Here is a 142,336-nt window from a genome sequence, read left to right as displayed (position 1 = left end):
CACCATCCAGGCTCCACCTTTTATTGGTTACTGAACACAGGGATGTGCCTCAGGAAGCCAGGCAGCACTTACCTAGTAGAGTTTTAGGGTTGGTCAGCCCTAACTGTACCACTGGGTTTTCTAAGATGGCTTGGAAGAGAGGGCTGTTGGTGTCAATGCCCTTGTCTAAGTCCTCTGGAGAAGGTTTTCTGTCTCCCAGCAGCCACTCACACTGAAAGAAATCACCAGGCACATTTCAGGAGAATCAAAGTGTCTCAATGCAAAAGTTTGGAAAATGAGGCATTTTACAAATTCTTTTTCCTCTCACAGTGAAAGACTGAGCTGTACATTTCTTTTCACACCAGTTCACTATCCATCTGTACCATCCACCCCAACATCCTCTCTCCAACAGAAGCCAGCACTGGATACTTAGGAGGATATTCCTTGGCTGTCACTGTGTCCACATAATTTTCCTTAACATATCACCCAGCAGGGGACTAATCAGTCTTGGACAACCTTAATATTGTTTGATTCCAGAAACTATGGAAGCATTGCTGCCAAATGGCCTGAATCTCTGCTGGACCATTTATTCCTGTCCTTTAATTAGTCATTAATTAGTGGGAATACCTTTTCCTTTCTCCAGAAAGCACAGACTCTTTTGCAGACTGTGGTGAGGGAGTTTCTTAAAAGCTTTTTGAAAGTCCAGATGTGCTGTGCTGGCCAGATCAGCCTCAGCCCTGAGCAACTCTCAGAATTCCAAACCTTCTGTATTCCAGTTGTGTGTCCCATTTGAAAGAGGCACAGGACACACTGTGCTCATTGAATCTCCAGGAACAGTTGGCTTTATGATAGGGCAAAACATCACCCAATCCAGTGGGGAAAAGCAGCAGCTGAACAGACTTTTAGGGGAGCAGAGAATGGGAACATTTTACTCACAGCTGCGTTTTGCTGGTTGTTGTTTACTCTGAGTGCATCCACCACTTCCTTCTCATCAAATCCCATTTCCATCAGGGCAATGACAGCCTGGAATGACACAGTTTAATTAGTGTAACACTGACATCAGAAATGAGAGCAATCATAACCTTTCACCTTCTGTGCAGGAGGTTTTTTGGGGGCAAAAACTGCGGATTGTTTTCATTTGTAGACCAGTTAGTAATTTTATCAACAAACTTTTCAAATACCCTGTATCAAAAGTGTCTTTACTATGGAAGAAAACTGAATCTTAAGAGTGAAGGTAGTTCCTGTCCTCAACACTGACAGCTGAACACAAGGCAAGTGCACCTGAGGTAGAAGGAAGCACAGGAGAAGCACAAACACCTTATTTTGGAACTCTTCTCCTGTCACAAAGCTCTTGTTCACATTAGAGCAACCTCTGTGCACATTTGTGGTTCTATTCACCCCATTTCGTTTCACTTCTGGGTTTATTAAGCTGCTGGTGAGTGTGAAGCTTTTAGACAAGACTGTTTCATTGTTCAGAAATCATACCCAGGCCATCAAATGCACCTGAAGCTTTTAACCCAAATCTGAAGAACAGCCAGTGGTAAAACCCAAATGTCAGATGTCAAAGAGCCCCTCCTGGTGAGCTCCCAGTGTGACAACACCACATTGTCACTGCAGCCAGGCCTGTGTTCTGAAACAAGGGCAACTTCTGCCTTTGCTGCAAGACCTCATTCTGCTGTGGATACTTTTCCTTGCCCCCTAAATTCAGTCACACCTTTCTGACCTTTTCATAGAATCCCAGAATGGTTTGGGTTGGAAGAGATCTTCAAGACCACCCAGTTCCAACCCCACCAGGGGAAGGGAAGCCTCCACTAGTCCAGGTTACTCAGAGCCCCATCCAGCCTGGCCTGTTGCCAGCCAAAGGACCTACTCCTGTCCTGCCACCCTTCCCTCCCAGACAGCAGCCAAAAAGGCAGTGCCAGGAGTCTCACTTCAGTCCTCTCAGTGAGTTTTGAGGAGCAGAGTAACAGTGTCACTCCTCCAGATCCTGCTATCCCAGACAGCAATGCATCCCTGAGTAACATCCCTCCAGCTCTGAACACTCTGCACCTGCAGAATCCCTGAATTCAAACACTCCCTAAACACTTCCACTGAAACTCTGCCAAGCCAGCACAACCCCCACGCCCCCAGATGGCCCATTTCAGTCACCCACTGGCCATTTCTCTGCCCCTTTGGTGCCTGCAGCCCCCCAGCCCCGAGGGACACAGGGCACGTACCCGCGGGTCGGGTCGGAACTCTCTTTTCCTCCGGATCTTCTTGAATATCTCAGTCAGCTCATCCTTGGCCTCCTCCCCACCCTCTTCTGAACTGGGACCTGCAGCTGCCTCAGCAGAGGAGGCTCCAGCTTCAGCTGTGGCTTCTGCAGGAGTCTGACCTGGCAGGGGAGCATCCACTGAAGGGTCATCTGCGTGTTCTATCAACCACTCCATGGCCTGGGTCACGGACATGCTGGAGAACAAGCGGAACACCGGGATGAGGAACCCTGCAGAGCTACAGCACAGCTCCACATGCATTTATTCTCCTGGTATATTGACTTGCAGGTTAATTAGTACCTGAAAGGTCCTAAATAATGTTTTGGAGCATATGTTGGAGCACATTCATTCCCTGCACAGTCAGGGCACCACAATCTTCTCCAAGCCAAGAACACAGAGGAACCAAGTCCAGCTGGGACAGCTGCAACCCAGGGTTTAAAGAGGCATTTCTGAGGGAGTCACCCTGCTCTGCACATCATCTGCTGTGTGTCACAACAGACAAGCACTGACTCTTTGCAACTGTCAACAAAACTGCCAATAAAGCACATTCCAAATTTACATGGAAACATCTCAGATGGGAAGAGCTTTGGAGCTTAGAGATCTCTCTCTGACACCCACCCAGTGACCAAGGAGGGCCATTAACACAAGAAAAAAGATGAAAAACGTTATAAATGCACAGTATGACTTGAGCCAGAGCAAAATTCAACAGGGACAACTGCACTTGGAAATGTCCCACTGGGAAATCCCTCCACTGTGACTTCAGAAGAGACCTGTGATCCCTCAGTGACAGTCACTTGCTGTGCAGTGAACACGCACCAAGTGAAACGTAACTTCATGTGACACAGGGATTGTTACAAGTTCAGGAAGGGAAAACCTTTGCCTGTTTGCTTTTCAGTTACAACATGAAAGCTGGAGGACAGCAGGAGAGTCTTCCTGAGACACTGGAAAAGAGTGCCTGGAGTATGTTGTGGACTCTCTAGCATTAAATTTTCAAGAATGGCCTAACAAACCCCTCTCAGGAGTGAGGCAGCACAGCTTGACTGCTCTCAGGGCATGACAAGAACTATTTTCCTGTAGTTGCTATCAGGACTTCACAATATTCCCGGAATGTTTTTGAAGGCCAGCACAAGGCATGTTTCTACAGCTGAAAGCCCAAGGTGGATGGAAGTTTGCTTTTTCCTCTGTCAAATCTGACTTGTGAAGCAGAAGGAAATGTAAGAGTTGGAAATAGTGCCAGCCTGGCAGTCCTGTGACCCCCAGACCTCCCAGAGCATCCCAGCACTGCCTCCCCTCCCTGTGCCACCTGCACTCTGCCTGAGGCAGCACAGTTCTGAGTTCATGCTTTTCCCAGCCTAAATTGAGGTGACCCATATAAGGAAACTCCAGGAAAAATGCAGATTGTTTCCTCCACGCATCTGCAGTGATTTACTTACTGGTTGAGGCGGAGAGCTTTGACAGCTCTGCTCTCAGGGAAGCCCATCTCGGTGAGCTGCCGCAGAGCTACTTCATCCACTCTGTCCTCCTCATCCTCATCCAGCATGGCTGCACACACAGACACAACAATGTCAGCCTGACTGCCAGCTCAAACAAAGTCCAGTGTCAATGCAATGCCATGTGTTAAGGTCAAGCCCCATTCTCTCTTCCATCCCTTCTTTTGTTCCTGCCCCCAGTTTGCCACCTCATCGTTTAATTTGCTGCTCTCAGCTCGGGCTGGCTCAGAGAGATTCCAGGACAAAGACTTTGCCCAGATGTGTTCAAGATCTCAAACAAAAGGCAGTTACTCACATATGATCATGGGATTTCCACATAATTAAATAGATGAGGTTCACTAAAGACCTATTAATCTTTTATCTACAAATTAAGCTGGATCTGGTTGTACCAGGAGGAGCATTTCCCACCACCCGAATCAAGAGCCACAGTTTCTCTTCATTTTACTACCACCCTGTGCATTTTCAACTATTCTTTACCATCCCTACTAAGAATTTGAAAATGGAACTTCTCATCCTTCCCAAAGGGACCTTAAAAATCCACAAGTTTTGGACAATCTATACCCTCAAGGTGAAACTTTTGCCACAAAGTTTGCAGCAGCTTTGCTGCCACATCAACATCTGAACTTCCCTCTTGTGCTCTGGAAGCAAATTCCCAGGATTGAACCAGTAACTAGAAAGATATTTTCATACCATTTGCCTTCTTAAAGAGTTCAACTGCATCTGGGTTCAGTGCTAACAACTTCTGTGCAACTTCTATGAGGGACACCAAGATCTTCCGGAGCTCAGTCTGGAACTGCAAGAAAGGAAACTGTCAAACATTTAGACAGGGAGTTACCAAACATCCCAGAACTTAATGCACCTATTGTTGTATCACAGCAGCAGTCTGGCACAGAAAGTGGCTTTTTTAGGGGTTTATTGTCATTGTTTGGTCTCTCAAGAAGCCTGGGCCCTTCCTGTGAAGTGCTACATGGAGGTGAAACCTCCTGGGCAGAGTCCCTTTTATTTCCACCTCATGGGCAGTGGCCAAGGAAGAGAAAAAAGCCACTGCAAACACCTGACCTACTGAAACCTGAAGAAATAAACCCCCCAATTTCACATTGCCAGGTCTTGAACATGTTCTGAGGCTTCACCATAAGTAAAACACTTAAAATAATATAGAAATAATAAAATCCTAAAATGAAAATATAAAAATCATTCTATGATTCTGTATCATAATCTAGAACAGTGTTGTATTACATTAAATCATAGAATGGAATCACAGAACTGATTGGGTTGGAAAAGACCTCCGAGATCATCAAGTCCAACCCTTGATCCAACCCCACTGTGATCACCAGCCCAGGGCACAAAGTGCCCTGGGCTGGTGATCACAGTAGGGTTGGATCAAGACATGGTGGATTCTCACTCAGTGCCACATCCATAGAATCACAGAATGGATTGGGTTGGAAAAGACCTCTGAGATCATCAAGTCCAACTCTTGGTCCAACTCCAGTCCCTTTACCAGATCATGGCACTCAGTGCCACGGCCAAGCTCAGCTGAAAAACCTCCAGGGATGAGGAATCCACCCCCTCTCTGGGCAGCCCATTCCAATCCCTGAGCACTCTCTCTGCAAAGAATTTTTTTCTGCTCTCCAACTTCAATTTCCCCTGGCAGAGCTTGAGCCCATCGTGCCCCCTTGTCCTATTGCTGAGTGCCTGGGATATCACGGGTTGTGCCTAAATCTCAATTTAATAATTTTAATATATATTATAGATTTGAATTTTAATTACAGAGCAGGAGGAACTGCATTTATGAGTAGAAGGCAAGGCTGCACAGGGCAGGGGGCTGCCTGGGGGCCAGGGGGAGCCAGGGGGGCAGGACTTACATCCCTCATGCTGTGATGGGCCACGGATCGGTCGGCGCTGCGGGAGGGCAGGTTGGCAGTGGCTTTGAGAATGGCATCCTTGTCAGGGGCCTTCTGCTCCTGCTTCCTCTGCAGGGAGAAAAACAGGAGCAGGTTTCATAACCCATCAGCCACAGGACAGAAAACACAGCAGTTCCAGACTCTCCACCAGGGCATCAAGCAGAGCTGTGGGAACTTCAGTACCAGGGATTAATAGCCCCAGAGTCGTTCTGCAGCCACAGAGCTCAGCTGGGCCTCTTGGCTGCCCCACTTTCTGTCCTTACACCTATTTCTGTTCTCTGAACAGGCAGGGAAATGCCAGCACAAAGAGAGTGATGTATCACACAGGTCTCAGTGCCCAGGAACATGTTCTGCTCCCCAGGTCCTGTTCACAGACAGGAAACACTTCACTGCTTGTCCCTGGGAGAGCTGCTCTGCCTGCCAGGATCATGCAGGGAATTTACAGCACAAAACAAAGCAGGGTGCAACTATAAATATTCCCAAGTCCTGTAACTTGTGCTCCTACAGTGACACTCTGCACAGCAAGACCATACTGAGGAGAGAGATGTACACAATCCCTGCAGGAAGGGATGGACAGGCCCCAATCCCTGCAGGAAGGGATGCACAGGCACCAATCCCTGCAGGAAGGGATGCACAGACACACCAATCCCTGCAGGGAGGGATGCACAGACACACCAATCCCTGCAGGAAGGGATGCACAGACACACCAACTCCTGCAGGAAGGGATGCACAGACACACCAACTCCTGCAGGAAGGGATGGACAGGCACACCAATCCCTGCAGGAAGGGATGCACAGACACACCAACTCCTGCAGGAAGGGATGCACAGACACACCAACTCCTGCAGGAAGGGATGCACAGACACACCAACTCCTGCAGGAAGGGATGCACAGACACACCAATCCCTGCAGGAAGGGATGCACAGACACACCAATCCCTGTAGGAAGGGATGCACAGACACACCAATCCCTGCAGGAAGGGATGCACAGACACACCAATCCCTGCAGGAAGGGATGGACAGACACCAATCCCTGCAGGAAGGGATGGACAGGCACCAATCCCTGCAGGAAGGGATGGACAGACACCAATCCCTGCAGGAAGGGATGGACAGACACCAATCCCTGCAGGAAGGGATGGACAGGCACCAATCCCTGCAGGAAGGGATGCACAGACACACCAATCCCTGCAGGAAGGGATGGACAGACACCAATCCCTGCAGGAAGGGATGGACAGACACACCAATCCCTGCAGGAAGGGATGGACAGACACCAATCCCTGCAGGAAGGGATGGACAGGCACCAATCCCTCACCAATCCCTGCAGGAAGTGATGCACAGACACACCAATCCCTGCAGGAAGGGATGCACAGACACACCAATCCCTGCAGGAAGGGATGCACAGACACACCAACTCCTGCAGGAAGGGATGCACAGACACACCAATCCCTGCAGGAAGGGATGCACAGAGTGTAGCTGCATGTCTTATTTTAAGGCAAATGTTCTCAGAATGACAGTTAAAAATGTAGAATCAGCTTCCTCCAAGTTTGTAAGAAATATGAAGTACTTTCCCTAGAATGTAATGGCAGCATTTACCCCTATAAGCAAAAAGAGTACACCATAATAACCCTTCCACATATCATCAATAGGGCTTGATGAAAACTGCCAAGCTGAGAAGTGTTTCAAGCTCACCTTCTCCTCTGCAGACACATCTGCCATTTTGGGGAGTGGAGGTGGAGCACGTTTCTTGATCAAAAGCAACACATCTGCAAAGAGAATGACAATACATCAGAGAGGATGTGAGAACAGCTCCTCTAAGATATTTCACAAATTCAGCTGTTCCTGGAGGTGAATTTTGTATTAATCCCACTGTAGCATCAGGCCTTCTTCACACTAAAACCTGGGTGGCTTCACACAATTCCTTAGTGCAAAGAGAATTCAAAACTTGGTCCAGGATTAGTTACACTTTGGGGAAGTGGTTTCTTCTCCTCACACACCACCCTTAAAGGAAGGGTATTACAGGTTCCAGATGTCTTCTACATAATGGGCACACAATAATAAGAAAAAAATCCACACAGTCAGTGCCTGCACTGAGAAGGAAGCAGCAGAGACAGGCACAGATGGTTTTGGTCTAAGCTGGGGGATTCCAAGAGCAGCAGGGCAAGCTCCAAGCACTTCCAGGACCAGGCTGCAGCTCCCATTTGTGTGTGAAAGGCAGGAGTGATTCCATCCTACAGCAGGGAATGACTTGCCAACCAGGCAAGTCTCAGGGCAAGCGAGTCTTCAGTCTCACATCACCTGGCACAAGCTCTCTTTGGGCTTTTAAGACTCATATTCTCCCTTTGAAGGCAGCCTTTTTGTAGGGATCATGTGATGTTTTATGCATTTGCAGCACCTCATTATTACCACAGCCCTTCTGAGGGAGGAGATGCAGCCACTGGTGAGAGCCCAGGCCAGGCTGAGGCTCCGGCCAGGCCTGACTGACCTGCAGGTTTCAGCCCCACTGCACCAAGCAGGGACAAAGCAAACAAACCAGGCTTTGCACAACAAGTTTGCTGGTCTGGCTCAGCACAGAACAGGCAAGAGCAGCAGCTGGGAGGGCTGCTCACCCTCCTGGTGCAGCTGGTCAGACGTGAGAGGAGCGCCGTGCTGGCAGCCCGGGGCACTCAGCTGTCCCTGAGATCCCTGTCCCTGCCAGGCAGGACCAGGGAGGGCACAGCACACACTGAGGACCAGGGAGGGCACAGCACACACTGCAGAGGGAAAGGAGTGGAGGGGCAGTCACCTGACAGCTTGCTGAGACTGTACAGCTCGTGCTGCTTGGCTGTGCAAACTGCAATCCAACACTCTGCAGGAGCCTGGAAATAACATCCCCTCAGCAGGAACAGGCCCAGGATGGCACTTCCCAGCTCCTGTCAGTGACAGGTGACACTGCCAAGGAAGGCAAACCATGGCAGCAGTTCCCAGGAAAAGCAGGAACTCTGCTCCTGCAGAGCTTCTGGTTCAGACAGGGTTTCAGCCCTGCACTTTTCTGTGCCACAGCCCTGACCTCCAAACTGAGGGTTTGCCTCAAGCTGCCTGCTAAAAACTGACCCAGCTCTCACCTTCAGGTCTTTGGTTTCCCATTTCAAGGCCAGGAGCAAACACACACCCCACAAACTCCACTGCAGTCAGTGAGACCACAGTGCAATGGATTTTGACCTGTTTGCAGAGGACAATGAGACCTGAACTTCCCTCAGAATCCCCCTCCTGCTTCACCTGCACACCTCAAGACACCCCCAAAGTGGCTCCTGAAGGACCCAGCCATGGGAACTGTCCTTGAATAATTCTGAAGGATAAATGCTGGCCTGGAGGCTTAAAAAATTACTTTAAAAGAAGATAAAATAATACATTTAACTTACTGACTCAATGACCACTCTTAATTCCTTTTCAACTCTTACAGGGAAGAGAGAAGAAAAGGAAACTGCTCCAAGTGCTTTGTCTGGAGGGATAAAAAGGTCTTTTTTCTGTATTTTCTGCCACCTTATTTAGCTTCCTAGGTCAAAGCAGGGAGCAGATACTAAAAATGCTCCTGTTTGGAACATGCCAAATGAAACACAACCTCCTCCTTCCAGACTGACAGCATCAAACCCCAGACAGTCTTACCTCTGTCTTGGATATTTTCCTCCAACACTGTTTTTGTGTCTGTCAGCACCTTCTCAGAAGTAGCGTGGATCAGCTTGTGATGTGTCACAGTTTTGGGATCCTCCAGGCTCCCAGGTACACACTGCAGAGGACAACAAACACTGAAGATCAGAAGACAGAAATCAGGCTCCTGCATCAATCCCTTGGCACTCAAGATTCCCCACATACAAACTGGGCATCATTTCCTGGCTTCTTAACATCTAAAGCCAGAGGTCAGTGCACAGAATGTGTTTTATTCCAGAAACTGAGGTTTGATTTGTGCCTGTGTGGGTGGATTTAGACTTTATCACTACAGAACATCCCTGCCACACTGACCTCTAAGTCCTTGGGTCTTGGAGATTGGGAGCAAAGCAAGGATGCTCCAGGACCCACAGCTTAGTTAATTGTGAGCAGGTCACTGAGCCCCCTCAGTGCTGGTGAGCAGCAATCAGTGTCACACCCCCAGAGTGCAAACCCACACAGAGCAGCTGGTGTGTTACAGGAGGGAAGCTTGGAATGCTGCAGTGTGTTCTCTGTGGTGTCCCAACAGGAGGGACTCCCTGTTTTACCTGCCAATTGTTATTTACACACACTGTCAGTAAACAAGGCCCTGCCAGCCCTGATTGGGGTTCTCTGACCTTATCTGGGCAGTTTCTGCACCTTGTTTGGGGCTGAAAGCAGCAGATTTGGCTGCTGGAGCCCTGAGTTCCTCCTCAACACAAGTTACATTCACAGCTCTTCTTCCCAACCCCAAATAAACAACATAGAGTTGGTATTTCACACATGGATGTTGTCCCCAATTCCTTTTTGCAATTCCAAGTCTATGTCAATGACTCCCCAGGAAATCAGGTTCAAATCCTGAAAAAGGAGTGCACACACAGGCCCTGAGTTGCCTCCTCCTCACACCAGAGTGGCTCCAGATCCACACAGAGATTTCAGAACAATTATTACATCAGTGCATCTGGAGGCTTCTAATTTGTTGGAGTGGAAAAAGAAAGCAAAGTGGTTGCAATTCCAGAAAGGCAAAATTAAAACTACCAACCTACCAAGCCCATGAAATTACTGCTGCTGTTCTTACCACAAACCAGGACACTCAATCCTGACCTCACCTGCTCTGCTGACTGAAAACAGCTTTTAATGACACTTGTAAATGTTCCTGCCAAGCCCCTTTCCCCAGGTTTGCTGAAGAACATGCTCAGCCCTGGTGTAGCAGAGCCATTCCCAGAAATCCCACTGAAATCAGCCCTTATTTGATGGAGAATTTAGTCCTGCTCATCCCCAGCCTCCTTCAAAGGAATCATTTTAGCCCAACATCACCTTTTGTGCTGAGTGCAAGGCATGGAAAACTCTGCTCTTTTTCCAAACAAAACACACTTGTTTTCAGCAGGTTCCAGTTCCTCACCTGAACCTGAGCCCAGCTCTGATCCCTCACTCAGATTGAGGGGGAATGTCTGAGTCCTGCTTTGTCTAACAGGAGCTTCTTGGGAATTGAGTGCTGAACCAAGGCCAAGGAACACATTAACAAGTGGGAGAACTGAACTGGATCTGATAAGGGACCCAAAATGCCTCAGAATCCATCAGTGGAACATCCCTGCAAACAGCTCCTGCCCCAGAGCCTGAGAGGCAGAGCCCACAGGGCAGAACTCAGAAAGGGGAACTGGGAGGTGTGTTTGGGGTGGGACACACAGAACTATCACCCCTTGTGCCCAGCACATGTAAAGGAGCCAATCACAGCATTACACTGCCCACAGAACAAATGGGGGCAATAATAATCAGAAAATAAGGTAAAAGCTGAAGTTCTGTGGACAACAATTCCTATTTCCTGTTCCCCCAACCACTTTATTGATAATTGCAGAGAATAATAAGACATATTTGGGCACTGCACGGGCCACATTTGGGCACCCCCTGTGCCATATTTGGGCACTCCCTATGCCATATTTGGGCACTCCACGTGCCACATTTGGGCACTACATGTTTCACATTTGGGCACTCCCTGTGCCATATTTGGGCACTACTTTGCCACATTTAGGCACTCCCTATGCCACATTTGGGCACTCCCTTTGCCACATTTGGGCACTACTTTGCCATATTTGGGCACCACATTTGGGCACCCCATGTGCCATATTTGGGCACCACATGTGCCACATTTGGGCACCACATGTGCCACATTTGGGCACCCCCTGTGCCATATTTGGGCACTCCCTGTGCCATATTTGGGCACCACATTTGGGCACTCCACATGCCACATTTGGGCACTCCCTATGCCATATTTGGGCACTCCCTATGCCATATTTGGGCACCACATGTGCCACATTTGGGCACTCCCTGTGCCTTATTTGGGCACTCCCTGTGCCACATTTGGGCACTCCCTGTGCCACATTTGGGCACCACATTTGGGCACTCCCTGTGCCACATTTGGGCACTCCCTGTGTCCAAGAGGCTGCTGAGTGAAACACTTGGCTTATCTTCCCATTTCACATGCCCTGGAAACAGGAAAGGCAGAAGAGGCAGAGCTCTCCAAGCTCTCAGCAGCCCTTTTTAACCCTGGAACCACAGCAGGCTCTGCCAGGCAGGTGAGACACCTTTGCTACAGGTGCCTGAGCAACTGCTGAAATCCAAAGCCAAACACTGATTGCAAAGCTTGGAGTCCTGAGAAACCACAAGGCTTTGTTTGTTTTTAAATAAGAAAAAGCTTTTGTTTTAGTTTGTTTTGAATAACAGAAACATTTGAAAACAGCACTGACACTCCCTACTGCTAAACTTGGGTGGCCTGAACCATCTGTTTAACAAACACAATTACGGTGTTACAGGTGAGAGAGAAAAGTAGTGGGAGGGTTTTTTCCTTTAATAACAGGAACCCCCAAAACATCAAATTCAGGGGAAATAAAGACATCAAGAGTGGCACTCCAGAGGCCAGCAAGCATTGGAATGTTATGGAGGGAAAACTGACCCTTTCCTAGTTCAAACCTGTTACAAATATCTCCCTCTGCTTCCTCAAAGAACGAGGGCAAAGACTCCAGGGAACATCTTCAGCATCTCACAAGAAGTGGCTGCCCAAGTTCTCTCAAGGTGCTGTCAACATTCAGTGCAACAAACCCATCATCAGGAGTCGTGATTTTTTCATGGCTATTTTCTCCCTCCATAAAATTATCTGTTATCCATAATGGTTATGCAAAGGAGCACAAGGAGCACAAAGCAGGAGAGAGAATAAATCAAATATCACACCCAGTTATCAACTGTCTTCTGCCCCGACTCGCAGGGCAAGGCAAGCATCTCTTAATTAAAGTTCCTGATAATTAAAGGCCTTTCAGCCCTGCACATGTGAATGTCACCATCATCCCAGCCTGCTTTGGTGGGTTTTGCACCTTTCTGCTTAAGCCTCTCAGCTGGAGGGGGCCAGGAGGGGAGCAGGGGGCTCTGTGGGGCTCTGTGCCCACAGCAGGACAGCCCCATTTTCTCCCAGGATCAGGGAATCACACACAGGGTTGGCTTGGAAGGACCTTCAGGATCATCCAGTTCCACCTCCTGCCATGGGCAGGGACACCTTCCCCTATCCCAGGTTGCTCCAAGCCCTGTCCTGGCCTTGGACACTCCCAGGGCTGGGGCAGCCACAGCTGCTCTGCCCAGCCTGTGCCAGGGCCTGCCCACCCTCCCAGGGAACAATTCCATCCCAATATCCCATCTAACCCCACTCTCTGTCAGTTTGAAGCCCTTTCCCTTGTCCTGCCACTCCAGGCCCTTGTAAATTGTTTTTCTCCACCGTTTCTTGTAGTTCCTTCAGGTCCTGGAAGGCCACAATTGGGTCACCCCAAAGCTTCTCTTGTCCAGGTTGAACAATCCCAACTCTCCCAGCCTTTCCTTGCAGGAGAGTTTCTCCATCCCTCTGACCATCCTGGTGGCTCCTCTGTGTCCTCCTCATGCTGGGACCCCACAGGAGGCAGCACTGCAGGTGGGTCTCTGGGCAGAGCAGAGGGGCACAATCCCTGCTGACCCTTCTCATCCCTAAATCCCAAAGGATTCGGGTCCAAAACCCAAAAGGATTCGGGTCCAAAACCCAAAAGGATTCGGGTCCAAGATCCCAAAGGATTCGGGTCCAAGATCCCAAAGGATTCGGGTCCAAGATCCCAAAGGATTCGGGTCCAAAACCCAAAAGGATTCGGGTCCAAGATCCCAAAGGATTCGGGTCCAAAACCCAAAAGGATTCGGGTCCAAAACCCAAAAGGATTCGGGTCCAAGATCCCAAAGGATTCGGGTCCAAGATCCCAAAGGATTCGGGTCCAAAATCCCAAAGGATTCGGGGCCAAGATCCAAAAGGATTCGGGGCCAAGATCCAAAAGGATTCGGGGCCAAGATCCAAAAGGATTCGGGGCCAAGATCCAAAAGGATTCGGGGCCAAGATCCAAAAGGATTCGGGGCCAAGATCCAAAAGGATTCGGGGCCAAGATCCAAAAGGATTCGGGTCCAAAACCCAAAAGGATTCGGGTCCAAAACCCAAAAGGATTCTGGTCCAAAATCCAAAAGGATTCTGGTCCAAAATCCAAAAGGATTCTGGTCCAAAATCCAAAAGGATTCTGGTCCAAAATCCAAAAGGATTCTGGTCCAAAATCCAAAAGGATTCTGGTCCAAAATCCAAAAGGATTCTGGTCCAAAATCCAAAAGGATTCTGGTCCAAAATCCAAAAGGATTCTGGTCCAAAATCCAAAAGGATTTACATCCAAAATCCAAAAGGATTTACATCCAAAATCCAAAAGGATTTACATCCAAAATCCAAAAGGATTCTGGTCCCACAAGGACTGTGTGCCCAGAGAACCAGGGTGTGCTGTGCCCTGTGGTTTCCAGGGCTCTGAGCTGAAAGGAACCAAGCAGGGCCGAGGCCACCAGGGCTGCTGGGCACCCTTATCCATCCAGAAAACAAACCCATTAACCTTCCAAATGGGAGGGAAGGAATTATGTATTACAGGGAACTTCCATTGCACTTGTTTTATGTGGAAAAAAAAAGTCTTTGCAAGACTGTGAAGGTAAAAAAGCCAATTAGTAAATTGTGCTCTCAGAGGTGGGAGCTGAGGCCACTCCAAAGTTTCATGTCCCTCAGGAGGAATCCCAGCAGGATTCAGGATCCAGGGCTGCAGCTGCCAGGGCTGTGCTGGCTCCTGAGCCCAGGGCAGTCCTGGCCATGGGTGCCCAAACTCACCTGCTGCTCTTGTCAATCAGGGCAGGAAAAAACTCCTGGCAGAGCTTCCAAAGCCAGTCCAGGGGCTCTGGAACCCCCTGGGCACCACAAAGGGCAGTGCTGGGTGGGCAGGGGGGGCACAGAGAACACCACAAAGGGCAGTGCTGGGTGGGCAGGGGGGGCACAGAGAACACCACAAAGAGAATCATAGAATGGATTGGGTTGGAAAAGACCTCCGAGATCATCAAGTCCAACCCTTGATCCAACCCTACTGTGATCACCAGCCCAGGGCACTGAGTGCCCTGGGCTGGTGATCACAGTAGGGTTGGATCAAGATGTGGTGGATTCTCACTCAGTGCCACATCCACAGAATGGATTGGGTTGGAAAAGCCCTCTGAGATCATCAAGTCCAACCCTTGGTCCAACTCCAGTCCCTTTACCAGATCATGGCACTCAGTGCCACGGCCAAGCTCAGCTGAAAAACCTCCAGGGAAGGGGAATCCACCCCCTCTCTGGGCAGCCCATTCCAATCCCTGAGCACTCTCTCTGCAAAGAATTTCTTTCTGATCTCCAACTTCAATTTCCCCTGGCAGAGCTTGAGCCCATCGTGCCCCCTTGTCCTATTGCTGAGTGCCTGGGAGAAGAGACCAACCCCCACCTGGCCAGAACTTCCCTTCAGGCAGTTCCAGACAGTGCTGAGGTCACCTCTGAGCCTCCTCTTCTCCAGGCTGAACATCCCCAGCTCCCTCAGCCTCTCCCCACAGCACTTGTGCTCCAGTCCCTTCTCCAGCCTCGTTGCTCTTCTCAGTTGGGTTGGGAGAGACCTCTGAGATCATCAAGTCCAACCCTTGATCCAACCCCACTGTGATCACTCTGGCACTCTGTGCCCTGGGCTGGTGATCACAGTGGGGTTGGATCAAGACATGTTGGATTCTCTGTCCCTGGAGGTGTTTCAGAGGACACTCAGAGCCACCTCCAGTCCCTTCTCCAGCCTCGTTGCTCTTCTCAGTTGGGTTGGAAGAGACCTCTGAGATCATCAAGTCCATCCCTTGATCCAACCCCACTGTGATCCCAGAGTGCCCTGGGCTGGTGATCCCAGTGGGGTTGGATCAAGACCTGATGGATTCTCTGTCCCTGGAGGTGTTTCAGAGGACACTCAGAGCCACCTCCAGTCCCTTCTCCAGCCTCGTTGCTCTTCTCTGGCCTTGCTCCACCAGTGCTGGGTGGGCAGAGGGCACAGAGAGCCCCTGCCCTTCCACGGGCTCTGTCTCTGCCACGTTTCCTCTTCCAAGCAGTTCACCCTTGGGCCACTTCCATGAAGCCCTCAATGCTTGGAGCACAGAGAAAGAGCATTTTGATCTCCCCCAAACACACTCCAGTCCCTCCTGTGCCCACACAGGGTGAGGCTGCACCAGGATTTTCACAAACCAGGGAATTTCTCCCCCCCAGCCACCACTTTCCTTCTTTGTTCTTGCACAGACCCAGGTCAGGCTGTGACTCCAGAGGGGGAATCAGCAGGACCAGCTCACCCCACCAGCTCCCTGTGGGCTCTGACCCTGCTGCAAAACACCCCCCAGCTGCTGCAAAGGGGTTTCCACCCCAATCCTCCTTTTCCAACACACAGAACTCCCCAAATGGGTGTTTTCTTTCCATATGGAACAATCCCACACAGCTCCAGAGAGGGGGAACTGACACAGCAAACCAGGACAGGAAACCACCTGTTTGCTTAAACTTCTTTTTTCCCTTCCCTTTTAAAAGTCATTTACAGAGTGTTGGAAAAATCAGTTTTCTTTACATGGGACTTTCCCTGATTTCCAGCCTTTCCCTTGATCCCTGATTTCCAGCCTTTCCTTTCAATCCCTGATTTCCAGCCTTCCCCTCAATCCCTGATTTCCAGCCTTCCCCTCGATCCCTGATTTCCAGCCTTTCCCTCGATCCCTGATTTCCAGCCTTTCCCTCGATCCCTGATTTCCAGCCTTTCCCCTCGATCCCTGATTTCCAGCCTTTCCTTTCAATCCCTGATTTCCAGCCTTTCCCTCGATCCCTGATTTCCAGCCTTTCCTTCAATCCCTGATTTCCAGCCTTTCCCTCGATCCCTGATTTCCAGCCTTTCCTTCAATCCCTGATTTCCAGCCTTTCCTTTCAATCCCTGATTTCCAGCCTTTCCCTCAATCCCCGATTTCCAACCTTTTCCTTTATCCCTGATTTCTAACCTTTCTTTTGGTCTCTGATTTCCAGCCTTCCCCTCGATCCCTGACTTCCAGCCCTTCTCTCAATCCCTGATTTCCAGCCTTTCCCTCGATCCCTGATTTCCAGCCCTTCTCTCAATCTCCTGATTTCCAGCTTTCCCCTCGATCCCTGATTTCCAGCCTTCCCCTCAATCCCTGACTTCCAGCCCTCGATCCCCGAATTCCAGCCTTTCCCTCGGTTTCCAGCCCTTCTCCCAGTCCCTGATTTCCAGCCTTTCCCCCGACCCCCATTTCCAGCCGCAGCTCCCCGGGCGCTCTCCCCGCTCCCACCGCCCCCATTCCCGGTCCCTCCCCGGTCCTTACGTGCTTCAGGCACCGCTCCTTGAGCTTCTCCACGGTGGTGTCCTCGGGCACCTCCTCCAGCCACTCGGCGCCCTCCATGGTGCACACATGGACCCTCAGCACCTTCCCCGCGAAGATCTTCTCCTCCTGCACGAACATCTCCGCCGGTGCCGCCGCTCCGGGCCCCGCCGGCGCCTCACCAGGCCCGGGGCAGCTCCGCGCGGTGCCGCCCGCCCATGAAGGAGCCTCGGGGGCGGTGTCGGTGTCGGTGGCCGCGGCCGGGCTGTCCCCGCCGAGCGCGCTGTCCCCGCCGGTGTCACCGCCCGGGCCTCACCGCCCCTCCGGGGACACGGCGCCGGCCGGAAGCGGAAGTGCGACGCCGCGCGGGGCATGCCGGGAAGTGTAGTCTTACCCCCTTGGGCAACCGCGGGAGGGACGGGTGAGAACCCTCCAACACTGGGGCGGGCAGCTCAGTTTGCCGTATTTAACACACCGCTAATAAGCATTTAATAACGCCTGATAACATTCGGTGGCGTTTAAAGACGTTTAACGATGTGTAACACCGTTTACTGAGGGCGGCGGGTGAGGCGAGGCCGCCGCGGTGCATGGCGGGCCCCGGCGGCGCGGGGCATGCTGGGAAGTGTAGTCCGCGGCCATGATGGGGCCCGGGGGGCTCTGCGGCCGCACGGGCAGCGCTGGGAGGTCTCGGACACTCCGTGGGCACCGGGAGGGCCAGAAAGGACCGGGGGGACCGGGGAGGGGACCGAGGGGACCGGGAGAGGCTGCGGAGGGCCCGGCAGTTCCCCCCGCCGCCGTCAGGCGGGGCCCGCGAGCCGCCGCTCCCCGTGGGATGCCCTTCCCGCCGATCCCCTCTTATTTACCTTTATTATTACGATTTCTACCTGTCTTGTCATTTATTACAGTCGTTACCCCCGAGCTGCGCCGCCCTCGTTGCGTTCAGGGTTCGCAGGGGCCGCAGAGCGGAGTTTCCCCAGGTTTAAATTCCCTGTTTATTTAAATCCAAAGCAATAAAAGCGCCCGCGGGTTCGCTGTCCTGTTTCCCACTGTGGAATTCCCAGGGAGGCATTTGGAGGCTCCGAACGAGAAGAAATTGTGTAAATAAAACACTTGAGCTTAAATATGTTTTGGTTTTTTTTTTTTTGGTGTAACTTTAGGGATTTTAGTTGTAAGATTTAAGTTTTGGTTAAGGGGGAGGTGCATTCTGACTGTAAATACGAGAAAAGTTACAAGCTGTGGAATTCAGGAGCTGAAAAGGTGCCTTTTCCCAGGGGCTACAAGGCCTGGGAGAAGCTAAAATAGAATTTAATTCAAGGTTATCCAGTCGGGAATGCTGCGGGATTGGGATGCCATGGGAAGCACCAGGACCTGCCTGTGCCCAATAAAGTCAACCAGAAATCCAATCCCAGGATTGTCTCCAGCCTGACAACCTGCGGGTTTGGTGTTAAACACACCTTAAAGGAGCCTGGAAGGATAAAGAGAAAAGTTATTCCAGCTGGTGGGTTTTTCTGGGTGTGTTAAATGGGCTGTTCCTGCCCTGAACACACCAGGAATGTGTCACAGTGCCAGCCCTGGAGGTGCTGGAGGAGGAAACAAATCCATGGGGAATCTGCAGAGCCAGGGCCGATAAAGGCGTGGAGAGCTCTGGGAGAGGGAGCCGAGAGGCTGCAGAGCCCGAGCCCGTCACATCCAGCAGCACTTGGGGGCTCTCGGTGCTCTCCCATCCCCGCACTGCCTCTCTGGGGCTCTGCCTTTGGGCCAGCCCCTCCCAGGGGCCACAGGGCACCTTTTCCCTCCTGTTTTCCAAGGAATCCCGTGGCTTTCCGCCACCGGCTCCACGAGAGGGAGCAAATCCCCGCTCCGCAAACCCGCCGGCAGCTCCTCTGGGACAACCACGCGAGTTTCCCCTCCCCGGAGTGGCCACGGGGGTGACACGAGGGGACAGAGCAGGTCCCGGGGGCAGTGGGGTGACCCCAAATCCTTGTGGAGGGCCAAGCACCGACGAGTCCAAAATCCACCCCGGGAACTTCCCTTCGGATTCCCGACGGTTTCACTTTCCCTGCTCCATAGAGGGGGCTGGAAGTCTGGGCACCCCTCGGGAGGGCATCACTCAGAATCATGGAATGGATTGAGCTGGAAAAGACCTCTGAGATCATCAAGTCCAACCCTTGGTCCAACTCCAGTCCCTTTACCAGATCATGGCACTCAGTGCCACTTCCAATCTCAGTTTAAAAACCTCCAGGGATGGGGAATCCACCCCCTCTCTGGGCAGCCCATTCCAATCCCTGAGCACTCTCTCTGCAAAGAATTTCTTTCTGATCTCCAACTTCAATTTCCCCTGGCAGAGCTTGAGCCCATCGTGCCCCCTTGTCCTATTGCTGAGTGCCTGGGAGAAGAGACCAACCCCCACCTGGCCAGAACTTCCCTCAGGGAGTTCCAGACAGTGCTGAGGTCACCTCTGAGCCTCCTCTTCTCCAGGCTGAACACCCCCAGCTCCCTCAGCCTCTCCCCACAGCACTTGTGCTCCAGTCCCTTCTCCAGCCTCGTTGCTCTTCTCAGTTGGGTTGGGAGACACCTCTGAGATCATCAAGTCCAATCCTTGATCCAACCCCACTGTGATCACCAGCCCAGGGCACTCTGTGCCCTGGGCTGGTGATCACAGTGGGGTTGGATCAAGACATGGTGGATTCTCTGTCCCAGTCCCTTCTCCAGCCTCGTTGCTCTTCTCTGGCCCCACTCCAGCCCCTCAATCTCTTTCCTGACCTGAGGGGCCCAGAACTGAACACAACACTCAAGGTGTGGCCTCCCTTGGTGCCCTTCGCAGCCACTGTCACTGTGGGGGAGAACAAGGACACTTGAAAGCAGCCAAGGGACATGAGGAGCTTTCCCAGCAGCTGCAATTCCAGCCAGGAGCTCCTGGTGAGCAGAGGGTAACTCCCTGGAAGGAGGTTGTACCCAGGCAGGGATTGGTCTCTTCTCTCAGGCAACCAACAGTAGGACAAGAGGGCACAGCTTAAGCTCTGCCAGGGGAGGTTTAGGTTGGATATCAGGAAGAAATTCTTTACAGAGAGAGAGGTCAGGCATTGGAATGGCTGCCCAGGGAGGTGGTGGATTCTCCATCCCTGGAGGATTTTAAGAAGAGACTGGACGTGGCACTGAGTGCCATGATCTGGTAATCAAAGTGGGGTTGGACCAAGGGTTGGACTTGATGATCTCAGAGGTCTTTTCCAACCCAACTGATTCTATGGTTCTATGACTCTGTGATGCTCCACAGCCTCCCAGGGCTCTCAGCAGCCACTGCTGCAAGGAGGGGCAATATTTGGAGATGAATCTGGGGCTGAGGCTGAGGAAAAAAAGAGATTTCTGCTCCTTGGCCATGTCTTGAGCTGAAACAATGCTTGCCTAACCCAAGTGGAGTAGTTTATTTTCAGGCTCTGAATGCAGCTCGTGTGTGCTTGATAAAATGGAGCCATAAAATTGCAAATAGAAGGCAATTTGACTACTGATGGTTAATGCATCATAACGGCCCCGGGAATGGGAGCGTTTCAAAATGCCCCATTCAAACACGTGGCACTTCCCCTGCTCTACAGCAGAATAAATAAACAATATGTGTCTATTATGTTAATATTGTCCAGAGCCAAAGGAATGAGTGCTCAGTGTGTTACTTGCTGTTTATGGCTGATCCATTATGGCCAGAGACCAACGTGGGAAATGAGGAAGGGAATCAACAGCTCCTTTGCTTTGAGGAACTTTGTTTTACATCTCCAGGTGAATTATTTTCTGTGATTGCATCCAGCAGCAGGAACCTTCTCCATTTCCCAACCTCAGCCCCCCTGGAAGTGTTCAAGGCCAGGCTGGAGCAACCTGGGATAGTGGGAGATGTCCCTGGTCATGGCAGGGGGTGGAACAAGGTGAGTTTTAAGGTCCCTTCCAACCCAACCCATTCTGGGATTCAAAGAGGACAGTTCCTGGCCTCATTTCTTCTTTTGCAAGGACTCCCAGGAGGTTATTCCAGACCAACTAATGCTGGCAGAGTGGGAACACCCAGCTCAGGGAAGTCCACACCAACAAACTCACACTGTCTTTTAAATTGTGTGAGAGAGGGAGGAATAAAAGAGAGTGAAAATTACACAGACCACCCTCCCCCCCTCCAGCTTTTCCTGGGCAATCACAGAATTTATCAAGACAACTCCTGTGAGATGCTCCATCATGTCATCCCCCCCCCCGGGCATCGACTCCCTTTTCCTGCTGAAGAAATATGAGCTGGGGAGGGATAATGAAGCCGACATGTTTTCTCCAAATCAAAGCCATCCTCTCTTCAGCTGGGATAAAAGGGTAAAGAACTTCCCCCTCACGATATTTTTCTCAGTAATGTGTTTTGACAATTTAATTTAGAAGTCATAGAGCAGCGAAGACAAAGTCACCCGGTGGGTGGACACCGGCGAGTTCAGTTGCCTTTGTGATGAATTGGTGATAGTGCAGAGATGACAAAACAACACAGGGGGACAGGAGGGAGGCTGGCAGGGCTGTCTGCAGCGTGCCCAGGATAAATTGAATGCTACACTTCATCCAGAGCCCTCGGCGGTGCCAGGCAGGCCGAGGTAATTTATGAACTGCAATTAGCATTTTATTATGGCTCGTGCCCGAGTCGCACCAATCGCTTGGGCTCAGGTTTTGCAAGAGTTGCAGAGCAAAGTTTTTGTAAGTTTAAAGTACCTGTTTATTTAAATTAAAGCCATAAATATGCTCAAGAGGTGGCCTGTCTGTTTTCCAGCTGCAGAGATTGAGAGTGTGGGTTTCTTGCGGAGGGTTTTGGGGCTCTGATTGCAGACATGTGTCCTGCTTGTGTTGGACATCCTGTCCCAGGAATGTCATGGATTGGTGCAGGATCACCAGGAATGCTGTGGGATTGGTACAGGATAACCAGGAATGCCATGGATTGGTGCAGGATCACCAGGAATGCCGTGGGATTGGTGCAGGATCACCAGGAATGCCATGGGATTGGTGCAGGATCACCAGGAATGCTGTGGGATTGGTGCAGGATCACGAGGAATGCCGTGGGATTGGTGCAGGATCACCAGGCATCCTGTGGGATTGGTGCAGGATCACCAGGAATGCTGTGGGATTGGTGCAGGATCACCAGGAATGCCGTGGGATTGGTGCAGGATCACCAGGAATGCCATGGATTGGTGCAGGATCACCAAGAATGCTGTGGGATTGGTGCAGAATCACCAGGAATGCCATGGATTGGTGCAGGATCACCAGGAATGCTGTGGGATTGGTGCAGGATCACCAGGAATGCCATGGGATTGGTGCAGGATCACCGGCAAAGCAGCCATGGGGAGCACCGGGGTCTGGCTGTGCCCACCAGCCCCATCTGGGATCTGAGCTGTGTCCATCAGCCCAGCTGGTGCCTCACTGCACCAAGAGGAGCCCCCACTCTCACCTGCTCTCTGAGTCCTCCCTTTGTGGCTCCAAAGCCCCTCGGGAGTCCCATCCCATCCCAGCTTAGAGGCTGATGGCTCCCACATTTATTTCTCCCTTCCTGAGACATGGAAACTTCTGTGTTTGCCCCTTGGCAACTCCCCAGTGCACCAGCAGAGGAGCAGCTGCTCCTCCTGCTCCCTCTCCCCATCCCAGGTGGGAAGCAGCGCCCTCCTGCTTCCCCCGCCCTGCAAACATCTTAAAAACCTCTCTGAGAAGAGTGTCTGAAGTTGGAAACTGAGGAATTGGTGGCCAACAGCCACCAGGCTGTCACTGCCAGCCCTGGCTCAGGACCCACAGCTCCCCTTTGTCTCACCCAGCTTCTCCAGGAGTCGATACGATGCGGGGACAGGCAGATCTGTTGTACAATTTAACTCCAGAATCGCTCTGAAGGGCCCCTGACTGTGAACCAAACGACTCTGCAGTTTGTTATAAATATACAAAGCTTTTTGTGGGGATATTCATGAAATTCTATCACCGCTTCCCCTGGCTGGTAATGGCCTTGTTTATGTATGGGCTCCGTACCTGGCTTTGCAGCCTCTCCAAACACAATTCCATTACGGTGTTTAACGGCTCCATCAGTGCCGTGCTCGGCGCTCTCTGCTTCCCAGCACAGCTCCTTAATGGCCACCGAAGGTATCAGGCGCTGCACTTTGCGAGTATTCAAAAGAAAGTTCAAATCTCACGATGTCTTTATTTTAAAATTCATGGAATTTCTAAGTACCAACTTCTAAGCCATGACCAAATAGTCATTTCCTTCTCAAACAGCCTTTTATCCCCCCCCTCTTTCTCCTCCACCAGTGAACTGGCTCCCACCAGCTGGGCAGGACCCGCAGCTCTTGTGGTGCTGGTCCCTCCCTGTCCCTCTGCAGGGTCCTCACCAGCTCTTTTGTGCCCAAGAGCAGCCACAGCCCATGCCAAGCAGGGGGGCATCACTCTGGGGACACTGGGGGGACACTTGGGGGGTTTGAAGGCATTGTGGGGCAGAGAACCACTCGTGCCCTCCCTGGGGAGCACTGGATGGGCACCACCCAGGAGAGGGAAAAAAGAATGATAATTTTCAGATTTATTTAAAAAGTGTGCAGTCACTGTGTGAGGAGGGCAGCAGGATCAGGGCACTGAGGGAGGCAGGGCTGGGAGTCATCCCTCATGTCCTTCCTCATCGTCAGCTGTGGTGGGATGACCCCGGCTGGGCAGTGCCACCAAAGCTGCTCCAGCACTGCCACCCCTGCAGCCCAACCCCAACCAACCCCTTGCCACACAAACCCAGCCTTCCCTTCTGGGACACAGTTCCCACATTTTTTTCCTAAACTGAGAAGAAAACCCTTTCAACTTCGTGTTTAAAGTCTCCCTTCCCACACACGGGTGATGAATCCCCACACCCACCAGGTGCTGTCCCACCTGCCACTGTCCCCGTGGCATCTGGGAGGCAGCCAGGAGGATTTGCCTTCTTTTTCCAGCTGATCTGGAGTGTTTTCTCATTTCCTTGCACGTTTTGGCAGAATGTCACAATTTAATTGTTGGAAACAAGAGCAGGAAATATTAACAGCACTGGCACAATAGGATTTTAATTTAGCTTCAGGACAGAAATGGGGCTCTAGCAGAGTGCCAGGCTCCAGGATTGCCTGTGAGCACGAGGAGCCTGGAGCTTGGCTGATAGTTTGCACAACTGGGGTAATTCTGCAGGGATGTGAGGGACTTAATTGGGCTCATGCTTAAACATCCTCATAATGGGAGGCACACTGAGTGCTCTCAGCATCATTATTAAACAGCCCATTTCACTTTTTAATGATCATCTTGGATCACTGTAAGAGCGATCAGCAAATAATCCTGGACAAATAAACATCTGTCTCTGGTGTTCCCACAGCTGGGGCTGCCCCTGGGCTCCCAGTGAGGCTGGGGCAGGGGGATGCCATGCCCACAGCCCCAGGGGAGCCCCCAGTAACCCCCCTGTGCCCAGTGCCCTTCACCACAGCGGTGGGCTCAGAGCCTGGGGCTGCTCCTCAGCACCAGGTAGCCCTTGGGCCACCAGTGTGTGCCCTGAAGGTGCAGGAGGGTGTCACCACCCACCCCGACACTGAGGAAAAATATGGGGCATTGCTGAATTATTCAGTTGGTGAGAGGGGCTCTCAGGATGGTGCGTTGCTCTTCTGCAGTGTAATTAATAGTCTTTAGATTAAATATGAAATCATTGCTCGTCATTAATAATTCAGCCGCAGCGTGGCGATCGTTAGAGAGCAGCAGCACTTCATATTCCTCTCCAGTCAGTTGCCTGGAAGGCTTTGGGGGAAGCCTGTTGCCCTCCCATCCATCTCAATTACAGCTGCTGCTGCTCATTTCCTTCCCAAGCGCTGCTTGGCCAAGGTGGAAAACTCCTCCACTTCTGCCAGGCTGGTGCTGAACGGAGTCTGTGTGTCTGGAAGTGAAAAGGTGTTGGTGTGTCTGGAAGTGAAATGCTGTCTGTGTGTCTGGAAGTGAAATGCTGTCTGTGTGTCTGGAAGTGAAATGCTGTCTGTGTGTCTGGAAGTGAAATGCTGTCCATGTGTCCTGGAAGTGAAATGCTGTCTGTGTGTCCTGGAAGTGAAATGCTGTCTGTGTGTCCTGGAAGTGAAATGCTGTCTGTGTGTTTTGAAGTGAAATGCTGTCTGTGTGTCCTGGAAGTGAAATGCTGTCTGTGTGTTTGGAAGTGAAATGCTGTCTGTGTGTTTTGAAGTGAAATGCTGTCTGTGTGTCCTGGAAGTGAAATGCTGTCTGTGTGTTTGGAAGTGAAATGCTGTCTGTGTGTCCTGGAAGTGAAATGCTGTCTGTGTGTCCTGGAAGTGAAATGCTGTCTGTGTGTTTGGAAGTGAAATGCTGTCTGTGTGTTTTGAAGTGAAATGCTGTCTGTGTGTCCTGGGACTGAGGGGCGGGTGCTCCACATCCCCAAGAACCTGCTGTGGGATGGAGGTGCCAACTCTGGTGCTTCCCAAGGTGTCTGTGCTTGAGCCCTGGCAGTGCCATGAGAGTTTTTGGGTTGGATTGAGCTCAAACATCCCTTCCACCTTCCTCTCGGTGGGCCCTGAGAGGGCTCTGGGCATCCTTTCCACATTGCAGAGGGAGGTGGAGGGATGGAAAAGAGCTTCCTGTGGCTGAGGTGCCTGCACTGCCACCCTGCCCTGACTTTGGCCACCATACCAGTTACCTCACCATTAACCACCCACCAACACCAGTCCAGCAGCCTGGTCCCTGTAATTCCCAGGTCCAGGATCAGTCCCACCTCCCCTCCATCTCTTCCAGCCCCCAGGCCCCACTGCTGTGCTTTTGCAGGCAGGATGGGATGGTGGGTTTTGCCAGTGCTGACAACTCCCATAATTTAGCTTTACACCAGCACTAAAACCAGAGAACAAATTCATGTCCTGGGACATCTGTGACACGGTTGTGGCTGACAGAGGATTATGTGCAGCCCCAGAAGCTCCCAGCAAGGAAAACACACCAGCACGTATGGAAAGGGGTAACAGCCCCTGAATTGCCTCCAGCCATGGCATCAGCCAGCCCAGAGCTGCTCCCTGTGGGGACAAACTCCTCCTTCACATTATTCCAGCGTGAGCAGTGGGAAAAGCAGGAGGAACGTCCCATCCACAGCCTTCTGTGGTGCTGGTGGGCTGAGTGCTGCACGTTGGGTGTGAGAATGCCCTGGAGGGAGCAGGGATGCTCAAGGCCAGGGACAAGCGGCACTCTGGGCAGCTGGATGGCTAAATCCCCCCGGGGAGCGGCCCTGCAGCAGGAGGAACATTTTGGAGCCCCGGAGTGCCGTGGTGCCAGGCTGGGGCAGTGCCAGCAGCTGCTCCGGAGGGTCCTGCCTTCCGCCGTAATTCCTGTTCCCGAACAGCCACCAAATGTTCCACGTCTGCTGCAGCAAAACCTGAAATCAAAGCCAACCCCGCCGGGAGTGCCAGCAGGGAGGAGGGATGGAGGGGCAGGACAGGGAACTGCAGCCCCGGGCTCAGCAGGGCTCAGGCAGCGGCTCCGAGAGCCCGGGGAGCCCCGACAAACGCAGGTGCCAAATGTCGCATGTCCCGGGGAGCCCGAAATACCCACCCGGCTGCTGTAACCTTTACGGAGCCCTCCTGATTCACCGCGAGCTGTTACAAGAGGATAAACTTGTTTGCACACCTGGCTGGGTTTTAAATAGCTTTAATTCCTTTGTGCCTCTCCGCAGCTTCCCCCGATGAGTAAATGACTTGTCAGCTGTAAAAGGCTGAGCTCTGCTGCCTCCGAGCTGCCCCCGCCGCTGGCACCCCTGGCACAGCGGCCACGGAGCAGCTTGGCCAGGAGTGCCGGGCTGGACCTGAAGCGCTGCTTTCCGTGGGGTGGGAGGGTGTGGGGTGATGGGGGTGATGGGGGTGGAGGGGCAGCGAGAGGGCAGAGGCACCTTAGGGGGGCAAAAAGCCTCTGGGGGAGCCCCATCGTACTGGGCATCCTCCCAGGAGGGGCTGCTCCCCAAATCTCTCTCTGCTGGATAATGGGATCCCCACATCCTTCGGGGAGAGCAGCTGGGAAGGGGCTGATGTGGTGCTGGCAAGGAGGGGATGACACAGGGATGGATCCAACCCCAAATCACACCAAATGTGCCCAGCCAGGGTGCAAGGTGGGGCTGGGGGAGCCAGAGCTGAGAGACCCTGGGCATCCTCCCACTGGGACTGGGGGAGCCAGAGCTGGAGAGACCCTGGGCATCCTCTCACTGGGACTGGGGGAGCCAGAGCTGAGAGACCCTGGGCATCCTCCCACTGGGACTGGGGGAGCCAGAGCTGAGAGACCCTGGGCATCCTCCCACTGGGACTGAGGGAGCCAGAGCTGGAGAGACCCCGAGCATCCTCCCACTGGGACTGAGGGAGCCAGAGTTGGAGAGACCCTGGGCATCCTCCCACTGGGACTGAGGGAGCCAGAGTTGGAGAGACCCTGGGCATCCTCGCACCAGGATTAGTGGAGCCAGAGCTGGAGAGACCCCGGGCATCCTCCCACTGGAGCTGTGAGTGCTCCCAGAGCTGTGATTCCTCCTTAAACTGGACACACAACCAGGCAGGGATTACAGAGTGGATTTCTGATCCCTGTTTCCTTCTGGGGACCCCCCTGCATGGTACAGTGGGACAGGAAACCAGGCCCAGAAAGAGGCATATTAATGAATATGGAAAACTTCTTCTCGGGTACTGCGTGCTCATAAATGAATCCACTTTATAGAGCCATAGCAGAGAGGAAATGACTATTCGGAGCCTGATTTATCTTCTCAAATGCTTTGTAGTACTTCAGATTAATAAAAATATTTAATAAAGAATCAAGATGGTTTATCTGTAATGCAAAGAGAATCACATCCCCTGTATTTTTATTACTGAAAAATTGGAAGCGGGAAGGAATAATGATATGAGCTACTGTATAAATGACAAAAATACCCATTCTAGTTATATGCATTGCTGTACAATCTTTTTCTATCCTATAAACATAATATATTCTTATGCCTATTTCCACTGATTCAGTAGTCATATGCTGCATTGTGCAGTTTAATACCACCCCGTCCTCAACAGCTCTGGCAAGTGATTAAATAAGAAATAAATTTTGCTGTCATTGCATTTAAAATCAAATCAAGGATCATTTGTTACCCCAAACGAACCAGTTATCCTGCTCTGCTCATAAGGAGGCTGCTGTTTGCTGAGGCATTTAGAAATGTATATATAGTAAACTCTTTGCATAATGGCTTGTACTGTAATATGATCTTTATGAGCCTCCCGCTCCGCAGACACTCGGCAGCTCCCATAAACAGCACATTGCTTTTTTAATTTAAACTTAGAGGTATGAGACGTTTCTTATTCTCCTGGTGTTCATCTGAGCCTTGTTGGCTGTGCCACAAATCTGGGGGCACAGCTTTGCTTCCCACCAGTGTCCCCCCAGAGCCAGGGTGGGATCACAGCAATGACCCCCCCAGTGCTGGAGGGTCCTCCCCAGCCCATGGAATCGCTGCCCCTGCAGGGAAAAGCAGCAGCACCAACCCCAGCCAGGCAGGGAACACACCCAGGAGGGACAGGCAGAGTGTCCCATTCACCAAGTCCATTAAATTTAATGTCACCACCTCGTTAATGGCCCCTCGCGTTGTAATGTGTAATATAAACGTACAAATTAATTGCAGTACCTTCTTTAACTGCTGCTGGAGTCAAACCTTGCTAATAACCGTAATTTCTGACTCCATTCTTGTTAGAAGGTTGTGTCTGGCCAAACTCCTTTGGTTGGCTCATTATTTTAACTTCTCTTCTCCCCAGGAATTGCCATTTCTCGACCCCCTCCGTGTCATCCTTGGGATTTACCTGAGAGCAGCTGCTCTTTCCCATGGGATTCCTCATCCATGGGTGAGCCTGCCCTGAGGAACCATCTGCTTCATGCTCCAGGTATGAGAAAAAAAAACCCTGTTGGGAACACTTTTCCTTAGAAATAAAAAAATTGAAGAATTTTCATTGAAAAAAAAACATTGTAAGAAAAAGGAGGTTCCCTGGGGTGCTCTGAGTGGATTTGGGCACCTCTGTTGGCTCCCAACCCCTCACCATCAGCCACAGGCCCACCACGGGCCCTCCCAAACCCACTGGGTAAATTATTTGTTGCAAATTATTTGCTCAGCTTTAATTATCAAGTTTTGGCACCCATTAGTTAAACCGGTTAATTTTATTACAGAGAAAACAACAAATCACACGGCTGACAATAATGAGGATGAACAGGCATTTAATTATCCTTGTTCTAGACAGAACAATTATTAATTTTAAATTGCAAAAACTCATTTGAAAAGTTTGGAGTCTGGAGAATTCTGGTGGGGAGAGGAATTTTGCTGCGGGAGATCTGCGGTCAGAGGCTTCATTAATACCAGGAACTCCAGGAAATCAATTCCTGCCCCAGCCTCTTCCTCCCTGTTGGAAAGGGCAGGAATAAAACTCCTCAGCTGTGGTGAGAGGTTTGGTTAAGAGAGGTTTGGAGACTCCCTTGCACCCACTGCCCTCGTGGTGCTCCTGGAGGGGTTTGCTCCTTCTCTGCAAAGGGGATTTTATCCTAAATTAGGGAATGGGACCCTTTGGCCTCAACACATCCATGGGAATGCAGTCACAGTGTCCCCAGGGAGGAGCTGGAGGCACCATCTCCCCAGGAATGAGGAACACACGGTGTCCCCAGATGGCACAGGAGCAGAGGGGTGGCATTTACACCCACCAGGACCCAGCAAAGAGGATCCCACAACTTTGGGACAACACAGATCCCTCCCCTCAGTCCTTCCTCATCCTGAGGCTGAAGGAAAAGGAAAACCACCCAACGATAAAGAATTTGGGGGAAAGGATGTGAAGCCTGAAGAAACAACTGCAGTGCCATCACTCATCCCAGTGGTCAGTGGCACAGATAACATTTTTCAAAGTGTAATTGCAGTCAATTGTACTTTCCCCCCAGTGCCCGTCAGCTCATCTTCCCTGGCCTGATAAATGTTGGCTTTTAAGCAAGGATGGATTGATTATTAATAGCTTAGATACCAGTTACAGGAACTGCAATAAAACTAGATTTTAATTTCCCTCTCTATTAAGGAATCTCATGTTTCATTCAACGTAGAGAGAAAATAGGGGCTTTTGAAGAGATATTGGATTTACTGCCACTATAAAAGATCATTGATGGACCCAACTCTGGGTTATATTTGACTGATTCTTCAACAAAAGGCAGGTTGGTGGGTTGTTGAGACTCCCTGTGCCCAGCACCAGGGAGCAGAGGGTCTCATGGAATCCCAGAATCCCAGAATGGTTTTACTTGGAAGGACCTTAAAGATCATCCAGTTCCACCCTCCAATCCAACCTGGCCTTGGACTCTTCCAGGGCTGGGGCAGTCACAGCTCCTCTGGGCAGCATTTCCACATCTCCAGTGCCTTCAGCACTCCTGGCTCCTGATCTTCTCCTGCCTCTCTCCTGTGCACTCCTGCTCTCCATCAACCCCAAATCCCTGCAGAAACCCACCCAGTCAGGCTTTGGGTTGTGATTTGTGCCTAAATCAGGAGCAAAAGCATAAAAGCTGCCTTGACTGGGGAACAGAGTTGTGCATTTTAATCTCTTATAACTTACTTTTATGATGTAATTCTGAATTATGTTATTGCATTTGTATTTAGAGAGCACACCAGATGGTGCAGGCAGTAACACTTTAAATTAGGGTTTCCCAAATACACATTAAATTTAGATTTAATAAGACAGTTATCACATGGGAATTAAATACCAATTGATTATTTAGAAGATATCACAGCTCAGCAAAGTGTGCAGCTCTCACCCTGCAGCTGGAGCAGGGCAAGGGCACCTGGAAGGAGCACCCAGGGATCCTGCCTTGGCTCTTGGTGACCTCTCTGGCTCTTTGTCACCTTGTTGGTGGCACCTTTGGCAGTGGAGGGTGGCCCTGAAGGGAGGGACAGTCCCCTCCTCAGCCCAGGAGTTGGTCACCCCTGGGTGCAGAAAAACAAACTTCTGAAGCTGTGAGGGTGCCCTGGAGGCACCTCCAGCCACATAAACCCATTGACACCCCCTTTGACTGTGCCCAGCCATGCCCAGGACCTGCCCAGCCCTTTGGGCACAGGAATCTCATCCCCTCCCCTGCAGGGTGTCCTGGTGGCACAGGGGACCCTGGGGACATGGGGGTATCCAGGCACAAGGCCTGGGGATCCATCCCTGCCTCCCTGTGAGCAATCACAGCTCAGTCACTGCCCAGGCAGCTCCATTCCATGAGAACATTAAAGATGCTTTGCTGCTACTGATTTATATATTTTATTATTATTGTTATTATTATTATCATTATTCCGACCCACAATATGCTGCTCATGGACTGTGGGTAATTTACTTTTCTAATCAAATTGGTTTCCATCCAAATGAATTCTCTTGTCCATCTCCATTCCAGTAATGTTATTTTAAGCATGAGCTGTGCCTGGGTACAAATGTCTAATCAAACAAGGGGGTGCAGAGGGCACCGTGGTGGGTTCTGGTGAATCACACAGAGTGAAATTAGAGATGCTTTTAGATGCAATAATTTATGGATTGTAACTTCTGCTGAGGCCCAGGCAGTGAGATTACATTCCCCTCCTGGATTTATCTCTCCTCTTCGTTTGTGCCTCGGCATTTTTCCTTGTTTTTCTCACTTTTTGTCCTTTCATTGAATTAGACTCATCTAATTCCACTCCCAGAGTGAGCAGAGCCCCAGAGTTGGGTGAGGGTTGGGTGAGGGCTGCTGGTCCTGCTGGGCCAAACCCAGCAAGGACCGGAGTCACCACCAGGGATTGGGGTCCCACCCTACTGTCCCTGCCCCGTCCTGGACTGGGGTCAGCACCAGGGATTGGGGTCCCACCCTGCTGTCCCTGCCCCATCCTGGTCTGGAGTCACCACCAGAGATTGGGGTCCCACCCTGCTGTCCCTGCCCCATCCTGGACTGGGGTCGCCACCAGGGATTGGGGTCCCACCCTGCTGTCCCTGCCCCATCCTGGACTGGGGTCACCACCAGGGATTGGGGTCCCACCCTGCTGTCCCTGCCCCATCCTGGTCTGGAGTCACCACCAGAGATTGGGGTCCCACCCTGCTGTCCCTGCCCCATCCCATCTGCAAAGGGCAACACCTGCAATGTCCAACACCTGCAATGTCCAATATCTCCAATGTCCAACATCTCCAATGTCCAATCCCTGCAATGCCCAACCCCTGCAGTGGCCAACACTGGCAATGGCCAAGACCTTCTGCAATGTCCAACATCTCCAATGTCCAACATCTCCAATGTCCAACATCTCCAATGTCCAACATCTGCAATGTCCAACATCTCCAGTGTCCAACACCTGCAATGTCCAACATCTGCAATGGCCACCAGAGCCAAACTCAGAGAGTTTGAGCAGGTGCAATGCTGTGGATGGAGCAGATCCCAAGAAAATGAAGACAGGCCAAGTCTTAAAGCCCAGAGCTGCTCCCAGAAATCCAATACCTCAGATTAGCTCAGTTGGTTAAAACTTGGTTGTAATAACACCAAGGTCATGGGTTCAATCCCCTGTGTGGGTCACTGGCTGATGAGTTGGACTCGATGATCCTGGTGGGTCCCTCCCAACTCAGAATAGTTTGGGATTCTGTGATAAAACAGCCAATTTTCCATGCCCTGGGGCAGAGCTCACCCATGGGTGCCCCTCCCTTGGCTGTTTCCCTCCCACCTGGAGGGCACTGCCAAAATCCTGACCCCACACCAGGCTGGGGGAAACCTCCTGTTTGATGCCAACAGCAATGAAACCAATGCCACGAATGCCCAGCAGAGCCCCTGCCCAGCAGCCCAGTTGGCTCTCCCGGTGCCGCAGTCCCGGTGCCCTCCCGGCAGGAACCAACCCCCCCCCCACACACACACACATTTCCCTCAGCCCATTTCCACAGCAACGTCGTTTGCTTGGTTAAATAACTCATTTATCTTTTTATACTCTCTGCAGATCATAATACACCCACTCTGACAATGCTGCACACCAAAGCCCCAATTTCAGCGCTGGTGTTTAGGAGTAATCAGTTTGAAATATTGGATTGGGAGGACGATGGGTTGGGGTTTTTTATTTATTTATTTTTTTTCCCTTTCCCCCTGAAATCCTGACGTTTGCAAGAAAGCTGCTCATAAGGAAAATTCTGATTATAACAACTCATTTAGAATAAATCGGTTTGAAATGGTTTCTGGAACGCACAGGAGCATCCAAGTTTTCTGTGTTTTTCCTTGCAGTGAGATGAGATTAAATGAAACCCCAAATGCAAGTGGTTTTTTGGGCACTTCTATTGTGCTAAGCAGGGGAAATGCAGCTCCTCAGCAATTTTATGGCCAATTGGGTTGGGAAAATAATAATAATAAAAAAAAGGGCAAGAATTACAGAGAGCAGAATTGCACCCTCGGTCCTGGGCACTCCACCTCAGCCTCTTTGGCTGAAAATTCAGTTTTAAATAGTAATGATAATAATAAAAATAACAATAAATAGGTTTTTTCCCTAAGTATGAAGGAGGGAATGTGTGATGTGTTCAGGAAAAAAGCCAAAAGGTGCCCAAGCCACACCAGGAGAGTGGGGAGAGAGCCCAGAGCTGGGCAGGGAACTCCAAAACCCCCCAGGTTTGGACAAAACCTTTAACTGGTCAAGTCTGGGGTGTGTTTCATACCTGGAAGGGGAATCTGAACCCTCAGAGCCCCTTTAACCACCCCTCCTCTTTCCCACCCACCACCCAGACAGAAAACACAGCAAAGAAAACCTTTTAATTGTAATTTACTTTATTATTTTGTAAATGTGAATTTTACAAAGCGTTTTACAATTAATGATCACATTGGGTTGTTGTTGTTGTTGGGTGTTTTTTTTTTGTTTTTCTCTTTTTTTAAATGGATTTTTCATCATATGAAAACAGCTATATGAGCACAGTTCCAGCTCGGGGCGGTGGGGGGGAGAGTCTTCATCTTTTCTCTTTTTTTTTTTAGTTACTGATATATCGTGTCAGCCATGGCTACAAAATAACAGTCTGAACTACACAGAGTAAGAGCACATAAATACTAGTGAATAATGCACGATAAAAAACAACAGAAAATAATAAAAAAAAAAGAAGCTAGCAACGTTCGTGGCTGAGACAGTCGAGGAACATAATTCAGTGGTACTGTGAGATTTCCTTACAGCACAGAAAGTATTTTTAACAGTCATGAATTACAGTACTACTTAATACCCTATGAAGACGCTTTAAAAACAACCTTGTACTTTTAAGTCCTTTTTTTTTCCCCCAAACATTCTGTCCAAAGGATTAATGTTCTATTTGAATCAAGTGCCATCCAAATGTTCAAGTCAAAAATATTTATACATTTATACTCCGTTGTTTTTCATTTATTTATTAATTTTTTTTTACTATTATTCTTCTTCTTGTCTGCTAAAAATAGTATTGCAAGTTTTGGCTTTTTTTTTACCTTGACATAAAAATCACGATTTTTTTTTCTTTTTTTTTATTGTGTGTGTGTGTCTGTGCAAAACGCTTTAACAGTGGAAGAAACTCAAGGGAGGGTTGAGGATTCCCAGTGGGAATGAGCTCCGGGCTGGGGGTCCCGCCCTCCCTCCGGGGGTCCCTTCGCACAGCGCGACCGTTCGGAGCAGGAACACTTGGAACAGCAGTTGAATCCCGGGATGCTGCGGATGGCGATGGGATGGATGGCTGGGGGGCACAGCCAGGGGGATCCCGCGGCTCATCCCGGGTTTCCACGGGGGGCCTTTCCAGCAAAAAAGGGCGGTGGCCACGTTGGGGCAGGACCAGTGGTGGGTCCGCTCCCCCAAACCCCCAAAGGCGGCGGCAATTCCAGTTTGGGGGGATCGGACCCTGCGAGCCCCGAGCGCGCCACGCTCAGCCCCGACACCGGCTCATCCTCAAGGAATTCCCGCAGGGAAGCCACGACCCCAAGAACTGACCCCCGGAGGTGGCAAAAGGAGCCGCTCCATCCATCCATCCCTCCGGGAATTCCCGCAGGGAATCCACGACCCCAAGAACTGACCCACGGGGGTGGCAAAAGGAGCCGCTCCATCCATCCCGCCGGGAATTCCCGCAGGGAATCCACGACCCGCAGAACTGACTCCCGGGGGTGGCAAAAGGAGCCGCTCCATCCATCCCTCCGGGAATTCCCGCAGGGAATCCACGACCCCAAGAACTGACCCCCGGGGGTGGCAAAAGGAGCCGCTCCATCCATCCCTCCGGGAATTCCCGCAGGGAATCCACGACCCGCAGAACTGACCCACGGGGGTGGCAAAAGGAGCCGCTCCATCCATCCCTCCCCCCCGAGCGGCTCCTGCCCTCGATCCCGGGGGTAATGGGGATTAAAGCGGCGTGGGAATGGCTCCGGGACACCGCGGGGACACCGCGGGGACAACGAGGGACACCGCAGGGACACCGGGGGGACACCGGGGGGACACTGGAAGGACACCGGGGGGACACCGCGGGGACACCGGGGGGACACTGGAAGGGCACCGGGGGGGACACCGGGGGGACACCGGGGGGACACTGGAAGGACACCGGGGGGGGACACCGGGGGACACCGCAGGGACACGGCGAGCCCGGGAGAGGCAGCGCAGGGTCAGGTCATGCAGCCCCCGGCGAAGAGGCAGCTCGGGGGGGGGGGGCGCGTTAATTAGCGCTAATGAGGAGGAGAGGAGCTGGTCCTACACTATGGCAGCTGCAGTAACTGGGTGCTTTACACTCTGCGCTCTTTAAAGGTGCTTGGTATAACTTTAGATATATAATATACAGGTAATATTGCTAATAGTCAAGCATAAGAATAAAGGTGCAGACATACCATAAATACTGATGCTCTGATTTTACACTGTCAGACCTAGATGGATGCAGTTTCCTATTCACATTAGAAAGCAGCCCCAAATTCTAGAATTGAAAATAGTGTCGTAAACAAAGAGGAGGAAGGAGTTGGTTATGATCTGATCTTCTTAATCTGTTTTCCTTGGAAAAAAAAAGATCAAAAAATTCTAAGGCACTCAGGAAAGCCGCATACAATCGATGGACTGCTCTGTTCTCACCTTACATTCAGTGTTTTAAAGGGGTTATTTTTTTTGCCTTTTTTTTTCAGTTGTGTTTTTTTTTTTTCTCGGAAGAATACAATCATTACCATGTAACATTTTCAAACATATCATTAATCCTCCACACACAGGAAACATTAGTGCAAAATGCTTGCCCTCATCTACCAGATAAGGAAAAACCCAACGCCCTTCACATTTTAGAAGTTTGCCTTCCTAATAAAAATAATAATAATAATAATAATTAATAAAACAAACCCAAATCAAAAAAAAAAAAAAAGGAAAGAAAAAAAAAAGAAAGAAAAAACCCCCAAAATATACAGGAAGTTGTGCTAGGTATAAAAATATATATTTTCACTGTGCAACTTGACTCTCTCCAGACTCTCTGTCCTAAGCCATTCAAGTACTTTGCTGCTGCCCCCCCGGAGGCCCCGCTGGCTGTCTGGGAACAGGTTTGGTCCAGAATTAATCCCTACAGCCAAGTGCAGCCCCAGCTGGGGGGCTCAGCCTGCTCCCCATCCCAGCAAGTGCCAAAAAGGAGGAGGAATCCTCTGCAATACCTTTTCTCTATATATATTTATATATATATATGCACACAGACACACACAGAAGGGACGACTTTTGATCTCCCACTCCCCGATGCGCTCCCAGCTTGCCTCAAACTTTTGGCAAACCCAAACTTTTGGGGATCAGGAGGGTCCTCAGCCAAACCTGACCCCCTGAGCTCCCCCAAGCTGCCCTCCAGCAGCTGCTGCCAGGGGCACAGGGACACCCCCAGGGCCAAGGAGCCGGATGGCTCCGTCCCCCTGGGGATGGCTGGGGACAAACCCACCCCGAGCTCAGCCCTGTGGTCCCCAGTTTTGTTTAGTGACGTGGGTAAAGTGCAAATAGAGCCCCTGGCTGTGCTCATTCCCACTCTTCCAAAGCATCCCACACCTCTCCACCAGCATCAGCCCCCTGACACCTGGTCCAGGATGTCCCAGTCTCCCCACGAAGCTGTGCCAAAATCCCACGAGCTGTGCAAGACGTGGGGCAGGACCCCCCTCATCACTGATTTTTTGTGTCAGGAGCAGTGGCACAGGCTGGGCAGCCTCATTATTATGATGCAAAAAACTGCTTCAAGTATCAAAGAAAACAAAACAAATGGCCAAAAGTTGGGTTATCCTCTCCCCGCTCCCCCTTTCCCATCGGAAATACAAAGAAGGAAGAAAACCCTGAGCAAAGCACTGTCTGGATGCAGGGATGAAGCAGGGAGGAAAAGAGGAGCACAGCCACAGCAGCCAAAAAGTGACTCTGTGCACCTTGTTCTAGTCCCAAACGTGTTAAAGAACAAGCTGCAAACGTCATTAAAGCAGGTCGTTAAGTCACAGTAAAAATAATCATTGTTAAAAAAGGAAAGAAACAAGGAAAAAAGCCAAACTTGGCTTTCACGTCACTGCCCCCCATCCCTTGGGGGCACCCGGACCTTGGCATCCCTGTGGGTGCCCGGGGTGTGCCAGCCCAGCCCCAGCACTCCGGGGAAGCCGCAGTGTCCCAGTGGAGCCAGGGCTGGGAAAGCATTCCCGTCACTTTGGGGTTTGGGAGGGCGAGGGGCAGAGTTGGGACCTGCTGCCCTTCACCCTCCAGGGACACCCAGAGTTGCCATCCAGGGCCAGCTGGGGCCACCAAAGCCACCACAGCCTGGGGACATCAGCCTGCAACAAGGAAAACAAAGAAGTAACTCCACATTGGGTTTTCCCTGGAAGGGGCTGTGGGAGGGGGCGCAGGAGGCAAAGTGCTTCCCCCTCCCCAGAACCTCTTCACAGAAGGGCATAAATCTATGTAATTTTTTTTAAATTTTCATCCAATACACTCCAAATTATTAAAAATCAAGAGCCTGGTTGGCCTGGAGGGGAGGGAGGGGCAGAGGGTGAGCCCTGCACCATGTGCTGCCCTCGCTGCAGATGCTGCCGGAGCCGATTCCAAGAGCTCCTGGCTCCGGGCCCTTTGGAGCAAGAACAACGTGCTTTCCATGCTCAGATTGCTCCCTAAATCCCTTCACAGGCACTGAGGGGGGCACTGCCCCCCAGGAGGTGACCCAGGACCTGCACTGGTCCACCGGGGTGACACCAGCCTGTCCACCCAGGAGTGGGTGACGTGAAGGGGCAAACACGGAGAAGCAAAGGAAAGGGAGTTGCTGGAAGGGAGGGAGGGAGGGAAGGGAAAGAGGAGGGAGGGAAGGAGAGAAGGAGGAAAGGAGGGAAGGAGGGAAGGAGGGATGGAAGGAGGGAGGGAAGGAAGGAGGGAGGGAAGGAAGGAGGGAGGGAGAAACCAAACCCAAACCCAGCCGTATTGGGGAAAAAAACCGAGGACAACAACCACAACTCCGGCCAGGCTCTCCACCTGCATCCCACACAGTCCTCCCGACACGCGCCAGCCTCAACTCCCACGGACCCTTCCCTGCTCCCGGGAGCTGGATAAAGCTCCCAGCACAGCAGCACCACAGCCCCACCGCCTGGGGCTCCCTCCAGCACCGGATCTCCCCCGCCCTGTCCCACTTGGCTCGAGCCCTTGCAGAGACAAACACGGCCAGTCACAGCACCTGCACCCGAACACACCTCGCTTTCCTGGTCAGTGACAGAACCCTCCTTAGAGGACAAGGTTACCGATGGCTTTACTTCTGAGCTGAGTGATGGATGGGGTGATGACGGGGTGGTGGTGGGTGGGGGGTGGCTAGCTTTTCTCCTCCCCTTCTTAAAACAAAACTAAACAAAACAAAAAAAAAGGAAAGGAAAAAATAAAAAAAAAAAGAAAAAGCTACAATCTTATAGACTAACCTCAGGAATATCAAAAAAGGAGCCCAATATTTTTTTAAGTAGGTCGCCACAGACCTAGTCGTTTACAGTATAACGAATGCGATTATTTCCTTCATAAATTTTAAATACAAGCAGAATAAAAATCACATTTTTTTCAGGCAACAGTAGCAGTTCAGTAGGTAAGTGGCTTGATCACATTTTTTTGTTTTGTATTAGTAATGCATGCAAGCAGCTTTAGTATTACAGATCCCTTATAGGTCATGAAATGTTTGCTCTCTTTATAAAGTCCCTCCGTAAGTACCATCCTGTCTCCTCACGGGACTCTCGGGCCGGCTGGAGGAGCCCGAGCCTTGCTCAAAAGGCTGGGGAGTGCTTTGGGTATCCGATGCCAGGGCATCTGTGGCAGCTGCCTCCTGGATCACGGAGCCGGCGCCCTCGGCGTCCTCGCTCTGTTCGAAGGACTGGTTGGATCCGTTGCTCAGCTCTACATTCACTGTGTTAGTTCTCAAGGCTACGATAGTCCCCGAGTCGCTCCTCCTCTCTGCATAGATGCGCTGCTCGAAGACCTGAGCAGTGTTGGGCTGGAACTCGGGGTCCAGGGGGACACTGTTTGTGGTGGAGCCCATGACGGTGCGGTACATCTCCATCCCCTCGGGCAGCATGGACTTGATCTTGGGCAGCCAGCGCTTGCGGACGCGGCGGGCGTTGGTGCACATGTCGGCCGCGATAACGTTCATCTCGCTCTCCTTAAAGCTCGGGGCAAAATTCTGACAATACACTGCAAAGACAGGGAGGGATACACAGGGCTGAGAGCTCGGAGGGACCGGCACAGAGGTGGCACAGAGGTGGCACAGAGGTGGCACAGAGGTGAGTCTGAGCAAGGCTCAGCATGGGCAGGAGCCACGGAGAGGAGGTTCACCCACAGAATCATCTGGGCTGGAAGAGACCTCTGAGATCATCAAGTCCAACCCTTGATCCAACCTCCCTGGGATCACCAGCCCATGGCACAACATCCAGCCCCTCACTCCCCAGCACCTCCAGGGATCTGCAGCAGGGCTCCCATTTTATCTATATTTAAAAAAATAAGTTTCCAAAATATATTTCAGGAAATAGAGTAAAACTAAGGGAGCAGCTGATGGAGAGCAGATCCCACCCAGCAGGGCTGAAGGATTTGGGGGTTCTCTGGTTCCTGGGGGCCCATTTATTGCTGAAGACCAACTGCTCTAAATGTTGCCAAATCCCCAATTTAAATACCTTTTTAGAGCACCTATCAATAAATTCATTAACTGCAGAATAAGTGCTATAGAATAGAGCAAACCAGTCAAGTAGCAGTGACGTTTCATATTCAGATACTGACAAAATCCACCAAAAATTAACTTCAGCCCTGCCAAATTACAGACTCATGGAATGGTTTGGGTTGGAAGGGACCTTAAAGATGACCTTGTTCCATCCCCTACCATGGGAAGGGACACCTTCTACCAGCTCAGGTTGCTCCAACCTGGCCTTGAAGACTTCCAGGGATGGGGCAGTCACAGCTGCTCTGGGCAATCAAAAAATGATGCAACTTAAAAAATTAATTTCCTGTAATTTAATTCCACCACCATGACACAACAGAGATGGCCTTCTCTGCTCAGGTGTGGGCTCTGCCCTTGGCACGTTGTCCCACCCAAGCAGCAAACCTCTGTCCTTACATTTGACTGCATTAAGGACTCTGCTGTCCAAGGGCTTCCTGCTGGGATCGCTGGTGGAGGACCGGATTCCAGTTCCGCAGCTGTTGGCAAGGGTGTTCCTGTGGGAGAGGCACAGGAGGCTGCTCAGGGTGGGGACTGCAGGGACAGCCACTGCCCTGCCCTCCTGCAGCTTCTGCTGGAGGCATCACCAGGATTTCAAGGTAAAGAATTGGCAAACTTTGTGCATGGAAATGAAAAACGGAAAACTGGGTTTGAGCATCATTAAGAGAAAGCACAGAATGGAGTGTGGCACATGCAGGGGGTGGAGCAGCCATAAACTCCAGGGAAATGGAGGGAACTGATCCCTTGGGAGAGCACAGGGAGCACCCATAAACCCCATGGAAATGAAGGGAACCGATCCCTTGGGAGAGCACAGGGAGCACCAGGACATACCGATCGAAGAAGGTGGCCAGGAGTCGTCTCAGGAGCACCTTGTGTTTGACACCAGCACAGAGGTGGCAATTCATCAGCTGCCCCCGGGTGATGTAAACACCTGAGCCTGCAGGGGTGGAGAGGAGGAGCCACTGAGAGCCCTGCCATGGTCCCAGAGCCACCATGAGAGCCCTGCCATGGTACCAGAGCCACCATGAGAGCCCTGCCATGGTCACAGAGCCACCATGAGAGCCGTGCTATGGTCCCAGAGCCACCATGAGAGCCCTGCCATGGTCCCAGAGCCACCAGGAAAGCCCTGCCATGGTCACAGAGCCACTAAGAGAGCCCTGCTATGGTCTCAGAGCCACCATGAGAGCCCTGCCATGGTCCCGGAGCCACCATGAAAGGTCCTAGAGCCACCATGAGAGCCCTGCCATGGTCCCAGAGCCACCATGAGAGCCGTGCCAAGCTCCCAGAGCCACCATGAGCGCCCTGCCATGGTCCCAGAGCCACCATGAGAGCCCTGCCATGGTCCCAGAGCCACCATGAGAGCCCTGCCATGGTCCCAGAGCCACCAGCAGCTCCTCCCCAGGCAGGAGCGTGTCCCTCACGTGCTCCTGTGGAAGCCCAGCAAGGACAGCAGGATTTGTGGAAAAGCCCAGCAGGGCCTCTCACCACAGTCCCCTGGGGGCCTTGGCAAGGCCCAGCACCCAATTTTATCTGTGCAGAAAGGAAGTCCAAGGAAATGAAATGAAAGGACTGTTCTTTTCTCACCACCACACACAGGGCAAGGCTTTATGCTGTGATTTTGTATGTACAGATCAGATTATTTATTCTTTCTAAAGGAAGAAAACCCCAATGCATTTGACCTTTTCTTGTTTCCAGTGAGAGACTGTAGGTAGAAATGAAAGAAAACCCCCATCTAGCACAGGAGAGGTACTTGGGTGCAGATCTAACCCTTTCCAAAAGCCCAGCCCATCACCTCTTGATTCCTCTGCTGAGCAGGGAATTTTCCTTCTAATGCACAGGAACAGCTCACTTGGAATGTGCTGCCTTTAAGGATGTTTTCTGGAAAAAGGAGCCTCTGCAAAGCAGCTGGACATGTCCAGGGGTCTGGCAGAGCTTTACAGAGGGTTTGGTATCAAACTCCTTTATTTTACACACAGACAAACCATTCCTGCCTCAGCATCAGCTTCCAGGGAGACGTTATCCCATTTTTCCAGCATTCTGTTACATGAGCCAGTTTTGATATTTGCTTTTAATTAAGTTTAAATAATGGGTCATATCTGGATCCAGAACACACTCTGCTCTCAAGGTACAAAACCATCTAAATAAAAGCACCTCCTGGATTTCCAGGAGAGATGGTTGTCCCTGATCTCCTGGATGAAGCAGAGCCTGAGCCTGAGCCTGGCACCTTCCCTGGCACACACAGGCCACAAATGCTGTGCCAGGATCCAGCATCCCCCTGGATCTCTGAGCCATCCCATCATCTTCCTTGTATTCCAGTAAGAGTTTTGAGTTTTAGGGAGCTGAACTCAGTGATCCTTAAGGGTCCCTTCCAGCTCAGGATACTCCAGGATTCCATGCAAATATTCCCCATTTTTCTTCCCCATCCTCCCTTCCACACACAGCCTGGCCCTCAGATGGGCTGGCATGACCTCAGACCTGCTGCAGATCCTCTCTGAGGTTGCTGCTCAAGCTGGCAGAACAAATCATGGCATGAAAAATCAGAGCCAAAAGGAAAACACTCCCCATGGAGAGTTGAGGAAAACTTTCCTGGCAGGACCAAGCCCCCCCCTCCAGGTCTCCCCAGGTCTGAGACAGGAATTAGCTGAGTTTATTTTGTCTTTTAAGAGATAAGGCATCACAGAGAACACCAGACAGCACCGAGGGGAACTTCACTTTAATAAATGATAAACAACCAAGGCAGCCACTATCAGTTAGTGATATTCATCTACTCTCTTTTTTCCAGATTGAAAAATGTAAATCAAGCAGAGCTGCCTCAAGCCAATTTGCAGCTCTCACTGTGAAAATAACCTGCACCACTCGATGGTTTTAAGAAGTCTCACATAAAATGTAAATGGGCACAAAATGAATATTCCAGATACAAAAGAAATACTTGTGGTGGTTTGCTGGGCTTTGCCTTCCATCAAAGTCCCATCCTGGGTCTTTGAAACCTTCCAGGGCATCCCCTGAAAGCCTCAGTCCTTCTACAGCCTGAAAACAAAATCCTGCTACTCACCAAGAGATAAATGGGCAGAAAGGAAGAACAACTGATTTGGATTGATTGTGCCTTTTTGTACCAAGGGCTTTGCAGGTATTATATCAGCTCTACATCACCAGTGGCATCAAAACTAAACAACTTCCACCTCACACTGGCCATAAATCCTTCATAGAGAAGGAGCAAATTCTCCCAATACTGTAAATTCCCCCCAAAATGAAAATAAAGACAGAAGAACGGACCAAACTCAGTTCCTTCTCTTCCTTCCTGCTGTTCAGTAAATCTTTAGAGGAACTTCTCCAGGTTTTCCAAAGCTTGTTCACTGACACAAATTTTATCTCCTTTGCTTTGTGAATTCTATAATGTGATAATTTTGGGGGGAGGGTGTGTTGGGTTTTTAGATCTGAGCATCCAAATGAAAACACGGCCGAGCTGCAGCTCCCACCGATGGGGAAGAACACGAGCTGCAGAATTCAATTAAAATGCTAAATTAATTCAATTGAATAAATCCTGTTAATGACACATTTTTTTTCCTATCAGCAAATTAAAGGAAACTCAGAACTTTTCAAAAGATGATTGGTGATGAATAATTCCAGAAAGACACAGCAAGGGCACACAAGATGCACGACACCAGCAAGATGGAGAACACAATTCCAGAAGGAAAACACCAAGGAAGGAAAAGTTACTCCTCGTTACCTGCAACGAGCTCAAGTTTTTCTCCAGGATCTCCCTCTGAGTAGAGTTTTGGGTGGCACCGGTACCCGATCTGGCTGATGAGACTGGCAGGGAGAGCAACGAGATCCCGTCGGATGAGGACACAGGAACGGTTCTCCAGCGGGATCTGCTCTGGCTTCTCTTGAGCAACTTCGAAAATGGAAAGGGAAAGCCATTAAAACAACTTAGTATGCAGGCACAACACTGCCAGAAGGTCAGCCTTTGACTTTCCCATGTGGCAGGTGGAAATATTCCTCCCTCCAGGTGGGAATATTCTCCCTCCAGGTGAAAATATTCCTCCCTCCAGGTGGAAATATTCCTCCCTCCAGGTGGAAATATTCCTCCCTCCAGATGTGCGAGCGCTCGCTCGGCCGCAGGGCAGGTGCCACCTGAAAGCTGGGAAAAATCCCCTGCTCTCCCCCTCCATCCTCCACAGCAGCCTGGAATTCTGCAGCAGGGATTCTTGGCAGCTCATTATGCTTTAACTTTCCCTGAGTTAATCATTTATGAAAATGGGCAGCCCTGCACAGCTGGCACAGGGAGCTGCCTTCCCAAACGCTCCCAGAAGAGCGGCAGGTTCCTCCACCAGGGGCTTCTAAAGCAGGCAGGGAACTGAGCAACACCTGCAGCAGCACCACAACTACTTTTCTGGGCTTTTTTTTTCCCTCCTGACGTTAAAATCCAGACCTGAGAAAGGTCACCACAGGCTCTGTCAAGGACAGCATCTCCAACTCCCCCTCCAAAGCACCTTCTTTGCCTCTTGAGGGCAACATTTCCTCCCAACAGCAAGAGAAACCTCAACCAACAAGCCAAAAAATCTTAGTAAGACGTTGCTTCAAACCCAAAATATCAGATTTTCCCAATTTGCCCCAGTGTGCCATCCCCAGAGCCCTGTACTGCCCAGCAGCAACCAGGATCATGGAAAAGCTGGGAGTGCTGGGCACTGGGACTTGTGGGCACACAGATTTGTTTCTCAATCACATTTACAGTCCAAGACCACAGGATTGCTTAAAATGACAATTTTTGACAGCAAACCAGTGCTGAGTGGGTGCACATCCAGTGCAGGGTGTGGTGGGAGCAGACCCAGGGCTGAACCAGCCCTGCAATGATCCCCCCTTTTCCCCTCAAACTGATGGGTATTGTGCCCAATGCCAGACACAAACAAGCCCAGCTCTGCAACGATCCATCCCCTTTTCCCAAAAAAACTGAGGGATATTGTGCCCAGTACCAGGCACAAAACCAAGCCCAGCTCTGCAATGATCCACCCCCCTTTTACCCCAAACTGATGGATACTGTGCCCAATGCCAGGCACAGAATCAAGTCCAAAGGATCCCTCCTTTTCCCCAAACTGATGGATATTGTGCCCAGTGCCAGGCACAAACCCAGCCCAGCCCTGCAATGATCCATCCCCTTTTCCCCCAGACTGATGGATATTGTGCCCAATGCCAGGCACAAACTCAGCCCAGCTCTGCAACGATCCCTTTCCCCCCCAAACTGATGGATATTGTGCCCAATGCCAGGCACAAACCCAGCCCAGCTCTGCAATGATCCCTTTCCCCAAAACTGATGGATATTGCACTCAATGCCACACACAAAACCAAGCCCAGCTCTGTGCTTTGCTGTCTGGGGACAAAACCCTGCAGCAAGGAGCCTCCTTTCTGCCCCCAGAATGTCTCCTGCCCCAGAGGTGCCTGTCCCTGCAGCCCCTGCCGAGCTCTGGGGCCACTGTTGCTCGGTGCAGATGAATCCCCAGCTCTGTGGCGCTGTTGCTGCAGTAACCGGGGCTGGTGGCTCGGGGACAATGGCACAGTGTTCTAAGTAGGACATGCCCTGCACTCCAGGCTGTGCCGTGGCATCCCATGCGGGCACAGGGCTGGCAGCATCCCACCCCAGCACTCCCTGCTGCCCCAGAATCCTGGGAATACCAGGAGGGTGCCCCCTGCTCGTGGACAGCAGCGTTTCCTCCAGTGATGAAGGACCAAACAGCAGCAGAACAATTCACAGGGTGCTGTTAAACCAACTTCTCTTGCCATCACAGCTCCTGACAGACAACTTTCCCCAACTGCAATATTCCCTGTTTAACAGTGTTCCCAAACATCCAGATCCAAGATCCCACTGGAGATCACAGAATCATAGAATTGACTGGGTTGGAAAAGACCTCCGAGATCATCAAGTACAGCCCTTGGTCCAAGGGGTCAAATGGGGGTCAAATTCTGCTCACACCAAGGGAGAATCTCAAAGACCTGCTGTACTTCGAGGCTTTGACAGAGTGAGCAGAGTATGTCCAATTAAATAATAATACTTTCCAGCTTAAACAAACCAAAAGGAGAGGGGTGGTGGGTATGGAGGGATCAGCACCCAGGCAAGTCCTGCTCTGCTGTCCTTCCCAGGATTCTTGGCTCTGGCAAGGCAGGAATGGACACCCCAGTGAGCTCCCACCAGAGTCCTCTGCAGGTCACACAGAGGCTGAATTGAAAGGTAAAATTCTCTATATAACCCCTATGAGGTGTGTGCATAACCCATCCAATCCCCCCTCTCTGCCCAGGTGGGGTAGAACTGCATTTTTAATATTTCATTCTTACTTTAACCACTTATGGAGGTGAAAAGCCCCAACAACCTCCATCACCCCCTAAAAGCAGCAGATGTGGAGCTGCTGAAGGATGCTCAGACCCACAGGGACTCTCAGAAGGTCTCTTAGAGGCCTCCTGGTATTGTTTTACTGATGAAAAGGCCATGGGTCTCCAGGGAAAGTAGCTGCAATCAATAACCCAAATGAGACAGAGCTCAGAGCAGAAGGTCCTGGGCCTGTGACCCAACACTGAGGAGACCTCAGCCTTGAACCTCCTCCCTTCTCATCAAGAGTCTTCCTCCAGGCTGGTGGAATTTCCTGAAGAAATTAAGCACTTAAACCCCCCCCCAGTGCAACCAGCTCCAGTGGGCAAGGCCAAACCCCCCTGCTCCACCACCTTCCAGAGCAAACACCCAATAAAGAACCAAATTTTAGGGCCAAAGAGATTCTGGGGTTGCAACAATGACCCAGGGATAGAGAAAGATGAGCACAAGCTCTGGGTTCATTCCACCTCCCTGGAAAAATTCGGTGTCAAGTACGTTTCCTGAATGAAAAGCAGCTTTTCAGGAAGACAATCCTGCCTGCAAGAGCTTTGCTTTTGATAATATTTCACTTCCTACACAAGGAGCCACGGAGAAGTTTCTATTTCTTCCTGTGAAATCAAATACTCCTTAAAACAAACTAAAATTCAGCTAAAAAGACCAACTGTAACTCAACCCACTGCTGGATTTTGGTTACATTTGTCCTGCTGAGTTGCTGTCTGTAAATCTCTTATTAAACACAGCCACGAATCACTTTGGGGGCTTTGTTGCCATTCAAGCATTAGCAAAACTCCACGATCCTAAACAAAACCAAGCAGAGATTTTGGGCTTTCAGTGCCACCTCCACTGAGCAGATAGCAATCAGTTATGTAAAGGAGCAGGATACAAGAGCCACTCTGGGCCCTGTTTCCAAAGAAAGCCACTCTGTTTGGCCTTTATGCTCCAGAGAACAGGAGAGGATTCGCCTCTAATTAATCTGTATCTTCAGAGGGCAGCAGCTCCTTCCCTTTGAATGAAAGGGCAAACAATGGCAAGTATTGTTTGATACAGTTTTGTTCCTGACCAAGAGAGGAGCTCCCAGCCAGCAAAGAGGGGCAGGAAATCATTACAGAGGAAGCCACGAGAGCTGCCAGCCAAATACTGGAATATTTTATCTGTTCTGATATATCCTTTCATCCCAAACTTATATGGATGCTGCAGCTGCAACAGGTGCTCCAGAATGGAAAATTGCCATTTTTCTGGGGTTTTTCTGGCTGAAGAAACAGCCTAACAGACTAACTGAGTGGTCCATGCTCCAGGCTCTGCATGATGTTGGGACACATGTCCCCCTTGTCCCCAAAACACACTGTCCTGTCCAGCAGTGCCTTCCAGCCCCTTTGTGCTGAGCCCACAAGGGTTTGGGGACTCCAGGATGGCTGCACATCCCACCTGAGGTGTTTGGGAGCAGAGATGCTGAGCCCACACTGACCCTCCCCAGTGATGGGCAACAAGCTGCTTGGGTGAGTGTCTGGGGTTTGGCACCTCTGGGAACTGCTGGGCACACTCCTGGCACCAGCACTCACTTATCCCCTTAGTTCCTGACAGTCCCAACACCAGGGCTCCAAAATCATTCATGAAACCCCAATTCCCACCAGTCTGGGCTCTCAAAACTGCACATCAACTTCAATATAATCCTGTGGGCAGGAAACAACTATTTATCATTTAGAACTGGAATTTGGAGATACAGAAAGACAAGAGTGGTGGAGCCCCACCCAAAAGTGAACGTTTACAGAGTCCCAACATGAAAACAGAAGTCTCAAGCCCTGATGAAAAGGCCTGAGAAAACATCTCCAGCTGCTGCACCACCAGTCACCAGGGATGCAACACCTGGATGGTTCTCCCCTGTCTCCTACATGGCAAGAAATCTTTTCAAACAGCACAATTTAACCAACATTTCCATCCCATCAGCAGGTTTTCACTGGCAGTGGAACCACCCCAAAAATGTCCCCCTGTCACGGCACCAGCAGCATGAGCTGAGTGTGTGAACCTGTGGCAGAGGACACAGAGAGGCACCACAGGCCAGATCCATCACAGAGCCCCAACTGGGAGAGTTTACACTGTCCAAATAGTACATTTATAACAAGGCACTGGAATGCAGAGATTTGATTTGTGACCTATTTATACAGGGAGGTAATCTGGAATTAGTATAGGAAAAATATTACTGGTTTATAAATACCCCTATCTTGCCTTTGCCTCAGCTCTCAGCCAGGAGTGAAACATCTGCCAGCCTAAAATTAAACATCTGTGTTTTACAGGGAGGAAAATGGGACTGGGAGTTTAATGCCAAAAAAGGGCAGAGGCTTTGAGCCCCTGGTGTGGGGCTGAGCCTCCTCCTGAGCCTCCTCCTGAGCCTCCTCCTGCTCCCGGCGCTGGGATGGGAGATGCTGGCACTGCCCAGCTCCTGCTGGCACACAAACCCCCCCAATCATGTTGGAAAAGACCTCCAAGATCCTTCTGACCCATCACCACTTTCTCAACTAAAGCCACACAGTGTGGCTTCCAGCAGCTGGCAGGTCTGAATCCCCCAGTGAAATTCCAGAGTGGAATAACCAAGGCATCCCTTGACCCCTTTATTTCCCTAAAAAACCAATCAAAAATAGCATGGCCAGCAGGCCCAGGGCAGTGACCCTTCCCCTGGACTCTGCCTTGGTGAGGTCACACCTTGAGTGTTGTGTTCAGTTCTGGGCCCCTCAGGTCAGGAAAGAGATTGAGGGGCTGGAGCGGGGCCAGAGAAGAGCAATGAGGCTGGAGAAGGGACTGGGACAGAGAATCCACCATGTCTTGATCCAACCCCACTGTGATCACCAGCCCAGGGCACAGAGTGCCCTGGGCTGGTGATCACAGTAGGGTTGGATCAAGGGTTGGATTTGATGATCTCAGAGGTCTCTCCCAACCCAACTGAGAAGAGCAACGAGGCTGGAGGAGGGACTGGAGCACAAGTGCTGTGGGGAGAGGCTGAGGGAGCTGGGGGTGTTCAGCCTGGAGAAGAGGAGGCTCAGAGGTGACCTCAGCACTGTCTGGAACTGCCTGAAGGGAAGTTCTGGCCAGGTGGGGGTTGGTCTCTTCTCCCAGGCACTCAGCAATAGGACAAGGGGGCACGATGGGCTCAAGCTCTGCCAGGGGAAATTGAAGTTGGAGAGCAGAAAAAAATTCTTTGCAGAGAGAGTGCTCAGGGATTGGAATGGGCTGCCCAGAGAGGGGTGGATTCCCCATCCCTGGAGGTTTTTAAAGTGAGCTTGGCCGTGGCACTGAGTGCCATGATCTGGTAAAGGGACTGGAGTTGGCCCAAGGGTTGGACTTGATGATCTCGGGGGTCTTTTCCAGCCCAATTGATTCTATGATTCTATGAGCTCTGGGCTGCCAAGCTCCCCCTGTCAGAGTGGCCACTGCAGGGTGAGCAGGGGCCAGTGGGACCCTGCAGGGTCAGGTCACACTCCTGCAGCTGGAGCAGCTCCTCATTCCATCAGGCTGCACTTCCCAGCGGCACGGCCGTGATTTACGGCGCTGCAGCGCGTCGTGCCCAGCCTGGGCTCGGGATGCTGCATGGGCTGCATCACTCTGGATTCTGGGCTCTTCCCTGCCCTCTTTCCTTGCTGTCAGGAATCAGAGGCCAGGAGAGAAAACTATTCTCTCAGCTAATTACCACAACTATTCTATAATGGCTATTTTAGATGAATTTTTAATGAAGTGTGCTCTTGTCAGTTCAGGGTTTCACAACTTTCAAGTCCAGCCTTTACATTCCAGCCATTTGCTGCATAAAGATTTTCCCTCTGCCCTGCAAACCGGTGCAGCAGGAGCAGGGGAGGAGGAGGGACCCTCCACAACTTCACTTGTGCCTGTCAAAATTCAATTAACTGCATCTGCTAAGCAGGGAGCTGACTGACAACAACGTGGCTGAGTGCAGAAAAACGCCGAGCATCTGCAAGTCCTGCTCAAACCCACTTCAGCTCAGGCCCACGACGCTGTAATTAACAGGGATAAAAATACTTTGCTTTTGTTTAATATTTTCTGGAGTTGTGCATTCCTCAGATCAGATGCTGGAAACCTCATTAAGTCTCGCTCGTGTCCTCAAGGCCCACATGTTCTCCACCACCAGACCTACTTATGGATGGAGGAGCCATTTTACCGCAGTGCTCCCGTCCTGAACGTGGCCAAGGGACAGTGGGAGCTCAGCCACCTTTTCCTACACCCCTCTGCAAGCTGCCCCCCTGCCTGCCAACCCCTGAGCCTGGCCCTCCCATCAGCCTGGGTTTAATCCTGGGCTTGTTCTTTCCTTCATCTGCTGCTCCTTTCACAGATCCAGCAGTTGTGCTGGTCCCTCACAGTGGTGCCACCACTGCAGGAGGGACATCACTGAACTCCTCACTCCCTCTTCTACCACCAAACCCTTGGCCAAGAGGATGATCTGCTCCTGGTCTTTCAGATCCCAACTACCTGGAAGGAGGTTGGAGTAAGGTGGGATCAGGCTCTTCTCCCACGTAACAAGCAGCAGGACAAGAGAAAATGGCCTCAAGCTGCCCCAGAGGAGATTCAGGTTGGACATTAGGAAGAATTTCTTCATGGAAAGAGTGGCCAAGCACTGGAAGGGGCTGCCCAGGGAGGTGGTGGAGTCACCACAGTGAAAGTGTTCACAAAACAACTGCACGTGGCACTCAGAGCTCTGGTCTGGTTGACAAGATGGATTTTGCTCAAAAGTTGGACTTGGTAATGCTGGAGGTCCTTTCCCACCTAAATGACTCTATGATTTGGAGATGTGCCTCTGAGCCAGTTTTGGAGATGCAGAATGGTTCTGACTGCAGAAAGGGTGAAGAAAAATAAATAAATCCCCCCAGACTTGGGGCAAGAAGAGGATCGATGGCCCTGCCAGGGATGGTGGGTGATACTCAAGGCAAGCAAAGAGCATCACCCACCAGTGTCCCACCACACACTCTCCAGTCCACACTTCAGCTGGAGAAGGAAAAAGCTGAGAAAAAGGAGGAAAGAAAAACCAACCCTCAACTAACTCTGAAATTCAGGGCTTCATCTGCTGCTCTCCTCTTTGGCTTTGTGTTTGTTTGCACAAACAGGGCTCCTGGAAACCTTGGCAATGGCTGTTTGGCAGGGCTGCCCCCTCCCCCAGGCCTTGGGGAGGCTGTGGGACCGACACGCCAGGAGCAGGATTAGCTGCCTCCCCTCCTCCATCTCACGGGCTCGTTATTCCGCACCTTTGGAGGGGACGGTTTATCCCCAGTAATTAAAGCACAGTTAGCTCTGCAAGTCCAAACCATAATGGAACAGCTTAGGTTTGATTTTTGTCATCTCTTCCTTGTGTGCCCTCTTTTCCTGATACTGCAGCTGGCTTCTTTAAAACAGGAAACTCCCTGCAAATGTGCTGGTGCAGAAGAGGAATTTGAGCAGAAAAGTGGGATATTGGAGCCTTCCAACCTGTCTCCTCCCTGCCTCGGCATCACAACATGGTTCAGGTCTTCTCCTTACAGAAAACAAGCAGGAAAACTTGGCTGTGGGATGCCTGGCTCTGGCAGGAGGGCTGGATGGCTGCAGCACCTCCAGCGGCACCGGGAAAGCCGCTCGGATTTTCGCTTTTCCGAGTGGGATGACTCCCGTCCTGCAAGGATTAGGGACCCCCTCAGAGCTCTGCCTGCACTGTCCTGGTCCTGCCTCACCTTCTGCATGGATTTGGTTCTGTTCCTGCATGAAGGGATGGAAAACACCCTGTCCAAGGGCATGATCCCACTGCTCCGAGGAATACCGTGAGCCCAGCGCCGGAGGGGAACCCACATCCCTCCCCACCGGCTCTGCAGCAAAGCCAAACCAAACCAAACCAAACCAAACCAAGAGGGCAGGAAACAGCCCAGTTTCTGTAACAGCAGCCACAGAGGAGACCCTGACCTTGTTCCCAGCCCTGATCCCACATCTCTCCCACCCCATCCCAGCCACTGGGAGAGCACTCAGGCTTTTGAGGCTCATGTTCTACGACTGCTTGTCCACTTTTCTCACAAATATTTGTAATAATAAGACAGTCACCCAGCTCCCTGCATGCTTTCCCTCTTTTCCACATGGCTTGGTAGAAAAACTTGGCAAATATGGCTTATCTGCTGGCTGTCTGGCAGGGGGACATGCCAAGGGGACACTGAGTTCCTGTTGCTTGGGATGGGATGGGATGGGATGGGATGGGATGGGATGGGATGGGATGGGATGGGATGGGATGGGATGGGATGGGATGGGATGGGGTGGGATGGGGTGGGATGGGGTGGGGTGGGATGGGGTGGGATGGGGTGGGATGGGGTGGGATGGGATGGGGTGGGGTGGGATGGGGTGGGATGGAGTGGGATGGGATGGGATGGGGTGGGATGGGGTGGGATGGGGTGGGATGGGATGGGATGGGTTGGGGTGGGATGGGATGGGATGGGATGGGATGGGATGGGATGGGATGGGATGGGATGGGATGGGATGGGATGGGATGGGATAGGACAGTGTGTGGGGTGAGCCTGTTCTCAGTACTAGGGAAGCCTGGCTTTAGGTAACAGAAATTGCATTTTCCAAATTTTGTTCCTTGGTTAAGACTAAAATCAAACTGCTTTGAGGAAAGCTTCCCAACACCAGCTCATGACCAAAGCAGAGTCAAATACTTGCAACATCAGCCCAGCAATTCCAGGATCCAGAGCAGGGGAGGTGACTCCAGGCGAGCGGATGCCACGTGTGGCCAGAGCCAGTGGGAGGATGTCCCTCCCCAGGGAGCACCCACACATCAAAGCTGCTGCCACAAACACCTGCAGCTCCAACAGGGAGGCCACTGTGAGGCTGAGCTTCCATGTGGGATGCTGCCAGCTCCATCCAGGCAGGATGATGCACCAGGGCCTGGCAGGCACCTCCCACTCTGGTCCTGAGCCCCTGGCTCTGTACCCTCACCTGTCCCTGCTCCTCAGGAGGGTCTGAGCCCTGTAAGGTGCCCAGGAAAGGGGGTGTTTGTCCAAGGATTGAGAGGAAAGAGGCCTCTTGTGCCTCTGTGCCCACCTTGGGGCTGAGCAGCAGCTCCAGGATGAGCATCACCAAAATGCAGCCACCTCCTGTCTCAGGCCCACCCAGGGATTTGCACCACCATCCCCTAACCATGGGTTCTGGAAGGTAAGAGAGGGATTTTACTTAATTCTGTTTCTAGTGTTGAAACAAAAAACCATCAAACCTCTTCAAACTCCTCTTCCCTTTCCTACAGTGACGTGTGGGGCAAGGCTGGCAAAGGAGAGGGGGACACTTGGGGAGAAAAGTCCTTCTTTTCTTCTTTTTGCAGATATTCCTAAATAACATCTATGAAAGTGACTTAGCTGGTGTTTTTCTCCTTTCTTCCAAATGTCACATGTTCATCACAGTTTAAAAAATGACTTAAAAAGCCAGGACAGAGGGGATGTGCCTGGCACCTCGTTGAAGATGAATTCCCAAAATAACCACCCAGCCCTCACTGGGTCACCAAAGGCAGATGCTTCCCTTCCCATGGATGACCACCCACCTTGGATGACCACCCATCTCAGATGACCACCCCTCTTGGATGACCCACAGCTCAGCCACCACCTTGGGATGGGTGTCACCACCACAGGGCTCACGCAACCACCAGGCTCCTTGTTGGCAACCTCAGCCAAAAAGTGAAGGGCTAAGCTGCCCATGGTGGATGATGTGACCATGGTGGATGATGCAGCCTCTCATCTAAAGAGTCTCCCAGCTGGAGACACAGCCCATGAGCAATGGCATGGAGGCACATGCCCATGCCACACCTGGGCACCAGCATCAAGCCCACCATGTGCATCCTTTCCTGCACCATGATACAAAAATCAACCGATGAACCCCGCAAAGACACAACCCAAAATGACCCGTGGTGGCCTGAGCAGGACCAAGCAATGACTGAAGGGGAGCAAACCCAAGGACAGAGACGCCCATTTACCAGAGTAGCCTCCAGAGGACTTGATGTACATCTGCCCGTACTGCTCCTCCACCATGGTGTCGTACGCCTCGTCGTCCTCCTCATCCTCCTCGTTGTGGTAGGAGGTGGGGCTGTCGGTGGTGGGGATGCTGCTGGCGCCGGGGCTCGTCCGCTCCCCCTGCGAGTACTGCACCTGCTGCACGTTGGGGATCAGCGTGGCCAGGTTGGGCATCCCGTAGTAGGACACGCGGGAGAGCTTCAGGGGCCCCGTGTTGGTGCCACCACCTCCGGCCCCGTCCCGGGCACCGGGTTCCAGGGGCCGCTTCCCGGGCAGGCCGGGCAGCGCGGCCGCCTGCAGCTCCATGTTCTCGTGTTTGACGCGCGTGAGCAGCGGGATGGGCATGGAGGGGGACATGACGTAGGGCGCCGAGGCCGACTGCAGCTGGTTGCAGGGGCTCTGCGGCTCCGAGCTGGGGTCTTCAATCATGGTGGTCTGAGAGTCACAGTGTGGGGAGCTGACCTTGAACATCAAGTCCGTGCCTTTCTCCACGATGTGCTGGATCTGCAGGAAGCCCGCCGTGTACATCACCACCAGCTGCTCGCTGGCCGCCATGGTCAGCTTCCCGGTGTAGCAGAAGGAGAGGATCTGCTGGAAGCAAGCGGGGGGGACGGTGCCCGGCAGCTCAAAGGCGTTTTTGCTGTTCCCACTGAACAAGTCTCGGAAGTAGAGGCTGCTGGCGGCGAGGACAGCCCGGTGAGCCTTGAAGGCTTGGCCCTTCACCACGATGGAGACATCGCAGTAGAGCCCCAGCAGCCGCTGCTCGTTCAGGCAGCCCAGAACGGTGTTCCCAAAGTTGGGAATCTCTATGTGCAACATCTGCGACATGGCTCAGGATCGGCTGGAACTCCTCAGACATTCAATGCAGGAATATTCAAAGTAGGGCACATCTGAAAAAGGGAAAGGCAGGGAGAGAGGAAAGGCGTTTTGAGACAGTTCACCAAAGCAGGCAAAGCACAGGAACCCACCTCAGCCGACATCAAAGGCTCCAAGCCGAGCTCTGGGAGCCGATGCGGAACAGCAACCGCTTGTAAAAATTACTTATCAGTGTTCTCAACCAACGCTGGAAACGCTATTCCAAGAATACTCCACAAAATGCAAGTATTGCCTTCAAGTTGTGGTCTGTTTAAACAAGCACCAGTGATTTGTTCCCCGGGGGGTTTTTACTTTATGCAGGAAAATCTGAACGATAATGGGAGAGAACAGTAAAGCAAAGGAAGGACAGTCAGACAGATCTCGGCAGCATTATATAAGAAACACAACAACCAGCAGCTCTGTTGAAACTACAGAAAAGATATTTATAAAACAATGTGCCATTCTGCCCGAAATAAATGCAGGATTCTGCCAGAGCGACAGCTCCCAGGAAAAAGCACTTTGAAAAGCAATCTTCCCATTTGCACCAGAAAGAGGGAGCATTTCAACAGTTAAACCCCTTCTCAACACATTTATCCTCCAACAAAACCAGGCTTAGCTCCAAATTAAGCCAGATATTTGAGCCCCAATAAAACAAACCAAGTACTGCAGCGAGCCCGCCGACCAAGTTGGCTTCTTATTTCCCCTCCCTAAAGGCAAAGTGGGGCAGGGGCAGCCCCAGCCCAGCCCCTGCTGCGGGCAGAGCCCCCCGGACCCCCAACCCCGGGACCGCGGACCCTCCGAGCACCCCGCGCTGGATTCTCCGGCTCCGCAGCCAGCGCGGAGCTCTCCAGGGCCAGCTGTACCTTGTGGCCACGGGCACAATTCCTGCTTTCAGAGCCCCCCAAAGAGCCTGGCGTTGGAAGGCACCTCGTGCAGACCCGCAGCAGGTAAAGCCAGCGCAGCCCCAGCTCCCAAACTCCAGCGGAGCAAATCACTGCGGATCCACCGGCACGGAGCCCAAACCCCCCCGTCCTCCCTCCCCCAAGAGTCCAGCAGGGTTAAAATCCTGTCTGCCTTCAATACTACTGAAGCAAAACTAAGGTTAACTAGTACTGGAAGCTCGGAAGACCGATATTTTTCAAAAAACGGGGAAAAAAATTAGTTTATCTACGAAAGATTAAACAAAAAAAAATCCCTGCACAGAAAATAATAACCCACAAAGAGCTGCTCTGTTCCCATTGCTGGGTAAAAAGGAAAAAAAAAAAGTCCTATCTGCAAGGCCACGGGGTAACAGGAAGAAAAGGGAACACACTCGGAGCCAATTTAATTGTATCTGCATGGTTAAAAAAATATCCTTCCAAGCGAGGAAGTTCCCGGTGCCTTCGGCCGGCTGGGAGCGAACGTACCTTGAGCAGCTCCGCTCGCCGAGGGGCTCCGAGTCCCCCGATCGGAGGGGGAAATAAAACAGAGTATCAAGCCCCGGGTTTGTATCTGCTGGAGCTGAAGCTTTTACCAAGTCAAATCTCCCCGGCAGCGCACAGCATCCAAATGAATAGGCCGGATGCAGATTAACATTCAGGCTGCTCTCTGCAATGAATAGAGCCCTTTGATTAGGGACCTGAAGTAAATGCCAGTTTCAAACCGAAGCTTTAAAAACAGAGAAATATCAGTGCCAGAGGAATGCTCTCAGTGTTGGTACAAGACAGACTTTTGATGAGTCACTGCAATGCAAACAAAGATGGCAGAAATACTGTACTGTATGCTGATGAAATGCTTAGTGGTGCCACGGCAACTGAGACAGGTTTTAAATTTATAGTGCAGTTTTGCATATGAATTACGCTGTAAACTGCCTCCCCTGCCATCTAGTACATCCAGAGTGTCAAAGCATTTAAACTATTCCAAACAGTCTGCAGAGCTGGCACTGCTGCTGGTTAACTCCTGCGGCCGGAGGAAGGCAGGGAGCAGGGGTGGGGAGCATCCCCTGCACCCCCCCAGCTTCCTCCTGTACCCCCAGCATCTCCCGAGCATCCTCTGCACTCTCAGCATCCTCTTGCATCCCCTCTGCAGCCTCTGTATCCTCAGCATCCTCCTCTGCAGCCTCTGTATCCTCAGCATCCTCCTGCATTTCCCCAGCATCGTCCTGCATCTCCTCAGCATCCTCCTGAATCACCTCTGCATCCACCCATCACTCTCCTGCATCGCTCCAGCATCCCCCAACATCCGTAGCATGTCCCCTGTATCCCCTTGCATCTCCCCCGATATCCCCTGTATCCTGCCCAGCATCCCCTGAATTCCTTCCCAGCACCCCCTGCATCCTGCCCCCCGTGCCAGCACCCCACCTGTCCCAGCAACCACCTGCCCCAGCAACCACCTGTCCCAGCACCCCACCTGCCCCAGCACTCCACCTGCCCCAGCATCCCCCCTGCCCCAGCACCCCACCTGCCCCAGCATCCCACCTACCCCAGCATCCCACCTGCCCCAGCACCCCACCTTCCCCAGCATCCCAAATGCCCCAGCACCCCACCTGCCCCAGCACCCCCTCTGCCCCAGCATCCCCCCTGCCCCAGCACTCCACCTGTCCCACCAACCCCCTGCCCCAGCATCCCACCTGCCCCAGCACCCCACCTGCCCCAGCATCCCCCCTGCCCCAGCACCCCACCTGCCTCAGCATCCCACCTGCCCCAGCATCCCCCCTGCCCCAGAACTCCACCTGCCCCAGCACCCCACCTGCCCCAGCATCCCAAATGCCCCACCATCCCACCTGCCCCAGCACCCCACCTGCCCCAGCATCCCAAATGCCCCACCATCCCACCTGCCCCAGCATCCCACCTGCCCCAGCACCCCACCTACCCCAGCATCCCCCCTGCCCCAGCACCCCACCTGTCCCAGCATCCCACCTGACCCAGCACCCCCTCTGCCCCAGCATCCCCCCTGCCCCAGCACACCACCTGTCCCACCACCCCACCTGCCTCAGCATCCCCCCTGCCCCAGCATCCCCCCTGCCCCAGCACCCCACCTTCCCCAGCATCCCAAATGCCCCAGCACCCCACCTGCCCCAGCACCCCACCTACCCCAGCATCCCACCTGCCCCAGCACCCCACCTACCCCAGCACCCCACCTGCCCCAGCAACCCACCTGCCCCAGCATCCCCCCTGCCCCAGCACCCCCTCTGTTCCAGTACCCCACCCCAAGAGCTCCCCAAAACCAGCCACCCAAAAGCAGAGCTCTGGGAATGCCCAAATCTGCCCCAAATAAAGGTGCTCCTTGGGCAGCCACAGTCCTGCCCCCCCCAGCCCCTCCCCAATACAAGAAAGCCTTTCAAATGCAGGAAAAATGTTTACCCCTTGGGGAAAGCTTCTTTCAGTCTGTGGCTGAATCCACTAAAAGCAAATCCATTTGCTTAAGTAATGAAATCCCAGTCACATTGTCTCCTGGATTCAGATTTTAAATTACCTTCGCATTTATTGAGCATGTTTGGTGCTTTTTTCTGGGAAAGAGGGTGGGGCCTCCCTTTGCTTCCTTCTCCCTTGCCCAGGGTGTTTTTAGTCCTGCCCCTGGTCTCGGATTTGGTTCAGTTGCTCTGCTCAGATGGTCACACACAGTTCAAATGTCAGAGGAGGGAGGTGAACCCATCCTTAGTGCAGGACAACTGCAGGGAGACCAGGGCTGGGCATGCTCTGGTGTGACCCTTCCCCCCTGATCCTGCTCAGATCCCCAGTTCCACAGCCAAGCTGAGTTTGGTGCATTAAGTTCAACTCCAGAGCAGCAAACCAGGGCTGGCTGCTCTCCCCTCCACTTCCATAAACCCACCAGCACTGCTGCTCTGCATCCCATGGGACCTGCAGCCTCCCAGAGCCACATCACTCCCTCCCAGAGCACTGGGAATGCTCCATGAGCCCATGGCAGGTCACTGGGATCTCTGCTGGGACCTCTGATGAGGAGCCAAAGGCACCCAGAGGGGACTGAGGTGACACCTTGTGAGGAGGTCAGAGATGATCCCTCAGCAGCCAAGCTGAGAGCCCAAAACCTCTTCCAAGCATCCCACCACTCATCTCTGCTGGAAAAGGGATGGGAAACACAGAACCACTCTGGATTTCTGAGAATTACTGAGAAAAACAGACCAAACTTCACTGCTCAGGCAGCTGGGGGAAGCCTCACCCATGGTGATGGCAGACCATGGGTGGAGAAGGATCTTCTCTTTTCTTCCAGAAGGAGCTCCCTTTGAGCTGGAGGATAAACCAGGGAGGCTCTGGATGGGACATCCTTGGACCCAGCAGGGCAGGATGTGTGGGATGAGCCAAGGACAGCTTGGTAGTTCAGAACAGGCCAACTTAAAATAGATATTAATTATTAATTAGAATTTGCTCCATAAACAACCCAGGCACACCAGGGGCAACCCATGTCTCCCCAAACCCACCAAATTTGAGTTGGTTTAGGGTATATTTAAGCCAGAGAGAAGCACCAGAGTGCCCCAGCCTCCCAAATCCTTGGCAGATCTCATGGACAACTTCTCAGGAGAAATCAGAGCCGGAACCAAGATGTTCCACACACAAGTGGTCCTCCCAAAATATGGCTCTGAGGGAAATGGTGAGAAAGGGAACAGTGTTTGGTCTAGAAAGAGCACTGAGGAACACAAGCCAAGCTGCAAAAGCCCAAACCACTCCAACAAACTGCCAGCCAGGACTGCTGGAATTCTGTTTCTTCCTCTTCCCTCTGCCTTTTTATGACCAGAATACAATAAAAAAAAATCCAAAAAGCCAAACTCAAACCCACCAACAACCCCAAATCTCTCCAAAATCCAAGAAATAAAAGAAGTCTTGAAATCCAAGAAGAACCTGGTCATGACCAAACCTCCCATTTTCTAGAAACAACAGCAATGAAATATTACTGTGACTAGACAGCAAAAGCAGTAACACTTCATAATGTCTAACTTAGAAAAATCTTCTATTAAATAGGAGTTTTTTGTTTTAAACAAAGCACTAAGGGACCTTTGAAGGCTTTGAAATGGCTTCAGCCCATCTGACATGGCAAGAGCTGCTCTGCAGAGAAAATGACCTTTGCAATTCCAGACGTAGACGGTATTTTTCCAATCTCATCTCCAGAGCTGAGCTGAGCCCCAAGGTGCAGGAGGAGCCCTCAGCACCACCAACATCCAAAAAAAAATCCAGTTCCCTTTGGGCTGCCAAGTCCTACAGGTGACAGACCATCAACTGGACACTTCCAAATGGGAAAACTTGGACCAAAGTGGATTAAAACCAGCCAAACACCTCCTGCTTTGATTATCTGACATATGTGACCATTCAAGCAAAACATCCCTCTGTTTTCTGATGGCAGCCTCTTTTCCCAGCTCTTGGATACAGCAGGACAATTTGTACATCTCTGCCTGGCTTTTGTAAAGTCACAGCCTTTGTCACAAGATGTTCATAAAAAATGCAGCCGTTATTTGAGACAACTTCCAGGAGAGTTTGGGAATTCTCAGCCTCTCCGTTCATCTGCTTTGGGGCAAGAAAAGCAGGTTTGCTCTTTTCCAAACTAATTCCCTGCTCTGAGGCCCAAAAGGTTGGGATGAGGCGACAGCAACAAAGGCAAAAAGCACCGACCTAGAAGAAGATGCTGCCATCAGATCTCCCCCAGGAGTAATCAGAAATAATTAGATAATGTATTTAAATTGTCTTTTTTCTTAGCCAAACAACATACAAAGAGCCTCAGTGGTGAATCAGCCCCTGCAAAGCCCCAAATGTCCCCCAAGTTCCTGCAGGAAGGTGCTCTGGGCAGCAGCTGGGGCAGGGACAAAGGGACAGGGACCCTCTGGGGGTGGGACACAAAGGCTTTCACCCCCCCCAGCCAAAGCCCCTCCAAAGAAAAGAGCTGAAAAGTCCTGCCCTTGCAGGCCCCAAAGGGTCAAAGGAAACTTCTCTTTCTTCTGTAAATGAGGAGAGAGGGGGGAAAATCCCACCCTTGGATTTGGGGCTGGCAGGGGCACCCAGTCCTCCCCACCCTGAAGCACAGGGTGCCACCTGCCCTGCCCTCAGTGCAGAATTTGGGGTTATTTCCACCCTTTTAATGCAAAGGAAATGCACTTTTACATAAACCCAAGGGAAAATACACAACAACTCACTGCAAACTCAGTGGCCAAGTACCATTCCCTGAGCCAGGAGCTGCTGTAATGCCTTAAATAAACCAGTTAAATAAAATAAAGAGTTAAATTGAGTCAAATAAAATAAAGAGTTAAATTGAGTCAAATAAAATGCACTTCAGGTCTAGACTGTGCATCCCCCTCCCTGCACTGCCAGTTGCTGTGTCAGGGAGCCAAGAAGCCAAAAAGCCAAAAAAGCCTTTGCACCCCCCACCCCAAAACCTGAACATTCCCCCCCTTCAGGGTGAGCAAATCCAGGAGGGGAAGGGAGGGGGCCTGGGAATGCTGTGGATGCCTGCACAGAGCAAAACAAGGTTAAGTTCAGCAATCAAATGGCAGTGCTAGAGAGGCTGCTCTCCTGCAGCACCGGGAGCTGCAGCTCCAAAGTGTTTATTGCTGAAATGCTGCAAGTGGCAAGCGGCCCCTATTTTTAGTGTAGCAGCCAGTGGCAATGGGGGGAAAAAGGAGATTATTTCTGCCTTATTAAGAGCCCAAAGTGAATTTGCAAATATTCCTCAGTCACACACAGCAGCCCCCACGCAGCAGACAAGCAGCAGGAGCCTCGCTGGCCTCGGAAGTTCACACAGAGAGGACAGACCTGGAGGCTCGGGCAGGGGATGGGGGAAAAGATGGAAAAGGGAGTTGGATTAATGCTGGTGGTGCAGATCAGGAGGGGTGTGTGGCCCCACTGCCAGGGCAGCCTGGGATGGGGTGATGGGCACTCAGCTTGGGGACCTTGGCACAGCCTGGAGGGCTTTGACCAGGGACCTTGGCACAGCCCTGGGGTCTCTCCTTGGGGACCCCTGTACGGTGCCAAGCACCTCTCCCTGGGGACCCCGGCACAGCCCCAGGAACCCCAGCACAGGTCCAGCACCTCCTCCCAGGGACCCCAGCACAGCTGCAGGATCTCTCCCTGGAGACCCCAGCACAGTCCCAGGAACTCCAGCTCAGCCCTCGGGTCTTTTCCTGGAGACCCCAAGGATAACACCAAGTATCCCTCCCTGGAGACCCTGACACAGCCCTGGGGTCTCTCCATGGACACCCTGGCATAATCCCAAGCACCTCTCCTTGGCGACCCCAGCCCTGCCCCTGAGGGGTCTGTCCCCAGGGACCCCAGCACAGCTGCAGGGCCTCTCCCTGGAAACCCCAGCACAGCTCCAGGAACTCCAGCACAGCCCTGGGGTCTGGTCTCTCCATGGACACCCTGGCATAATGCCAAGCATCCCTACAGACCCAAGCACAGCCCCCAGGGGTGTGTCCCCAGGACCCCAGCACAGCCCCAGGGGGTCTCTCCCCAGGACCCCAGCACAGCCCCAGGGCTCTGTCTCCAGGACCCCAGCACAGCCCCAAGGGGTCTCTCCCCAGGACCCCAGCACAGACCCCAGGGCTGTGTCCCCAGGACTCCAGCACAGCCCCAGGGCTGTGTTCCCAGGACCCCAGCACAGACCCCAGGGCTGTGTCCCCAGGACCCCAGCAAAGCCCCCAGGGCTGTGTCCCCAGGACCCCAGCACAGCCCCAGGGCTCTGTCCCCAGGACCCCAGCACAGCCCCAAGGGGTCTCTCCCCAGGACCCCAGCACAGCCCCAGGGCTGTGTCCCCAGGACCCCAGCACAGCCCCAGGGCTGTGTCCCCAGGACCCCAGCACAGCCCCAAGGGGTCTCTCCCCAGGACCCCAGCACAGACCCAGGGCTGTGTCCCCAGGACCCCAGCACAGCCCCAAGGGGTCTCTCCCCAGGACCCCAGCACAGCCCCCAGGGGTGTGTCCCCAGGACCCCAGCACAGCCCCAGGGCTGTGTCCCCAGGACCCCAGCACAGCCCCAGGGCTGTGTCCCCAGGGCCCCTGGCACAGCCTGGCACAGCCCCAGCCCCAGCTCTGTCCTGCTGCAAGGTGAGTCACCGGCACCCGGGCACGCCGCGGCTCCTCGAGGTCACCCACCCGGCAGCCTCTGAGAGTGCCGTCATTCAGCCAAGGCAAAGTGTGGTACTGCCATTATTATTTCATTAGTTTTTTTCCCCCTTCTCTATCACTGATTTTAAGAGCCTCTCAAACCAAGGAGAGGCAAAAATAGAAAATGCAACATTTTAATTTTTTTTTGCTGCAAGGAGAAGAGAAAGGGAGAGACCTGGATTAAAAAAAAACAACAATTATCCTGCAGAATGGAAGATTTTGCCATCTAATAAAAACTCAAGACCCCGAGTAAGTTGCAGGCACCAGAAAGCAAACAGCACCCCATCACCCTGCCCGCAGCATCCCAGCACAGCACTAATTCCCATCCGTAACACACCAGAAAGACAAGTGCCATGCTGAATCCTATTCTCCTCACTCCTAGTGCACAACAGCAGAGCAGGCAATATATAACATGCATGACTCAGTCCTACCAACGTGCCACTACGGAACAGAAAGCTTTCGAAAATAAAAGTAAATATCTGCAAAGGTCAATTAAAAAAAGCTTACAAAACATCAGCCGCCGCTTCTTGCTGGAGCTCATTACCTAGTATGGTGGAGCTGCCTGTGTGTTTTTTTCTTGTGCAAGTTAGTCTGTGAGTCAGCATTAACACACATGAGAACATCAGGAATACTGCCTAGTTCTGATGCAATGGAGGTTGTAAAAAAAAAAAAAAAAAAAAAAAGAAGAAGAAGAAGAAGAAATCGCACTCGGTTTGGACAGGAGCCTGTAATTCAATTGCCTTTACTTTTCAATTACTGCATAGCCTACCCTGACCAACCTGCAGAGGGGAAGGAAACTTTGCTTACATCTCTGTCTTAAAATTAATGACTTTTACTTTTGGCTACAGCTTATTCTCCCTGCTTTAAAAAAAAAAAAAAAAAAGAGACATAATATAATTAACCCTTCAAGGGCAGCCCAGCCTGTGCAGCAAAGGGGATCTCCATGTTTTTGTAGGAATTTCAGGGCTGGAAAACGACCCTGCCAAAAAGTTCTGGCGAAGGGAGGTATTTATACATTAAACTTTTAATAGTCTATAAAGCAAAGCTACAATTGCATCTGAGCTTGATCCTTAATGGAAATATAAGCTTGCAGACAAGGGAGGTTACACAGACTGCAGAAATTTAACTCTGTGCTCCTGGGCTTAGACAAGCAAATGTGAGACTGCCCAGGAGGTTCTTCAAAAATGAGGGGTTTGCTCACTAAGCAAAACCCCTGAAAAACCTAAAATTGGTGCCATGAGGTGGTCACTCCAGCCTGATGCCCATTTTCCCCAGGCAGATGGAGGCAAAGCTGAAAACCTGCATTTTTCCTGCACTGCATTGACTGCCTGTACTTCAGCAAACAATTCCCTCTCTCCCCCCTTTCCTGGGAGAAAACCCTCCAGACTGTTCCCTGCTCCCAGGGCACTGCAGGACAGTCCAGGAGCCTCAGCACTGACTTTCCATCCCTGCCTCCTCTGCTCCTGCAACAAAACCCTCCACAGAGGCAACAAATCGTGCCCGAAGCTTCAGAACGTGCCTATTTCTGTAGCACAGCCTAAAAAACACCCCCAGACAACACTGGATGAATGTTGTATTCTATAGATGATGATAATTCCATGATTATATAGATGAAATATTATAATACAAATTATATATGGTCGATATATTTTAATTTAGATATATATAATATATTTATTTATATATTATTTATATATTATATGATCAGCTACATCTTCTGAGCCAACACCAACATGTGACAAGTTCTGTGCTGCTGTGCAGGCCCTGCTGATGCCCAGCATGGATATTCCTTAAATTTGAGGGGTTTCCAGAGATCCAAACCTTATGCAGCAGAGGAGGGTCAGAGGCTGGAGGTAAAAATTTCTCCCCAATATTCACAAGATGCTGCAAACACTGAGCTGGTCCCACCCCAACAAACACCAATCAAGCATCAAAGAAAGCTCATGGAAAGTTAATGCATCTGGATTAATAATCCAGTGGATCACAAAATATGTTAAATCCCAGTTTAGTTTGCTGGTTGTTTCTATGAGGAGGCACAAACACTACAGAACTTTTTTTTTCAACATATAAATACTTATTAGTGCTGATTAACCAAGACAGAACCCCCCTAATATTAGAGATCAATCACTTCTCCAGCTTCTCTCACAAACCAGTGTGAGCCTGGTGGGGCTTTTTCCCTTAAGTGTGTGGGATACTTGAATACAGATGAATTGAGTTTTAAAGGAAAAAAACCCAAGCAGCAACTTCTGGGCCAAGTTCTTGTGTGCCAAACTTTTCAACTGCCACAGCACAGCTCGACAGTGTTTCAAAAGAATTTAAGCACTGTTTTGAATACTGCTGACAATCTTCCTCATCCAAATTTGTAATTTAAATACCTCCAATGTGAAAAGCACGTTCCCTGGGGCTTCGTTCTCCCTCCCCCAGCCCCACTGGGAAGAAAAGCCGTGGGTTTCCCGACCTGGCTGGTCCTTCCCACCCCCTGCAGGGACCCCAGAGCTGGGGGGTTCCACCTCTGTGGGCACTGCTGGGCCCCCAGACACCACCACCTGCCTCTTCTGGAGCTCTGAGGCTGCTTTAGAGATAAACCCAGGCATTGGCTTAGAGAGAACACACTAAAAGCAGTCACTGGTTTAGAGACAAACTGCTAAAACCAGTCACTGGTTTAGAGATAAAACAATTAAACCAGCCACTGGTTTAGGGATAAACCACTAAAACCAGTCACCAGTTTAGAGATACAACACTGATTTAGGGCTAAAACCAGTCACAGGTTTAGAGATAAACCCAGGTACCAGTTTAGAGAGAAAACAGATTTAGGGCTAAAACCAGACACTGGTTTAGGGATAAACCACTAAAACCAGTCACTGGTTTAGAAATAAAACACTGATTTAGGGCTAAAACCAGTCACAGGTTTAAAGATAAAACCCTGATTTAGAGCTAAAACCAGACACCAGTTTAGGGATAAACCACTAAAACCAGTCACCGGTTTAGAGATACAACACTAAACCCAGGCACTGGTTTAGAGATAAACCCAGGTACCAGTTTAGAGAGAAAACAGATTTATGGCTAAAACCAGCCACTGGTTTAGGGATAAAGCACTAAAACCAGTCACTGGTTTAGAGATGAACTACTAAAACCAATCAGTGGTTTAGAGATAAACCACTAAAACCAGTCACTGGTTTAGAGATAAAACACTGATTTAGGGCTAAAACCAGACACTGGTTTAGGGATAAAGCACTAAAACCAGTCACTGGTTTAGAGATGAACTACTAAAACCAGTCAGTGGTTTAGAGATAAAACATTGATTTAGGGCTAAAACCAGTCACCAGTTTAGAGATAAACCACTAAAACCAGTCACCAGTTTAGAGATACAGCACTAAACCCAGGCACCAGTTTAGAGATACAACACTGATTTAGGGCTAAAACCAGGCTAAACCCAGGTACCAGTTTAGAGAGAAAATAGATATAGGGCTAAAACCAGACCCTGGTTCAGGATAAACACTAAAACCAGTCACTGGTTTAAAGCTAAAACTGGACTGCCGGACTTCTACCTCCAGAAGGGGTTAATCCATCCCCACCCTCCTCCCCAGGGATAAGATGCTCTGCAGAGGTGTCGGTAACCCCCCAGGAACTCTCTGCCCCCAGCCCGGCTGGCGAGGGGCATCCCCCCGAATTCCCGGGGTGCCTGTGCCGCTGGAGCCGCAGCTCCAGTTTGGCAGGATCGCGGTTAAGATTCCCCTCCCAGCGCTGCAAAAGCACCTTGAAAGGTCGCCGAGCGCTTTCATATTCTCGGCTCCGTCTCCGAGGCGGCGGCAGATGAAACAGATTGACCTCGGCGGGAACCGAGAGAGCGGCTGTGAAATAATCCATCAGCTCCTCTCCAGCCGCCTGTGCCATGGGAATGTCGGCTCGGGAATCTCACCTACCCATGGCAGGGCTGGAGAGGGTTCCAATCCCAGCCCCGCTCCCCTGGGATGGAAGCAGAGCCGGCACACAACATAAAACACCTCCATATTAAAGTCTACGCAGAGCCCGTGCCCATTACCGAACTCATTAAAGACAGTGATACTTTGTAACATACTCTAATCTTTAATATTCATAGCTCGCCTCATTTGCATATCATGCCATAAATAGTTGAAGCAGAGGTAAAACACAAAGCGCTCCACTTGCATTTCTAATTATGCCTGAAATCAAATGTAAATCACAACACAGCCAAGATACTGAAAATATTAAATTTGCTGCCTCTCTGTTAGAAATCTTTAAAAAAAAAAAAACAACAAAACCCCGAACCACACACACACAAATCAAATTATTTTGAAAAAAAGAATAATCAAAGGGGCTCATGTCACTGTTTAAAGAGGGGACCTGACACATCCCAGCCCTGGGATGGACCTTGGTGCACTCTGGCCATGAACCCCCAGGAATGCCAACACTGGCTCATCCCCCCAAAACCACCCCTAAAAACCTGCCTTTCCCACCCAGCTGGGCTGCAACTGCTCATTTAACCTTGGCCTTTGAGGAACCAACAGGAGCCTTTCCCTCTGGGGCAGCCAGGAGAGTTGAGCTCCAGCAAAGGGGGCAAAGCTGAAGCATCAGCTCAATGTGAACCTGTGCCCGGCACTGGGTTGGCTGGAGGGTGGGATTTGGGAGGGAGAGGGGCTGGGAGCTGCTCAATCCCAAGGTTTAGTGAGAAAAGAGATGTTTTGGGATGCTGGCAAGTCCAGAGAGAAGAGATCATAGAATTGACTGGGTTGGAAAAGACCTCTGAGATCATCAAGTCCAACCCTTGGGCCAACTCCAGTCCCTTTACCAGATCATGGCACTCAGTGCCATGGCCAATCTCAGTCTAAAAACCTCCAGGGATGGGGAATCCACCCCCTCTCTGAGCAGCCCATTCCAATCCCTGAGCACTCTCTCTGCAAAGAATTTTTTTCTGATCTCCAACTTCAATTTCCCCTGGCAGAGCTTGAGCCCATCGTGCCCCCTTGTCCTATTGCTGAGTGCCTGGGAGAAGAGACCAACCCCCAGCTGGCCAGAACTTCCCTTCAGGCAGTTCCAGACAGTGCTGAGGTCACCTCTGAGCCTCCTCTTCTCCAGGCTGAACACCCCCAGCTCCCTCAGCCTCTCCCCACAGCACTTGTGCTCCAGTCCCTTCTCCAGCCTCGTTGCTCTTCTCAGTTGGGTTGGAAGAGACCTCTGAGATCATCAAATCCAACCCTTGATCCAACCCCACTGTGATCACTCTGGCACTCCATGCCCTGGGCTGGTGCTCACAGTGGGGTTGGATCAAGACATGGTGGATTCTCTGTCCCTGGAGGTGTTTCAGAGGACACTCAGAGCCACATCCAGTCCCTTCTCCAGCCTCGTTGCTCTTCTCTGGCCCCGCTCCAGCCCCTCAATCTCTTTCCTGAACTGAGGGGCCCAGAACTGAACACAACACTCAAGGTGTGGCCTCACCAAGATTATTTCTGCTCCCAACATACCAAAACCACACTGAGGTGTTTTTCTCTGCTCTGTTTTCCCCTGAGATGTGGAAGAGCCCTTGGAGCTGGTACTTCCATGGCACCCTCTGGCATCAGTCCCACGAAGATGCTCAAGATCCCTCTCAGCTGCAGGTGATGCTGTCCAATGGAAAGTCCTGTGTGCTCTCCAGATCCATCCCAAATATCATCCCTTAATTTAGGAGCTACAGCAAATTCAGCTGCCTCCTCTGGAAAGGATCCTGGGGACCTGCACGGGGTTGGTAACGACTCGTGGGACTTCAGTCCCCAAACACCACAATCCTGCAGGATTGGCTTCCACAACAACACTCAATTTATCAGCTTTTGGGGGAAAGTGTGGTCCTGGTGTGGCTCAGGACAAGGAGCCAGGCTGCACTCAGGGAAAACAGGGATGAGGCCTGATGTCCTCACCTCTCCAACCAAACTGACCCCATTTCCCCCAAATCAGAGGTATCAGAAGACTTTATACCTCAATATCCTTGGATAAAAAGTGTTATTAATTACATTACTGTCAACAACACAATTTCCCTTGAACAACTTGCTTCTGCATCAGGCACCATAAAAGCCCCTCAATTTTATGGAAGTCCATCACTATCAACAGGTGAAAATGCACATTTTTAGTTCAAGAGCACTGCAGCCCCAAGACAACCCTGTCCCTCCCCACACCCACAGACCCCTCCTCACCCACCACACTGATCCAACACTGCTGTTCCCAGGAAGCTCAAACCCTTCCTGATCTTCATCCCTCTCCCTGCTCCTCCTCTTCATCCCTCTCCCTGCTCCTCCTCTTCATCCCTCTCCCTGCTCCTCCTCTACATCTCTCTCCCTGCTCCTCCTCTACATCCCTCTCCCTGCTCCTCCTCTTCATCCCTCTCCCTGCTCCTCCTCTTCATCCCTCTCCCTGCTCCTCCTCTACATCCCTGTCCCTGCTCCTCCTCTACATCCCTGTCCCTGCTCCTCCTCTTCATCCCTCTCCCTGCTCCTCCTCTACATCCCTGTCCCTGCTCCTCCTCTTCATCCCTCTCCCTGCTCCTCCTCTTCATCCCTCTCCCTGCTCCTCCTCTACATCCTTGTCCCTGCTCCTCCTCTTCATCCCTCTCCCTGCTCCTCCTCTTCATCCTCTCCCTCTCCTCCTCTTCCTCTCCCAATAAGCCACTCACAACACAAAAGTGCAGCATCCACAGGACTCAAAACAAAGTTTTACAGATTTACACCCAAAGATTTAATTAAAATCAAATTAATTACATTTTACACACCTAGGAGAAAAGCCCACACCTTTGGGGAAGGCCCCCTGGCCCAGCAGAGGAACAGGGACCAAGGCAGGCTGGACCCCACATGGCATGGCCAGATCCTCTCCCACTGACCTTCCCCTTCCCAGTGGGAACTCACTCCAGCTGCACAAACCCACCAGATGTTAAGGAAAGGCTTTTGTGGGTGGCTTCCCTGGGGAAAAATGCATTTTTAAGTCACTGATTTTGAAAAGGGATCCAAATATCACCAAAGGGAGCCGGGCACGGAGCAGCCACTCGGAGCCATCACCTCTCCCTTTGAGACTCCTCCTGTTTAACAAAAGGCTTAAAGAGACTTCTGAGAATGAGAAGGGGAAAGAAATAAAAATCCCCCTTGTTTATCAACACCATGTTCTGCTCCTACTTGGACATCCAGTTTCCAGAGTCCCCAAATCCCCTCGGAGAGCAGGTCTGGGGACTCACGTGAGGGTTCCCCCCCTGCTCTTGCCCTGCCCCGGCCCTACAGCTCATCCTGCCCCTTCCAGACTCGTGCCCAGCCCCACAACAACATCTCAGCAGCTCTAGGAGAGAGTTAAAAGTTCTTTTCTGCAATATCAACTTCCAAAGAATTCCGGAGACATCATGAAATTTTAGCCCCCAAGGTGAGCAGCCTCTTGGTGCCCCCTGCCCGTGCCCAGGGAGAAGTGAAAGCTGCTCCCAGCCTGCTCAGCTCTGCTGCTCTCCTTCTGTACCCTGGCACCGTGCCCAGACCTATTTTTAAGCCCATTTACTAGAAATCCCACAAATTAAAGGAAATACGGATAATGTTGTAAGAATCCTTTGGGCCAAATAAAAGCTACACATAATTTTCCTTGTGCATCAGAGTAAGATCCTTAACCACAAAAACCAGATTTCCCCAAAGCTCTTTTGCAACAGCGAGAGAGAGAGAGAATCTTGTTTTGTAAAAAGTTGCTTTGATTCACTCCTGGATTACAGGGAGAGCAGCAGCTCTGCTGCCTCCCAGCCAAAGCCAGGAGTGATTGTGTTATGAGACACAAAGGTGTTGGGAGAACACAAATAAATGAAACATCCCCAGCCCTGGAACGGGGACTGCAGTGACAGCAAAGCACAAAGTGAAGCTGGGGATGGGCACTGGGGTTTTGTCATTTGTAGAGATTTATCTTCCAGCTTCTTTCAAAGTGTGTGTTCATGAAGGGTCAGTGTGCTGGGAAGCATCTTCCTTGAGCACACCACTATCCTGGGGAAATTCCTGCTTGGTGCATTCCAACCCCACCATATCCCAGCCCTGAGAAATCCTGATCATCTTGTTGCGACAGTCCAGCAAATCAGGAGGCCACAAACCCCATGTCAGCTGCTCTCATGCCAAAACCTGCCCTGTGTTCCAGGCAGGACAGTCACCACAGACCTGCTGCTTAACCTCCTGTCCCATTCCCAGTTGCATCCCAGTGCCATGGGGACCCATCCCATGGCAAGGGCAGGATGATGCCAATGCCAGTTGGGCATCTCACCAGCCCCAGTGATGGGTCTCCCCAGCACCTCCTCAGGGATTTGATGAGAAACAGTGATTTTATACAAAAATAAATGTCTGCTCTTTATCTCTGCATTTCAATAGTCCCAGTGGGGTCTCCTGGGTGAGCACAAGGGAGGGAAGTGCAGGAAATAAAGGAGCATCCAACTGCAGGGGGCTTTGGGAAGGAGGGACGAGCCTGCATTTTATGCAGCATCCACAGCCTGAACTATGCAGAGACTTCAAATAAACTCCAGTAACAGCTCATGGACTGTGGCAGGATTAAAAAGAAGCCAAAAACCACACACATGTTTGACTACAACTCATCAGAGGAGCAGAAACAGCCTCAAAACACAACGGTAAAAGCAGCATCTGTGGTCAGTCCTGGCAGGGAGGGGATGAGGGGAAGGTGCTTCCTTTCCAACAGTGACAGCAAAGCAATCACCATCCAGACTGACTCTCCCTTCACTCTTCTTCATCCCCACCACTTGTTTAAAATATCTTCCTCACACACATTTCAGCTCCCTAAAAAGAAAATTACTTATGCAGAGGAATAACCACTTCTATCCTACAACCACACGGGTCTGAACAGTTAAACTCACAAATTCAGGAACTTTTCCAAGATTTCTGTTTTGCATGGAAAGCAAATGTTGGGGTTTTTCTTTCAGTCTGGGAAAATATTTAAGTGCTAAGTTTATGAAGCCAAGTCCATTTATTCCTGGTTTATGCTGCTGCTCAGACAGAATCTAATTAGTGATGAAGCAGCAGTGGGGGATGCCATGAGCTGCTGGCCCAGGGCTGTGCCCACAGGTGGCTCCAGGAATTCTGCCCCCAAAGTGGGTTTTCTCCAAGGCAGGAGTTGCTGAAGGATGGCCACCCCTCCCTGGAGCATCCCCAGGCTGGGTAGAGCAGGAGAGAGCCCCAGGTTCCCTTCCAGCCCCACCAGCTCATCAGCACAGCCAAAGCCTTTTCACAGGGAATCTCTTCAAAACAGCAACCCTTGATTTGTATTTCCCTCTGCACTGGCCCATTTTCTGGACCTGCTGCCTCCCCTGTGTGCAGGTGGAGCCTCCTCCCTGTCCTCCCAGCTCAGAGCAGCTCCCAGTTCCACCAGTGCCAGTGGAACCAGTTCCACCAGCCCAGGCAGTGGTGGGGGACGGTCCTGCCCCATCCCTGGAAGTGTCCAAGGCCAGGCTGGACAGGGCTTGGAGCAACCTGGGATAGGGGAAGGTGTCCCTGCCCATGGCAGGGGGTGGCACTGGGTGATCTTTAAGATCCTTCCCAACCTAATTCTATAAAACAACATGAGCCAACAGTGTGCCCAGATGGCCAAGAAGGCCAATGGGATCCTGGTCTGGATCAAGAATAGCATGGCCAGCAGGCCCAGGGCAGTGACCCTTCCCCTGGACTCTGCCTTGGTGAGGTCACACCTTGAGTGTTGTGTTCAGTTCTGGGCCCCTCAGGTCAGGAAAGAGATTGAGGGGCTGGAGTGGGGCCAGAGAAGAGCAACGAGGCTGGAGAAGGGACTGGGACAGAGAATCCACCATGTCTTGATCCAACCCCACTGGGATCACCAGCCCAGGGCACAGAGTGCCAGAGTGATCACAGTAGGGTTGGATCAAGGGTTGGACTTGATGATCTCAGAGGTCTCTCCCAACCCAAGTGAGAAGAGCAACGAGGCTGGAGAAGGGACTGGAGCACAAGTGCTGTGGGGAGAGGCTGAGGGAGCTGGGGGTGTTCAGCCTGGAGAAGAGGAGGCTCAGAGGTGACCTCAGCACTGTCTGGAACTGCCTGAAGGGAAGTTCTGGCCAGGTGGGGGTTGGTCTCTTCTCCCAGGCACTCAGCAATAGGACAAGGGGGCACGATGGGCTCAAGCTCTGCCAGGGGAAATTGAAGCTGGAGATCAGAAAGAAATTCTTTGCAGAGAGAGTGCTCAGGCATTGGAATGGGCTGCCCAGAGAGGGGGTGGATTCCCCATCCCTGGAGGTTTTTCAGCTGAGCTTGGCCGTGGCACTGAGTGCCATGATCTGGTAAAGGGACTGGAGTTGGACCAAGGGTTGGACTTGATGATCTCAGAGGTCTTTTCCAGCCCAATCCATTCTAGGATTCTATGAAAACTGTGGGAACTGTTCAACCCTGAGCCTCAACCACTTGCTCAGCCCTGCAGACTCTCCACCCCAGCCACAAGGCCCTTCAGCTCCTTTTGCAGCACCACAGTGAGCACTCTGCCTCTGTTTTTCCATTTCTTTGTGCATTTTTGCAAATCTTTCTGGCCAGTTAAACCAGAACCACTGGGATTGCGAAACCCAGGAAATCTGCTGCAACTCTCTGTAACTCTTGCAAGGCAATTAGCCAAAACTTCACACAAATAGGCTTTATTTTTGCCACACCATTCTAACCACCAAGCATTAACCCATTTTCTTAGGAAAAAACATCTGCTGAAAGAACTTCCTAATCTAGCAGCAAGAATGGAAACCCCCCAGTGCAGGAGCTCTAATTCATGGTAAGGAGAATTTGCTGGTTTGTGCCACTCAGAGGGTACTGACTGGGCCCAGCAAAAGGTCCTCACACAGATCCTCTCCCTGGAATATTCATTATCTGGTCAGGAAAAGTGATGGGTTTGCAGTTCCCACTGCAGCATTTATATGCTTTAAGGACAGAGGTGATGGTGGAGCACCCTGGGGGCTTTGGAGTGGGATTTGCATCCCTGAATCCAACCCTTGTGGGGTCTGAAATCCTTGGAGCTCCAGCAGCTGTGGGAATAAAGCTCAAGCTGCACCAGGGGAGGTTTAGGTTGGACATCAGGGAGAAGTTCCAGACAGAAGGAGTGACTGGGCACTGGAATGTCCCCAGGGAGGTGGTGGAGTCACCATTCTGAGGAATTTAAGAAGAGACTGGATGTGGCTCTCTGACAAGGTGGTGTTGGGTCACAGGTTGGGTTTGATGGTCTTTTCCAGCCTCCTTCATTCTGTGAATAAATCCCAGCACATGCAGGACAGGGCCTGGGTATCAGTGCTAAGAATAAACCACTGGGCAATAAACCAGCAGGTTCCATTCCCTACCCCACATTTACATGGATTTTTTTTCTGGGAGGATGTCAACCCTGAGGAAAACTTCAGCTCCATGATTTGCCCAAGGAAACAGTTATCAGAGAGAGATAAAGTGAGGCAGAGCAGGGCAACACACCCAACACCACACAGCAAACCAGAGCTCAGAGGCAGGAGACAGAAACCACCCCCCAGACTTTTCCTTACTCCAGATTAAAACAGCAGCTACTCTTCTGGGCCATTTGTTATAACTCATTTCCTCCCTTATTCTCTGCCCCTGCTTTCTCCCCCACCCCCAAAAAACCAATAAAATAAAATAAAAAGCTTCCTTTTGGGAACACAGTGGTAATAAAACTGCTCCCATCTGTTGCTGAGTCCAAAAACCTCTTTGCAAAGGAGGAAAGGGGCTGGAAAGCTGAAAGGGAGTCAAGTGTTTGCATGGTTTTACTGAGAAATGAAATCCAGCTTTAAACACAGTAAATGGGAGACTATTCTGAATCACCTCTTGAATTTTTTAATGCTACTCCTGGGAGCACTGAAGGTAAATATGTTAATTTGACTTCAATCATGGTGCAGGGAAAAAAAAAGCAGCACACTGTATTAGTTTAGGGTACCAGGTCTTAAAACTATTCATGCATTTCTGCATATTTTATACTCAGCAAATAAAGTTCCAAGGTTCTATAAAGAGGCTGTGAAATTATTCTGAGTAAGCAATAATGAGCTGTGCATTATATAAGGCTGATACTAATGGTAATCTATTATTAAAATTTAAGAGTTAGAGCAGCTACCCAGAGTCCAACAGCAAGTTTTCCTCTCTAGGAAGGGAAAGAAGCACCTGGAGGAGGGAGGTTGGCCAGGCAGTGGAGTTTTGGGACGTGTTCTCCAACCAGGCTGCACCCCAGGCCCTTGGGATAATCCCTCCCATGTCTCTCTGATTAATTCTTGCCCAGGCAGCACCACCACAGCCCATCCCACAGCACAGCACAATGCCCAGTCAGGAAAGGTTTGGATTCCCTCTCTGCCTGATGCTTCAGTGTAACAGAGCTCCCAAAATGCAATAAAACACTAACAGGGTTTCAGGTTTGTCCATCTCAGGGAGCCCAGGGTGATCTTGACCCTTGATTGCTGCTGAGATGCCCCACTTAGGCTGCAGGGAGGGCAGGGATGTGACCACTAAAACCCAACATGCTTTTCCTACCTGTGCCTGTGCTCCTGCCAAATCACCTCCAGGACCTCCAAAGCAGCACCACATCCAGGCTGGACTCCTGGACCATGTCAGTATTCAAATGTGCAAGGAAAATGTACAACCTGATCTAGTGAAAGGTCTCCCTGCCCACGGCAGAGGGGTTGGAATGAGATGAGCTTTAAGGTCCCTTCCAACCCAAACCATTCCATGATTCTATGATGCTCAGCAAGTTCCAGCCAAACTTTACCTGATGCTAATATGAACCAGCCCTGCTCTGGCCCTCTCCCAGTCCCACTTCTTCCTGAAGTCAGATGCTTCCCTGGGGACTGGAGCTTCAGGACTCATCCCAGCGAGCGCTGCGGATTTGAAGGACAAATCCTCATCTACTGCAACATCCCCTCTCAGCACTGCTGGGAGAGAAACAAACAGCAAAAAGCCCAGAGTCTGGCTCATTTTCCTCCTTCCTACATCTTCTGGTGAGAATCAAAGGAGTCTCTGGGGGTTGGAAATCTGTATCTGACAAACTCATACAGAAACAGGCACATCAGAGAGGGAAAAGGGTGTCTGCACACTTAACCTGTTACAGCTCTGCCTCACAGGGCTCATGGACCCTGAACACACCTGGGAACGTGGTGGTCTCACCTCACGTGCCCCTTGAAGGAAAATCCTCCCCTGGTTTGCAGGAAATGCAGAATGAAATCGTTGCTGCCTTTCAGGGGTGTTGCCATGTGGGCCAAGTACCTCCTTTTTTCAAATGAAACTCTGCACTAAGTGTAGATCCCAAAGGAAACGTTCTGCCCAAACCAAAGGATTATGAAGCACAATAATTCCAGGAGAAACAAACTTAATCTGAGACTTTTCTGCACTGGGAGGGCTCTTAAATAACGATGAGCTCTTTGTTCTTCAGGCTGACCAAGGCGCTGGGAAGGAAACCAAAGCAGAGAGGATGGAGCAGGTGAGATGTGCTGGTTGTTTCTGCCATCCACCCTCTCTGTGTGCCCATTCCCTGCTGCATCACACCTACCTGGGCTGAAGGAGTTAACAAACAGCTCTTCTGGGGCAGTGTAACAGGAGAAGGGAGTTAGTCATCTAGGCATGTCCAGATCGGTATGAACCGGGAGCTGCCTATGAATGAAGTTGCCTTGGAGATGCAGCCAAAACCAATGACCAGATATTAACTTCTCACACCAGGCTGCCAAGGCAGGCAGAACATGTGAAACCAGCAGGACAGCTTCCAGCACAGGTGGGAGCACGTGGGCACAATGGGAGGGACCCCCGAGGTCCCTCGGAGAAGCAAAACCCTGCAGTGTCTCTGCTCACAAATTTCCCCTTGCAAAGCCAAGCCTGGCAACAAAACCCTGCTCTGGGACCTTTTGGACTGGGTAATTAATGCCCAGATGCAAGATGGTGTCTTCCCTTGGTCTAATTTCACAGTTGATATTAAAGATACCAGCACCAAGCTCCCTAATTCCTTCTGGAATGAGCTCCATAAGCAGAAAAAACTGCTATGGGCACCTCACCCAAGGCGGCCGAAAGGAGACGTCATGAAACAAAACCACTAAGCAGGAGTTCAAAGGATCCCAGTCCTGCCTAACCCAGCCCTCCACCTGCACTCCCAAGGGCTGGTCTGCAGAGGGGGAGCAGGAAGGGGAGGATGTTCTGGCCATCTGCTGGTCCAACCCCACTGGCTCCTGGCACAGTCACTGAGCAGGGGGAAGTTCAGCTCCAAGCACGAGTCCTGTGGGGAGAGGCTGAGGGAGCTGGGGGTGTTTAGTCTGGAGAAGAGGAGGCTCAAGGGAGGCCTCATCACTCTCTACAACTACCTGGAATGATGTTGTAGCCAGGTGGGGTTTGATCTCTTCTCCCAGGCAACCAACAGTAGGACAAGAGGGCACAGCTTAAGCTCTGCCAGGGGAGGTTTAGGTTGGACATCAGGAAGAAATTCTTTACACAGAGAGTGCTCAGGCATTGGAATGGGCTGCCCAGAGAGGGGGTGGATTCTCCATCTCTGGAGGTTTTTAAGATGAGATTGGCCGTGGCATTGAGTGCCATGATCTGGTAATCAAAGTGGAGTTGGATTAAGGGTTGGACTTGATGATCTCAGAGGTCTCTTCCAACCCCACTGATTCTATGATTCATTCCCAATCCCAGGTCAGAGCAAGGGGAGCTTCCTGCAGGGTGTTTGTGCCCACAGAGGGTGCCCAGCCCACTCCTCAAGGGGACTGTGCCAGGAGGACAGCGTGTGACCAAGAAGAAGGCAGAAGGTTGCACCAGGTGAAGACCACCTTACCTGGACCTCACCTCCCTCCCACCTCACTGGAGCACCAACCCATGGAAAGAAACAGCTTTTCAACCACCATAAGGTTTGCCCTGCATGAGATAAATCAGGACAACATGGGGTAAATCAAACACCCCCCAGTGCTGGAGAACACACACCATCAATGGGTGTAACACAACCAGCTCGTTCTAACCCAAAGTCCAAGCTCTGATGGGAAATACAATTTTCAGGCCCTGCAGTGAACTTCCCTTTGGCTCACACAGGGAATGACTTCCAGGAGAGGCAGGACCCTCCATCACAGTCCTGCTGGACACAAAGCCCAGCCCCACCATCATCTCCACCGCCCCACCAGCAAAGAACAGGCCACCAAACCACACCCCAGGCTGCTGGGGACACCACAGACCTCCCTCCTTAGAACAGCACGAGCTGAAATGGCCATCTCTGCACCAGAGCAAATGCTCCCTCCCATCCACACAGCAGCCCCTTGGTATTTTTTCCCAGAAGGAAAAGCAGAAGATGCTTTCCATAAGCAGACGATTTCAGCAGCTAATTTTACCATCACTTATGGTCGACTTTATGACTAAGATTTCATGCTGACTATATTAATCCTGTCAAATTTCAGAGTGAGAGAGAAATGATACTGTATATTTTATGGCTGCAATAACTTCTAAGCCATTAGACATGCATGCTGACATGAAAGTAATCAAATTGATTTTTTCCTATTACAATGAAGAACTTTGTATGAGCAAAGAGTCTTTCTGGCACAGGAATGAAAAGCCAAGAAGCCTCTGCTCACTCAGGAAATTAGGAAATTGCCACCAGCCATCCTTCAGAAATTTGAGTTTTCTGCTTACTCACATTTTATTGCCACCAAGGCAGAAAGGAACATGATAGTCAAGTGAAGGAGGGACACTCAGAGGGGTTTGGAGCCACATTAAATACTGCAGAAGCTGCAGGTAATGGAGTTCCCAGCACTAAAGGCTCCCTTGGGCCCTTTTGAACCTCATCAGGCACAAGGCAGCAGCTCACTGGCCACTTCTCCAGGTGTTGAGTGTCCAGGTCAGAACAGGTCAGGGTAAGTCGTTTAGAGGCATTTTAGCAAGTCCTGGCAATGTGGAAGCACAAATTCCATGAGAAATCCCATGGGCCAGAGGAACAACTGAGCTTCATTTTCAGCTCAGACTCTGCTCCTTCTCCTCTACAGACAGCAGAGGAAGAATCACCTACAATCATTCTTTAAATGGTGTTAACAGTCCATTAATTATAAATTCCATGCACTTGGTGTTTTTAAACCCTTGGAAACCAGGAAGCCCTTGTTTGACTCTGACCACCTAAAATTCCAATTTAAACCCCTTTTAACCCAAAACATTTGTAAGGGTCTAAAGAAAGTCAGCTCAAAATGGCCTTGAGATGGGCAGGGCAGAGTGACAGGCTGGGGTGTCCCCTGCCACGTGCAGGACCCTCCCTGTGCCAGGACACCCCTGGGCAGGGGCACAGCCAGGCTGGGCCCTGCAGGGATGGGTGAACCAGCCTGAAAACCTGCCAGGTGCACAAACCCGTGAAAACCTGTTTTCTTGTCCTGATGGGTGAGGACATGCTGGGTGTGAGAGGAGAAGATCACTGAGGCTCAACACCTTGGAAGGCACAGCAAGCAGAAGCAATTAATGCTGGGCTGGTCTGTCCTCCCAGGCACTCAGCAACAGGACAAGGGGGCACGATGGGCTCAAGCTCTGCCAGGGGAAATTGAAGTTGGAGATCAGATCCTTGTGGGTCCCTCCCAACTCAGAACAGTCTGGAATTCTGCGAAAACTCTCCAAAAAAAAAAATCCAAGTCAAAGCCCATTCCAGGACATTGAGCCCTATTAACCAGAGCCAACCAAATGGGTCTGTTCTGCTGCCCCTGAGGGTTACAAGGATCCCAGAGCCAACCTGACCCAGGCACCAGCTGGGCATCTGGCGCCCACAGGAGGGTGACCACAGACTCACAGACCACTCTGAGTTGGGAGGGACCCCCAAGGATCATCGAGTCCAACTCTTCAGTCAATGGCCCACACAGGGGATTGAACCCATGACCTTGGTGTTATCACAACCAAGTTTTAACCCACCACCTTCACCCAAACCTCAAATCCCTTTAACCAAACCACCCCAAAACTCTGCTATGAAGTTCCTGCCCAAACCCTGCAAACCCAGAGTTTTGCAGAGGTGGGAGAAGCCCCTGGGGAGAGGCGACGAACAATATCCATGAGTTTCTCATGACCTTCCCCACATTGCCATGACAACACCCCTTCCATCCTCCAAACATGGAGATATTCATTTGCACAAGTGTGATGGAGAATAATTAGAGTGAGATTCCCCCAGCCGGGGAGGCAGAGCCATGCCCAGCCCCAGCAGCAGAGCAGAGTTCCAAGGGAAGCAGCCTCAAATTTAAATGTAAAAAAGAAAACCGACAACACTCTTTAGAGCCTCGTGACCTAATTCATTACAAAGAATGTCAGTTAGCAAACCTTTTAAATAAAACATTAAGCTAGAGGTAATTTGAAGCCTTGTGGATTTTGTTTTACTCAATTATTTTCTAATGCTTCAACTTCAAGAATAAATATGCAGAAATCACAAAAAAAAAATTAAAAAAAAGAGAGGAATACTGAGGGTTTCATTTAATTCGTTTTCAAAAGAAATGAAGACATTCATACTAAACCAAAATACCCTCAACCAAGGCAGATTTTTAATTAAAACTTTTACGTCCTACAAGATTCTTCAAGGTTATAATATCTGTTCCCACATCATGAGGCAGCATCACACTCACAGAAGGGCGAGCCCATAATTTACATTGAAACAACCTGTGCTATGCATTGGTTTAACTTATATCCAAGACACTCACAAATTAAACCAGATTTGAATATCATTTTTTTCTCTTCCCCACGATTTCCACAACCAGTTGTAGTTTTCACTCTGCTGGGAAGAGTTTCCCTCCAGCAAACAGAGGCAGCAGAGGATGGTGCTGGTCTCTACTTTGGTTTTATTAATGCCTGATGGGGTGAACGAGGTTGTAAGTGAGGCAGGTGGGCACAGAAAACCTGCAGGGCAGCAAAGAATAAAAACCACTCTGGGTATGAGCAGCCTGGAATGAGGTTAATCAGGAAAAAGGGGAGAACAAGGGAATTCCAGAATGGTTTGGGTTGGAAGGGGCTTTAAAGCCAAGCCCATCCCATCCCCTGCCATGGGCAGGGGCACCTTCACTGTCCCAGGGTGCTCCAAGCCCTGTCCAGCCTGGCCTGGGACACTCCCAGGGATGGAACAGCCACAGCTCAATGATCAGCACTGTCAATGCTCTTCTAAGGAACACCATAAAACTCACAGAAATACAGTCAGAAGGAGGTGTCCTTGGGAGCAAAAAAAAGAAAAAAAAGAGAAAGTTTAGTGCTAAATATTTGATTTGTCTTTGGCAGCATCACCCTTTTCAAGAGGATACCACAAAGGGATGTGCAGGAATGTGTTTGTTATCACTGCTCCACGAGCAAGTCTGTGCTATGAAACATTCTGGAAACAAAGAAGCCCAGAAGATAAAAAGATTCCTTTCCATCACCCTGTTTAGAATAAAACACCTCCCTACTTTGACTCATCCTTCCATGGGATCTTTGAAAAAAAAAAAAAAGTCAGTAATTCCCAGTAATTCATCCTTGGGTTCCATGAGTGAGTTTGACCCCAGGAGATGCCCAGGGAAACACGGGGCAGAGCCAACCCATGTAATCCCTCACTGCTCTAATTAACACACCCCAACCACACCCTGGGGCCACTTTCGGGGTGTTAAAAGTCCCCTGTGTCACCCAAAAAAGGTATTTGGTGTTGGCAGAAGGTGTGAAGGGTGGAATTCACTGGGCACATCACACCCCTCCCAGGCATTGCAAACCCTGCTGGCACCAAGGGCTCCTTTCCAGGACAGAAAACTCCGGATAAATCCACTTCTCTGCAGCAGGGAATAAACAAGGATTAGTATTCACCCGTTCAGGACAGGGGAACCCTGCAGATAGAGGTGGAGTCACCCAGGGCTGGAACATCCAGCCTAAGTTGCTTGAGGAATGCTAACTATGACTCCCAGCTTATTTAATTTGGTTTGATTTTTAAAGATTGAGTTATCTAACCAGACACAGGAAAAAAAAAAGAGCCTGAAAACTTCTCATCTCAGTGAAAACTCTCCCTGCCATTTTACGATGCTGTAATTCAATCTGCATGTCTGAATATTACTGATTTTCTCAATCGAATTTGTATTGAGAAATCCCTTAAAAACATTCAGGACAAATGGTATGTTTCTGTAAAATGGTGTTAAGTGCCTGGAAAACGGGGGCTCTGCAGCAAATGAGCCTTTCCAGCCCCACTGCCATGCACAGCCTGCAAATATTTTAGTCATTTACAATATTTATTAGGGTCTATTTTTGTCAATCAATCTGCGACAAGAGCAGAACAGCCGATACCTATAAAACAATCCCCTCGATTTCAGCAGAGTCTGCTGAGTGAGAAATGGGGCAGCCCTGAACTGACACAGCCAGTGTGTAACACACACAAAAAATACATGGAGGAGGGATGGAGTCAGTGCTGAAACCCTCCATGACTTCAGCCAAGCCAGGATTTACCCCCAGGAACGTGCTGATGCTTGGAGAAAGGCCAGGAAGATGCCAAGGCTGGAGAAAGGGAGGCTCAGGTAAGACCTTCCTGCTCTCTACAAGCATCAGAAAGCAGGTTGTGGAGAGATGGGTTGGCCTCTCCTCCCAGGTAACAAACAACAGGGTAAGAGGCACCAGGGGAGGGTCAGGTTGGACATCAGGAAGAGTTTCTTCACAGAAAGGGTGGTCAGGCATTGGAAGGGGCTGCCCAAGGAGGTGGTGGAGTCACCACCCCTGGAGGTGTCCAAGGAACAACTGGATGTGGCACACAGTGTGACACTGGGTGATAAGGTTGGCATCAGGCACAGGTTGGGCTCATCCTAGAGGTCTTTTCCAAGCTCAGTGGTTCTGGGATTCCAGAGGCTGATCCTCCCTGGGGCAGGACCATCTGTCCCAGCACCGGTGTCTGTGGTCCAACCTCCCACCACGCTCACAGTGCCCCCATTCAGGATGGTCTTACTGGTACCAGCAATGCAGAGGCTGAGCAGAACAAGAAATAGGTAATATTGGATAATATTGGAGCTGTGGGAGTCTGACCTGCCAGGTGTATCTCAGTGTGGCACCTGTGAGGGGCTGCCCAGGGTGAGGGCACTGCTGTGCCCCCCAGAGCCACGAAATAGGAGACAAACCATTTCAGAGAGAGACGAAGAGCTGAGAACTATCAGAGCCTGCAATCACTGTCAGGACGGCTTTGAAACAACGATCTGAGCACAAAACACCTCCCTGTCTGTTCCTGAACCCACGAGGTACAACACTCTCCCCCCAACCCCAGCTCTCATTTTAAAATTCAGCCTTTATCAGCTTGAGTTGAGCAAATCCAGTGGAAAGGCAGAAACGGATTGTGCTTGTAAGCAGAAAAACTGTTACATCTTCTGAATGTAATTTTGCCAAAAGCCTCTGCACAATTTTTTTTGTCACGCTTTGCATTATGAAGGAAATTTCTTTTTAGAAGAACAGGAGAATGATTTGCATAATATTCTTTGCAAGTTAATATCAGCCTCTGATAATGATCTCTGCATAATGCAAAAACGTTTGAGAAGACTGTTACAACACTAAGTAATCATATTTTAAATTATGTTTCCCTTTATAGAAAGGTGTTGCAAAAACACACAGACATGAAATCTGTCTGTTGAAGTCCCAAGAACCACCTGACCATCTTCCCACTATTCTACTGTTACAGATTGCAACACTGCCTTTCATAATCTTACAAAACAAATTACACTGCAACAGTCTGGCTTCACAGAAGGCAGAGCTTTTTCCTGTGCTGCTGCTCCAGCACATTACATTTCACAAGAGCCTCTGATGTACTGCACGAGTTAAGCAAGGACCTGGAAATTAAGCTGTAATACAATTAGAGGCACCGCAGCAATTAAGGCGGGTTCTCCTGTCTCTGCTCACACCAACACCGAGGGGAGGTGGCAGCACCAGGGCATGTCCTACCTGCCACCAGGTACTGGGCACACTGGTTTGGCTGGGTTGTTACTGCTTTGCTGGCTGCAGAGCCCTGTATGGAACACTGGGAATTCCAACCGGGATGCTGCTGCCACATCCCACCACACAAGGTGGCCCCTCCGGCAGCCAGAGATGTTCCCGAAAGCTCCGTGCTTGATGCAGTCACAAGATCTCCACCAACGCCATCGTTCATGGCTAATTAGGTCAGGAACTAAAGATAAAAGGAGAGGTCCAGGAGGAAGCCATTTATCCAACTATGCCGGGCAACATCCGATTAGATGTGGGCACCACCGACTTCCCTCAGCCCATCTCCAGCGGGGGATGTGGGTGGGAAGATAATGCACTTGGATATTAAATACTTAATATGTCACTAAGACTAAACAACCACAACCAAGTGGTTTAAACCTGAGCTCACCTTCCCTGAACTACCAGAGACACAACCCTGGGACAGCCCCTGCACAAGGAGACAAACCAAAGGAGTTGTACAAGAGGCAAAGAAACTTTCAGAGCAACCTCTTTCCGTCATACAAAGGATGGGATGGTCTCAGAGGTGGAGGGAAGCATGGAGCAGGATCCAGGGCACAGGCTGTGCTCCCAAGGGCATTGCCAAGCAGTGCCAGCACCAGGATGTGCCCCAGAGAGCCAGTCCAGCCTCTGCCCATGGACCACATGCAGAAAGTACGTATAGTGCAGCCAGTGCTACCCACGCCTCTAACACACAACAGGGCATCATTCAGCCCTGAGGGTGGGTGGTTCTTCTCCCACCTACAAAACGAAGACTAAAATTCAAGTATCAGATCTGTGCAGCTGAGGCAGGGAGAAAACAGCCTCTTGGATGTCAGTGTGAGCTCCCTGAGGCAGCTCAACTGCTGCCCTTGGCGTGAAACCATCACAGACACGTGGGATTGTTCCTCTCCTCAACAAGTTTTGGTAACTTGCAGAATTTGTCCAACCACATCCAGCAACAGGCAGAAGAACAGCAGGGAAAGTTCTCAGACCACAGAGCAGCTAAGAAGTGTTTCAGGGAGCATTCCTGCAGACACTCATCCATGGGTGGTGTTGGCTGTCACAGTGTCATTAGCCCATGAACACACTCAGATGTTTCTGCAGGGTATTCACACAGCATTTGTGCCAACAGATGCTCTGGCACTGTGGGTACAAACCCTCTGTCCCCATTCTGGCAGACACTGTGGCAGTGTATTTTCAGGTCCCAGAATACCTCACCTGGAAGAAGGTCAATCCTCCAACAATCCTCCACCCATCCCATCCTCTCCTTTTCATACCTTTTAACAAGTGCCAGGCAGTTCCTCACCACCCCTCATGCCATGGATTTGCCAGCAAGTCCCTCCCTCCCTGCCCCAAACTGACACATCCATCCATCCTGGTACCACCAGACTCAATTCCTGAGCTCCCTCCCCACCTCCTGCATGCCCGACACCCATCACCTGGATGCCAAGAGGGAAACCTTCTCCAAAGTCCCAGCAGACACCGTGGCCACGGCACGTGCGCTCCGGGATCAGGAGGGTGTGGGAACCGCCTCGGGAACCACCTGAACCAAATACTTCTGTTGCTAATGCTGCACATCACGCTTTAAATAACATTCCTGAGGCACAGGGGATGAGGTCAGGAGCAGGCTGGAGGGTGGGGAGGGACAGACAGCCAACTGTGGGACACCCAAACCCTTCCAAGAGCACCTACCCATGATGCAGAGCCAAGGGAGGCTGCAGGAGCCTCTGGTGGCACTTGGAATAACTCGTGTTGCTTTTTAAACATGCTGCAACTGAACTGCATACACAGAATTGCTGCTTAACTGCTTCAAGAATTTTGTGGAGAAACACCAGTTTGGAGTTGCCAAGGCTGTTTCACAAGGTGAGAAAAAGAACCAACAAATCATGACTTTCACTTTATAAAACGTTACAAAAGAGTAGTAAAGGTCACTGGAATACTTTTGATGTTTAAAATCACATGATGCCCAACATCAACATGATGCACTGTAGACAGCACCAGTGGACACAGGCACCACTGGAGTTGCCCTCTGTGTTTTGATGGTAGTCAAAGCTTGGTGGCAGAGTGATGGCCTGGACCAGACACACTCAGGCTGCAGGTTCACCTGGTTCCTCCAGCCCCTCCAAGTCCCACTGCAAGAAGTTAAGTCCTCCCTTCTGCTTTGTTTCTTGTGCTCAATCCTGATCAGTCAGCAACTACTGCAGGATACACCTCTCCTAAGACACTACAAACAAGGCAACAGCCAGTTTGGGATCTTAAAGGGAAGGTAAATGAGGAAACTTCCTGAACTTGATTGTAGAAATAATCATGGAGATACCACATGGCTCGGGTACCTTCGGCTGCTCTGCTGAAACACCCACCAGCTCCCAAGGGAATGGACAGGTGTTTGCCAAAGCCTGGGAAGGCTCTTGAGTGGAGGTTCTTGGACAGCCCAGGGAGAGGGATGGACACTCAAGATACACCCAGTCCTTTGCTGGGATGAGGCAATCCAGGCTCTTCCCCAAACTGGTTCATGAACCTTCAAGGACATGGGGCTAAAAATCTTAACAACATCGTGCAAGGATGTGAAAGTGCTGCAATCTGGAAGTAAAAGTGTTGCCACCATCAGTAGGTCTGCAAACCACCCAGAGCCAAGACCCCCAGGCTGACGACACAGGAATTCCAGCCCTCACTGCCTGACCCCAGAGGAAACAAACCCTGGGCTCGAAGCTCAGGCTGCCACACCAAAGCACTACAGGAACACTGGGCTCAGTCTGCACTTTGACAGTTGCACAATGAAAAACCTCAACCAAAAAACCAAACAGCCAACAGTTGTCTGAAAAACCAGTTATTAGATTGCTTGAAATGAGTTGAAATGAAACTCCCCCAGATTTTATTGGACTACTCAGATATTGATTCTGCTGTGCTCAGTCTGCAGCACAGAAATGCACCTTGCCACAAATCCCATCTGGGTGCTGGGCCACAAACATGCACTGGAAATGTCTAGGGTTGTTTTTCCTTGCTCCCTCTCCCGTGGCCCACAACTGCCAGTGCACATCAATAAAATAAAGCAGGAATTCCAGACAGTACTTTCTTTGTTCCCTGCCTGCCACGACACGGAGAGATGGAAGAGCACGGGGAGCTCAGGCAGCAACAGCAACATGTGACACTTGGCAGAGCTCCCACCTCCATCCTGGTGGTCTCTATGGTGGTCACCACCTGGCTGCATCTCTGAGGGCTTCTGGACTAGACCTGCAGGTAACCCTGGGGATCCTGTCAGCCTTCCTGCTCCCAGGAATTCCCTCCTGGTGCAGGATCCCCGTGGGAGCTGGGGGTGTTCAGCCTGGAGAAGAGGAGGCTCAGAGGTGACCTCAGCACTGTCTGGAACTGCCTGAAGGGAAGTTCTGGCCAGGTGGGGGTTGGTCTCTTCTCCCAGGCACTCAGCAATAGGACAAGGGGGCACGATGGGCTCAAGCTCTGCCAGGGGAAATTGAAGTTGGAGAGCAGAAAAAAATTCTTTGCAGAGAGAGTGCTCAGGCCTTGGAATGGGCTGCCCAGAGAGGGGGTGGATTCCCCATCCCTGGAGGTTTTTCAGCTGAGCTTGGCCGTGGCACTGAGTGCCATGATCTGGTAAAGGGACTGGAGTTGGCCCAAGGGTTGGACTTGATGATCTCGGAGGTCTTTTCCAGCCCAATCAATTCTGATTCTATGACTGTAGGCTGGGAAGGCACAGACAGGTCAAACACACCGGGACAGGTCAAACCCACAAGGGTATTTTAACTTGAGTGGCATAAACACTCTTGGTTTCACCCAGAGGCACAGGCACACCCCCAGTTCATCCAACCACCTGAGCTGGGACATGGATGGGTCACACTCTGGGCAAGGTCCTCCCCTTTTCTTGTCATTATTTGATGATTCTGGATCCTCACCCCAAATTCTCTCAGGTTCTAAAATTCATGCAATGCCTTGACACAAACCACCACCATTATAGATTTTTTTTTCCCCACATGAAAAGGGAATGAAACAATTAAACCCCAGGCCCTGCAGTGTGCAAAGAGCTGCTCCAGAGCTCCAAGAAAGCCCTTCCATCTCCGCGGCCGTCCAACACCCGCGTGCCTGTGATGCGGTGCCAGCAGCACGCTCTGTGCTTCATGGCTCACTTCACAAGGCATGAGCCCAGCCCCCAGAAACTGCCAGAGTGTTCTCCCCAGCCCTGCAGATGTTTCAGCTCCAGTGGGTTTCCCAGTGAGCCCACCAACATCCCTCCCTGCTGCCCTGCCCGCGTGGCACGGGGTGGGCAGGGAGAGAGAGGAGCAGCTGGGACACAACAGCTCTGTAATTCTGCTGTTAGCTTTTTTCTTTAAAAACAAAAAGAAATAAAAATTCATGCTTGCAGCATAAACATGAGCTGGGCTGGTACCTCACTCCTCCCTCAGCGGGATGTGCTCATCCTTCCACTTCCAGCTCATCCACTCCCGAGGCGCATCCCTGCCCGGACAACGGCACCCACACCCTCCCAACAACTCCAAACCATCCCCATGCTGGGAAGGACAGTTGTGTTCTTCCCTAAACGACCTTCCCTTCTCAATTCATCCAGCATCCCACAGGACGTGCAGGAGTTGTGAAGTTCTTGGACAGCACAGGCAAAGCTCTGGAGAAGGTGCCCAGGAGCGAGTCTAAGCCTCGGACTGAGCAGCACAGAGTGTTCTGGATGGGCTGGAGCCCTCTTGGAGCAGCCAAGCACAGCCCATGGCCCTGCCAGAGCCGTGGCACAGATCCTGGGAGCTGTCTGATGAGTCAAGAAGTCTCGTTGTTGGACCCACTACACAGCCTGGGAATTAGTCAATCCTCCTCTTTTGCCTGGGGAGGGGGGGCTGGCCCCAAACCAAATATTGGGTAAGCTGAAAAAGAGCTACTTAAAAAAAACAACAAACCCAAACAGATAAAATGCAGGAGCAGGATCCATGTTCCAATGGGACAACTATTTTGGAGGAATGGGGGAAAAGCTGAAGCCATGACAGCAAATGATTGTTTGCTGTTCTCCCATTCCCCTTCTCCGAGAGCCCTAAAAAGGCTCCGCACCATCCGGCTCACGTTACACTGGGATCAACCAGAGCAGAGCCTGGGGCCGTGTCCTGCCCAAGGGCACGGGCACAGAGAGCTGCCAAGGAGCCCAGCACCTCCCAGAGCCCTGCCCCAGCCTCCAACACCAGCATTCCCAGCTCCCAGGCAAGCCCAGCCCAGCGGGGAGAACACATGGAGCTGTGGGGCTGCTTGTTATGGGGTTCATTTCCATGGGCACCAATGCAGAAACTCAACACAACCTTCCCAACTCCCACTTTTTCCAAAGCTTTTCCCTCTCCCTCCTTTTCATCCACCCCCCCTCCCCAGTTCTCAAAATCCAATTATAGCACGACTCTCTCAGCAGGGGTCAGTGTGGAATAAGAATCGCCCGAGTTAATGGACATGAGACCAAGAAAGATTAATGCCTAAATGGTTTCAAAAGTTGTATGATGCCGATTTCATTAACATTTTAATTGTAATGTATCTTTTTAATCTTCTTTCACACTAATGGTTTTATATGCTTCAAAAAAAAGAAAAAAAAACTGCTGACAACAAAAATATCAACATACCAAAATTAACAGACGGAACTGAGTGCTGTAATGGGAACTGAATGAAATGCAGAAAACCATGTTAATGATGCATTAAGAGTAGAAACCGTGCTCAGACAAGAGTCAAAAATTCAGAGCTACACTTGCAAGCCCTGCTTTTGTCTTCCCCAGGTGTTCAGCACGACCCCAGGTGTCTTTCAGCAGGGTTGTGCTCCAGCAATAACCTCAACAGCAGCACCAAGTGCATAAATTCACTCAAAAAAGGGTGCTTGAAAGCTGGAAATTAATCTAATTTAAGCAGGATGATAGAGAGGAGCAGCAGAGTCAGGGGAGAGGGTTGTCCATCACCCCCTTCACTGAATGGCACCCCTGTGGCTGTTGCTGCTCTGTGGGCTCAACCCACAGACAGCAAAGATCCTGCTGCAACCACCGTGCAAAATTTTGTTTTACTTAATTAGAAGACAATTAAACCTAAGCAATAATGTTTCATTAAGCATGGGCATGTATTGATGGTGGTAGGATGGATAAAGGGAGGCAGGCACAGAAGGAGAAGATAATTGCAGAGCAGACAAATGAAGTTTCAAACAACTTTTGTTTGTAGAAATGAGGGGCTGCAGCTCCAGGGGTGATCCAAGAACCACAGCATTTTCCTTCACAGTCCACCAGAACTTGTTAGAAGGGACAAGATTCAGTCAGAAGGATGCAAACCCTTCATATGACCATGAGCAAATCATAAACTTTACATTTGCAAGGAGAATGTGATCCCAACCACAACACAGCAAGCAAAAAGCACAATATCCTGCTCAGATCCAGTCCTTTAGTTTGCCTGAGCTGCTGCAGTGCTGGGCAGGTTTCCAGGGAAGGGGAACCTGTGGAGGAGGGTTATTCCTGTTTGTGGGAATTTCATTCCTATGGGATCTCAGCCATGAGCTTTGCACCCAGCAAGGCACCTCTCCCAGGAGGGATCTGTGCTCCTCCAGGCCAGCCAGGCACATCTTATCCCCCTGGAAGTCTCCCACCAGTGCTGCTCAGGCCCACCTGTCTGTTCCCTTGGAAATGAAGTTATTTTAACCACCTTCCAATGCATAAATCCTCACTCTCCACTTCTTTTGGGCACCATGCCCTTTGCATGGCACACCTTGAAACACCAACTCTTTATTAATAGACACACCTGCCTGTGCAGCCTCATGCCCTGAGAGCCCAGGGTGCCCTGGAGAGCCCTGGGCACCAAAACATCACCCCTGCTCTGCCATGTCACACCTGAGCACCTCCCAGAATATCTCTGCAAGGAGCACTGCTCTCCCCAAACCTAATTCCCATTGTCACAGAATCAGAGAATCAGTTGGGTTGGAAGAGACCTCCGAGATCATCAAGTCCAACCCTTGATCCAACCCCACTTTGATCACCAGATCATGGCACTCAGTGCCACATCCAGTCTCACCTTAAAAACCTCCAGGGATGGAGAATCCACCACCTCCCTGTGCAGGCCATTCCAATGCCTGATCCCTCTCTCTGTAAAGAACTTCCTGATATCCAACCTAAACCTCCCTTGGCACAGCTCAAGCTGTGCCCTCTTGTCCTACTATTGGGTGCCTGAGAGAAGAGATCAAACCCCACCTGGCTACAACCTCCTTTCCTAAAGCTTCACATCGTCAGAGCATAAATGTTTGTCCTATGACAGGGAGAACTGGCATGGAAAACATGTCCCCCCACACAAAATATATATATATCTGAGGCTGCCATGTGCTCCCCCAGCAGATCCCACGGCAGGAACGCGCGTGTGGAGCGGAGCCAGCGCTGGCACTGCACACAGGACCCACCACGGCTCTGCCACCGACCCACGAGGCTGAGGAAGCACAACCTGCACCCCCCCTGAACTTGCAATTCCCTGCACATGCTGCTGAGAGTCAGCCCCCCCAGCCTGGCAGGGATGGAAAACACAGAATCATAGAATTACAGAATGGATGGGGTTGGAAAAGACCTCCGAGATCATCAAGTCCAACTCTTGGTCCAACTCCAGTCCCTTTACCAGATCATGGCACTCAGTGCCACGGCCAAGCTCAGCTTAAAAACCTCCAGGGATGGGGAATCCACCCCCTCTCTGGGCAGCCCATTCCAATCCCTGAGCACTCTCTCTGCAAAGAATTTTTTCCTCATCTCCATCTCCAATTTGCCCTGGCAGAGCTTGAGCCCATCGTGCCCCCTTGTCCTATTGCTGAGTGCCTGGGAGAAGAGACCAACCCCCACCTGGCCAGAACTTCCCTTCAGGCAGTTCCAGACAGTGCTGAGGTCACCTCTGAGCCTCCTCTTCTCCAGGCTGAACACCCCCAGCTCCCTCAGCCTCTCCCCACAGCACTTGGGCATAGGACATCGGGCTCCTCTGCCCAGCTCAATAACCCCAAAGAGCCCCGACTGCTGCAGAGGAGACGCTGCTCAGGGAAGAGGAATTTTCTTCTGCTGTTTTAACAGATGATGAATAGATCCTGATATTGGTTTTACAGCCGTGGGGATGACACCGGGAGGTGAAGTGTTTAATCTCAGCCCAGTGACTATATATGGGCACTGTGATGGAGTCACCTCCCTCCCCTCTCGCTCCCCTGCCCTTCGCTCCTGGCACTGGGCTCTGCAGCAGAACTGGCACGGCTTGGGCACAAATCAGCAGACTCCCCACGTCCCTGTGCTCTCTCTCCCCTTTTCCCAATCATTTCTGGCTTCTAAAAACCTTAAATTGGGAGAAAAGCAGAGAGAATGCACAAATACTCAGTGGGGAAAAAAACCCAACAAGCTAAAACATTTTAAGTGTTTTATAGATAATTGTTGCATGGGGGAAAAAAAAAACCCACCTGTCAAGGTACTTGTGCTTAAATGTACAGTTCATAATCACTTGGAAGTTTAAAAGAAATAAATAAAATCAATCTTTTGGTGAAAAGTGTATCAATTTGTTCAACCCACACAGACTGGTTTGCTTGTGGAGGGGAAGTTTGTGGCTGCTGAAGCAGGAGCAGCGATTCCTGCACCCCCATCCACCCACCTAGGGGAAAAAATGCACTGAAATATTTGTCTTCATAGGAAATCTAACACACAAAAATGCACTTGACATGCAAAATTCTTTTAAAAGTGTGACGTGAGGACCTCTAAAAAGCCTGAGGGCAAACTGCGACAGCCCCGGGATCACACACAGCACAAACCCCGTGCCAAGGGCTATTTATCTTCATTTTATCCCACTCAGTCTGAGCTTTCGGGGGGTCTCAGTCACTGTAATAAAGAATTGCTCCAACACCCCCATGCCAAGCCCTGCCAAGGGGCTGCCAACACCAGCATCGCCCCCATCCCTCTGCCCCAGCCCAGCCTGGGCATGAGGAGCAGTGGGGACCCTTCACCAGGCTGAGCCTCCCAGCAGGGAAGAGCAGGGGGAGCTGCACTCCCTCCCTCCACCATGTGCATGGCAGGCTCTGTCCCAGCAGCCCGACTTTTATTACCTCCGTCCCCATTTAGGAGCAACCACATGACAAAGCTGAGCACAATCCTGCCCAGGGAGCTCGCCTGGGATTGCCTCTCCCTCCCTGGCATCACAGCATTTTAGCAAGTTTTCCCCTTAGCAGCAGAATTTGTGGCTACAAAGAATGTAAGATTTAATTTTTTTTTTTTTAAATTCCTGTTCTGCCTCCAAACATTCACTTAAAAACAAGTTGGGCTTAAAAAAAAAAAAAGCCCCAACAAAAAAATAAACCACTAATGAATCACAGTTCCTAGCAAATGAGCAATTGCAGTTGACACAATGAATTATGCCTGAAGCAAGCTGGGAAACATATTTTGCAAATGATCTCATCCACAGGCAAACCTGGCATGACACTTGATTTGCTAAAAAAGACACAAAGCCTGTCAAAATTCCTGTCACTTCACAAATAAAGTCAGGTAGAGAAAACCAACAGCCTCACCCTCTTTTAAGCACGCTTCACCTATTCCTCAATTGCTTCACAGGCTTGATTTAATAAAAAAAAAAAGCCCACACCACCCTCCTGTAGGTGTGCCCATCCCAGTGGGTGCTGAGGGCTGTTGGATCCGCTGCCACTTCCCTGGATGAGGAATAAATGGGCTGGGAAGCTGCTCTTTGGATGCCAAACTCAGGCTCAGCTCGATTTGAAGCCTAATTGCAGCAAGATCCGATGCTCGTTCTGGCCATTAGGTATGGCAGGGAACTCACAATTCCCTTTCATTTCCTCCAGCTGAATGCCTGGGGTTTATTTCTTACATTGCATTCAAGTAAACTCCAAGAAAGGTAGGAAAAAGGGGGGTAAAAAAGCCATTAAAGTGTAGCCCCTCTGCTCCTCAGCATCCCTGGAGCTCCCTGGGAGCAGTTCCACTCAGCCCAGCACATCCCACCCTATTTCCCCACCTGAAAAGCTGCTGGCTCAGAAAACCTGGAAAAATTCAAACCTATGGCTGAACCCTCCCTTCTAACCCCATTTTGTCAGGCTTGAGTATTTTTAACCACAGAGCAAAGCAGGAGCCGAGTCCCAGCACCCTTTCACAGGTTGTTCTGTGCTGTTTGTCCCCAATCCACGTCACCCCAGTGCCAGGCTCAGTCCTGGTGTGTCACCAGAGCTGGCACATCCCTGCCAAGCCCAGCACGAGCCCTCCAGAAGGCCTGGCAGGGACAACAGAGGCCTTTGGAACAAGACAGTCTAAAATAAATATTCCCATTCCAAGGTGAGCTGGTTTGTGTCCCTGGCTGGGAAAGCACAGGCCAGTCTGGAGGTTTGTCCCGAGCCAGCCCGGAGCTCACCGGGTGGATCAGGCTCTGGCAGGAGCTCTCTTGGCTCTTCTCCCCTGAGCACCTCCCAACACTCCAGCTGGGATTTGAGCCAAAGCCTCGTCCACAAGGGACTCACCTGGATGCTACAGGCAGCACCAAGTTCAAGGAGAGGGGTTTTTCTTCCCAGGACTGGAGCAGTGAGGATGCTCTGTGTCCCCCAGACCTGTCCCTGGTACCTGCTGAGAGGAACCAAAACCCACCTCCTGCCTCAAATCCCAGCAGGCTCCTTTAGGAAACACCGAGTCATGGCTGGGGAAAGGAAAAGGCTTTTATGTTGCCAGAGGGCTCCGAAAATATCACTTCCAAAGTCATCCAGCATCAAGGCATGCACCTCAGCTAATGGCATCCATCTGCTAGAACAAAGGGGGCTCTGGGAAAAGTTTGGGGAGCCCTGAACAACAATTTGGGGAGTTCTGCACAGCCACAGCCCAGCCAACACACAGACTCCATCTGTGGCCCCAGTGGGCCCCCTCCCATGCTGCAGAGCCCCCCTGCTCCTGCCCTGCTGCCTGGTTTTACCCCACTCTCTGTACTCCCAGCTGCCTTGGGAGGATTTTTTTTGACAAATTTTAAGTTCCAGAAATCCATCCTCACCCTCCAGTGTCCCAATACGACAGTTTTTCCCCCGTGAAGCCTTAATTAAAAGGCCTCTGCAGGAGGAAAAACCCCAAAACGCAGCAGTTACAGGCACAGAAGGACATTTATTCTCAGGAGGAGGAGAACTCTCATTATTTTACCTTTGACGCTTACTTCAAATCCAACTACTACCACCTGCATCATCCACACCTTGGGGTCACAGACTCATTCCCCTCAGCAACTCAGCTCATTGGATCAGCTCAGCTTTATACTTTTTAGTCTTAAACGTCTCTAATTTCAGAGCAGGCTGTGAATCAGGCAGGGTTTGGGCTCAGCCGTGCGGGGATGCTGCAGTTTGGAGCAGCACCGGCTCTCCCGGGGCCCCCCGTGCCAGAGTCCCCCTGCTCTCCCCATGGACAGGCAGCAATTTTCCCGGTTTGTTTACCGATTCCAGCTTCTCCTGCTCTTTAATATTTCAGCGGGAGAAGGTGAGCCGGCTCGCCAGCCCCGCAATTACCCAGGGCGAGAGGCAAACACTTGGCAGGCTCAGAGCACATCAAGCCGCCCGCAAACCTCGCAAATGCCTCCGGAAAGGAGCGGGGGGAGGAGAAAAAAAGGGAATATTCAAATTAATGACCCGGCGGGTAATGGAGACTTGGCTGGAAGTGATCCTGCACTTTGCCATCGGTCGGGCCGGCCGAGCAGCACGCGATGTATCGCTGGCGTTGGCTTTTCCTACGGCAGGGAAGATGTTTGGAGAAGTCCTTGAGCGCTGGAACTCCAGGCGCTGCAGTGGGCAGGGGAGCGCCGGCGCTCCCGACCCAAACCCGATTTTTTTAGCCCTTTTTTTCCACCTCCAAGCTCAGAGCCCCCCGCGCTGCGATGGGGGCACAGCCGATGGGGAGACCCCCCATGAGAACCCCCCAGGAGGGCACCCCGCACGGCTCGGGGGTCCTTCCCCAAACCCCAATTTCAGCCTTCTGCTGGATTTTGCCTTTTCATATCCCCCCTTTCACAGCCTTTCCCCGCGCCCCGACCTTGAGCCCCGCAGCCCCTCCGGTCCAACACCCCCAATCCCCGCCTCGTGCGGGACCGGCAGGAACCCCCCGACACCTCCAGCTCCGCTCTCCACGCCGCGGAGGGTGGGGGGTCACCCCTTGCCCTCCCACCCCCGCAGCGCCCTGCACACCCCGAAGGACCCCCGGAGAACCCCCGAGGATGCGGGCGAGGGGCGCGATGCGGTGTGTGCCCCCAAACCCGGGCTGGGGGCGCGATGCGGTGTGTCCCCCACTCCAACCCCGGGGGCGATGCGGTGTGTCCCCCCAAACCCAGGCTGGGGGGGCGATGCGGTGTGTGCTCCCAAACCCAGGCTGGGGGGGCGATGCGGTGTGTGCCCCCAAACCCAGGCTGGGGGGGCGATGCGGTGTGTCCCCCCAAACCCAGGCTGGGGGGGCGATGCGGTGTGTGCCCCCAAACCCAGGCTGGGGGGGCGATGCGGTGTGTCCCCCCAAACCCAGGCTGGGGGGGCGATGCGGTGTGTGCCCCCAAACCCAGGCTGGGGGGGCGATGCGGTGTGTCCCCCCAAACCCAGGCTGGGGGGGCGATGCGGTGTGTCCCCCATCCCAAACGCGGCGCTGGGGGGGCAATGCGGTGTGTCCCCCATCCCATCCCAGCCCCGCGCCGGGCGCTGCGGCGGCTGCCGCGTTCCCGCGTTCCCGGTGCGGGGCCGGTGCGGGGTGCCCGGCCGGGGGTGTCCCCCCACCCCAGCCCGCGGTCCCGGCGCGGGGCTCACCTGCGGGGCGCCGGCCCCGAGCCTGCCCTGGGCCTGACGCGGCGGGGCCGGGCGGCGGCGGCGGCGGCAGGAAGTGATTCCAGCCGCTCCTCACATGGACTTTCCCTGACCTCGCCCAGCAGCCCCGCTCGGCTCAGCCCAGCCCGGCGCGGCCGCACCGGCACCGGCACCGGCCGCGGCTGCGGGGCCGCCCCGGGGCGGGGGAGCGGCGGGGGCGGCCCCGGCCCCGCGGGGGGCGGGACCCCCGGACCCCCCCGAGCCCCCCCCGGCCCCGCTGCCCCCGCGGGAGGGGCGGGCACGGCCCGGGCACGGGGACGGGGCGGGCACGGCGGGACCGGGAGCGTTCCCTCGGGGCTTCGGTTATTCCACGTACTTTATTTATTTTATTTTTAATTTAATTTAATTTTATTTTATTTTACTTTAATTTTACTTTATCTTATTCTGTCTATATTTATTCCATATTTGTTTTATTCCATATTTGTTCTGTTTGTTCTATTCCATTCTATCTTATATTTATTTATTCTATATTTATTTTATTCCATATGTGTTCTATTCTATTCTATTCTATTCTATTCTATTCTATTCTATTCTATTCTATTCTTTGTATTCTATTCTATACCATTCCATTCCATTATATTTATTTTATTCCATATTTGTCTTATTCCATATTTATCTTATTCCATATTTATTTTATTCCATATTTGTTCTATCCTATCCTATCCTATCCTATCCTATCCTATCCTATCCTATCCTATCCTATCCTATCCTATCCTATCCTGTTCTTTCCTATCCTATCCTGTCCTGTCCTCTCCTATTCTATTTCACTCATTTTTACTTTATTTTACTCTACGTCGTGATTTTATTTTATTGTTACTTTCTATTTTTATTTATTTATTATTTTACTCTGTTTTACTATTCCTTTACATTTATTTCATTTTATTATTTCATATTTTATTTTCTATGTTTTATTTTTCTTTTGATTTTTCACTCCATTTTATTATTTCTTTTTTTTTATTTCAGTTTCTTGTTTTACTTTTCAATTTATTTTTCCTTTCTTTTTTCCACTTCTTTTTATACTTTTTCATTTATTCTTACTCCCTTTATTATTGGTTTTACCCTTTATTGCATCCCCAGGGATTCCACATCCCAAGGATTGCTCCCAGCTCTGCATCCTCCATCCCAACTGCTCCCCCACATCCCTGGGAAGCACCACGGGAAGCTCGGGGGGCCCAGAGCTCCCATCCCTGGGAAAACCCACTGGAGTTTTGCTCACCACAGAGCTGGCTGAGGTGGGACTGCTCGAGCCCTGCGGGCACATTTCCATTCCAAATCTCATCCTGTAGCCTGAAAAAAAACAAAAAGTCATTTCACTTTGTTGCTTCTGTAAGCCCAAAATATTAAAATCAGCACATTTGCATGATGAAAGAGTGTGGTGTTGGCCCTACGTCTGCTAAAGAAATTTCAAAGGAGTAACAAAACCCTCTTTAAAGCACCTCTGTTTGCTGTCTCTTTTGCATGTGAGATTGTGTCAGAACTTCTTTGAATCTGGAAGTTTCTTCCTTCTCACACTCACCAACATTTATCATTCCGAGGCTGCCTTAAAATCTGCAGTGAAATATCCCCATATTTTAAAAATCAACATTGGATGCCTAGAACTGCTCAAGGCTGAGGAATTTCATTAGCACTTGACACTTTAAAAAACAGTGTCAGGTCGGGACAAACACATTTTCTTTTCTGCTCAAGATAAAATCAAGGGTTTTTTTTTTTTTAGAAATGATGCATGAGAAATATGTCCCAAAACTGCATTCTGAGCAGAGCAGTTTTATTCCCTTCTAATGTGACATTCCCTTGGTTTTCACTGAGCACCTCAACGTCAGCTCCTCGGGAGCTGTGGTGGTAGGAAAAAGGGAATGGCTTTAAGCTGAAAGGGGAGATTTAAGTGGGATATTGGGAAGAAATCCTGCCCTGGGCGGGTGGGCAGGCCCTGGCACAGGTTGCCCAGAGAAGCTGTGGCTGCCCCATCCCTGGGAGTGTCCAAGGAGCAACCTGGGCTAAGGGAAGGTGTCCCTGGAATGAGAAGGGCTTTAAGGTCCCTTCCAACCCAAACCATTCCATGATTCTACACCTGCATGGACACCCCCTCCCCACTTCATGGAGAAGGGAATTGGCCACCTGCCAGCAGAGCAGGGCAGAGCTGCTGATTTCATTCCAGTTCAAATATATGAAATAAATTAAATACCTTCTGCAAGAGCTGCCTTGGCATAGGAGATGCCCCAGGTGTGCCCAAACTACCCCACCCATGTCCTAGATCCACAGCACTGCTCCTCAGGATCAAACATCCCTGTGGGATGGCCAGAACTGTCCCCCTGTCCCTTCTTGGGCACCACAGCCCATGCCAGGCCATCCCCGTGTCACAGAGGACGTGGGGACACGACTCAGGTAATTTGTGTTGCCCTGAGATGCTCCATTGACCTGCTCTGCTCTCCAGCTCAGCACAGGGATGTGGGTTTGGAAGCCCCGAGCACCTCTCCAAGGGCCACAGGAATTCCAGCCACATCCAGGGAAAGCTGCAGGGAAAACTCCTGTTCTTCTCAGGAGAGAAAACCCGAGCTCTGTGACTCGCCCGGGGCCTCCCCAGCTCTGAAGGAGCCTGTTAATGCTCCAGCCCAGGGAGCATCTTCCCTCCCTTCAGCCAGGGACATTTTAGAAATGCTCTGTGATGGAGAAAGAAACATTCCTTAAGTACTATTTGATGTCTCGGAATGGCTCCGGGGCGAGAGAAAACATGTTTATTTACTACTATGCTGATTTTAATGCGAAAGATTGGTTCAGTGACTGGAGGAAACAAACAGGCAACATTTTCCATAATGTCTGCAAAGTGTTCTTGGGCTGCGGAAATATTTTCTTTCTCTCTCTCTCTCTCTCTCTCTCCTCTGCATTTTTTTCAGTCTAGCATTTCAAATTGAAGAATGGCTTGAGGGCTGAAGAAATCACTTGATAAAATACCCAACATTTACATTCTTGCAGGAGGAAAACTAACTTTCTGATTTTTTTTCCATCTGAACAGTGGGTTAGTGAAGCAGAAGAAACATTCCTGCAGCATCCCAAGTCCCTTTAACCCTTTCTGGCTGCAGCTCTTCAGTTAAACTTCAGCTCTTCACTGCAAATCTTCAGGGATTTTGTTCCTTCTCTGAATTCTGAGCTCTAAGGACACTGAAGGTGGTTAAAATACACTTTGCCTCTTGCTTTACAGGTGTATTTCTGGATGTCTGTGCCTGGCTGGGGATCAGCCCATGGCAAGGCCTCATTGCACCAATCTCTGTTTTATTTTGTACAGAGATTTGACTTTCCAGCAACCTTGGGAATGAAAAAGACCTTCAAGGACTTTCTGACCTTCCTGCCTGCAGAGATGCTGCTGTGGGGATGCCCATGGATGTGGCTGAGGTGTGTCATGGACACATCCCCAGCACTCTGCTGTGTGGGAATCACCCTGAGCACCCCTTGGGGCAGCTCCAGCTGGAAGAAGATGCTGGAAGACATGCAAAAATTAAGGAGTCTGCTGAGAGAGTGATTTTCCTGCAGCAATTCTTCAGAGGACTTTGCAAAGCAGATCAGTTGTCGTATTAGGAGGAATTTTTGGAGTTTGCTTTGCTGTACCTCCCCAATATGATCAATATTTGAGCTACAAGGCCTCTGGTAGGCAGAGAAAATCACCTGCTCCCAGAACCCTTCCCTTTGATGGCCCATTTAGCCACCACTTCAGCACAACTGGCATTCAGGGAGGGAGGAGAGGACGGGGCAGCTCCATTGCAGCTGAATGGAGTTCATTGGGATTAACATAATTTATGACCAGCAGCAAATAACAAACCAAAATGTATCTCAAACTCTTGTTCACGTGCTTTGTTTATTTATTCCAGAGGGATTTGCCTTCAGCAGAGTGGAGTGGGGGGATGTGGTTGTGGTCCCACAGGGCAGGGACTGTCTGGGTACAAACCTCTCAGCCACAAAGCTCCCAGCAGGGCTGGAGGGACGTGCCACACCTGCCCTTCTTTCCCTTTGCAAAAGGGACCTCAAGAGGTTTGATGACAACCTGTGGCCATCCCCAAACTGTCTGCTCTGCCCCTGCTCCTTGCCCGTGCTGTGGTGTCTTTCTTTTGCTTTCCACTCTGCTCCCACCAGGGAGCCTCCCTGGCCTGGGTTTCACTGGGAAAGCCTTAACCCTGGCACAGTAAATCTCTCCTGGGTCCTGGGGGGTCTCTTTCCAACCCAGCAATGTTTTCAGGTCAGCCCTCAGAGCTCCTCTGGGAGACCCAGGGCTCAGAACTGGCATGTGATGGGGCTGAGCTCCCTGACCCCGACCATGACCATGGGAGGTCACTGCCAACCATCCCCTGGTGACATCAGGGACAATGGATGGAGTATCCAGTGCAGGCTCTGGTACCCACCCCAGGGGAGGAGGGATGGGGTGCCAACATCATGGTTTGGGTCAAGCCCCTGAACTCTTTGCTCAGCCAAAGCCACAGGAGCCAGGGAGATGATTTCTTCCCCAAGAAAGCCTTTTGTTTGTTGTCTTTGGTGGCTGTTCAGCTCAGTCATTTTTTCCCCACAGGGTGTTCTCCTTTCCAGCTTTGAACTGGCTGTGATGGCTCCAGTTATCCCAACCTCTCTCTGCTCCAGCTCCTATGATGTCAACCAGGAAAAGGGAAGCACTTCCAGCAGTCTCTGCCACCCTGCTCTGGGCAGGGCTGTCCCACAGCAGCGTGTCCAGGAACAGGATGAAGTCACTCATGGAGTAAAACTCTGCTCAGAGGGAGCCCATGGGATGGATCCAGATGTTCTTGGAATCACAGCATGGTTTGGAAAGGACCTTAAAGACCATCTTGATCCACTCCCTGCCATGGGCAGGGACACCTCCCATAGTCCAGGTTGCTCCAAGCCCTGTCCAGCCTGGCCTTGGACACTTCCAGGAGTGGGGAAAAGTTGGATTGTTATTTTTATATATATAAAGGCAATAAAGTTCTGAGTTCTTTACATGAAGAACCTACACAAGGCTCGAGCATCACCCTGAGCCACCCAGTTGACATGGTGCAGATGTTGAATATTTTGACTCCAACCAGGCTTATTTGATTTACATTAAAATGATTGGGAATAAGTTAAAACAAACAGAAATGAGAGTGTCTCCAAGGCACCCACAGTGTCCTGACCAAACTGGCACAAGGCTGTGTGTGAAAAGGCTTTCCTTGTTAGTAAACAGAGAAATCCTTCAGAATTGCTGGAGAAGTGAAAGGCACTGCTTGTTTCCAGCTGGTCCCACGAGGTGAGAGTGGGACAACAACAAAAATCACATCTTGTTGGCCTGTTTTACTAATTATTTCTTCTGGAATGGTGTGGTGGCTGTGCAGGAGGGAGGGGACAAAGCCCAGCCCTGGGAGGCATTTTCAGGCCAGGTTAATTCACAGCAGGTGCTCCAGCCCTGGCTTGGCTGAGCTGCCAGGCTTGGCTGCTGGGAGGCTCCTGACCTCCCTGGACACACTGCAGACTGTTCTCCCAGGAGCAGCATTAAAATAAATTTCCATAAAAATATCTGCTTTCATCTTAAAGACTCAACGTGTTGGTGGGTAGAACCTCATCTTGTAAATGATCTCGGTACTTAATTGCCTCTAACTCTCAGAAATGGTATTTAACTGGCGCTGGTGCAATTCACAGGACACCCCGAGCCTCCCTCTGGCTCCTGCTCTCTCTCCAAGCTCTCACCAGGATTTCTGCTCCCAGATGCACCATCTGACTCTTGGCTGTGGGAACAGACATCCTGTTAGTGCAGGGTCTGCCGTGCCAGGCCACCTGGGTGATGCAGCTCCTCTCCAAAGGATTCTCTCCTTTGGAGTCAAGGTTTGCTTTAAAGGGCTTTATTGAGGGGCTGGAGTGGGGCCAGAGAAGAGCAACGAGGCTGGAGAAGGGACTGGATGTGGCTCTGAGTGTCCTCTGAAACACCTCCAGGGACAGAGAATCTACGTCTTGATCCAACCCCACTGTGATCACCAGCTCAGGGCACTCCGTGCCCTGAGCTGGTGATCACAGTGGGGTTGGATCAAGGGTTGGACTTGATGATCTCAGAGGTCTCTTCCAACCCAACTGAGAAGAGCAACGAGGCTGGAGAAGGGACTGGAGCACAAGTGCTGTGGGGAGAGGCTGAGGGAGCTGGGGGTGTTCAGCCTGGAGGAGAGGAGGCTCAGAGGTGACCTCAGCACTGTCTGGAACTGCCTGAAGGGAAGTTCTGGCCAGGTGGGGGTTGGTCTCTTCTCCCAGGCACTCAGCAATAGGACAAGGGGGCACGATGGGCTCAAGCTCTGCCAGGGGAAATTGAAGTTGGAGAGCAGGAAAAAATTCTTTGCAGAGAGAGTGCTCAGGGATTGGAATGGGCTGCCCAGAGAGGGGGTGGATTCCCCATCCCTGGAGGTTTTTAACCTGAGCTTGGCCGTGGCACTGAGTGCCATGATCTGGTAAAGGGACTGGAGTTGGCCCAAGGGTTGGACTTGATGATCTCGGAGGTCTTTTCCAGCCCAATCCATTCTATTATTCTAACATCCCTTTGGGGCTTGGCAGAGCAGGTAATGCTGAGCTTTGGGCACCCCTGGGACGTGGAGGGGTGTCTGCAGCCACCCTGCAGGATTTGGGGACACCAGACAAAACCCTGTGGTGTTTCCACCCAAAACTCCCTGCAGACTCTCTCAGGCCTCTCACACAGTGTGGCTCATCTCTTTCACAAACCATCACTTTTTCAAAGTCTTTCCTGGCTAATGATTTTAATTAATTTGCAGTTGACCATTCAGTTGAGTGCTGAGCAAAGAAACAATGCTGGGGCTCTCCCCACAGATTCCCCTACACCCCTCACAGTTTGGGATGTACCTGCACAGAAACACAAGCAAGATGCCTCAAAACAAGCAACTCAGGCCCCTTTGGAGGGCAGATCACCTGGCCAGGTGGAAGGGGAGGAGGTGGCTGCCTGTCTGCTCTGCAGGAGACGATGACGCCGCAATGAGAGCGTGAAACTGCAGAGACGGAGTCAGGCGTTGAATTTCTCCAAACTAAGCATGTAAATGAGACTGGAATAATCGGCCTGTGTTTCCCCTTCCTTTCTGTGGAGGAATATTTTGGGTTGAAGTGTCTGTGATGTGACTGATGCAGCAAGTCAGTGCTGTCAGAGCCGTGATTCAGAGTCGGTGCTGCAGAGCTGGAGGTGGGAGTGGGTGCCCTTGGCTCCTGCTCCTCCTCCTCCAGGATCCAGTGTCACCAGCAGGTGCTGCTGGGAAGCAGCTTTCATCCCTGGAAAGGTGCTCATACTGACCCTGAGGGTCTCTCCTGTGCATGGTGGCACCTGGACAGCTAAAGCAGCTGAGCTGGGTCCTGTCTGGGTCAGGGGATGGAGCCTCCCACAGCTCTGGGCTTGGCCCAGATGTCTCCTGAAATATTGCTGCTGGATGTGAGATAGTCTGGATTTTTATTGTAGGGGATCAGGTGACTCTTGCTGCTGAAGCCAAGCCAAAACTCTTAACATTTCCCACACAACCAGAGTGTGATCTTATCACAGGAGCCACAGAAGAGCCCGTGCATTGGCACAGCTCCTTTGCTATTGTTGAGAAAGTCTTGATTTGAGGAAATTTAGAGTAATAATGGTCCCCCCTGAAGCGAATTGTTACTCTGTGTTCTGTGTTTGCCCTGGTAGCTGCACCACTGAACCAGAGAGGACAACCCAAGAAGAGCCACCACTTCAGCTCCCCCAGGACAACACCCCAAGTGAGGGGAAAGAGCCTGACCAGCCAAAGATCTATTGGAAAGAAGACTTCAGGCAATTAATTTCCCAAATTGTTTTGAGAGCTTTTGTTTCCCTTTGATATAAGACAAATTTCTAACCCACTCTTCATTCTGATCCACAGCAGTGACGTGACATCCCACCTGGCCCCTGATCCATCCATTGCCATGGGATGTCCCACACCTGCCCCAAGGTGCTCCCACTCCTGCCAGGCTGGGCTGGGCTTCCACAGCCAGGCAGGAGGAGGAACTGGAGCCCCAGTGAGTACACACAAAGCATGGGAAAAAAACCTGCTGTGATTTACCCACACGGAGTTCAATAAACATTAGATCTGATGGCATTCATCGTTTTTTCATAGCAAGCTCGATTACTGCTTCAGTTATTGCTCAAATGACATCATTCCTGGCACTGGAATTGATTGATTTTTTAATGAATATTCATATGGCATTTCAGCCAGGAGTAGGCATTAATATTCTAAGAAAGAAGAATGAAACGTACATCCTAATTTAATGAATGATTGTAAATATGTATCTGATGGATAATGTGACGATGAGCATTTGAAAAGGCATCCATAGTCACCTCGGGGGCTCTTCTTGGGAACAAAGGGACAACCAGGATGCAGGTGGGGCAAACAGGGAGAGGGATGAACTGGGACACCCTGTCAGGATCTCAGCACAGATCTCCTGTCACTTGGGTTGGGATTTTGTGCACAGCCCTTAAATGCCTGAGATAAATCTCTCAATTATTACTAAGGAATTGGTAACACAGCCCCCAAGTGACACTGGGGCAGTGACTTGGTGAGCACTGGAAAACACTGATGAGAGTGAGATGTGAAGCTGGACAGAGAGACAGGAGAGAGCACCCACTCCCTCTGTGCCCACTGGGTGCTGGGCACCCCTCCTGCTTCCCCCAGCCACTGCCATCCCCTCTGGAGCTCCTGGGGGCTGGTTCCAGGCAGGCAAGTGGAGCACTGGCTCTGTCCCCTGTGGAGCTCTGTCATGTTCCATTCCCTTTGTCATATCACGGATGTGAGGCTTGTGGTCCCTGAATGTACATATATTTGTCAGGCATTCTTAAGATGTCTCCCTGTTCTGAGCACTGATCCTTTGTGAAGGCAACACTTGTAGTGCTTAAACAGCAACAACAGGCTCAGTTCCCCCCCCTTCAGTGCCAGTCCCAGCTCTGGAAACTGCTGAAACCTGGGCTGTGTGCTGCTGTTAGAGCCTCTTAAAGAGGAGCTCAGTTGAACTGTGTGTTTGGCCCCGTGGGGAGGGCACACACCTGAAGCATCCTCTGGCAGTGGGAATAAATCAGGGCATGGCCATTAAAGTCACCGAGGTGACAGGCATGAAGGGCTATTTATACCCAGCAGTGCTCTATTGTGCAAGGCAGAGAACAGGCCCTTCTGCTGACAAAGCACAAACCGCCTCAGCCCCACGTGAAATGCAGAAAGCAATCCCTGAAATCCACTGCAAGCTCGCAGAGCCGCAGCCAGGGCGGCACTGAGCCCTCCCTGGGGTGGGCACCGAGGGCCACAGACCCCGAGGGGAACCCACCTGCCTTTCCTCCCCTCTCTCCAATCAAACCAGCCACTTGCTATTCCTCTGGCAGGGAAAAGGGACAACCTTGGGAGGGCAGCTCCTGAAACTGTGCATTCCAAGAGCAGCCCTGCAGCCGGGGCTCCAGTTTGCACATCCTGATGCGTGGGACCGAGTTTGCCGATAAAAATATATCCGGAGTTATGCTTGGTATGGAACACGCAGGCAGGCGCTGCCGAAGACTTCACAACATCCTGCTTTTGGCTCCCCTCCAAAACGCCAAAACAAAACAAAATTCAGTTGGCATCTCTGCAGATTGAAGCGAGTTTGCTTTTTTGCAGCAATTGCTGAACAAACGTTTCGATACTTGTGCCGCCGCCGCCCCCGTCGCCGCCTTCTCCCCCGAATCAGGCGCTGCAAGGATGGGAAAGATGTTCAAGGTCATGGGCAGGCTGGGAGCAGAGTCACAGAGCCACAGAACCACTGAAACACTGAGTCACAGAGGCACAGAACCACAGGGCCACTGAATCACAGAACCACAGAATCCTTTAGGTTGGAAAAGACCTTCGAGACCATCAGTTCCAACCTGTGCCTGATCCCCACCTTGTCAACCAGACCAGAGCACTGAGTGGCACATCCAGCCATTTCTTGAACACCAACAGGGATGGGGACTTCACCACCTCCCTGGGCAGCCCCTTCCAATGATTAACCACTTTTTCTGTAAGGAAATTCCCCCTGAACAAACCTGGGCATTGCCCATCTCTGTCTGTCCTCAGTGTCACTACCATGAAGCTCATGCCATGGGCAATGGGTGCCTTGGCCCAGCAGGACCCACAGCAATGGGGTGGTTTCTCCAAATCACTCACCTCTTCTCATGCTGGCGGCTTTGAACCCCTCAGGGAGGTGACCCCTCTCACACCTGAGCTGAATTCAACCCCCTGTACTTGCCCTTGACATCAGAAAAGCAAACTCATCTTCCTCCTGGTGGTCCCATCAACACATTGCTCCAGGGAGTGTTCCTGTGCCAGGAATGACAGCAGCAACCCAGGAGCTACAGCACAGTCAGCCTGGCAAAAATCCCACAGCAGTGGCCTGAAATGAGGGAATTCAAGGTTTGGGAATTCATATTCCTGGTGTGACACAGCGACACAAACAATGTGCATTTTCTGTACGTACGCACGTTGCAACTTGACCTCACAGACTTTGCTTTCAGCTGGTTTATTTATTTCCCCAAGGAAAGGCAGGTTTGTTTGAGAAGAAATAAGGTGCAACCCTGACCTTGCTGAAAGCACTGGGAGTTTGCCATTGACTCCAGCAGAACCAGCCATTCCCACAGAGCTGGAACCAGGGTTTCAGGTCGTGCTTCTTGCTTCAGTTCTTTGGTGCTTGATGCTTTAAAGGAAGGGGCCAAAAGCCCTACAGCCCCTCTGTGCATGCCCACCATTCCCAGCAGTACCAGTCCCCTCCCACCCCCTCTGGACGCAGTTACAGTCCTTGAAGCATGAAATGTGCTTGTCCTTTTTGTAGCACTTTGCTATCACGTCGTTACTGACCATAAAACAATCCTGTGTTTTCTCCCCATCCAGCCCTTTCCAAAGGCACAATTCAAACAACTCCTGTGGAAACCACCCCCTGCTCCTGCAAAGAGTACGGAGTGCACTCTCCTGGCTTTGGGCAGCCAGAGAGCTCAAATCCATCTGTCTGGGGGATTTTTGGCCTGCAAAGCCCCCCCAGCAGCCCCTCCCATGCTCTGCAATAGCTCCTTTGCAGCCCAGGCTCCCCATTACCCGGGGGAGCTCTTTGTGCAGTGTCTTAACCAGTGCATAAAATGCTTTCAGTGAAATGCTGCCTTCTTCTGTTTATTTGTCACAACTGATGCTCTGCTGAACAGTAAATAGGAAATTTGTTGGCAAATCAGCACTACCAGCTCAGTTGGTTGGGAAAGGCTGGAGTGCAAGTCCCTGTTGTGCCTCAGTCCTCGAGGCTCAGCAAGTTGCCCAAATCCTGAAGGCACATCAATCTCCCCTAAACAACCTGGCAAAACCAACACAGCACATGGCCATGTCATCCTTAGCACTCCTTATGTTATTAAAAGGGCTGATTAAACCAATGTATGCACCAGAACTCCCCATCAGCTTTGCCAGGAGGACTCCACAGGGAAAATTCCAGCCTTTTTAGCCCTCCTCTCCTCCTCCCCCATCCCATCCCACTGTTGCACAACTCTGGGTTCGTGTTTGCCACCAGACAGTTTGCACTCAGCCTCACAGGGAGAAGAGGGAAGTAACAGTGCCTGCATTGCACAGAACTGCGAGCAAGTGCCTTTCCAAGAAACTATTAAGCAGTGCTCATTTGAAGTTGAAATGAAAAAAAAAAAAAGAAATAAAAAAAAGGAAAATCTTGGAAGGATTTCTCTTGGCTCGGAGCTTTTTATGAAATTCAGATTTTAAGGGAAACGTGGCCAGGCAGCATCAGTGATGCAGCACAGGGAGGCTGAAGGCAGCGATGTGATGTCTGGGGCTCTGACAGATCTGAGTCCTCCCCAGTGCCAGCTGCCTGCCAGTTCCTTCCCTGCATGTTGTCCCCTTCCAGAGGGGCTGCAGGAAGGAGCTGTGATCCTTCCTTGGACATTGTCCCCTTCCAGAGGGGCTGCAGGAAGGAGCAGTGACCTGTCCTTGGACATTGTCCCCTTCCAGAGGGGCTGCAGGAAGGAGCAGTGACCTGTCCTTGGACATTGTCCCCTCCCAGAGGGGCTGCAGGAAGGAGCAGTGACCTGTCCTTGGACATTGTCCCCTTCCAGAGGGGCTGCAGGAAGGAGCAGTGACCTGCAGTCCCCAGGCACATCCTGGCATCCCAACCTGCTCCCACCTGGCAGCCATGGGAAGGGGCTGGCAGGGATGTGGGCACACATTCCCTTCTCCTGAGCCTGCCTGGCACCACTGCCAGGCTCTGCCAACCCCTGGCCCAGCCCAAGAGCCTCCCTGCTCCCCCCTGCCCTGCCCCCTGAGCCCCTGCCACTGTCTGGGGTTGGTTTTGGCTGCAGATCCCGGGTCAGGGTCAGCCAGGGGAGCAGGATCTGGGCACTGAGCGGGTCCCTGTGCCCAGGGAGCTGGCAGGGGCCCAGCAGGACGTGTGAAACAGCTCCTTTGTGCAGCACACAGCAGCAATTGTTCCTGGGGAGGCTGGCATGGCCCAGGCACTGTCCCCCAACAGCCTCAGACACTCTGCATGTCAGAATAAATGAACAGGCAGCATTAAAGGAACCGCATTAGGCTCTTAAAATATACATTGCTGGGATTTATTTTTTAAACCGCTGCTCATTTTTAGAGGCAGGGAGATAAGACTCCACTGAAAAAAATAAAGGAAAAAAAGCTCTTTGCCCATCTAAATTCTCCCCATTACTGAGCAAATGGTTTGCAACAACAAATTTATTCCGCAGCGTCTCCTGTGCTCTTTTTTGTTTGAAAAAGCCACAAACAGATTGTGATTTTCTCTAACAGATTCACCATCTGGGAAATTTTTCATGCAACTCCTTTCCTCACTGGGAGCAAGTTACTCAGAGGGGAATTCCCAGCAGAGAGCAGACTCTGAAGGGATGGGGCGCTCATTTAATTAGCATGCATAATCTGGATGTCCTTACTCAGGCAAAACTCTCACCAGGGCCAATGGGAGATTTATTTTTTTTTCCTCAAGAACCAGCTAAGGACTTTGGTATTTGTCTCTTGGTGTTACATCCAGAGTTTTCCTTGCAGGGAGAAGTTGGATGTATCAGAGTCTGATTACTCCAGCCCTGTGCATGCAGGGTCGGGATGTGGCCCCTGCAGGCTCCATCCCAAGGCTGAGGGAGCACTGGCAGGAGCAGGACCAGCTCCCTTTCACACACTTCCCAGCCTGGGGAACATCCCAGGGCTTTGGAGCACAACCCCCCCAGCCAGGGCAGTGTGGGGAGGAGGTCAGTGGGGAAGAGGCTCTGCAGAACCCAACAGAGAAGTGCGCTGTTTTTCCCCCTCAGTAGGTGAATTAATCACTTGGGAAGATGCAGGAGGTGCAAGGATGCTTTTTATCTGCGTTCCCTTCAAGCCACTCTTCTGGCAGAGCAGCCTTGAGGCACAGCACACAGAGAGCCTGGATTTGCAGCCAAGCTGGGAGCAGCCCCTGAGAGCCCAGCCCTGCTCCCACCTCAGAGCAGCTCTGAGAGCTGCACAGGCACATCTTCCACCAAACCACCTTCACCGGCTCATTGCTGGACAAAACTCCGCTTTGAACTGACGGTTTCTGGGCACGACGAGTGCTTTGAAGCAGGAAGACAAAATTAGTGCAGAGAGTTGGCAGGTGAAGAAATGACAGGGTGTTTTTTTCCTTTCCCCAGCAGTGGAGCCATCCAGGAGCTATGGAAACCTTGTTTGGCTAAATAAAAGCACAGAAAGATAACAAGGCTTCATATTTTCCAGCACCGTGTTGGCTGGAACAGCGTGTTATCTGTGAGTGCTGGGGGCTCCAGAACAGCCAAAGCTGGTCCTGAAAGCAAACCTGCTGTGCTGCTTTCCACAACTGGCAGTAAAGGCTGTCCCCAACCTCCCCAGGAGGGAGGGAAACACAAGCAGTGACTGAGGAGAACCTTGGGAAGGATTGCAGTGAACTTTCAGGCTGGTCTCTTCTCCACTCTGCTCCCAGTGCCTTCCGAGACTCACAACTAGAAATTGGGTCAAAACCTGGTCCCAAAGCTCCCTCTAGGAACTGGGCAATCGAGTTCTTCCCCAGGAGATGGCAAAGACTCAAGAGATACGTTTAAAAATAACATTAATAATAGAAAATTCACATTTATATACATTTATATACATTCTTGAGCCTTTTGTTGTCCTTGAGTCGGATACTCCACACACTTGAACAACTTCTCACCTGCCACTGTGCTGACACCACCAGCCACGTTTTTGAGCACTGCTGCTGCTTTCCCAGATGCTGCTGGAAGTGAAAATACATCCAGCCCTTGCCCAAATCATTCCCTCTCTTGGAAACCTCTCCCTTTGCTTTCAAGTCCTCCACTGCCAACCCTTCAGCTGTTGGGTTGGGGTAACAGAAAGGAGCAGCTCCTGTACAGGAGGGATTGTGGGCTGCTCTACCCACACAGGTATTTCTCCAGTTTGGTCTCCAGTAATCCCCTCCATTCTGGCTCTCTGCAGCCTCTGCTCCACTGGCTCCAATCTCCCCATCAGCTGTTTTAGGGCTTCAAGCTGCACATCTCTGTAGTACTTTTCATGCAAAAGGAATGACAAAGTCCATCATAGTAGGAATATTCCTCTATTCCCATAGGAAGCATCACAACTGTGTCCTTAATGAATGAATGGCAAGCTCAGCTCCACCAAGGAAAGGAGGAGATGGCACCTTCTGGTAGGGAATTGATGTGCCCCTCGATGGGAAGTGGCAGCTCCTTCCCATCTCCTCTTCCCTGAAGTAGCCCTGACTATTTCATAGGCTCATTAAAGCTGGAAAAGACCTCCAGATCAAGTCCAATCTTCAACCCAGCCTGTGCCCCTGCCCCACCATCCCATCACCAGGAGGAGGATCCAGGACATCCCCACATCAGAGAGACACCACCACCAGGAGAAGAGGAAATTCTTCCTTTTTCTCCCCAAGCATCACCATGTGAGAAGCCCAAGTCGAATGTAGGTGGCATGTTTGATGCAGGATTTCCCAGGCACCCAAAACACCAGCTGGTGCCATGTTCAGAGGAGCTAACGAGGTGAAACTCCAGCACTTCAGTCTGGTTCCCACATTCACAGGCTCCACAGGGGCCGAGGCGGCTCCGCCACCGCACGGATGGGATGGGATGGGATGGGATGGGCCCCAGGCGGGATCCCTCTGCCTCCCAAACCCCTGGAAAGCTCTGGAGAGGAGAGCAGCACTCCTGGGGGACATTCTCTGAAGGGCTGGCACAGGCTTGGGATGGACACACTCTCCCAAATCATTATTTCTGGTGGTTTTTCTAATTTCTCTTGAGGGCATTTTTAACCCACTGAGTAAAATAACATATTTGAAGTCCAAATGTGGAAGGGAAAAAAAAGACAGGGAACAAACCAGCTGCTGTCACTGTTCAGGATGGAATCAGCATGAAGGGACACTGGAATGGAAGTTTCAATCATTTTAGAGTTAAAAGCATCTATAAAGTAAAAGGGAAGGCTGAACACATTTTGGAAAGTGGTCGATCTCTCCCAGCACTGATGAATAGTGAGAAATCCAAAAGAATTGAACTTCCCCAACAGGGCAGTTTGCAAGAACCTGCTCAACATGACATTTTTCTGGCAAATACAAACCACAGGATGTCAGCAAAAGACTGGAACACTCACAAGTTGGAATGTGAAGCATCTTTCCCTGTGTGCAAACTGGCTTGTTCTCAACCACACTCAGGTCAAGGAGATGACAAAAGAACAGTCATGTTCTTCCACTCTTGCTTATTCCACTAGGACTGACCCCAAAGATTTTGTGGAGGGAGGGAAAAGGGTCTCTGTCATTTTTACCAACTTGTTTTTAAACAGTTCTATAAAGAACTGCAGGGGAAAGAGCAATATTCCATTACAAGGAAAAACAAACAAACAAAAGCAGAATAAAAATAAACTTTAGGTCAGTTTTCTGGGCTCCATAAATAGAGTTGCTTGACTGACTGCACAGAGACATCTTAAAGCAAGATCAGTTAAACTGAGCTTAATATTCAAGTCCCTTCCTGAGCTGCTGGTAAAGCCCTGCAGTGACCTCCCTCTCACTGACCTGTGTCACTGCAGGGAACAATTATTGCCATTTCAGACCACACTCAGCTCTCCATCCCTCCGAGGTAAGAGAGTCTCACCTCATTGTGCTCCCTGAGACAGGAGAATCTCTGTGAGCAAACTGGAACTAATCAATTCTGGGGGAAGTAAAACCAAATGCCAAGATCTAAACACTGAGGATCATTGCAATGGGTTCCCCTTAATCACTGCAAAATGAGAACATATTTGCCGTGACTGGGAGTTGCAGGAGCACACGATACCAAGCCCTGCTCCCACCCCTTCCATGGATTCATGCTTTTAGGGAAAGACTCAATTATTCAGCACTGACTGCCTGAAAAGGACAAAGCCACTCAAAGCCAGATAATCCCCTTAAAGTGGATGGAATAGTATGAAATAGGGGAAAAACCCCTACAGGAATATAGAGAGAATTTGGCCTCACATTCTTAACAGAGAATATGCAGAATGCAAATTACATACAGGATAACAGGACAAGAAAGACACACATTACATGTCTGAGACCTTAAGAACTTAAAAGAATTTTAGGAAAACTTTTAGGGAAAGGGTGAAGATGGATTAAGGGTGTGAGGTTCAAAGTTATGTGGCTTCTGTGCTCCAGATAAATCACTGTCTTTTTCGTGTTCACAGGAACAGCAGCAAAATGGGCTCTTATGGACTAAAAGAAACTCATATTTTAAAAAAAGACTGCACTGTGCAAAGAGTAAAACACCTATTCGTGTGTTGCACTTCAATAATCCAAATGGCACCTCAAAAAGATACAAATCCTGGAGACTAAAACACCTGTCCAAGATTGCACTTTGATAAACCAAATGGTGCCTGAAAAAGATACAAATTCTAGAACACAAAACACCTATTCAAGATTGCACTTTGAAAAGCCAAATGGCACCTCAAAAAGATACAAATCCTAGAGACAAGCACCTTAATTTATCAATAAAAATGCACACTGATAAATCATAGAATCATAGAATGAGTTGGGTTGGAAGAGACCTCCAAGATCATGAAGTCCAACCCTTGATCCAATCCCACTGTGATCACCAGCCCAGGGCACTCCGTGCCCTGGGCTGGTGATCACAGTAGGGTTGGATCAAGATGTGGTGGTTTCTCACTCCGTGCCCTGGGCTGGTGATCACAGTGGGGTTGGATCAAGATGTGGTGGTTTCTCACTCCGTGCCCTGGGCTGGTGATCACAGTGGGGTTGGATCAAGATGTGGTGGTTTCTCACTCCGTGCCCTGGGCTGGTGATCACAGTAGGGTTGGATCAAGATGTGGTGGTTTCTCACTCAGTGCCACATCCACAGAATCATAGAATGGATTGGGTTGGAAAAGACCTCCCAGATCATCAAGTCCAACCCTTGATCCAACCCCACTTTGATTACCAGATCATGGCACTCAGTGCCACATCCAGTCTTATCTTAAAAACCTCCAGGTTTGGAGAATCCATCCCCTCTCTGGGCAGGCCATTCCAATGTCTGAGCACTCTCTCTGCAAAGAATTTCTTCCTGATGTCCAACCTAAACCTCTCCTGGCAGAGTTTAAACTGTGCCCTCTTGTCCTACTGTTGGTTGCCTGAGAGAAGAATTCATATGAATTCCTACCAAAAGAGCAAGGAGGATCTGGACACATTTTGGGGTGGAAGAAAAGTCACCTGCTGAGCCCACATGCTTGGTTTTTATTATTTACATATCCACAAAGACCATGAAACACCAGCCCAGCCCCCCCACGAGCAGCATGGTCACATGGATGCCGTAGATGAGCAGTTCATTGAGGAGGCTGAAGTCGACGCGCCTCCGGCCCAGCAGGAGGAGGATGATGGAGAGTTTGTACTGGAAGCGCAGGAAGATGCGGATGCCGAGGTACTGGAGGCAGAACAAGACCGAGAGTGCCACCCAGAGGATGGAGGTGAAGAGGCTGCAGCTGAAGTACAGCAGGAACCGGATGAAGCCGTACATCCAGCGAGACTTGAGATAGATGTCGAAGTTGTTGTACTTGGTGCGCACCAGGTGCGTGGTGCGGACGGGGCCGCACGCCGAGTGCAGGCAGGTGGTGTGGGGGCCGTGGAACGAGCGGACCCGGCGGGGGATGGGGATCACAGGCATCGGGCACCCCCCCCGGCAGCCAGGCCCAGGGCACGGCGGGCAGGGCACATATCAGACGGGATCCCTCCGCCTGGGACTCAGCGCTAACTCCTGGCGGGGTGTGCGGGCAGGGACGGACCTGCGGGAGGCACACGGAGAGCAGAGTTACCATCGACAGCCCCGCGGGGGAGGCTGCGGGGCAGGCACTGCGGTGGGGCTCACCTGGGACTGCCTCACAGCCTCAGCGTCTGCCTGACAGCTGCTACACAGTCCTCAGCTTCCTAAACTGCTACACAATCCTGAACATCTCACTTAGAACTGCTACACAATCCTAAACATCTTACTTAGAACTGCTACACAATCCTCAGCTTCCTGAACTGCTACACAATCCTGAACATCTCACTTAGAACTGCTACACAATCCTCAGCTTCCTGAACTGCTACACAATCCTAAACATCTTACTTAAAACTGCTACACAGTCCTCAACTTCTTTAAACTGCTACACAATCCTGAACATCTTACTTAGAACTGCTACACAGTCCTCAGCTTCCTAAACTGCTACACAATCCTTAACGTCTCACTCACAGCTGCTACACAGTCCTCAACTTCTTGAACTGCTTTACAACCTCAACTTTACTTACAACTGCTACACAATCCTAAACATCTTTCTTACAACTGCTTTACAACCTCAGCTTCTTCCTTAGAACTGCTACACAATCCTCAGCTTCCTGAACTGCTACACAATCCTAAACATCTTACTTAGAACTGCTACACAGTCCTCAACTTCTTAGAACTGTTTTACAATCCTGAACATCTTACTTAAAACTGCCTTACAACCTCAACTTACTTACAACTGCTTTACAGCCTCACCTTCTTACTTGTAAGTGCTTTACAATCTCAACTCTGCTACACAATCCTCAACTTCTTTACAAATCTCAGTATCTTATTTAAAACTGTTTTACAACCTCAACTTTTTACTTGAAACTGCTACACAATCCTCAACTTCTTACTTAGAACTCCTTTATAAATCTCAACTTCTTGCTTGAAACAACTTTGCTTTGGTTCTTTACTTATTGTTTCCTAGAAACACATACAAAAACAAAAACACAAACAGAAACACATACAGAAAAACATTGGAAAACCCTCTCAGGCACAGGTGGGACTTTTGGGGTGTCCTGTACAGGGCTAAGGGTTGGACTCGATGGGTTTTGTGGGTCCCTTTCAGCTCAGCACAGTCTGGGGCTCTGCCTCCACTCAGGTTCCAAAGAGCTCCCCAGCAGGACACAAAACCAGCCAAGCTGTTACAAACTTAACACAGGGAAAAGCTTTGGTCTGAAATGATCCTGCCTAACTCACAGATCCTCCCTAATCAAAGAGCCACCTTGCAACAGTCCACCCCTGGGAGCTGGAAGAGCAGGAATATTAAGGTATGTGTTTCCATTGCATTATATTTCTTTAAAAAAAAAGATTTCCCAAGTACTTTTGCCAGTGAATTCCAGATTCTGCTCATTTCCCAACTTGGCAAAGCTTCACCAAATAAACAACCTGGAAATAATGGAAGGTCTTGGAAGAACAATGAGGCAATGATGTTTTTCACACTGCACAGGATGTCCCTCCCCCTGCTCAGGCCAGCCCTGAGCTCTCACTGTCCCTGCAAGGCCAGGCAGCCTTTCAAAGGCAGCCACCAGTTTATTCCTCCCCTTGGGACCTGCAGAGATAAGTGGAATATCTTGATCTTCTGGAGTGTTTAGGATTTATAATCTTAACATCCTTCCACAGAGCCATTGTTGCTGTGGGAGTGATGAGCAGGAGCCTCTCAGCTGCTCTCTGCTCCACCCCAGGCGCCTGATGTGCCAAATTCCGGGAATTATGAACTGACAATGCCCTCATCAGATAATGCTGGAAAACAGCAGGACTTCCCCAGCCTCCCCACACACCCACAAGCCCAGATTCAGGCAGGTCTTTCCTTTGTTGAGCCAAAAATCTGTCTGCTCTTACAACTAATTTCAAAGTTACTACAAGAATTTTTTTAGTTTCGTTTCTACCAGGACTAATCACAGAGTGAATGATAAAACTGCAGGAAATTGATATCAAAAACCTCCTCTGGTACAAGGAGCAAATCTGTGCTGCTTCCTGCCTCTAATTCCATGGAAATGCAAATTGCAGTTCTGATCCTTCCTGCTCAGCCCCAGGTTCTAATTTCTTCTTGCTGTTAAAGAAATTTGAGGCAATCTCTTGGCCCTACATGGATACAAATAAAAAAGGAGTAGGGGTTGACTCAGGATTTAAGGAATTGAGGAAAACTAAATTTAGGGCTCAACTACCAAAGACACCCCCATAATTTTAGGTGCCTCTTGCCATATTTCCTGCCTGCAGAAAGGAAACACCAAGCAACCCTGAAGTGTGGATTTTGGAAGAGCAGGAAATGCTCAGACACCAAACCTGCACTGCTCAGAACATCCTGAACACACATCCCACAGGATGCTGCTCAGGGTTTGCTTTCAGGGGTGTTTTTGGAGGACTAAATTAGCCAGAAAGGCCAAAAATCACACACTGTGAACCCAAAGCATTCAGTTTTTGCAGCTTCTTTCACCAGGACACAAAGTTTTCCAGCAAACTCTTCCACAGGCAGCACCTCATTCCCATTTCCCACACCTTTGAGATAAACCCAACTATGAGCACTGGAACAGCCCCAAGCAGAAGGATATTGTGAATATAAAACAAATGTGAGGGTTATTACATTGTGAGGGTTCTGCCATCCACTCAGCAGGTCTGGGCTCTGCTGCTCTGCTGGGACACCACGGAATTCTTGTCACTGACCAGGGAAGTTCTGCTGTGCCACCTTCTAGGAAGAGTGACTGACACTGCCAAGGGGCTTCATAGACCACCACACTCCACACAGCAGCTGATCTAAAAGACAAAACGACACAGTTGAGTTTCAATGTGCTCATTTTGTGTGTTAAAATGTTCAGAGTTATGAGGTCCCTCCCCAAGAGGAATTTTTAACCCCATAAAGGCTCTACAAAGAATCTCACTCAGTAATAGAAGGATTCCAGCTGAGTGATCCATGCTGGAAACAACCAGCAAGTTGGTCCTCAATGCCAGGACAGAGAGAACCACAAAGAACCTGTGCTGGTCCTGCCCCACATTGTTCATCCCACCCAGCCAACACTTCCCAGAGAACAAGGAACAGCAAATCCTGCCCTGGGAGGGTGGGCAGGCCTGGAATGGATTTCCCAGAGGATGCCCCATCCCTGGAAGTGTCCAAGACCAGGCTGGAGCAACCTGGGCTGGTGGAAGGTGTCCCTGCCATGGCAGGGTTGGGACTGGAGGAGCTTTGAGGTCCCTTCCCACCCAAACCATCCTGTGACCCCCCAGTCTGTGTGTCCCACACGACGCCTACAAACAGAACCCATTCCACAATTTTTGGGGCTTTCTGTCATCCAGTGAGGCTGGAAAGCCAACTCTGCCTCTCGTGGGCACCATCCCACAGATCCCGGTACCTCCCCCGGGACATCCCAAACCGGCGGAGCGGCGGGTCCGGGGCAGTTTCCCCGCGCTGTCCTTTGGCAGGGCCCGCGTGGGGACAGCGCGGCCGAGCCCGGCACAGCCTCCCTGCTCCCCCCGGCGCTCCCGGGGCTCCTCTGGGGCGGCAGCACCGGCACCGGGCCCGAAGGTGCGGGGCGATGACACACAAAGGCCGAGCCAAGGGAGCGGCGCCGCTTCCTCCTCCTCCTCCATGCCCCGCTCCCGGGAAGCAACGGGAGGAGCTCCGGCAGCACCTCCCGGGCCCTGCGAGCTGCGCGGACACCGCGGCCCAGCACGGAAGGGCCGCACAGGGCCCCGCGGGTCGGGCCCGCCCGCCGCCGCCGCCGCCTCCCGGGCCCGCCGCTCCCCCGAGCAGCCCCAGGGCCGCTCCCCGATGGCGGCACCCCCCGCACTCACCGCGGTGCCCATGGCCGCGCCCGGCCCGGGCGGAGCGAGGCCCGGGCCGCCGGCCGCGCGCTCTGCGCATGTGCGGGGGCGGCCCCGGTGCCTCCGGTTCCGGCGGCGGCAGCGGCGGCGGCGGGCGGGGAGCGGCGGCGGCGCGTGGCGATGGCGTCATCAAACCGCGCCCCCTACCCACGCTCAGAGGCCGGAAGTGGCGGGTACGCGTTGCCATGGGAACGGGAGGGGAGAGGCGGCCGGGCCTGGTCACACCGGGGAGGGACACATCGAGGGATATACACACATACCGGGGGACACACACACCGGGGGACACACCGAGGGATATACACACATACCGGGGGACACACACACCGGGGGACACACCGAGGGATATACACACATACCGGGACACACACACACATACCGGGACACACACACACACCGGGGAGACACACCGAGGGATATACACACATACCGGGACACACACACACCCTGGGGGGACACACCAGGGGAACACACAGACAGGAGGGACACTACACACACCCCGGGGGGCTGAGGGACACACCAGGGCTGCGTGTTCGGTGGAACTGCAGCAGCAACAAAGGGCTGTCTGGAAAAATCGTGGAATGGGTTGAAAAATTGCTTAAAGAGCATCTCGTTCCATCCACCCCCTGCCATGGCAGGGACACCCTCCACTATCCCAGGTTGCTCCAAGCCCCATCCAGCGATGGGGCAGCCACAGCTTCCCTGGGCTGTGGCTCCTGTCCCAGGGAATGGCAGAGGGAAATCATGGACTCTTAGTCACCAAACAGATGTCCCCAGTTCCGGCTGCACACCTGCCCTTCTCCCTCCCACAGAAGGGCTTGGGGGGCAGACGGAGTTTGGCCTCCTGCCCAGACTCGGGTGCAGGGCAGCAGCTCTGAGCAGTGGCAGATGGCTTGAGTTATTATTATTTAATGTTTTCCACCCTGGTACTGCCCTGACTGCAAGTGGGGCAGGGAGCCAAAGACAGAATTGTATATTCTTTCCATTATGGAAAGTAATTCCTAATTAAATCTAAGGGAAAACTGCAGTGAGGATGTGGCTTAGTTGGTTTTTGTCTCCTTCTCTTTATATTGTTTTGCATTTTTGTCCACCTTTAGGAACTTTTGGGGAGTCTTTGGGTTAAGGTCTTTGGCTTTGCCTTGGAGAACCCCAGGGAATGTCAGTGTGGCTGAGGGGGATCCCTGGTGTCCTGCAGGACCCCTCGGTGGGAAGGTGGTGGCCAAAAGAAGGGGACAAAGCTCACAGGTGTCACACACCAAATAGTTCATAAATCACTCCATGAAGAAAGAAAAATAAAAGAAAAAGAGAGTAAAAAGATACACTCTAACTCCAAATTACACAATTTATATTGTCAAATAGCTCAGTTGGTTATAACTTGGTTGTAATAACACCAAGGTCATGGGTTCAATCCCCTGTGTGGGCCATTGACTGAAGAGTTGGATGAGATGATCCTTGGGGGTCCCTCCCAACTCAGAATAGTCTGGGATATCTGCTGGGAAAAATCCCACCCATAGCCAAGTTCTGCAGGTTGTATGTAGGTTGTGTAGTTCTATAGGTTGTATCACAGTGTTCATAAACCTTATTACAGCTTCTAATTGGATGTCACTTTCTGCACAGATGTTCTCTCTGCTGTGAGAATTTTATCTCTTCAACATTCCTTTCTCATGAGTAGCTTCTCCCAAAACCTTCTTATTTCATTTTCCTTTTGCTTGCTGGTTTTCTCACAGAACTAATTGAGTGCCAGCTGATAGACCTCAGAACCAGTTTGCAGCTCCCAAACCTTTCCTAACTCAAAAAACCTTTTCTTATCCTCCCAGGAAAGAGCTCCCCTCTCCTGTTGGGAAGTTTCTGTCAGAAGATGGGTTTGTGAGCAATCCAAACTGCACCAACCCGGAGAGACTGAGCTAAGAAGCAGCAAGAAGTCACAGCTGCTTGGAGGAGTTGGCTGCTCCCTGGAGGTTTCTCATGGGAGCTCCTCAGGTTCTCTGCAGGTGTGTGAAAACAGCCAGGATAAAATAACATAAGCACTGGACTTGTGAGATATGGATTTTAACCAATTAAAGGTTCTGCTGTGGTGGTGTGAGACTCTTTTTAGCCACTAGGATGTGGTTCTAGCCCTGTATAAACTGTGCTGTGTGTAATAAAGTGTCTTCACTGTAAACCTTGTGGTGTGAAGTCCTTTCTCTCTGCAGATAATTGTTTGCTTTACTCTCAGGGTGGGTGACCCCACTGATGCCTGAGAATTTAATGTCATTTTAGAAGGTTTTAGAATCCTACAGGCTCTGCTGAGTTACTCTGATGTTAAGTGTCCATATTAAGGGCCTCTCTCATGAGTTGGGAGCTGCTTTCAGGCCTTGGCAAGGCCAAGCTGATTTTTGAGCAGACACCTGCAAGGTAACAGGAGACAAACAACAGGAAAGGCCCAACTGCCCCCCCAGGAAGAAGGGACAGGATGATTGGCCTTTTGGGTGGGCATTAAAGAGAAATGAGAATCCTGATTAGATGTTAAAAGGGGGTATAAAAACCCTGAAACTTCCTGACCTGGGGGTCGAATCCCCCTGGGTTTGAACATGGAAGCTTCTACTAATAAACCCCTATATCTTTCTCCATTAACTTGTCCTCAGTGTGTCTCTATTCACAGGGAAACACGATCTGGAGGCATCACCACCACCCAAACATGTGGGGCAGCAGTGCCAAGACAGACACTTGTAGTTCCTCAAGTCGGGGTGACCTTCAGCCCAAGGACGGGGCTCTGCTGGTCTCAAGGCAGGAGGTGGAACAAGATGAGCTTTAAGTCTCTTCCAACCCAAACCATTCCATGATTCTGTGGCCAAAAAGCAGGACAGCCCTGTTTAATTTCCTGCCTCTGCCAAAACACACGAGGGTCTCCACAACCCCCTCCTGTCCTGGCTCTGCCTTTGACATTCCCAGGGCTGAGCAGGGACCGCAGGGAACCCGCCCATCGCTCCCAGCGCCGTATTTCTTCCCAGTGCTAATTTTCCTAAAGACACAACTCATATTCCTGTTGATTGAACAGTTTTGTGTTGACAGCTCTGAAGATTTGTGGTGGGACTTATCAGCAGCCCCGAGAAGGGGCCATCAGTCCCCGTCAGAGGGGCCGGCGAGGGCCGAGGTGTTTTATGGCGCCCTCCAAAGACAAACACACCCATTTATATGTCACTTGTTGCAGTATAAATGCTCACTTGTACCTCTTTCAAAACTTTTAATGAATTGTGCACATTTCACAAGATTTATAGCAAGGACCCAGTGGCTCAAAATATTGCTTGAAATGTATTTGTCACTTTGGCAACAGAACAAAAAAAAATCTGGGAGAAATTGCGTTTCAAATAAATCATAAATATGTGAGGCTTAAAAGAGTTTATTTCAGTCATTAATAGTTGATGCCCCCCCCCTTCCAGTGCAGGATTTAAAGTTAAATTATGCAAAATCAAAAACAAACCTTATAATACTTAATCAAACATGCATAAAACTGTCAGGGCCAAATAAATTCTCTCAATTAACTCGCTCCGGATTGTGATTGCATTTACTAATTTAATCAACACTGGAATAATTTGGAGGCTGGGTAATGATGGATTGCTGTGGTGCTGCACGTGGAGGGCTGCTGAGGTGCTGGGCTGAGACAGGGAGGCAGGAGATGCCTCCAGACTGAGGGCCAAAAAGGAGCACCTGAGTCATCACAGTCATTTTATAATAAAAATATCTTTTTAGTTCCATTTGGAGGGGAATTTCTCCCAGCAAAAGCCTGTCATGGAGAGACCTTGTGTGGATGGATGAGCTCAGTGGGAGCCCAGGGAGTCAATCTCATTTCAGTGTGAGATGAGCAAAAAGTCAAACCTACAGAGACATTCCCTCCACATTTTTGACTCATTTGGTGAGTTTGATCTTTCCCTGGGAACTGTGACCTCTGCCTGCCCCAGTCGAGTGGTTTGGGCTGGAGCTGCAGTAACAACCCTCTAATATCGAGATGTCCTTTAGCTCAGTCCTTTTGCACTTTGAATGGACCTGCACTTAGAGGAAAATGGGCCTGACCCCTGCCTGGGAGAGCTTTCAATGTATTATTTGTGGAAATCCAAACGTGGCATTTCTGCAGTTCTAAGCAAGGTTTTATGGACAGGGTCTCATTTAAGGTTCGTGGGAAGGAGGCAGCAAGTTCTATTCAACCCTATAAAATACCTGCACCTTGGAAATCCAGACCCTTATTTGGTCCTTAACCTTTTTACACCTGTTTTCCAAAAAATAACAATGCCCACAGAGCTGCTGTGAGAATGAACTCATTGCAACACTCTCCCCCTCTCTCCTTTTTTCTCTCTCTCTCACTGCAAAATATCCTTTCCACGGGTTAACTGACCATCTTGGCCACTTTTTATTTGAAATGGGGGTTGTGCTCTGGAAATGTCTGGCACTCAGCACTATTTGGTTCCCAGCAGAAAGCAGTAAATAAAAATCATTGTGCTGAAAAGTGCATCCAGAAGAACAGCCAGCAAGTTTCCTTGGGTGCCCCAGAAACAGCAACTTCCACAGCAATTCTGCAGCCAGAGAGACAGACATAATTCTTAGGGCTTTAAAGGTAATAAATATGTGTTTTTCAAGCATTCACTGCTGCCCTCCAGTCATATCCAAAAGCATCATTCCAAACCAGCCCTCTTGGAAACTCTTGGGTTTTGCTGAGCCAGAAATATAACAAATTAAGGAACTAATTATTTCCTTTTCCTTAAAGGAGATTTAGGTTCAAGTCTGGACCTTAAATTTTAAAAGTGATTGATCCTTCTTGCAAATCTAAAGTGCAAAAACTTGTGAAATAATTTTTCCTTGTTAGTTCTTTCCAGATCCCATCTTGGAGCTGAAATGTTGGCTTTAATCAGCTCGAGATTTGCATGTGGGAAATAATAATAATTATAATGCAGCCTATTAGACTGACCAAATAAAATCATCTGTGGCAGAAAGGGGGACTAACTCCCAGTTCTGCAGCACTGCAACCCCCACATGGAGCCCTGGGCTCTCCAGGGCTTGTTTTGGGGTGTTATTTGGGGGTTTGGCAGCACTGGGTACAGAGGGAGTGACACATGGCCAGGCCACCAAACGCTGCCAAGCAGGGGAGCTGCAGTGCCAGGCACAGCCGAGGTGCCAGCGCAGATGGCCGGGTGGCAGAGCTCAGGGTTGTTCCTGTGTCCCTGCAGGAATCCTGCCTCCTGTAATATTTTTATGGATATGTGTTTTACAGGTGACTGGTGAAATATAAAGCTGGAGCAGTCTGCAGTTTCTAAAGAAATAAATGATTGGTGTGAGGCTCGGGGAGACAGTAATGTTTGATGTGCTCTGGCTACGTGACACATCAACCTGCTGGGGGGCATCAGAATGTGCTGCCAGGCTTGGCTGCACTAAACCCAGGGGAGCCCAGGGCTTGGGGCTGTGCCTCCCCTCTGCCCTCCAAACTGCTCCCTCCCCACTGCAGGAATCAGCACAGAAAGTCCATGGGTGGGATCCCAGTGAACCCACAAAGGGTTGATGTACATAAAAATGTGTGTTGTCCCACAGCAGGGCCACCCAACCACCCCAAGGGACAGAACTCCCTCAGCCCACCATTCCCTCAGCTCAGGGGAACCCAAGGCAGTTATTTAAAAGATGCTGGAGGCATGGAAAGATTCCTGCTGAGCCTCTAGGGGTAGGAGCAGGAGCCAGCTGCACACATATGGTGGGTGAGGAACTGTCTCTAAAACAAATGAAAATAGATTCGGGTGCTGTGCCAGGGACAGAACTGCTGCCAAAGCTTGTTGCTGCATCATGTTGGCGAGTCCCGATCTGGCTGATGTCAGAAACTGCCTATTATGCAGAAAACTCTGGAGGAGAAGTGTCAGTACTGCCTTCTGTTGCTCTGTGGATGGGTCTGATGTGAGTATGAGGCAGGAGAACAGACCCAGCCCAGCCCTGCCTGGTGGAGCTCCCTCCCTGGGCAGGACAATGAGACCTCCCGGCTCCTCTGACTCTGCCAGTGCTCCTCAAAGGGTGGTATTTCAGGGCAAAGCAACACCTTCCCTCTGGGAATCTCAGTTCCCTGTTTTTCCATTCATTAATGCCACATCTCAAATTGTACCATGGTAGTAGGAGATGAGTCCTCTTAAACTCTTTACATGGATCCATCAGGACCCTCCTGCATGGATGAGATCCATCTGCTCTGGGGACATTTTGGCAACAGCAACTTGATCTTAGGTCAGCAGCAGAGCAATCAAATCTTGTCTCTCCCATTTCCAGTGCCCCCATCCCTGTTTTCTGAGGTATTTTATCCCCAGGAAGGAGCTCAGCACCACACCAGGGTGTGGGGCAGGGAGTTACACAGCACTCCAAGGCTCTGCACAGCAATAGCAGCACCCCCAGCAGCCAAAGGCCAGGAACCAGCCTGGGAGCCCCACACTGGGAAAATGGGCAGACTCAGATGGATCTTTCCATTGAGGGAACACAAACACGATCCCACTCCTTCACTGTCCAGCCATTTCCTGGGGAAAACAGATGGTGAGGAAAACCACAAACACCACTGAGATATGCAGGCAGACTTGAAGTTTTACCCCAGCCAGCTCTCCTTCCATCCCTTTTCCAATGCTCAAACCTCAGTTATCCAACACCTGCATCCGAGGGAGGGAAGGGCAGGTGCTCAGGGAAGATGGAGAGTGACAAGAGAGAGCAGAGACAAACCTTTGCTCAGCTCCCCCCTGTCCCTCAGTATGAATCACTGGGATATCCACCCCGGGCACGGGCTGTGTCAGATTTAGGGACAGCACTCGGTGGGATCAATGGAAAGCCAAGTTTGCCCGTGTTTCTCAGGCATCATTCCAGAGCACTGGTGGGTGCCGAGCCCCAGCATCGCTGTCAGCGCTGAGGGGTCCACAGGAATCCAAACACCAGGTGCTTCTCGCTGGGATGCTCAGAACATGTCCAGACTACTTGAAGGTAAATTACTGTCGAGTTCTTTTTATATTATTACTTTTTGAAACCGGTCGGGAGGAGCAGGTGAGGACTCCGCGCTCCAAACCCCCGTGTAACCCTTCCCGTCTGGGGCAGCTCATTGCGAGGGTGAGCCCCGAGCCCCGGCAGCCCCCGAGGGTCAGCCCCGACCCCGGCAGCCCCCGAGGGTGCCCGCGGCGTGGGCAGCCCCCGAGCTGTGCCTGCGGCCGCATCCCACGTGGCGGTGCTCCTGCCCCAGGGATGCTGCTCCTGCTGCGCCGCAGCCCAGAGGGAGCGGCGGGACCGGCAAAAACATCGGAAACCTTGGATTCAGTGCGAAACCTCTCGCTGGAAACCGGCACGATCCCCTCGTCTCGGTGCCAGCGTGGTGGATCTGGGTGCCCCTCCTGATGCACCAAAGACGCGGGATGGGGATGCGGTGCCTGCGGGAAGGACCCTCAGTGAGAATCTCCCGCGTCATCCCTGACCCTGAGCCTCCTTTTCGAGGGGTAAACTCTAATTTCTGTGGGACAAACTGCACCCTTTGTCTCTTTTGCTGAGAGGAATTTTGACCCTTTGTTCCCAGGGGAATTGGCACTGGCAGCCCAAGGGGTCTGAAAACAGTTTGGCTTCAATTTAGAAAAATGCTTTGCCAACAGTTTGGGAGAAACTTTTGGTGCTCAAAATCATCCTGGAATCTTTTTTAACATGGATAATGCTTAGACTGTGTAGTGCAAAGGAGAAAATGACTTTCCAGCATCACAACAGGAGAAAATCTCTTATAATAAAAATGATCATGAAAAAAAGACCAAAGGATTTATAAGACAAAACTGCCTTCAAATATATCAACATTTAATAGCAGTGTCTTTTCAAACTGGGGGAAATCGTGCAAGGAAATAAAGTTTTTGGTGTAAATCACAGCACTGCCCCTCTCCTTATAGTTTCCTCTGAACTGGAGAAATGTGGATCTCCATGGCAAAGCTGCACCTCCATCAATAAGGAATATAATTTTATCCTGCAGGAATAAGAGCTGAGAACAAAAATGCCCCACTGGAGGTCTCCAAAGGGACATACTTTGCTGGGGTGTCCCTGCAGGGCCCTGCCCAGGGAGTTCTGCTCCTTGCTCCATAACTTTCCCCAATTCACTTCCAGCCTGGAACTTCCTGGTGCAACATTTTGCGAGGAGGAGACAAAACTCCAAAGCCCTCATCAATCACAGCCTGGCTCCTGGTACAATTAGCAAGTTCCATTATCTTAAGAATGACACTTGTAGCACAGAGCAAAGCCAGGCGCTCCCAATATTCTAATTCTGCCTGGAAAAAAGGGAAGGCTTGAATTGCATTAGCATTGCATTAGATTCCCATGACTTTTTATATCAGCACTTGTGAGTTATTTATGAATTCATTTATTTACAAGGACAGCCCTTCCTGCATTCAGTTGCCATGGTTGCTTTAACTCCTGTATCCTATTAATTCTGGATGTTATGAAATAAATATAGATCAGACAATCACTGTGTGGTGGCAGAGCTTTTTTATTATTCTTATTTTACTCTTTGATTCCTGTGTCCTGGCCAGAAAGGCTTTAACACCTGGCACCTCTCCAGAGTGTCCACTGGCAGATATCTAGGGAGGTGGTGTTGGGGCAATTCCCAGAGTTCTGCCAATCCTTGCTGGCACAGGGATGTAGCCAGGGCTGGGGGAATGTGGCAGCTGACTCCTGACACTGAGCTACTGCTTCAGTTTAAGGCAGCAAGTGAAGAGCAGAGCTGGGAGCAAGAAGGGAATTTGGGAAGGCCAAGTGCCAGCCCCTTTGGGTGGCACAAGGAGATTCGTTGGACAAGGGACAGAGCCAGGACAAGCCCTCAGTCCCCACTGCCTGGGAATGTTCCATGAGGATCCGGGATCTGCCTGGCCAAAGAGTGGGTGGTTTGTCCCTCAGAGAGGGCCGAGTGCTGCTCAGGGAGGAGGAGGGTGCTGGAGTCAGAATCCCAAAGCCAACATGCTGGAAGTGTTTTGTAATAGAATTCCACAAGAAAATTAAATCAATTACCGAGTCTAATAAAGCTCTCAAGGTTTTTAATTAAACTAAGATTTAATTAACGCTGCAGGAACCCGTGGTCTTTTGATATTCTGCCTCAGACCCCAGAGGATTGTGACTCCTTTTTGTAATTTCCACAGACTGGATCAATCAGTGAGTCACAAAAATGTGAGGACTGTGTCAGTTTTGTGGGGTGAAACACTGAGCAGGAGCCTGGGAACCCCCAGCAGCTCCGGGCTGGGAGAGGTGTGGAACTTGGGGTCACCTTTCCTGCCATCAGGAATCACCCTGACCTGGTGTCCTCTCCCAGGAAAAACTCCTGCCATCTAATCCAGGTGGGAAGCTCTGGGAGCTCAACATCCCCCCGTGCCACAGCAGAGCTGGTACTTTTACCTCCTCCAGAAACATCCCCTGCTCTTGCTCAGCACCGATCCAGAAAGCAGGCAGGAAACTGCAGGCAAACCAGACCCACATCTTCCAACCTGGACATCTGGTAAGTGGCCCCAGAATGTCCTGTCTCTATTTTAGTCTTGTTTTGCACACAATATGCCCCAAACATGCTTTATTTCTTAAGGAGATAAGGATCTTTATGTAACCCATTTTTCCTTAACGCTAAGTCCTTTGTCAGGATTAAAGAATCCTAAAACATCTGTAGGGGCTTGGGTGGCAGATGTGAGGAGCAAGCAGCCTAAAATAACATGGAATATTAACCTACTAAATGAGGTATTAAAAATAAAACAAAAGAACCCTCCTGCATTCTTAGTTACAGCCAATTCCTGACCCTGGCTACCACAGTACAGGTGGATAACAACAGTGTGTCATCCACTGGGATTCCCATCTGAATAGTCCAAGAATTTGTAGCTGGTGCCAGAACTCACCTTTGCCAGACTCAGCCATGCTGGAGGAGCAGAGCTGCCCCACAAGGTGTGTCAGATCCACCTGAACTGCCACAGGATCACATCCATCCACCAGGAAAGGCAGAGCAGCCAGCCCAAGGGATGCTGTGAATGCCTCTGGACAGCAGAAACTGCTTTTGAATTTACTCAGTACTTAAAAATCACGTGTGGGAGAGAGATGTTGACATGAGTTTTCTGAAAGCAGCAATGAAGGACAAACAGCAGGGAGAAGACAAGAGCTCCCATGTTCATTATGAAAACACACTGAGGACTGAAAATAACATAGAAAAAGTGTCTGTGACACCAGGCAGGGAGGGAATTGTGAAGTGCTGAGAGATATTAATTCAACTTGCAGCAGCCTGGAAGTTGCCATGACCTGGCTGGGACTGTTCAGGGCTTGGTCTGTCAGGGGAATGTCTCAGCTCTGGTGTCTCGTGTTTCTTTCCCCTTCACTTTCACAGATCACTGCAGGGAGCAGCTCTTTTGACTAAAAAAATTGTCCTTCCACTAAGAGTTCATGGAAAGTGCATTTGCTTAGAGGTTTGAAATGAGGAGAGGGGGACCTTTGCTCACAGGGTGTCTGTAGAGAGGGCACAGGGAAACCTGCCTCCAGCTGTGCCCTGGCAGTGGGAACCACCATCCTCATGCTGTTCCTGGGCACCACCATCCACATCTGGGCTGGCAGGGAGCCCCTCTGTGGTGCTGCTGGTCCTTGAGGCTCATCAGCAGTGCCCAGGAAAGGCTGGGAGCTGTGGAAAGCACAGGAACTGCCCCCAGCTCCCCCAGCTCCTGCTGATCTGACAGCTCCATGGGTGCTCCTTGGCTTTCAGGGGGAGGATGGATGGATGGACACGGGGGGTGTGGGTGGATGGATGGCTCAGAGCACTCAGTGACCCCCCTGCCAATACCTTTGATCAAACCTGCTGCAGTTCAAAGTCTCCAGAGCAGGTCAGAAATCACCTCCAGTGCCTTGGCCAGTTGTGAGCAGCCTCTCCTCTCCCGTCCTCATCTCCAGGCCCATTTCCAGCGATCCATACAGGTTCCATCAGTCCTGGCCACAGCCAGCTCCCTCCCTCCCAGCCAGCTCAGGCCATTAGTGTGATTACTGGAGGTCAGGAAGTTCAAACCAAAATGTCAATTTTCATTTGGAAGAATGGTCCCATTTTAGGAGCAAAGGGAATTTTTTTTCCTCTCTCAAAGAGACCCCGACTGTGAAATCATTGCTCCCCAAAGACTTGCAAATTCCTGGCCAGCCAAAGGTGCCAATAGCTGCTGGAGCCAATAAAAAGATTAACAAGGGTCACCAGTGCTTTCCTCCTTCCCTGCACTCAGAAGCTCTGGGGCCTATTTGGAAGGTATTAACCATTGCCTTTACCTTCTGCATGTTCATCACTGGGTTTGGGGTCTTTATGGATTTATTGACAAGACATTGCCATTAATCTTACCCACGGAATGCCAGCCTGGGAGTCACTCAGGTGACATCACCCCTGCAGACAGGAGTCTTTGGCCAGAGAAGTTGTAAAAGGAAGATTGAAATGAGACAAAGGAGCTGGTGGGTGAAGCCAAGTGAGGCTCCAGAGGGCCCTGGGACAGGGAGTGTCCACCAGCAGCCTCTGCCAGTGTGTGACAGCAAAGATCTGACCCTGGGGAGACAGCTGGGCTCTGCTCATTGATTCAGCAGGTCAGGGTGACCCCCCTGTGCTCTGGGGTTAATGAGCCACCTCTGGGGGTGATTTGGAAGGGTGAACAGACAGCCAGAAGGTGGGTGTTGACCCTACTCAGTGTCCCCATCAGGGGTGGGACAGTGAAGTCATTGGAAATTTTGGAACTCTCCTTTCTGGAGAAACCCAAAACAGCTCCAAAAGGTCTTGTTCCCCTCTGGCTGCTGGGGACACTGGCTGGGCTGGTGGCACCATGGGGTGGCACTGGGCAGGGCTGGGTGGGCTCCTGCCCACCTGGGAGGTGTCACGCTTTTAAAGTGATTTTTTTCTTCTATGTCATTGTGTTAAATAATTAAGTCTGCTCCATCTTTACCTACTGACAATGTGGCACTTAATTAAGTGGTTTAATTAGAAGCTGGCAGCTTTAATTAAGTTTAGGACTGTAGAGGTGATTGGGAGCCTCCAGCCGAGTCTCTGAGCCTTTCCCTGGGGGAGCCTCGTGGTCTGCTGGTCAGGAGGAAACCTTTGCTGTCTGGCCACTGTCCTTAGACATTCCAGGGAGGGAATCACCATCCCACTGCAGCCCCCAATCATCTCCCAGCCTGTGAGGGGCTGGGTGGTTTGGGCACCCTTTGCTCAGACATTTAGAAGAGCTGAGGTCACTGGACAGCAGAGTAGGATGGAGACATGAGGGCTATGGCCAGAGGATGGGTGGGCTTTGGGTGTTGGGAGCCACAAGTTCTGCCCAGTTGGTGCCATCTCCTCACAGTGGCTAAACCTGCTGAGCACCTGGGATGGGAGGCTGTGAGCAGCACAGGTATTGCAGGGGGAGGGCTGCAGTGGGCTCAGGAGCAGCATCTGCAATTCTACACCAAGCATGGGGCTGTCTAAAAGATGTATTGCTTTTTAATAATGTAAATATGTAAATATTACCAAGGTGCCATTAATCCTCATTGCCTCAACATGATACCACTCCTAAGAACAAATGTAATAAGATATTATTAATATGCAAAGTAATAGTACATTAACCTGACTAACACCAATAAATTGCAGAGCTTAGCACAAAGTGAGAGGTTGCTCAGGGAGCAGCCTGAACCCCACTTGCCTTGGGCCACCTCCAGCAGCACCCTGGGCTCTTCACTCCAAGAGAATCCCAGTTTTCCCTGGAGGATCCACTGCCTGGGGAACTCAGGCAACTGGGAAGGAGCAAGGAAGCTCAGGGAGAGGAGGTGGGTGGGAGCAGGTTGGGTTAGGCAGCCCCTGCTCCTTGGTAGAGTCCTAACTACTGAGGGTCCTTTTCCAAAGCTTCACATGTTTTCCCAAGGGATTTCTTTACCCCTTTTCATGGCAGGTTTGTTTTAAATCCTAAGTGTTTGTTAGGAAGGAGAGTCGTCCTGGTGCCAGAAACATGGGAATGAAACCAGGCTCTGTGTCAGATTTTCTGGCTGGACTCCATCTCCTCAGAGCTGGAATTTTCTCCCAGGAAGCTGTGTCTGTTCACAGCCCAAGGGCCAGCTCTGGTAAAGGCTCCCAGCCCCCAGCTGGGTCTGGTGCAGCCCTGCTCTCACTGGTGTATTCCCTCTTGGAATAGAGGCACAAACAGGGGTTACAGACTGGAATGAGTGTCCCCATGTACACTGGCCAGGCTGGGAGTTGTTGTCACCTCTCCTTGGCTCTGGCAGGGCAGCCCTGACTTCAAGCTGTGTGAAACGGGAACAGAGGGAGGGCACATGGCAGACCAAAGGGAGCAGGGAAGCCATAAAGTCTGAACTTAGGGCTTGAAGAGGGAATTATTCTGTGCAAATGGCTGTTTCAGGTCAGATCAGCCCTGCCTTGTAAATCCTGCTCATCCCCCTCACGAGGGAAACCGGTGGAACAGCCAATATTTCAGCAGCACAGACTCCTGGAGACCTTCACCTCTCGGTGTCCTCTGAGCCCCACACCCAGGCAGGGGACTGGGGAGCAATTCAGGCACGAACACGGCCATGGCTTATGCAAAAATTAACCTGTTGCCCTTACTTGGGTCAAAGTAATTCAGTTTAATTTGGTAATCTGGGCCCTTTATCATTAATGAGTCCTTTGGGGGGTGGGGGTCAGAGCATCTCTTTTTTGGCTGAGGAGAGCAGCAGAGATTACTGTTAATATTCACACTGTTCAATAGAGCAGAAAGACCTTTGGCTATTGACAGCACTGCCGGGTTTCACCTCACTGGTGAATGGAAATTGCCAAATTAATCTCTCATTAGATCTGAAATTAATCTTCAATTTACTGTTTAATGAACCTCTGAACCACAGATTTACCTGGGAAGAGAATATTGAGAAATTGTACACAGCAGTTGTCTGTAAATAATCAAGACAGTATCCCAGAAAAGGAGAAAACCTGGTTATGCTCAGTTCCTCTCTGTGGAAGAATGAGGTGGCAGACAGTAAAATCAAGAGGCTGATTAGTTTTTTCCCCAAAACATTAATGAACCGTGGAACTCACTGCTGGAGAATCTGTGTGAGTAGCCCTAGGAAGGAGCAAAAAGAAGACTAAGAAAAATAATGCATTGTGTGTCCATCTACTGGTTTTGACCCAGGAGGTCTCTGGTCAGCAGGTTGCTGAATGCTGCAGTATCAATTAAACCACTCCAAGCTCACTTAGAGAAGACTTTAGGCCAGCCACAAGAGCTGCAGTTTATTTGCTGAGATGTCTCTGTCTTTGCCTCTCACCAATGCCCTCCTTGCCTGTTCTGCCAGACCCCCAGTGCTCCTTCTCCTCTTCCTCAGCCAACTGGAGCAGCCGGTTGGAGCTCACCACATACAACTGCGCTTCCCTTTCCAGAAGGTGAACCTTCCCTTTCCTTCCAGCGTTTCTTTTATGCATCCTCATTTCAGTAGGCCCTATTGTACTGGAAATCTGTTTGCCACATGTCAGCTGGAGCTCATCTGCTCAGGTCCTTGGTTAAATATTCATGGGGAGGCAGCTATTAAACGAGGGGCGAGAACTCGGGTTACACGGTGGAGATGAGAAGGGTGTGCTGGCACAGGAGTCCGACTCCATATCAAGTTCAAAACCCTCATGGAAGCGACTTACCCCACATAGGGCCTGGGCAAGGAGAGGCAGCAAAAAGTCCCAATCACACTGTGCATTAATTACCTCAATGTCACCAGTAAAGTGGCATATTGGTTGACCTGGAGCCCTAAAGCACAGCCCTGGCAGCAGGTGAAGTCCCATGTGAGCCTGTGGCTGTTAAAGAAGCAAGAGGGAACTTCCGAACTTCCAATGGGGAAAGAAAAGTGAAGTGCCCTTGAATGCCATGTGGCCATGGCCACAGAGATGGGGCAGAGATGGGTTGGATTGGGAACAGCATCTAACCTGCTATTCCAGTCTGCAAGAGCAACTCAAGAGCTGCTGCAGCAAAGAGGTGATGCTTGAGCAGGGCAAGGTGGGGAACAGCACTGGCTGCGGACAGGACAGGGCTCTGTGCCTTTGGAGGAGGGTGATGGGGACAGGACAGTGCCCTGTGCCTTTGGAGGAGGGTGATGGGGACAGGAGAGTGCCCTGTGTCTTTGGAGGAGGGTGATGGGTTCAGGACAGTGCCCTGTGCCTTTGGAGGAGGGTGATGGGTTCAGGACAGTGCCCTGTGCCTTTAGAGGAAGAGGCTGGGGATAGACCACCCAGCCAACTCCTCTCCACCCACCATTAAGTCCCATAACCTGGGCCAGGAACAATAAGGGCAAAAGGACAAGAGAGCAGAAGTCAGTCTGGGGTGTCGGGTAACAGGTTACCTGAGCTCTGCCTAAAGGTAACTTCCTCATGAATAGCCCACAAGTGCCCAGGAACAGGCCCTGTGAAGCTGGTGAATTATGCAGGGTGCTGAGCAGATGGCATCGCTGCTGTAACCTGAGCAGCCACACTACACAAAACACAAAGCCCAGCAATTAACCTTTTCGAAGGTTGCCTCTTGTCTCGGGGATTAAGCCTCCTTCAACCCCCCTGCACTCCACTCCTACCTGAGAGAAAGGAGTAATCCCCCAAATAAATAAGGGAAATGGGTTTCCATACCTCCAGCAGCCCCGTGAGAGCATCACACGGGCTCCTGAATACCAGCAGGTCTGAGGAGGGTGCAGGAGCAGAGAGTGCCTGTGCCACTTCCCAGCTCTGGAAGGCTCCCACCTGGCTGGGCTAAAGATGGGAAACGTGGATCCTGTTCCCTTTTGCTCCACTGTGGTGACCACACATTGCAGTGGGGAAGGGAAATGAACTTGGACAATGATCTTCCATTTCAAGGAAAAAAATATTTGCCACATGCAAGGCATTCACCTTGGTGTATGACAAAAGCCAATATTTTAACCACGATACTTGATCCTCTTTGTAATTAAACTGATTAATTCAAAACAATGGAGTCTATATTGCCTAATACTTTTAATTAACAAAGTGTTGTACATACACTGGCAGAGCATTACTGGCATGCTTCCTAGGCAATACACTTAATTCTGTAATAAATTATTAGGACAAATGACTAAGATGCATTGCTGCCTGAAAGAGACTGTCAGGAGAGAAGGACTTTGGATTCTTGGTCACTGGTTGGGCCATCATGGAGCAGAAGAGTTGCCAGATCCTTTCCTTGTTTTCTGTGGAGCTCTGCAGTCAGGACAATGTCTGTCCCTGCTGGGAACATGGGTCCCTTTGCACATGGAACTCTGCTCCAGACCTCAGAGAAAGCCCAAACACCTTCCCCATGGCTTTCCAGAGGTCCTGCCTAGAGAAAAGCCAGGATGACAGTTCTTTATCTCAGCATAAAAGGCAAGTGTCCCTAGAAGATGGATGGTTTGCACCAATTGACCTGGAGGCTTTGCTTGTTTTCCAGCTGGATCCTAATCTGACCCATTCACACATGGGAATTTTGCCTGCCCCAGTTTTTAAGATCTGGACTATTGCTGCCAAACAGGGTGTTCTTCATTCAGGGTCTGCTCCAGAACAGCAATACAAGGTACAAAAACAAGCCCATAAAATCAGTTCACCAAGGCCAGAGGAGGATGAAAGTGAGTTTTACAGTTAGCACAAATGTTAAAAGAATCACTGGGCTCCTTGGGGTGCCCAAGGAAGTGCAGTGACAGTGAGAGCTACAGCACCCTCAGAAAGAGCTGACTGCAGAGCCAGTCCTGCTCCTGCCAGTCTCAGTGGCAGTGCCTCAAGCTTGGGGTCACCATTCCATGTAGGGAGACCCCAGAAAGGGAATGAGTGGAGCTACCAAGGGAAGAAAGCACCAAAATGGAACCAACCAGCAGGACTTGGCCCTTGGCACTTGCTGGACTTCAGGACAGAGAAATCCATCTGTCAGTCCCTCTAAAAGGTCAGGTTAGAGCCTGTGGAGTTTCCTCAGGGTGGGCACGTTGGAGCATCTGTCATGTCCACGTGGGCTCCCACCTCCCACGTCCACACATGTGTCCTGCTGCCGAGCTGAGGTTGGGGGTGACTGATGCTTTTATGAACAGTCATCAGGTCTGAGAAGGAAACTGTGTCTTGTAAAGTAAGGATATGAAGGTTAATGGAAGGATTCTATGTTTTCCCAGGTTTCCTACAAATCAGTTAAGAGATAAATACCCTGGGGCCACATGCAAAGCAAAATTCATTCCTGCAACTTTTATTGGATCACAGTTGGAAGAACCTCACGGTCAGAGGTCACCTGTGTTACTTTAAGACACAATCACTGGGGTCAAGCTAATTAGCACCAGGGATCACATCACAGGCTTTTCCCTTTTCTCTTTGTTTCCAAGTCTTCTCTGACCTCTGGGCAGATCCTCCCAGTCACCACTTGCCTCCACTTGTCTGCCTGACAGACCCCTGGCTCAGCTCAGCCACTCAGCTGAAGAACCCTCTGAGTTTCTTCCTCTTTCAGTTAAATTTGGCAAAAACAGCTGTATCCCTCACTCCAAATGGTGTGAGATGTTTGCTGGAGAGACAACCCCAGAGCGGTAATGGCTGTAAGAGCCTCACATTGATCACAGCTGAGGGGGTTTTAGTAACTGTATGGAAAGGCTGGATGCCTTGCCTGTGTGTTCCCGGGATGGCCCTGCAGAGCCTGTGGTCTTGCAGATGTTGTTTGCACACCGGCCCAGGGCTGAGCTCATCTCCCTCCTGCCCCTGGGCAATGTGGGCCAGCACCACTTCTCCTCCAAGTGGCAGATCTGAGCCCATTGTGCTTGGTCAGCACATCACAAAGATGAGTTTCATGCAAAAGCTGAGTCCAGCCCCAGTCTCATAAATTTGTTATGCATTACTTCTAATTAATGTAAATTATTACAGTGACTAAATAATGGCTCTGCCATCAGATAAGGGAATAATCATAAGTGAGCTGAAACATCCCAAGGTCCAACTGAATTAACCCTTTCCCCTGTCTCCACCGGACCTGGTGTGAGAGCTGGTACCAGCCCAACTACTTTGGCTGCAGGAACTGAATCTACCTGATCCGATGTTCTTATCACCCTCCATGAAGGTCTGGGCAACACCAGAACCACCACAGTAACTGCAGCTGCCTAATCTGTCTTTCCAGACACTCTGCTCCCCTGCCTCAATGGGACACACTCAGAGAGCAAGGTGAGATCCCAAACTGCTGCAGCTTAACTCAACAGCAAGGTCAGGAGAGTGAGCAGATATGTGTTACACCAGGGGAGGATGTGGATGGGACAGTGGAAGAAGAGGAATACACTGTGGTGTGGTACCTGCCCAAACAGGCCACATTTCAGCTGCCTGAGGAGGGACATGCTCAGAAGCACAGGGGTAGAACAGTTGGTAGTCCTGTATTTCCCACTCTCCAAGGCACAGAGCACCAGGCCAAGCTGACCACCTACCCCAGGGAATCTCTCTCCTTCCAGGGTGTGCAGTGTGCCCTGTCCCTGGACACACAGCTCGGGGTGGATACAGAGCATCACCTGGCAGAGGCAAAGATGGAATCATGGTGCTTTCTCAGAGGCAGATTTGATGTGGGCTTTTGGGGGCCTGTGGTTGGAGCAGCCCAGGCAGGGAGCTCATCAGAAATGCCTCCAAGTGTCTGTGCTGCTGAGACCTGGGGGGACCCTGGTGTGTTTTTCAAGGCAGAAGTGATCATCAGTGTTTGCAATAATTCCTGGGCTCAGATTAAATGGAATAAAGGCAGGGGTTCAGAGCAATAAATAAATAGTCCTCTCCCTGCCTCAACGTGCTTCTCATGGATTCATCTCCAGCTTTCCTGCATCGTCCTCCTTGCCTTGCTTGTGCCCAGCTCCTCGTGGTACCTGTTTTACCTTGGCAGAGCAGCCCACAAATCATAGTGACACACCAATCAAGAGATCTGGAAATTTTTATACCACTCTGCCTCTTGAAAGATGAGTCACCTTCTGCACCACGTTCCTGGGCATCCAGATAAATCTGTCACAAACTTCTCCTTCCCTCAAGGTGCAAAATTCTCTGCCTTTTCCAGCAGAGCTGTATTTCCTCTTTTTCAGCTCCTCTTTCTTGCCCCAACACACATTCACACCCCTCAGCCACCTCAGTATATTTCTCCCTTTGTTCCTGTTTCACTGACAACTTCATCCTAATAGTCTCCTCAAAGGAATGATGAATGCATAAGCTGCATATTGATCACTGCAGTGATTGATTACTGGATCTCTTTGACAGATGAGCCTACTAAGGTAGTTGCCAATATGGAGGTATGGATGGCAGGGCCCCCTTGTACAACAGTCTAATGGTATCTGACCTGATAGGGCAGAAAGGCAACTCCCTCATTTCAGCAGGAAAAAAGGCCTCTTTATACTCTTTATAAAATAATTCATAGGAAACTTAAAACACTCAGACACAGAGAGATTGCAAATGGGGAAATATGATGGATTATGGGTTGAAAGGAGCCGACTTCTGGAAGCTAAATTGATCCCCAGGAAAATGTTTTTGTCTGCTGTGAAAAATGGGCAATATCTCAGCAGCTCTGGAGGGCTATAATCTGGAAAATAATTTGCTTTTGATTTCCTTTAGTTTCATGCAGCTTTTTTTTTTTAAGTTGGTTCCTTGCAGGCTTTGTTGCTCAGCTGGGAGAATCAGTGATGGAAGAGGAGAGGGATTAGCCACGCCGACAAATACAGGCTGGTCCTTACTTATGGTTATAAAGCCCTCACCCCACCCAGTGCCACTTATTCCATGGCAGAGCTTACATCCCCTGCAAGAAATGCTCTGCCTACCAAAAAACCAAAGCCATAGTTGAGCATGAGAGAAGTTGGAGAATCTCTATCCATGATCTTGGAGAGCTCTGCAACCAAGTGATGTACCTGTGACACACTTACTCCTTTTCTAAATGTTTCAGGATAGCCTGAGTGCTTCACTAACAATTAGGACTATAATGCACTGGGCTTGCTCTGTCCCCTTACCCAGTGAGGAAACCTCTGTGTGTGAGCCTGGGAAATGGGAGTCTCATTTTTGGGAGCACTGCTGGCTGCCATGAGAATCCCATGAGCAAGAAGCAGCGCTGGGTCTGTGCTTCAACTCCCTCCAAGTGGTTCCACTGCAGAGCTCCAGCTCCTTTCCAGCCATGCAGGGCAAAACAAGCAGCAAATTGACATTTTATACTCAACCCACTTAGTGACTTACTCCATCCTGGTGCTTTGCTCCTCAGCAGCTCCAGCACCAACCCTGTTTGTGGACAGGAAATCTTAGAATTGGGATGTTGATCAGGAAATTGGGAAACTGAGGCTTGGAAAAATAATAAGCAACCTCAGATTTCAAGAGCTTGAGTGGGGCTGACTTTGGGCTCACAAAGCTGGTGGAAATCAGAGCTGGGGGTAAAACTCAGTTTATTTACTTCTTCTGCCCCTCACTGGGGCATCCTGTCTCCCTAATTTAGGGGCTGACAAGACAGAGAACATAAGGTTGGTCAGTAAAACATGTTCAGGACCTTCCCTTCAGAAGGGGAGCTTCCCTTGCTCCCATTTTTTATCCAGCTTCCCGATTCTACTGCTAATAACGAGAAATGGTTTGGCAACAACTAGAAGAGTTTTCTCTGAGTCCGAAGTGCTAAGAATAAAATTTATAGGAATAGTTACAGCCTCTCAGTGCCTGGAAATTCCTTGGCAGTAGGCTTTTGCTCCAGAGAAATATTGAATCAATGGTGTGCTAACAGCTCAGGAGCCTATTACAATAACACGCATACCTTGAGTCCAGACAATCAATAACTCAGCAGGATGCAGCGACCAGAAAACAACAACAAATTAGTTAGATTTCCATAGACTATACATTTGGTGAGTAATAATCTGTAAGTGGAAATGAACCCAGCCTGGAGAGACCACTGAGCCAAATGGAGATCTTTTATTCATGGCTTCAACTATTCTCTGAGTAGGATGTTTGGGGAGGGCTTCAACCTCCTAAATATAAATGTGCATGTTTGACTTTACACATATTCCTGCTGAGCCCAGTCCCTTTATTGCTCACAGGACTTCTGTTTGCAAAGGTATTCCAGTACAAGCCAGGATAAAAGTCCAGTAGTGAGAGACTGTCAGGTTTAAATTTAATGTATCTTATTATTTGCACATTCCCACTTTGAGGTATGGCCAGAGATGCCCTTTGTCTATCTGTAAATACAGTCCAGAGGTCAAATCTTTCTCAGTTTACATATTACTGATGCTGACTTATATCCTTCAAAGTCAGCCAGGATTGACCTCTGGCTGTATAAAGCACTTGGAGCACAAGAGCTCTCAGAAGAGCAAAGCCACAAATCACCAGGTCTAAGTACTACAAGCAGTTTTGAGGCTATTTCCATCATTTCTATACAGGCAAACTCCTGTTTGCTTGGAGGGGTAAGTTTATTTTTCTCCCTCTAGAATAAAGAGTGTTTTAATTTCTTTTTAATCATAGATGTCTATCAAAAGTTGATCAGCTCTTTATTGGTTAAGGAAAGCTAAATGATAAAGCAAAGCGTGCAAGGGCACAGGTGACATTCACACCCCCCATGTGGGTTCATTCAGGCCAGTTTGGGGTGACCTGCCCCTCACAGACCTGGATCTCATTTTGCCCAACATCTGTATAGAAAAGAAGGGGGCACAGTGATCTAAACTACACTTGGCTAAATTCAAAGCAGCTCAACTTATGCACCTAAGTGGAAAATTAGATCAGAAAGTAGCCATAGAGTATCAGAACACGAAATGTTTCTCACGCTCACCTGGTGGGCAATTTCTGAGGAGCAGATTTCACAAGCTGGGAGCTGATTTTATCTGCTCAGCTGTTAAAGTCTCTTATTCTTGACAGATTTTAAGGAGCCTTTTTCTGAATACCAGGTTTTATTTAGCAGTAATTCTTCCTTTAGAGCAAACTTGAGCTCCCATCTACTCAGATCCTTATAGCTCAGAGCTTGTGTAAGATATTCCTATAAACCAACATAACTTATATCTGCAATATCTACATATTTGTGCTCCTTAAAAATCAACATCATTCCTGATATCCTCCAAAGATTGTACCTCCCAGAAGAACCAGCCCTTGCAGCTTCACTGAGAGAGAGTATTTGGTGTGTTCAGAGAGGAGAGGAAAGGCTGCCCTCGCCTGCAGGTCCCAAAGGGCTTTTCCCAGCCTGCAGTGGAAGGTGGCTGGCTGGGAAGGGGGAACAGGATTCCCCTGGGGGCATTTACACATCTGTGGCCTGTGAAGAGAAACTGAGTCTCTCTGCCCAGAAGGCACTGTGGTTTTGCTGGTAGGAAGAGCTTTAATAAGCAGGCCTAATAAACCACTTTGTACAGAATTAATTAGGAATTTTGCTACCTAGTTAGGAAATGACTTCTCATCTGAATGTTGCTGTGGCTGCTCCCATTTGCATTGCCAGCAGAAACACAAATACCAGACAGGACGTGCTACAGAGATGTATTTGCTTATTGCTTTTAGTCTGAATGCCTGCTGCAAAATGGGAGAAAGGACATCTGCATTAAAAGTGGCCTTTCCAACAGGAGAGACCCTTCTTAGCTGATGATATTAGTGATGAATCCTCTTAGTTTCATAGTTCTGACTGGATCTGGTGAGTGGCTACATCTACAGAGGACACCAGCCAGGGGACTTGGGTGAGTGTAAACTTGCCCATGTATTTATTTTTATTTCATGTTCATTATGTAATTATTTTTCATTTATTAGAAACACGGATTTTCAAAAGAAAAAAAGAGTCCTTGTAATAATCAAAAACTTCAGAAGATCCCACACCCTGCACCACACTTGGATCCAAGCTGAAAACAGGCAGGAAGGATTATCTTAAGTGAAGAGATAAAGATAAGTCAGTGCCCATCAGAACATACATTAAGTTGCTCCGAGAACACACGTACCTGTGGGGGTGTTGGGGTGGGTCCAGGATTCTGAATTCCATTTCAGAGAGGCATTTCCCTCTGGCTGGGGGAGGCTTTCAGCAGTGTCAGGGGTGATGGATGTGCGGTGCCGCCGGCAGCGGGCACAGCCCCGGCTCAGGCGCTGAACTTCCACACTCCTGCACGTGCCACTATTTTTCATGGAACTGACGGATTCTGCAGCGACGTTCAGAGCAGTA

At 50.6% G+C, this 142,336-nt stretch overlaps 3 protein-coding genes across 7 annotated transcripts in view; all 3 read right to left on the bottom strand.

The window, feature by feature from the left end:
• UBAC1 (UBA domain containing 1) overlaps positions 1 to 17,333 on the bottom strand; it is a 23,761-nt gene extending 6,428 nt beyond the window's left edge. Inside the window, exons 1-9 of one of the 2 annotated variants that reach the window (XM_071574469.1) lie at positions 17,003 to 17,333; positions 9,263 to 9,383; positions 7,310 to 7,383; positions 5,584 to 5,691; positions 4,412 to 4,529; positions 3,665 to 3,773; positions 2,196 to 2,427; positions 916 to 1,002; positions 73 to 211 (exon numbers count right to left, since the gene is read on the bottom strand). In XM_071574469.1, the coding sequence (XP_071430570.1) occupies positions 73 to 211; positions 916 to 1,002; positions 2,196 to 2,427; positions 3,665 to 3,773; positions 4,412 to 4,529; positions 5,584 to 5,691; positions 7,310 to 7,383; positions 9,263 to 9,383; positions 17,003 to 17,140 (1,126 nt within the window). In that variant the 5' untranslated portion in view covers positions 17,141 to 17,333. The remainder of the gene's footprint in view (positions 1 to 72; positions 212 to 915; positions 1,003 to 2,195; positions 2,428 to 3,664; positions 3,774 to 4,411; positions 4,530 to 5,583; positions 5,692 to 7,309; positions 7,384 to 9,262; positions 9,384 to 17,002) is intronic. The other variant, XM_071574470.1, reaches the window with a different exon arrangement.
• A 16,422-nt stretch (positions 17,334 to 33,755) lies between these two features.
• NACC2 (NACC family member 2) lies at positions 33,756 to 97,460 on the bottom strand. Of its 4 annotated transcripts, none has more exons than XM_071574473.1 (6): positions 97,091 to 97,460; positions 54,459 to 55,385; positions 43,859 to 44,026; positions 40,963 to 41,068; positions 40,531 to 40,628; positions 33,756 to 39,617 (listed from the first exon to the last, which is right to left on the bottom strand). In XM_071574473.1, exons 2-6 carry the CDS (start codon positions 55,321 to 55,323, stop codon positions 39,118 to 39,120), a joined length of 1,737 nt encoding a protein of 578 aa, XP_071430574.1. In that variant the 5' UTR covers positions 55,324 to 55,385; positions 97,091 to 97,460; the 3' UTR covers positions 33,756 to 39,117. The 4 variants fall into 4 exon arrangements, with proteins under 4 accessions (XP_071430574.1, XP_071430577.1, XP_071430575.1 ...); XM_071574476.1 differs by lacking the exon at positions 97,091 to 97,460 and adding an exon at positions 63,941 to 63,973; XM_071574474.1 differs by lacking the exon at positions 97,091 to 97,460 and adding an exon at positions 56,757 to 56,872.
• A 17,403-nt stretch (positions 97,461 to 114,863) lies between these two features.
• TMEM250 (transmembrane protein 250) lies at positions 114,864 to 119,389 on the bottom strand. Its single transcript, XM_071574379.1, has 3 exons — positions 119,235 to 119,389; positions 118,030 to 118,199; positions 114,864 to 115,428 (listed from the first exon to the last, which is right to left on the bottom strand). The coding sequence occupies exon 3, from the start codon at positions 115,308 to 115,310 to the stop codon at positions 114,891 to 114,893; it is 420 nt and encodes a 139-aa protein (XP_071430480.1). The 5' UTR covers positions 115,311 to 115,428; positions 118,030 to 118,199; positions 119,235 to 119,389; the 3' UTR covers positions 114,864 to 114,890.
• Positions 119,390 to 142,336: the final 22,947 nt, after the last annotated feature.

Source organism: Pithys albifrons, chromosome 20, assembly GCF_047495875.1.
Source record: "Pithys albifrons albifrons isolate INPA30051 chromosome 20, PitAlb_v1, whole genome shotgun sequence".
Classification (NCBI taxonomy): Eukaryota; Metazoa; Chordata; class Aves; order Passeriformes; family Thamnophilidae; genus Pithys; species Pithys albifrons.
Note: the sequence above shows the minus strand (reverse complement) of the source record. Positions and strands in the feature narration are given on the sequence as shown.

What these genes read in the sequence shown, in the direction of transcription:
- NACC2 (XM_071574473.1), bottom strand. Translation starts at nt 55,323, where the DNA reads ATGTCGCAGATGTTGCACATAGAGATTCCCAACTTTGGGAACACCGTT. An exon ending in GTCCTCTGGAGGCTACTCTG is followed by an intron (nt 44,027 to 54,458) that starts GTAAATGGGCGT and finishes CCATTTTCGAAG; the next exon opens with TTGCTCAAGAGAAGCCAGAG. An exon ending in AAAACTTGAGCTCGTTGCAG is followed by an intron (nt 41,069 to 43,858) that starts GTAACGAGGAGT and finishes CCACCCCTGCAG; the next exon opens with GCTCAGGTGTTTACATCACC.
- TMEM250 (XM_071574379.1), bottom strand. Translation starts at nt 115,310, where the DNA reads ATGCCTGTGATCCCCATCCCCCGCCGGGTCCGCTCGTTCCACGGCCCC.